The sequence below is a fragment of the Poeciliopsis prolifica genome, unplaced genomic scaffold (assembly GCF_027474105.1).
Source record: "Poeciliopsis prolifica strain line A6 unplaced genomic scaffold, Auburn_PproV2 SCAFFOLD009, whole genome shotgun sequence".
NCBI classification, from domain to species: domain Eukaryota; kingdom Metazoa; phylum Chordata; class Actinopteri; order Cyprinodontiformes; family Poeciliidae; genus Poeciliopsis; species Poeciliopsis prolifica.
The window spans coordinates 7,457,988-7,602,166 of record NW_026562384.1 but is presented as its reverse complement, the minus strand read 5'-3'; the positions used below and the strand labels follow the sequence as shown (position 1 = coordinate 7,602,166).

Below are 144,179 nucleotides of genomic sequence, written 5' to 3'. Positions count from 1 at the left end.
AGGGTGCTGACACCTGACCTACCATCAGGTGTCTTCAGGGTTGTTTAACTCTTGAATGATATGACTGAATATTTTGGTGATTCTATAAACACATTTTTTTTTAGAACCGTTGCTTTTCACAACCAATTTTTACTTGTTGGTGAGCCTATCCAATCATCAAGGACCAAGAGGCAAGCTGCGTAGCTGCATCTTGGACATTTTGCGAGTCCATTGCAAAACAAATGAGAAATTTGAGATGTGGATCAACAATTTTCTAGCAGTAAGTGATCTGCACTATTTGCTGAACAACCTGTGCTTGCAGAAATTAGCAAAATCTGTATGCAAAAATTAGAACAACAGTGGTCAATAATTACAGGAACTTTATTGTCATGGTTCACCTTTACTTCCATTTTATATTATGCTTTTACATATTTTTCATTCATTGAGACTCATACTGTACACTAATGCCAAAGGCTGGTACTATTATTTTTTCCTCAACATCTTTAGTGAAAACACCAATGCATCCTTGTGCCATTGAGCTATGACATGTAAAGAAAATGTCCCCACCCTCTCAAGATGAGCCAGATGCTCCAGTACACCATGGGGAACACCTGACATTAACGCAGTATTCTTCAGGCCTGTGTTTAATATGTATGAATGAGCCCCTTTTTTTATTTTTAACAAAGAGTTTCACCTATAATAGTCCTCACCACTTCAGTAGGTTGAGAATTAGAATTGAAACAACGCCTGACCCACCGTCTGGTAGCAAACAGTGTTTAAGGCAAGGAATGGTGCAGATATCTTCATTTAAAAATGGGTGTCAATGTGTTTAAACATATTCCTTGCAGGTGGTTTGGAGTTCAAACTATGCAAAATTGTCCCTTGTAGGCTGAGCTTAGTTTACAGTTTAATTGCTGCCAAGGGCTTGTCTCCATTTGCCAAGAGAAATCAAAGGGGTTTCAATGGTTTGGTTTCTACTCTATTTATTGTTTCTACAGAAATCATAAAGGAAGGTCCATTGCAGCTACTTCACATAGTTAAGAGCAAACTCAAAGCTGTTTTCTGCAGTATATAGTCTCACCGGGAAAGTCTTTTGAAAGTAAAATAGCTAAAATAAAAGACAGACAAAAGAGATTGACAGAAAAATGACTCAAGTTAGGCAGTTTTTTTTTTTTTTTTTTTTTTTTTTTTGATTGACATAACCGTAGCTGACAAAATATAAATACAACAATAATGGATCTCTTCAGTACAAAATTTTATTTGTGGTACAATAGATATGCATGAGAGTAATACGTTCAGCAGTACCATATTACTCACTTTCCCCAGAAGGCACAAGACTAATTTGCAGTTAAATCTATTTGACTTATACAGCTGCCATAAATGACTGTAAGGCTCAACGTAAGCTTAGCATGAGGTTAAGCTTTCCTGTCACTATCTGAATAAGTTATTTCAATCTAAGTGACAGAAACCGCCTTAAAGACGATAGGATCCTGAGCACATTTCACTGACAGATGTGGAGTTCACTCTGTTGTGCATAAGCCTGTCTTTGTCTCACTCTGATCAGACCAGCAAGGGAGAATTTAAGCTTACTGTTATGTTTAGCATAAATCTGGAGGAGGAGATTCAGGGGGAGGTTTAAATTGCATAGCAAGGAAATGAATTAGTATTCGTACCCTTGAGCTTTTTATATTTTGTCACATTATAATTACTAATTTAAATTTTTTATTGGGGCATTTGGCAATTGGTGACACACTACAATCAAAACTGTCTCACAATTAAAATTGTGAGACAGTCAAGGAGCAAAACATCAGGCCAGACTAAATGAGATGCCTTACTGTCTGATACAATGTTTGTTTTCATTGTTCTACTGAGCTCAACAATTGCTAAGGTTTAAACAATTGCTCAGAAGAAAAAGTTTAGATAATTTTCCAAGTACTCTGACCAATCCAGAAAGTCCCACCTCCTGACTGTACAGATGTGACATATAGGACTTAAAGAGCGGAACGACCAAATAGAAAGAGAGACTAAACAAACTGTGAGAGAGAGCAGGGAGATGGTTGTCATCGCTCAGACCCCAGTGGTCGAGCACCATGGCAAGCAGCCACAGTGAGGCAGACCGGCAGCAAAGGTGACAACCAGGGATGAGTCAACCGGCTGAGAGAGACAATAGGGGCAAAAGGGACTGTAGAGATGCGTTAATGAGCAGCAGCATGAGGTGAAGCCTCTCTGAGACGAGAGCAGAATGGAAAAGGTGACCCTACAGATCGCAAACAGTGAGGCACCTGAGCCCAGGACCCAACGGTGCGAAGCACGTTGGCTGGATGATGGGAATCCTTCCAGGCCAGGGATGAGGACAGGATGGAGAGTCTCAGGGAAGTCTCAGGGGAGACACCCTCAGCTATCAGATTGATAGCTGAGGGTTGACAACTGAGGGACGTATAAGACAGAACAGCAGGACCATCTCCACTTTTATAGCTAAGACTATTTCAGAGACTTTTATTGCTGCATTTTTACTTTTCTATTCTGCCCGCGGAGTGTTACGTGAAGGTTTTATGCAACCTTCTATATTTTTATCTCTGCAGTTTTATGATATATTATTGTTATCATTGTAAAGTTTTTAGTACTTGTTGTTCTAATTTCATGAAGTTTAATGAAAATCCGGCCGCTGTATTTAAGATTAAGCTTAAATAATCTTAAATGCATAATTGAAAACTATATTAATATAACACAGAAATGAACGAAAATTACATATTCAATCTCTGTTTAAAAATAAATTTGGATGTAGGTTTGTATTTAGACCATTACGTCAATGTTCATATTACATCAACATTACAATTGCAAGGGTTTTACTGTATGTTTACACCAGCTGTGCACATTTAAACTAAAATATGTAGGTTATATGAAATATGTAGTCTGTCTAAAGTGTTTTGGCAGAGCCTAATGTTCAGAGATTGTCTCCTAATTAGTTTCTTCCATCGTCCCATAAACTATGACCAGTTTGTCTGTTTCTGCTAAAGAATATCATCCTCAAAAAAAATTAAAAAAAAATAAAAAAAAATAAAATAAAAAAAATAAAAATAAAAAAGAAAAAGAAACTTAATTTTGATCTAGTCTGACCAAGCCACCGTTTTTTGTATTTTTGATGTTTTCTGCTTGGCTTGTATTCAACTGATCTTGTCTGACCAGAGGATATTCTTCCATGTTTGTTCTTCTTCTATCTGTATTTTTGTAAAACAAAATCCACAAACAGGGTTTCTTTCAGCAAGGAATTTGTTTTTACCACTCCTCTATAGAGGTTTGTTTTGTGGAGTGAACAATAATAGCAGAAATCTGGCCTTTAAAGACGATATATAATATGAAAGTTTGCACATGCATCAAATTAATTGTGTCACTCGGCGAGTCTGGTGTCCTTTACAGTTTGGAGCACCATCCGTCAATGTAACCTTCCAGCTCGTTCAGACATTAGCAATTAAAAAGAGACAGCTTGTGGATTATCAGGGATGTAGAGTAAGCAAAAGGAGAATGTGGCTAAATGTCAGTAGTGAGAATGCAGTGAAGTGAAAAACACAGTACATGTGTTAAATGAAAATAAACATATTACCTGAAAGAGATTTTGGTTGATACACCAAGATAAACACACATATGTTAAGATATTATTGATGCTATCACAATTCAGAATACTGCAGTGACTGTTCCCACTGGGGTTATATCTTGGCACATAAACCCACAAGCATCATTTCATGCATTTCTGAGATGCCTTGAGACTAATTGTTATATAAGTTCAAATTAGCCAAAATGCTAATGTTAGTCTAAATGCTGCAGGTGGCATGTTGTCTCACATTGACGTCGTCCATTCAGTGTGCTAAACATGGCTAATAAATAGCTAAAAAGCTTAATATAGGGAAAAGGCAACTGCAAATTGGGCAGTAGCTACTGCTAATGTTTGTGGTAATGTTAATGCAGTGCCTTCTGATCTTTTCTTTAGCAAAAGTAAAAGTCAAATGTTTACTTCGTAGCATTTCACTACCAGGAAAGACGCTCATCAATTATGCAGTTGTTGAACTTGGTAGAAAAGTGAAAAAAAGTGATTTTTTTCACTTTTCTACCAAGTTCAACAACTGAATGTCAGTTACTACCAAGTAACAGACATTCAACACAATCGTAAAAATCTGATTTATATGTCGTGGCAGTTTGTTACTAGGAGAAAAATACTATCTCTCAACACCAAATTAATTATTGTTTATAAAACATAAGATTTTTTGAAATACTTTTTATCTACTTAGACACAAGAAATTTACAAATGTAAAAATCAGATGTTTACTTCGAGGCACTTGGTTACCAAAAAAGCGACCTGATCAATTAGCAAAAGATTAACAACAAATATTGTTACTGTTCAAAAAAACTTAAGATTTCTTCTGCTCTTTTGAAACACTACTTATTTCATACTACTTAACAAGAATTATGCAGTTGATGAATTTGGTAAAAGGGGAAATATATTACAAAACAGACATTCAACACAAAAGTAAAAAATGATTTATACATCGTGGCATTTAGTTACCAGAAAATCTGCTTTTTGTTCATGCCTAAGCAAGGCATTTCAATGCTCTCCTATGCATTGCAATGGGCCTCAATGAGTAAGAAACTAACACTGAAAATTCCACATTTTCTGAAAATGCAGAAACAAAGACTACTTGAATTAGCATCTTAAAAGCCCCCTTTTTAAACTATGAATGCCAGCATTTCTGTGGAAAACAATGGACTGGTAGGAACAATAGTTTCAGCCCAGCAGCTACACATAAAACTATGTCAAGACCAGTAATTTTTCTCTTGTAATTGTATGCTGTCGCATTCAATTCAGATTACAACACATGTGCAAAGATATTTTTATTGTGAAGAATAATTACTAGTGTTGCAATGTATACAGTAATTTGCACAGTGAACCGTGGCCATTAATTTCTGGTCACAATGTTCTCTAACTTGACAATACCCATTAGCTCCATGTGATAAAAAGGATGGATTTGTTGCGGTGTTCTTGTGTTCAGAGGTCACAACAAGCTGTTAAAAAGGTGACAGAGTAAATATGAAATGCAAGACATCAGAAGACAATTATGCATGGCTAATAGAGAGAGTAATAATTGAAATCTTTTATTTTTGATTATGGATACTTAAAATTGATGGGGAAGCGTGTTACTTATACATTCATTCATTTCTATAGCCTAACTTTGAATTTTACCCTAAACCTTTGCTACGACATGTCTAACCCTAAATGTAATCCAAAGACAACACTTCTTATGGGCCCCCAGAATGAGCAGTCAGTCCTCATAACGTAGTATGAATTAGGAAAATTGCCCTTTCACTGTATCCAGTAGTAGGCCACACACATATGCAGTCACACACAAATACAGTTGTATATAATATTGGAAATAAACAAATAAAAAAATAGCCCACCAACATCAAATAAAAATAGTGTTAAAAATTATTGCATGCCTGTGAGCTGTGCTGTGATGCAACACATTCTCTGGCTGTTGGAGATTGTGCTTCCTTGAAATGTTAATCACTGGGTAAAAAATAATTAGCTGCTGGTCCAGTGTAACACCCCGTGTCAAATGAAAAGCAGGACTTTCCAGTGGAGAGTGATTGCACTTGAAAGTTTGGCAGATTATCACACATAAGCATAGCCTCAGAAAAAAAAATGCCGGTTGGGAAACTTGATATTTGCCACGCCATTCCCAGGGAGGGTTAGAAGATTTAGCCAAGAGAGTTGTGATAACTGTACAAAACATCTTAGATGTTGTGGGGAATCTGCCTCTCAGTAGTTATTTTACTTAATAGTGAACATTCACCATACTATTTGGCTTACAAGAATAAGAAAAGAGGCTTGGTAAAGTTTTACATGTTAATACATTTTCTTGAAATGCCGGGATGAACAGCTATGCAAGCCACTAAAAACAAAAACACTGTTCTTATATAAGCCTGTTCTCTCCTGCGATGCAGATTCCACTTTAAACCCTTGAGATTTCACAGGTCTCCCGAGGCCGTGTTTGCTAAATTAATTGTCAAGACTGTGGATTGCTCTTTCTCCTGATAAAAGAATTAGACTTTCAAGCAGCTCTATCCATTAATGGTGCTTCCCTGTATTGATTTTTGCTTTCTTCTTTGAGACTATGTGCAAGATAAAATATCTAAACCTGAAGAGCTAAGTGTCTTTTAGTCAAACTGCATAAAGAAATCATCTCTTAATTACCTTTGACTGATTACAGCAACATAAAACCCACTACAGTACATACAAAGTGTTCAGATGGTAGGAGAGCAAAACAACACAGAGAAAGAATAACAGAAGACTGACTGATGCACCTTAACCTGGGTTCAAAGTGATGTTTAGCATAAACATTGATAAAAGAAGTTTGCACCTTCACAGAGTTAAGAGGAATTGCATGGGGTAGGCAATGAAATGCAGACCGAAATGCAAATGAATATACTAGACAAATACACAAACACACTCTAAAACCTACACAGTGACTCCAACAAGATAAAAAGCCTTCCTTTAGAGAAAGATATATTGATTAGTATGCTTTTCTTGACGTACCCATCGTGAAGCAGAGCATGTAGTGCTATTGAGCAGTTGGACCAGGTCTTCCACCATGAATAGACTAAATAGTATCCATGATCTAAAGTGTTCTCTACAATTTTCATTGAAATTATTACATATATTAAAATAGTTCATTGAAATCACTAGTTTCTTTAAAATCAATGAAAAAATATACATTGATCTGTGTTTTTATGATCCATATCTCAGGGTGTGTACTGTCAACCAAATACATACATAGAAATCTGTTTACCCTTGCTTACTCTGCATGCTGTTCCTATGACTATTTTTGCAACACAGTTATTAATGTGACAGCAGCGTTTACACATGTCAGCATAAATCACTGACATTTGCACGGCTCAGCTATAAATAGTGACGCGGGAGAGGGATTGTGGCTTTATCCTCTGACAGCTTTTCCATCGCTGTCACTGGCCACTCTGGCTTTGTACAGTGCAATAGTAAATTGACGTCATGAGATGAAAAGGCTACGTTTACTTTACATTTCTTTGGTGGTTAATTTGTTTTCGGTCTCATCTCCTGGTTTTCTGATCAGTGCATTGTATAAGTTAGTTTTGCCTTATTTCTTTGAGAGGATGTAATAAAACTTGACTAAATTTAAATGATTAAAATATTGGCCTATAGTAATTGTTACTAATTCTTCAAAAAAAAAAATCTCCCAATCTCACTAGGGACAAAGGTGTTAGAAAATGGATGGATGGATGTTGAAAAAAAAATACTTCATGGATTTACTGTTAGATCTACAATTATAGTTCAAATCCAGAATTGTGGGATTCCAATCTCTATACTATGTCTAAACTCAAAAATCTACTGCTATGATAGTTATTGATAACCATCCATAAACATTTATGAGGGAGGGGCTACAAACACAACAGTACAACGGCCAAGACATCAGAAACGGGGAGAGAGAGATCGCAAGGGAACTAGCTCCCCAGTTCTTTTTTTTTTGTTTGTTTGTTTGTTTTACGAGACGGGCATGACAATCAGGTGAGTTCATCACTTCAGTCAATACATAGTTCCCACAAGTCTGAACAGGAAACATCATCTTGGTGGGCAAGCGCAGGGCAAAGCATAGATGCACCATGGCATCTATTCTTTGTTGGTCTCAAGACCAACAAAAGGAAAGACATATTGACACTTTTGACCAATGTGCAACCCACAGTTAAACACTGATGCTTTAGACAGAGGTCTAGGCAAAAATAAATGTATCATTTATTAGCAGTCAAGCAGCAGCACTGGGTATAAATCTGCGTATTTTTTTTGTTCTTCTTCCATTCTCACAGGCTATTCTGCTTTGTCTCAACAACCAAACCAACCAAGCTCCCACTTGACTTATTCTGCAATAGCAGCAAAATTTAAGAAGCTCTTCACTTCTGTAACTGGTTTTCAAAACATACAAAAACTACTTATGGCTGCAGCCTCAAAAATGTTAGCATTAAGGTGTTGTATCATTTCCCTCAACAGCAATCATTGGTCTACTGCAGAGAATGGATGCTGAATGAAGGACTGCAGTGACAGGCTATGTTGAGAAGCTGTGAGTTATAATGGCTTACCATCTCTCAGTGTCAGTATGAATGAGGGAGCACACCATTAGCACCACAGGCAGTTCCATGTTGGTGTCTCCGATAATAGACCAATCAACAGGAACACAGAGCTCTGGCCTTCAGACCCCAGAAACAAGGGATTGTAAGCATTAATGATGACCATCCACAGCTCAGAAGCTCAAGGATATAAAGATATTTTTTTTTCTACACAGTAAATATAAATCAGACATCCACAGAGCTTATTACTTGGTGGCAATCCAAAACACATGTCTGCTCCTTTCACAAAATGTGCTTTTCCTGGTGTTATGAAGTAAAGTTCTCTACAACATCATCAATATTTAGCACCTTCCTCTGTTGCAATTTCCAAACAGAAGCAGGAATCTACAAAGATTTGTCCATGTGCTCCTTTGCTATTAGAAGGAGAGAAAGCTTTTGGAGAATAGGAATTCAAACTGTGAACATCCACAAACAGATTCCAATTATAGATCTGGGCTGTGTCCGTCTCAATCTACTTTCCTTCTGATCATGCTAGTCTGGAGTGCATACAATTTTTTCCTTAGCAAAACAAACACACTAACAGATTAAAATTCTTTGCCAAGCAGGAGAGAGGAAGACAGTTTGAAATATTGTCAGAATGTTCTTCCTGGGAGAACTTGCCAGCAAAGTAGGGGGAACCGGAGCAGTGAGGATGCAGCTTCAAAGTGAATAACTGTTTGAAAGTAACATATTTTCTCTGATGAATCCCAAGCTTTAAAATGTGTAATCTGAGAGAATGTGTAGACTTTGATGTTCATAAAATGCTTGCAAGGGTATGCAGTTTTGGTATATATATTCTGCAAAGCAGCACTGCTCAGGTGAGTTGATCCTGTCCTGGTGCTGGTCAGAGGCTTCGGTGTTGTTGCATGGCTCCAAGGTGTCTGTTTAATTGTGCTGTTTTTGGAGGGGATGGATGTACGTAGCCCTTGCTGTGTTCTCTTGTCATGCAGAGCACCTGTGGATTTGCAGCATCTGTGTTCTGGGTTTGTTGTTCTGGTGCTGGTTGCGATTGTTCCTATGGGGAAATTCACTTTAGGGTATTGGGAGGTCCCAAGAGTTTAAAGTTTAAGAGTAAAGTGTATAGGGAGTCTGAATGGTTGTAGTTGTTCATTTTGGTGTGTGTTTAAATTGGGTGAGTGGATGGGAATGTCTGTGCATGGGTATAAAGGTGGGATACATGTGTTTATATCTCTGTGTTTATCTGTCAGGTTGGGTTATAGGCTGTCCCCTTTCCCCTCTGTCGCACTCCACATTGGGCTGTGGTTGCTATTAAATACATCTAGCATTAACTTGTGTCGTGTTCTTGTCAGTGACGTTTTAACTCTTATCACATATACATCTGTTGTTTCTCACTATGGTTTAGTTTTGTTTTATTTTGTCTTTTTTCCTTTCTGAATGTTTAGAAGCAGACTTACCAGGTGTTGACTTGTATTCTCTCTATGCTTCTTTTTGTCCTGTACTCTTATCTTAATTTCTTTCATTCATTCATTTCCCACCTTTCTCTCTTCCTTTTCCATTTTAGTGTTCATAACATTTGATATAAATCCAAAGAAATTTCAAATAAGTAGAATTAACCATAAAGTTATGGTGTAAATACTGACATATTTACTCATTTTTACATTTACAGTCTTTGGGCTCCTTGTCAGATGTGTTAGAAATTAATCTTCAAGGTGTATCTCTGTTTCTTGCTTCTAAACAACTATTGCAACCCTTTTGGCTTCCTATGTAAATCCATGGGGATATATAGACTAAAGAAGTAATTTACAAAGTCAAAATCTGTAAGAAAAAACACATTTTGTCAAATAATGTGCATATGAAGCACTATCCATGTGACTCTGTAACACAAAGGCCACCCAAGAAGAAACTAGTGACAGCTCAAATAGTAGGATCTATATGGCAATTTGTCAAGTGAGGAGATTGAAGTCAGACAAGTTGTAGCTTAGAGACTTAACAAGGTCCACTGCAGCCAGGAAATTGAAATCACTATATGAGATTATAAGATGGTGAACCTCATCTTATAATTCACAGCTGTCTTGAATGTGTTCAAATTCAAAAAAGAAAAAGATCTACATTAAACTAAGGTTGTGAAACTACATGACATTTAAGCAAAATCAGTACTAAAATATTGTTTGAAATATCTATAGCAATTGATTTATATATATATATATATATATATATATATATATATATATATATATATATATATATATATATATATATATATATATATATATATATATATTGATGTTACATATGGCAAGATGTCCTATGTAAAAAAAAAATAGTCATGGTAGAAAAAGATGAAAAGGGAAACAATGAGCTTGCAGCTTTGAGTTGGCTGTCAAAGCAGTCTGTGTTTATGCTGATGGGTTGTCCGATACAAAATGTTGAGAATTTGGACTCGCTCTTGAACTTTATGCCATAAACTTAAAGTTTATAGCATAGACTTTAATTTCAACAGAACTTCCTGTAAAGGAAGAGGCAGGAATAAAACTCATTTTATTTAACTTCAGAAAAGAGACAATTACAGGACACTTTCTTTAATAGGCCAAAAAAAAAGATCAAAAAACAGCCAATCAGCATCTGACTTAATTGGCTTTCCGTTGTCCTTCAAGCCAAAAAATAAAATCAGTTCCTTGAAACAAAACAAAAAAAACTTCTCAGCATAAATAACCTCTGGAAGTATGTATATGAAAATTAAGGTTTCATTTTATGAGGTATAAAACATAGATATGGCATACTTTATGACATGCGTTAAGGCGCTGATTTGGACTGTTGCACTTCTGTATGAGTGGCTGAGAGATTGGATGTAGATGATGTCAAACCCAGCAATCCCCTGGATCAGTTACGGACTGTGGGCTCATCTGGGTATAATGAAATGGAGACTATCAATCTGTTGAAATGGCCTCTGGCTCAGCTGGGCATTGGTATGTTGAGGTTGGAGACAAACATGCACAGGCTGGAAATCCTCTTAGTGTTTTGTTGATCATGGACCCAGTGAGAAAGTGGGAAACCACAGGGCCAAAAAGTTGCATGATTTTTGTATATCTGTGGGAAACAGAACAGCCAATAAAATTGAAGGTAGTCTATGTCTTGACCTTCATGCTCTATCATGCACAGACATTAATGTTGTGTGATTATCCCCCAGCAGAATGTTGAAGAATTCGGAAATTTTACTTGCATTGAAAAAAAACTATTTTTACATGGGACATCTCGCCATATGTAACATCAAGAAAGTTACATTATCATTTTCCTGTGAGTGCACATTTAAGTTAAAAACCCCTCAAGAATGAATTAACTACTCTCATTTGCCATCACTAAATGTAATTCGGATTTCAGAGATAAAAGAAATATCATTGAAAAGTATTTGTAAGATATATTTTTGTTTTCTTTTGTTGATCTGAAATATTAAAGTTGAAAGAAGGATAAATCCATTGGTAGATAAATAAGTTTTTTATTGCCCGTGCATAGGTCTTTCAAACCTTACATGAATAACTGTACACTAAATGTGAAGTAAGTGTGGTACAGCAAATACAGATGCTCACTCAAGTTAACATAATAAAGTCAGCCAGCACCTGCTTTGGAGTTGTGATGTTACTTACTGAACATGCCGCATTTTCATATTCCTTCACCTGTTGTATTTAAAGTTAATGATAGCTGAAATGCTTTGTTTGCTTCTCCGGCCCCTCGTCTCCTATAAAATGCCAAACTTCATCCATTTTGGTTTCTTCCTCATTGGTTGTCAGCTAGACTTTTCATGCTTCATAGAGCTTTCCACTCTCAAGCTATTTCTTCCATAGCCTAACCTAATATTGACTGAAATAGGAAATGCAAAGCTGTGGTAAACATTCAAATGTCTGACATGCCCACTTCCAATTTCACAGATACAGGCCTGGGAGTTATTACTGCAAAACAAACCACAGTGCTGCCATAAATGAAAGCGAAAACCGCAGTAATGCTCTGCAAGGCCTTCCAAACTTGTACATTCTAGAAAAAAAAATGTTTTTGTGGTAAGAGCTGCAGCAAAAGATGGAGTGAATCTCTGCTTTTGCCATAACATATTGTTTTACCTCTTAATGTAATGCATCTGCAGGGAGTTCAAAACTTATACTAATAATTGGTGTTTATGGGGGCCAGTGTTTATCTTTAAGGCTTATCCCAGCTGGGGTCAACCTCCAACCTCACAATCATTTCCAGCGATTTTGCCGCTGTGGAACTTGCTGGCCTTGAAAGGGTCAGAAAACTATGTCAATGTGTCTTTCAGTATAATTCTATTAAGCACAGGTTCAAGCTCCAAATTAAAATGCAAATTACCTCTATAATAAAAGCGAGTGAGAGCACAGGCAAAGATAAGGTTGCACCTTCCATTCTATGGCTAGCTCTTGAGAACTACAAACCTCTTTTAATGTGAAAATTAACTCAGTTTTGGAGAACAAAGTGTCTCAGTATCTTTACAGGATATATTCTGTCTTTCATTCAAAAGGAAAGAATTAGATGGCCTGTTATGAACATTTGTTCACTCATCTCTGGTACGTCTTGTCCTTGATGATTTTGGTGTCACAATTAACCCTTTCCTCTCAGTCATTAACCTTTTCAGCTACATTTGATGTTTAATGATTAAGACAAAACAAGACAATGTGTTTTCTGACCATGAGAAGATTATTATCTTTGCAGGTAATTTTTTGTATGTGTTTCTACTGTGAGGAGAATTTGGTTATGAAGATACAATTGAGCTTCAGAAACATTGCTATAATCAGTGAATCACATCGTATATCTTGTATAAACTTACAGAAATGTCCAAAATGTGTGATTATAACACATTTGAAAGGAATTTTGCTTATGGTGTTTCTTCTTAATTGAAGTGAGATAAAAGAGAGCTCTTCTGATAATTACTGTGCAGTTTTCTAAAGATATTACAGGGATGTTGTTGAACATCCCCTCTGATGGACAATGAAGGCAATTGTTTATTTTATTCCATTGTGGATAGGGCCTAATTCACCAGTGGCACTGTGAACACAAAATGTTCTCTTGACAAAGTTTGACCAGATTCAAAAGTGGGTTTATTTAAGTTTTATTTAATGTTTTAATGTCAATTAAATTTATTTATTTTTATTTTGGCAGAATTTTTGTTTACTTTCCCAATGTTAACGTCCTTGCACGGCTGCGTCTTGACCTATGTGTAACCTGTGGTTTACTCTGTTGGACCTCTGTACCTTTTTGATACATTTTACCAAGTATATCAAATGTCGACATCAAAGATAAAAGCTTGATCTCTCGCTGGCGTGTTATCACTGTGCAATTCTGCAGAGAAGTACAGCTGCAGGAGATGTCTTATCAATTCCAGAGCAGAGGCAAAAGGAAGCATTATAATTATACTGGAAAACTGACAAGCCTGTGTCTCTTAGGCTCTGGACAATAACGCCTAAATGCCTTTTTATATAGTTCAACCAAAAGTTTTATATTTCTCAAAAGAAATATTACAACTCATACTCTTTTGTAACCCAACTATAATTATACAGTACCTTATAAGACAGCCGGTGACACAGAGAGCTAATTGCTTCAGTATTATTATTGAAAAAGTCAATGATAATGTTGACTTTCTATTTATTTATTATTATTATTTTTGTCAATGCTGTTTTGATCGATGCAGGTCAACAAAAATCCAATAACGAAAGCAACAAAAGAACATGTATTTCATTGAGTACAAACTTTCACAAATTCTGTGTTTGTCTATCTCAAAGACAGCGTTACCTGAATACCTTCAAACTGAGACACAAAACAGCACTGAATATTGTCCAATCTGATATACTGAATTGTTAAAACAAGCAGAACTCCTTTGAAACATCTGAGTGGTTTAAAGGTGAATATATTCTGCTTTATAAATGAACATCTGTCAGAGTAAAAGCCCCCAGGCTTTTTCCCCCTTTCTTTGTAGAAGCAATATCTTATCTCAGTAGTAAACACCACATACTGGGTAATGCTTGTACTCTGAAGTGTGTCAGCTTATGAGGTCGTGTGTACTCGCAAATGCTGTATGTCTCAGACTATGGGAGAAGAAAGAGGGACCAAAGCACATATTTGTTTAATTAACCTTGAAGCATGTTTTAATAATATATTCTGCACTATCATACACTGCTAATCAAAAAATTGTTTTATTTATTTGACATTACAAATCAGTCATTTTGAATTCTTAGCCAACATGCTTATATATCCATGATAGTTAGCATGCTATGTGAAATATAAGGTCAAATTTAGTTTTATTATTTTTTTTTAATAAGTTGGTTGTATAGAATACTGAGACTGAGATGTGTCATCTGGTGTCTTATCCTACACTTTTTTAAAAATATAGTTTGGCCCACGAGTCATTTCCATGGCCCAAAATGGAGATTTAGAAAGAGACATAATGTCTTTCCAAAATCCCATTTTCTCATCATTCATCTTTATAGTTCACAATAAAATATGCAAAGCTGTTCAAAAGCTACTAATAATTGTAATATAGTATTACATACTATATATGTAACCTTTTCCTTTGAACTTTAAAATGGTTGTAATGGCTTTCACTCAAGTATCACCAAAATGTTCCATCTGTCATGTGCATTGTAAAAGCTCCTAGTTTGATGTTCTTTGTAAAATTGAAGTCCAGTTTGTGCATTTTGATTGAGAACACTGTGTTTCTTGGCCAAGTTTTGAGGCTGTTGATTGAGGCTAGAGTTTGTGCAAAGTTGCTCTTGCTATGCTAAAATAGTTATTTTTGAGCAGCCAATTGTCACTTTTTTTTAATTGAGGAGATTATTAAGAGCTATAAAGGGGAGCACAGAGAAGGCTGATAGTAAGGTGACAATAAAACCATAACATTTCTACTGTGAAAATAATCTGTCAATTTGAGGCTAACACAAGAATAGCTTATGACATAGGACATCTTTTTGAGCTCCTGACACTAATAGTCAAAATATTAATTTATTAATTCTCTTTTTTTTCTTACTTCCTTTTGTAATTAAGGCCCCAGGAAGAATATGGGCTATGCCTTATTTCTTGGGAAAGAGATAAAATACATCACTGACATGTCTCCAGTTCATCAGAGTTGCTACTCAAAAATACCAATGACAAATTCAAATCAAAATTTTGTATTACCAGTTAAACTTGAGTGCATGTTTTTGGACATAAGAGGAAATTAGAGAAGTATATAGTTATATGGATGTTTTTGCAATTGGGAAACGTGCTGCTCATCACTGTTTCACCCATCTTCTTTTTAAATAAAAACAAACATTAAAAAAAAACAAAAAAAACCCGCCCTCTTCTGATAACTTGAGCACCATGTGACCTTGTGTTCATAATTCGAACCCGCAGTAGGACAGTGTACCGGCACTGCTTCCTCACCAGGTTCTGGTATCACGTAAGTGTCTGTCCAGGCACTGAGGGCGAGCCAAAAATTAATCGGCGCGATTAATTACAAGAGCCATATGGTCAGCTGTGCTTCTCTGCCATTTCCAGTTAGACTGCTTGGGAGTTGCAGGGAGACCTGCTGACATTTGCACAAAGTCCCTGAATGAAACATAAGCGAGAGAGCACTGCATTTTCCCTCTGTTACACACACAAACTTTTAAAACCGGTTCTGTATAATATACTACATGCATCACCACATGTAGCATGCATCATAGTTATTTATAATCATTTAATATTGATTCACACGGTACAGGAGAACATTTTTTTGTTTGTTTGTTTGTTTTTCACGGTATGGATAGAAAAAGTTAAATTTAATATTTTAACCATAGAGAATATTCAAGCTCCTATTTAATCAAAATGACTGGTAACCGCATAAAGTTAAAAATCATAGAGCAGAGCAGATGGCACCAATACACGTCTCAGAAATTAGATGGTTACTGTCTCACCTGCCATAGGCTGTATGAGTCATGGTAAACATTGGTTACATGGTGAGTGTACTGTACATACACAAGCCGTATTAATCATGCATACATTCCCGATGGCTGTGGATGGATTTTTCAGCTGAACTTCACATCTTCCTGCTGATAAACACGATGCTTGGCCGAAGGGTAGCATGGCAGAAACTCTGAATAATCACATAAACTCTGGAGTCTTTCCACTCGAAGCAAGCATATATCTGCTAATACTTGTTTACTGAGCTGTGCAACTCTAACACTATCATTACAATATAGCTAATGTCTAAAATGTATAGAAGCATATTTGCTAATATGTTGGATCTAAATCAATAGAAATATTAATAAGCAATGCATTTGAATCAATATATGAGAAGGAGCTACTACTGAAGGTATATAGAACAATGCCTTATAAGCAAAGCTCCACTTGTGTTTTGTTAAGCGGTCATTTCTGGAATAAACTTGAACAATATTGAAGCCTCACTTAAACAAGAAAAATAACATCCAAGTCAGATTTATTCCCTAAGACTGTATTTCCAAGAGAAATTTCAATGGGCATGTTGCTTTATCCTTCTGATGAGAAAAATGAAGAGAAAAGGTATTGTTCTTCTGTCAAGATAACTTCAATCTACAACCACAAATATAAAACAGCTTTATCCTCAAGACTAATGTCAAGTGTCAAGAGCACAAGTTTGATAAAAAAGTTCAGACTGATCCAATGGATGTAATGATTCCATCATCTATTATGTTTTTGGCTTCGATGTTAGTTCTCTTAGTTCTTATTTATCATATTAAGTGTTTTTTGTTGTTGTTATTGTGATTTTTTTTAATAGTATAAATCATAGATCACTTATAATGAGACTGAACTCGTTTGTCACACTGGTTCAAAAATTGCCTGTCACCTTCTAGGTGTAGTTGTTGAAGCTTGATCTGGTTATGATAATTATATGATAGTTTGTCTAATTTATAGTCTAATCTGAAACCACAATTTGTCAGACAACCTCTATTTTCTGACATTTAAAATGTGTTTTTAAGAAAAACATTTTCTCTCTGGGGATTGGAAAGGATAAGTAAATCCTACAATAGAAAGAGAATTTTCTATGGCAAGAGAGTGGCAGCAGTTCTAAATTTGAACCAAAGTTTGAGCTTGTTTAACTTTTGAAAAATGTTCTTTTCATTTCCTAAGGGATGTTGAACACAAAAGGCCTCCAGGAAGAGAATTAACATTTTCCACAGTTCATTGAGCTCATTTAAGTGACTCAAAAGATGCAAGTGACTCATTTTCATACAACGCAGCACAGCTGACGCCGAACACTGTCCAGCATTTGACCCTAAAACTGCGCTTGTGCTGTTTTTCTTAAACACAGGTCTGCTTTATTTATATCTTTCAGACATTATTTATGGTACACTGTAAAACTGTATCTCTTCATTTAATGCATATCCCTGACATTCACAAAGGCAATGAGGCCTAAAGAGGAAATGTTGCATATATAAGTTGGCTTGAGTCAATTTGACACATCAACATAAGGACAGAAGCAGCCAGGAATAAAACCACTGACCTTCTAAAGCAAGGCCACAGAAAAAGGATTCTTATCAATTTCTCCTATTTTACCATGACATGACAATAAATTATTATACAGTGTTTTTTAAACAAAACACATTTTCATATCTTTTAGAAACATGAAAGTAATTATTTTGAAATTTAGAATAATTGTTAAAATGATGGCTCCTGGTTCAAGAACTCAAATAAAAACATTTCTCACAATATCAAACAAAGAATCAAAAAGTGCTATAACAGTTTACAGCTTTTTAAAAACGACAGGAAGGCAAAGGCTTGCTTTATTCTCCACAAGGTTGAAGCTGATGTGTGATTTACAATATATTTGGGGGTATTTTGCATCGTCTTGGGATATAGTGCACAAACCAATCCCATGAAAAGTTATTTCCTCACAAGACTATTTATTTAGTCAAGGCTAGAGTAGTTTAACTGGATGGTTTTCATTTCACGCTTCATACTCTCAATGTGATTAATAAGTAAAATGCTGTAGAAGAGAGAGAAAGGCCATCGTTCAATCCTATCATCCTGGTATGCTAGGGGCACTGACTATCCTGAGGCGTTCAGAGCTCTTGTCAATCACTGCTCAGAAAATCAAGGAAATTTGCATCTCCTCTGACAAGTCCTCACCAAGTCCGACTACTTCCACTGCTAGCTGGTATAAGATAAGAGTTATTGTGGGCTATCAAAAGTGTTTCACCGGTGCAGCAAAATGGCAAGCATGCAATTAGCTTCAGCGTTTGTAATTTTTACCCTTTTGTAGAAAGACGAGGATGAATAAATTTGATTTGTGAGAGCCAAATTAGTCAATTGACTTGTTAATAAGGCGCTGGTTCCCCAGTGAGCTAATTTAGGTGGGGGATTTTAAAGTTATTGTTTAACCTTTGAGTTGTGGAGCAAGCATGTCCCTGTGAAATACGGCTTTAAAATATGACATTGTGATGAGCTAATTTAATGAGTACTTTAACAATATTTACTGTATGCGTTACTAAGTTTAAAAAAGAAATTAAAGGTAAACTTGCATCCAGGTACATTGGGGCTGGAAAAGGACGTCCATCAATCAATTAATCCAAAAATACATGGGCAAAAATATAAACCACACTGGAACTGACTCTGTTATGTAAATAAATGTACAAAAAACTTTGAAGAAATAAATACACAAGAGTGTAATTTTGAGGATGGATAATTGAGGAATTACACCAGATCAGACAAGTGAAGAAACACAAAGTACAAAAAATGACAGACGACAAATGGAAAAGTTGAAAAGGTGGAAAACAGATACATACTGTTTTATGTGATAAACAATGAATAATGATGCGTTTAAATAAATGAAATAATGATTGATAAAATTGCTAATAACAGAAAAGACAATAAAACATAAGTAGGTAGTAATTAACTATAAATGATAACTCAGTATGTATTTGTATATAGAGTTTTAATTCCGATAAAGGCATCTACAATATTGCATGCAATTTTGCCAGTCTGCCAATACAACAGCACTTAGTCTCTTTCTAAAATGTTGTTAAGTTAGGCCAGAAGGGTTGTTGATCATTTTTCTTTTATAGCATCTTGTGTCCTATTTCAAGCTCTCCTTTTTTCAACAGACCCCACAAATTTGCTGTTGGATTTAGATCTGATTGTTGAAAGACTTAAACATCCTTGTATTTCCAAAAGTCTAAGCTGTCATGCAGTTGAACAACATTTTCAGGGTTTTTGAGGTGACAAAAGCAGGCTCGGGGCATAAAAGATCATCTAACATGCTTTGACGGTGGGTGTGAGGGGCTTTTCCATGAACTCATCATTTTATTTGCTGGAGTCCCATTGGGAGTGACTCTTGTTGTCAGAATACTTCCCGTAATGGGAAAAGCTCCAGTACATTCAATACAACTGCCTGATATGAAAAACATTATGAGTTTTGTGTGTGTGTGTGTGTGTGTGTGTGTTTTTAATTAATAGAAAATTGGCCGATTCTGTGAGAATGTCATTACAGACTTTACCTTTCGGTAACATTGAATAAAGAAGCGTCCTTGTGAATGCACATCAAACAGTACTTCATGAAACTGTTACAAAGGTGCCGGGGCTTCTGATCTTTCAGGCTCCTGTCGCTGAAGATGAGAGTGGAACCATGTGGGGCAGCCAGTGACAAAGCAAGGCGCTGATGAAGGAAACAGCAGGGACCGCACACTCTACGTCCCATCTCCATGGTGCAACATATTAAAGTCTCATTTACTGACAATAGACATTCAGCCCCGCTGTTAGTCACACCAGCGCTACAAGCGGTGGCAAAATGAGAGATGGCCCCTCTTTGTCTCAGTCACCGTCAGGCATATTTGTTCTCTGCTTTCAGCTTTTCAGTGACTTAAAAACAAAAGCTGTTAAGGTAAGCTTGAAGGCAAAATATGACAAAATCCATGGTGAAACATTTCCAATTAACAGCAGGAGGATGTTATGTACTGCTGAGCTCTTTGTTTTTGTTGTTGTTTTTTTTTAATGGGGTTCACAACCAGGAAATGTACATTTGCTCCACGCAGTTTTGTTCCTGTGCTGATAAGAGTCCCTCTTTTCCATTTCAAACAGGAATTAGAAAGTGAGTCCTTCTACTAAAGGCACCAAAATTCCTGCATTGTAGTAAGTGATGTATAAGCCGTGGATAAGGATGAAAAATGTGACTGTTAAATAGGTGGATTTTGACATGGAAGCACTTTAATCTGCTGTTACTCCTGTTGTAAGCAGACATGACAAAGGCAGCTTTGTCAAAAGAAGGGTTATTTTGTGCCGCCTTTTCTTAAATGCCTTTTCTAAATGTTCAGTTATTTAACTGGCAATAAAGTTGCTAGGATATAAAAAAAAACACTAATGTACTGTTAAAATCTTATTAACTTTTATGTTACATCCGTTTGGTTCCTGCCTAAATAGAAGCATACATACACCGCAATATGGTATTTTTCATAATGCCAGATCAAGTACCATTGTCTGTGTGACATTGTAGGCCACTATGCAGGTCCAGACCCAACCAAATGTGATGGTGGGCAAAAGTGATAAGAAGAATTCAGTGGGAGATAATGTTCCCAAACAGTATGTGATGTCTTTACACTTTTCCAGCCACTTGGTTACTGTATGGTATGTAGTAGCATTTTGTACATCCTGCATCTGTATGATATGGTAAACCGTAGCCTCTATTGTTCTGGTGTTGACTCCCTTCCCATTCAACCATTATTACTGCCTCTGTGCTTGACTTTCAGTCCTCTGTAGTTATTGGTAGGACTTCTAAGTATCAGCCAACAGTGTAGGTTTTCCAGTGGCACATGCCATGCAGGGAGGAGTATCTTGCCATGATGGTCAGAATTGTCAAGTACTTGTCTCAAACAATTTGAAAAAAAAAGGCCAAGAGGAAGCCTGTACGAGTGTCAAAATCTTTAATAAAAATGATTAAGAGATTAATTGTTACTCAATAATTGTTAATTGTTACTCTTTTCTGCAGTAAACTGTGTGATAGACAAATGGATCCAAAGGGACAATTTAGAAAGGTTAAAAGAACAAGGCTTGATGCAAAGTTTTGACTATATATATATAGAAAAAACTGAGACCTTGATCGTTCATTAGCTCCTTTAACCATTCCACATGGAAGGTCTTTCTCAATGAGGCTTCCAAATCTGCAAACAAGTCCAACACGAGTGTTTACAAAATCCTGTGATGAGACTTAAGTTTCCCACAACATGAGCACAAACATAGCTTTTGTTAAACAAGTGTTTCTGTAAGATAAAGTGGAACAATAGCGAGTTCAACAATAACAGTCGCTGGTGTTCCCCTGTTGTGCAAAATTACAATTTCTGCTGAATTAGGACAGAAACATGAAGGAGCAGTTAAAGAGGGAGGAAAGTAATAGAAAAAATAAGCAGCAAAAAAAAATAGCAAAGAAAAACTAAGTAGCAAAAATCCAGATGTATAGGGATAAATCAGTCTGACTTGTGAGCAAATGCTGATTGCACTTTAAAACAAATTGATGAAAACAAAATGCCCACTTGGGGGGGAAAAATAAAACAAAATAAGGCATGTTTTTTTATTATATAATTAGCTACATATTAGGGAACTAATATGGTTAGTTCTAAAATATAAAATGTACATGTTTACATTGTGGGTAAAACCTTAGTCTTTGAAGAATTTCAGGTTCTGGTTCTGTGCTCCTGCCTGGTTTCCCTTGTTTACCGTCTTCACAACATCTTTAGGTGACAAACCAAAATAGACACTCTGTGAAGTGCGGCAAAAAGAGACATCCCCTTCCAGGGAACAAAAAGTCTCCACTTTAGGTGCACTTATGTCAATGATCTGTGATATCGTGAAGTCACTGTAATCCTGACAGCATGTTCAACTGGGTAAGACTTGACTGAGATGTCAGGTCTGAAAACATATGCATCACAATGGCGACCATTTATGAATCACAAACAATTAGACTGATTTATTTAATTAATAATGTAACAGGTTTTGTTCTTAAAGCTGTGGGGTAACTTAGTAGACATTTTTACTGCTTATTTAACATTCTTTAGGATTTAAGGAGTCTACGTTAAGTTAACAAACGTAAATCTAGGGATGTTACAATACGTGTGATGTAATCGGGTGTCACGTATCTGAATTTGCCATTGTAAGAGTTGTAGTTTATTTTTTATTTACAAATAACTATAATTTCATAGCCACACCACTAGCCATAGCCAATAGCCATAATCTTATATACATACATATTAAATTAAAAATAAACAGTTTAATGAAAATACACAATGTAGGGATGAGAATAAATCGTTGGACCTCACCAGCCTCTGTCCTTTAACTTTTAGGTTTATCTCTGCCAGAGTGAAATGAGGAGGAATTATTTCATCAGCCTTCAGTCTGTCAGGGCACTGCTAACAAGTTATTCATTTGATCCAGGTGAGTTGAATAAGGGCTGTGCGGAAAAGATCCAGGGTAATGACCTTTGAGAACTGGACTTCGGCCGAAAGTGGGAAATCAAAACATCGTTTTCATGTGTCATTGTGCACATCCGAGCCACACGGTTTTGAAACAGTGATGTCATAGGTCCATTTCTCTCTCTATAACCTGTACATGCCTCTCTATTACAAATAAACATGGCAACATTTGGTCTTGATCAGGGTTTCCTCCTTCACTCAAAGCGTCCACATGCTCTGTTTCGTCATGTGGACGCACATCAACATTTAATCGTTTGCAAAAAAATGCTTCAATAAGTAAATGGCTACAAAGATACCCACTGATCCAGCTGGAAAAAACAAGTTTTCATTATTTGCATTCTCCATGATGGTTTATATCTATTCCAAACTGAGTTCACTAATTCATGCAATACAAGTGAACATGGGTGGCAAACATGTGAAGATGGAAATGTTTAAACCACAGTATAAAAAGTTTGAATCACCCGCGACACACACTCGATCTGTCCAATCTTCACAGCGTTTTTATTAATTTACATGTTATCCTCTGGGCAAAGAACTGACAAATACCAGGTCAATTATTGTTTGCTGCAATGTTCCTTATTAGGAGCAGACTACCAATCTTTCGGCTCACTGTGAATTTGTGGTGTCTTGTGTGACATCATCAATCTTAATGCACACGTGGTCAAAGTAGCAATGTTTCAAAAGCACTGTACTCCTCACAAAATATTGCAGGACAAATGTTTATCTTTTTGTTGCTAAACTGCTAATTAAGGGGGGAAAAAACTGACGTCAAACATTTGAGTGAGCTAATTTAACTTAACAAAACAAGGATGAAAGGAAATGTAAATGTATTGAATAAATTTGCTGAATACACAATCCAAACAATTCACTTGACACAGCCCTGCACTATGCATCACATCAAAAGACTAAATTGGAGGGGGAAAAAGTCATCTTTTAGTTTCTGGGTGTTTCAGTGCCCAATTTCAAAATGTACCAGGGGTCTCATTGGGGCTCACAGCCACTGCAGGGACTTATTATATAATACCTGAGTACTTTACAGCAAGGCATGAATAGTCTCTCAGCGGTGCTACCTTAAAATAGATTGAATGGAATATTTTATGAGACTTGACCAACAAGAAACAAATAAAACAAAGATTTATAAGAAAGCACCTTCAGTGCATGCAAAATATTTTGATAATAAAAAAATAATAAATATGCAATTTTATTCTTGATTGACATTTGTATTTAATGAAGTGCAAAGTGATAGCATCTCTCCTGATGGCTTCAGGTCAAGGTCACAGATAAAAGTCTCCTTTTTATTATTTCTCTTTACTGTTACTGCAGGATTTGGTTTTATTGAAACATCTTAGCCACAAGCCCACTTTCCTTTGTGCTTCCTTGAAAATGCAGAGACAACAGCACATAACCTGCATTCCTGAGCTCCTCACAGTCAACTGACAGAAGTCTGCAGGATGACAAATGAATACTGTCACTCGGCTAAACACCTACCTTCACTTTTATTACAGTCATGTTCTGCAGTTCCATGTTTCACTTTGTTTACTGTCTGTAGGTGTGGGGTTGCAGGGCTCAAAATAGTGAGGAGCTTTTTCTCTCTTAAGCAGAACGGCAGCTCAGGATTTTCACACACAGAGAGTAATTACATATAATGCCTCCTCTAAATAGAAAACAACAAGCTATAATTAATGCATTCCTGATGTTTTATTACTGTGTGTGCAATAAATGAAACACATCTGACCAGAGGAAGCGGTTAAGTGAACCTGCGACCCTTTGCCCTTCACGGTACCCTGTGTTAGCCGTCTATGTGTGGGCCATTAGAAGAGTCGCTGAGGGACTGAGTGTCACTTTGCATTAGTGCAGCTGCCTTGTCCATCCTTCCCTTCCTGTCTGATAGGATACCGTCTTATATCATAACCTGCTGTGTCAAATTCTGTAATCACACAAGCCGCGCTGGGCATTATCGCTCCTGTCCTGATCCTAATCATGCTAATGCATCCCATTATGCAAAGGGTTGGACACAATGTCGTGGTGAAAATATCGAGATCATGTTCATGTATTGGGTTCTTGGCAAATTTGCAGCATCAGCAGCCGCAGCACCGCAGATGTCTAACAATTACGACGAGGAACAGTTTGATGAACTGGTGCGGCAGAAAGAGTGCTCGTTCTCCCTCTTTTTGGGAAGATTAAATGATTAGCATGTTGACACAAAGTCCTTATTTCCAGACAGAATGAGGAAACAGCAATGTGATTCCTAATCTTTTTGTTTGTTTGTTTGTTTTCTAAGATCATGAGCAGTAATCTTTCCTTTTTTTTATTATTCAGAGAAACAGAAACATTTTATCAGCTCTATGATGTGTTCAAGATATTACTTCCTGGAGTTGAAGGATGAAATTAAGCAAGAACATTTTTTTTTTTTTTCCACATATTTTGTTAACACCATGTTCACTGCCATGGCTTGATCCATCTTACATAAATCCCAATAAAATACATTTAAGGTTATAAATTCAACTTCATGAATGACTAAGTCTTTGAGGTATGTTTTCTTTGGTTGTGTTTTTATTTGCACATAATTCCAGTTTCAATGACTGAAACTGGAATTATGAAATCAGAACAATTCAGTTACAAGATAGTTACATCAGTAAGTATTATCTATATTTAAAGTAGAATATGCAATATATTATTTCCTGGAGCAGAAGGACAAAATTAAGCAAGAGTACACACACACACATTTAAACCTTTATAATCATGCAGTTTTGGTTACCAAAGCTAATGAACGGTTGATTTGTGATCATTATTGTTTAGCTTCCAGTCTAATTACCTTATCCAGGAACCTTTTTATTTTTCCTTTAACTTTTAATGACAACAGGTGAAGCGTCGGAAACAGAAACTCTGGTGAACCTGACACACTCCGCAGCCTTTTCTGAAGTGCGTCTAAGTGATCATGTAATATGGGCGGGATATGTCTCGGTGGTGATTAGCTAGCTTTTTCTTCTCTTTGAGGAGAAATTATTTAATTAGCTTGGCCTTTCCAAGGAGCTTAACCTTTTAAAATGTCAGGTGAGGAGGTTTAAAATAAGTGTGCCATATTCTCAGAGAATTCCTGTTTTGGGGGAAGGATGATGACCTATAGAAAAGAGGAGAAAAGAGCGTCTGACAATGATGAATCTTATAACTGTGGGTAATTTGTTATAGCTTAGATATTCTACTGGAAATCCCTTTGTGAAGCAGAACAAACACGCAGCTAAACACATCAATCAAGAGGTTTCTCCACCAGCCACCTGCATGGACTTCTTAAGAACCCATGAACTCTGTCATAATAAGTTTATACCCGGCTGGATTTTTCTAAACAACTTTAAATAGAAATCTGGGTTAACTGAATGGACAGCAGAGAATAAAGTACAGCTTTCCCTTTCAGTGACAGGCCCATTTGTTTGATCTGTGACGGATCTACCCCCCACCTTTCTTTTGCGGGTTTCCTCTGCCTTTGTTGTCACCACTTTAGCTGTCTTTACTAATCATCGCCTTTCATGTCAAATAAATGAGGTGTTTTATTACCATTGTTGTCGTGGCTCCACCACTGGTCAGGATAAACGTGAAAAATGAAAAAAAAGAAATACAGCACATTCTTCAAGGACATGCCTACTTGTAGACCCAGCCCAGCTCAGCTATAAAGGCTACTGTCAAAGTGGATTGGATCATACGGATGACACATCCAGTGCACTTATCTCTGTGAGGAATGAAAAAAAAAAGAAGATATGTGAAAATTTAATGACTCTAAGAGGAATGTGGTGTTCAGGAAAGGAGAAAAAAAGTGACAAACTGGACTGCATATAGAAATGTCACTATAACATGGGTTGTTAAAAAAATAAACCGAGAGAAATTGCTTTCAAAGTCTTGTTTTGCCACAGAAATGGCTTCTTTAAGTTTCAGCATCTCTTATGTTTCTGGTTTAGAGTCACACTATGAGTAAAAAGAATAATAATAATAATAATAATAATCTTCCGATAAATCACATCATGGATAAGTGAGAATTCAATGTTAATGTGTAGTGTTTTCATTTTTTAAAAAAAAGAAGATTATGTTCATTCTTCTGCAGTCGCTTAGAAAAAAGGACAGCATCCTTCAATGTATGCAGAGAGGCCAATCCTGTGCCATTCACTAAGAGATGGGGGAACTTTACACATCAATCACAATGTGTGTCCACTGCCTTTTTTTATACTCATGATAGCTTTATCTGCAAGAACTGACAGCGCCTCCAGCTGATGCTAATCGGAACCATTTGCTGCCCACCTATATCTTATAGTCCTTGTTTTTTATGATTGTGTTAAAGAAGTACTCACCATGTCACGGATTTGCAGCATGTCCTTGCAATAGCTCTTCATTCTCTCTTTTAATTTTTAAAAAAGGGCTGCATTTTGAAATGCAAAGTCAAGAAACAATACAAGCTCTGAGCAAGCATGGGAAAATATTTCATTCTGCAGAAAGTCAGGCTTCTTGGTTTTCAGAACCACACGTGTGCAGCTTTTAAAAGAAAATGTGATGCAACGTAGTGAAAACGGGAAACCATGAGTACTTTACTTTGCAACGATTCTGCTGGAGTCAATTTAACAAAAGTGCTAAAACTTCCTCAGTTCTAACGTTTTAGACATGTTGTCATTTCAGTATTCAGATTAGTCACAGAGACTTGTAGAAGTATTCATACCCATTCAGTTTTTCCACATTCCCTTTTACTACAATTAGAAACTTAAGCATATTTCAGAAGAACTTCGTAGTGCACAATTTATCAAGGTGAAGGAAAATGTCATGAATTTCAGTTTGTTTTACAAATGAAAATCTTAAGTGTGCATTTTCATTTAGACCCCTTCAGTCTGACAACCCTACATAAAATCCATTGTAAACAATTGCCTCCATAGTACACCTTTTTAAAAAAATTGAATCTCACTTTTTAAATTCAGTTCTTATTTGAAGGCTTAACAGTTTTTTTTTTTTTAGAAAGCTTTAGTAAACTGAATAATAAAAGGCCCTTCAGTAGCAGGTGCTAGGCAACTACCTATGTGGCCTATGAATAAAACTGACTCTAACTGAATATGCATCAATCAAAGCCTCATGATATAATGGTGTGTGTTTTACATGCCAATTTAATAAATGTGAAAAATTTAAAGTATGTGGGCACTTTTGCAAGACACTGTATGTTATTTTTTTTAACAGAAGAATTTAAATCATTTAGAAAATGCTGCTGTATGTTTCTACAATTTGTTTTTAATCAGACATTTTAACCTATTTGGATCTGGCCTGCAGCTGTAGCTCGGCCACTGCAGAGTCACACCACACAGAGGTAGTTTTGAAAGCCTTGTTGCCCCACAGGTGATGTTTATAGGCCTTGCAGACATTCTAATTATAGCAGCACTTGTATGCCAAAGTGAGCACCGCTTCTTATTTCCAATACCACCCACCATAGCCGCTGACAGCACACCACATGAAAACAGTCAAATGTGTCTAAAAAAATTGAGGGAATTTTATATTAAAATTCATATTTTCAGGGAGAGGAGGTGATTTTTGAGAAGCGCTTCAAGTTTTTTTTTTTTTTTTGTGCTTTAGTTTTGGCACTTTTCTGAATCTTCAGTGAGAAATGCTGGATTTGAGTTATTTTTTTATTCAGATGAAAAAAATAATAAATGTTATGTCATCCTGACCTGTCCCCTTGTGTGCAGTGCATTGGCTTGATTACAGTTTCATCTGTCAAATGAGTGCCAAAGAAGAAGCTGACGTTACATTGTATTACTAATCCAATTTCATATTGATTGACAGTGTGCGCTTCCCATAGTATTATGGCCTCCTAAACTATTAAAGCACACCAAGGCATTATTTGCATGTAAAAAAAAAAAACTTGGACCATTTGCTTTGCAGTAATTAGCTACGCTCTACTGACTTTGGAAATTTAATTGCAGGTATGGCAGAATCAGCTAACAATAGGATAAGGGAAGCATTGCAGTGTGTGTGGGATCAACAAACAGCAGAGGCTTCGGAGCAGATGAAGCAGCAGAATATTAACAAAAAAATATTTACTACCTTCTGACCACCTTCCTCTCCTCCGCACCTCTCCCCCAGTCATTAAATGACATGCAATAGTAATTACCTCAGTAAATTAATGTTTCATTAAATTTTCCAGTTTTAAGAGGTACAACATAGACCAGAGAATGTTTGCCATTTATCGTGCGCTTCAAGCTTCAGTGGGTTGCTTCCTTAAAAAGCTTGACCTTGAATTCTGTGTTTATGGATTCTTGTTTGTTGGAAATGGAAACATGATTGAGTGCCATTAAGCTAATATCATGTGCCTGAAAACATTTACATCTGTTATTTAAAGATAAATATTTCACTTGCTTTTATATTTTTGCCTCTGGTTATCATTATGATTTGCATGCAGTTCTCATGCTCACTGTTTAGCCTACACAAAACCTCATTAAAGAGTTCTTGTTAAAGTTCATCGGTTTGAATGATCTAATTTTAAACATTTACTCTTAAAATAAAAGTTATCAACAAATATGATAATTGAACTAATTCTTCTTACTTGTAGTAATGGGCATAAAAGCTAAAACTTCAATAAGTGAAACATGTGACAGAAGGGACTTTTGTAATTACTTTAAAATATTACAAACTATTACAGCTTGTTTTCCTTACCTTTATTCTTTCCAATTTACCTCTCAATCAATCATTACAATAAATAGAAAAGCCTGATTTTCTATTTGTTAGACATAGCAGGAAAGGAATCGGAGCCGTCGTCGCCTTTTCTGCTGCTGCTGAAGAATTATTTTTCAGTTTTCAACTCTTGTTTCCTTTGGTAAGGTAACTTGTTCAACCTTTGCCACTTTTTTTTTAGTTTTGAAAGGACAGGTCATAGGAATCTGACCCAAATAAACAACATATTGCACTTTTTTTTCTTCTTCTTCTATATCCCATTCTGATGCCCATTAGTATTCTATTTAACTTTAGGCTTTTCTTTCGTCCTTTGCTTTGTGGAATATAGTAGGTTGGAAAAATATACTTTACATCCCCCTTTAGATTCATCCCCATCTCTAAACATCTATGTGCCCAAGGGCAATGTATAATTTTAGGTTTTACTCCTAGAAAACACTGAATAACCACAAACATTGGCCTGCCAGTGTTCTTATTTTGCTTAAACAAATGTAAAAAGTCTATAATTTGTTAGTGCTTCACTATTGAAGCCCAAACAATTTCATAAAAGCCTTCAGCACACTGGTGCCCTGTTAAATCTCCTTTACGTTTAAAGTTTTGTATAATAAAGCTCCATCTCTTTTTACAGATCATATTTCATTTGAGCAAAGTAGATGACAGGTTTGCTGGTGGTTTCCAGAGTTTCTAAAAGGAGGCCCATCTTTTAGATTAAGTCTGTCCAAATTTAGTATGAATAAAAAGACCTTAACTTGGCCTGATTGCCCAGTCTTATCACTCCTAACAAACTAATTCAATGTTTTTTGAGGATAGTTTTTTTTTGCCTTTTAGTTTTCAACAACATATAAAAACATGTTTTCAAATAAATGTTGTTCAGTTTTACCGCAATAGTCTAAAACTGATAATGTTAGAGTGCTAATTTAATCACAAGACATTAATTAACGTAACCTATAAATACATATGTATGATCAGAAAGTGTTGTTGTGGTGTAGGAGTCAAGATTTGGCTTTGAGTAATGACAGTAACTGCTTTAAGGCAATTATTAATAAAACTGGTAGGTGGTGCCCAAGTTGGCGCACCATTCCTTTATCAAGACAATAGCCGAATTGTTCAGTCCCAGTTATACTAAGTTAACTTGGTCACAGGAGTTGTTATTTGGCATGACTGTACCAGCTTTATCAAGATTTCTATTTTTAGATTTATCTGTACCACTACAAAATAAAAGAGGTATAGCTTTAAACCTGGATGCTGCAGTTCTGAGTCTGTGCTTGTTCAGCAAAGAGTTCATACCAATAGAGTCATTTTGTTCATGTTCAAGTTAACATGAACCACAGCACAACTGTTGAAGGCAGTTCAAAACTCAAATAAGCCACAGATTTAAAAGTTACTCGTTGACTTATTTGATTGTTTACTACACTAATTAGTTTTAGCCACAAGGCAAACATTTAACTTTATTAATTAGATCATTATTGTAATGATAGGGTTCATTAGTGTTTAATATAGATGTTGCTAAAATCAGTGAGCAGCCAGTTGCCTCCTCTTGCAACTACAGATATGTTTTGATTCTTTTTAAAATGAGCAGATTAGTGGAACCCTATATTAAAACTCCTTGAATTATGTGTAAAATATGTTTTCTTCCTGTATTTAATTTGTCAAACAGTGACATTACATTGACACCATTATTTTTTTTTCAAATTGATATTCTCCATCAAGGTTTCAATCCTCTGAGTACATGTGCCTATTTGCACATATAGTGGGCGGTTATTCATCTTCTACAGACACAAACATTGTAAATATGTGTAATAGTGTTTAAACATGTTTCGTTTTGTACATATTTGTGTTTGAGATGGGAGGAGGAGGAGGATGGTGGGGAGCTGTTCTGCAATGTCAGAGCTTTGATGTGACGTGGTGACGATCTCTGCTGCCCAGCAAGATTACTGCTGCAGTTCTGTGGTGCTGGGATTAAGCCTGTCAGTCTCAGTAGCTGATAAAATCATGCCTGTGTAACCCAGGTAATGATAGTTTATATCAACAAAAGCGTACGAACCGTGTGCTCATTAGCATGCAGATAGTGAATATCAGCCACTTGAATTGGAGTGTATAATTCATATTCTCTATCAGAATGTCCTGTCGCTCTGACAATAAAATAATAATTTCGCATTCTGCAATTTCTTACATCTTCTGTTGAGCTCAATCCATTGTCTCTTTACCACGCTGCAACTCTGTCACAATGCTAAGTGCGTCTCTATCTCCCTGGACCTCTCTGCCTACCCACAGTTTCTCTCACTGAATGAGGCACTGACAGAATAAAGAAGAGCTCCTGGAGAGCGGACTCTCTTATCAGCCTCCAACATCTGGCTGAGACTGATGGGCTCTTGGAAGCGCTCTCCAAATATCATTGAGTTTGAGCAGCATAATGCTTGTTTAACCGCATCCTTCCTACAATGCTAATTCAGCCCCCCTCTTATTACGTGTCTTTCACCAGAGGAACCCATTTCTATGATTACTGAAATTAGTTCCTCAACAGGACGGGATTAATGGGAGGCAGTAGTCTAAAGGGCGATAAAAACGAGACTGAAAGGTGAGTCAAGTCATACGTGAGCGAAAGGGAATTGAAATATGACGTGACGTGGCCTAGATCAAAGAGTACAAAACTGATAAATATCAAATTTGCCAGATGTTAAGCTTTTAAAGCATTGCTTGAAAGAAGTTTTCACTGAAATGAAAAAGCTGTTTTCAGAGGAACTCATCCCTCCTGTCAGTTCTGTCATCACACATTTCAGCTTATTAATTCAAAACTCTGGGGTAATCTGCACTTGATGGGGAAAAAAATAACTTAAACACCTGGTTCGGTGTTTGCAAAGCACTTGCCAAAAGTGTTAAACACGAAAAGGGTTGGAGCAGATGTACCACAGTGAATCTTTTTTGGTGAAAAAACCTACTTCACCTGCCTGCCATGCAAGTACATGTTGCCTTATTTTGATCACAGACAAAAACTGTTTAAGTCTCTTCCACATGTTTTCTTCTCTTATTAAAATAAGAAAAAAAGAGATTCTGTCAATTTGCAAACACAAATGTTTTTGCCTGGACAAAACAACAGCTTTTTCTCCCACTTCTCATGGTCACATCCTCATGTACCGCAGGGCCCACTGTGCTGCCTCCCAGCACTGTTCTAGGCAGGATGTTCACAGCTGTGTGACGTCTCCAGTTCACATGGAAATGCCAGCTGCTTCTTTTGACTTGACAGCGAGAAGCATGCAGAGATTCAAAAAGGAAAAAAGTCCTACAGATGCACATCTTCCCCATACAGATGCCCTTGTAAAGATGTGTGACACAGAGTAATAAATAAACCAAACTCCCCACCCATTAAAAAAAAACGTGAATCACATGACCTGTTTGATTGGGCAGTGATTTTTATGTAGAAAAACTGAGAGCGGACCTGTGGAGCCTCATCCCAGTTGTTCTCATAACAATATGTTTCCAGTAATCTGACATTCTTGTAATCATCTTTACTAATTCTTATGATCCTGTTTGTTTTTTTTTGTTTGTTTGTTATTTCTGCAAACCTTTGCAAGAAGGTTTTGGTTCTTATGGATGAAATTGGAGCACATTTTTCATAAAAATGCAAATTACCTTTTTTAAAATCACTTCTTCTATATTGCAAATTTAGCACTTCGTTACTGCCTGCCTTGTTTGAATAAAAGCCGAGAGATACTGTTTAAGATAGGATCCCTTTTTTGTGGTGTGGTAATAATGCGGTTACGTCCGATGAAAGATTTCCCTTAATAGTTATTCATGGAACCTTTTTAGGTTTCGTCAAATAAAAGCCTCAATCTTTAATTTATTTTGATGTGGGTTTTTTTTCTTTGTGGAAGCTCAACATAAAGTAGTTGACACCTGTGAAATGGAAGAAAAATGCTATATGGCTTTCAAACATTTTATTTTATTATTTCTACAAATTAAATTTCAAGTAATTCTTGGTAAACTAAAACAAGAGAAGTTTCCTCCAATTTAACTTCAGACTGTGACAACACATGTGTACATATCTTTTTGTTTCAGCTGCATGCACAAAGTGTTGCTTAAAGGAAACCAGATAAAGGCAAAAGACTCAAGAAATGGGCAAATTTTCACCTTCTAGCATGACAATGACATTAAGGAACCTCACTCTTTTGGAAAATGCGTGGAGTTTCTGCCGGCCCTGCTTGTAAATGTCACAAATAAACCCGTTAAAGGTTGCTTCAAACATGTAGCAAGTAGAAACATTACCATAGATGTAAGTGAACAGAAGATATTTATAGATGTGTCTAACAAGCACTAACAAGTCTGCTACCTAAGCTTCTTTTAAGGATTCCTAATGTGATGTATTTTATATAATTATAGGCACTTATAGTTTTGTACTTTTCAAATATGCGACAGAATCTGCCTCAAAAAGTCATTATTACACCCCACATTTGTCACAATCACTCTGTGGTTACGAGAAAGTGTGGGATTCAAATGTCAAAATGACAAAGTAATTGTCCAGGAATCATCATCGAATCACCCCTAAAAATAATGGCACTCATTGCCTCTAGATTAGCAATGGAGGAGGGACTGTCATTTCTTCTGTGAATGTTGCACTAGCCTCAAACTTACTCATTCATGTCCCCTCTAACGGGCAGAGATGAAGACTTTATCATGTTGTGGTAGGAGGCGATCAGAGGGAGCAAATGATTAATTCTTGCTGGTGAGATTCTGAGCTTTAGGCTGCGAGTTGTCATCATCTTCAGGCACAAAGGCAACCTCCCCTATGACAATCTTCACTCATTTTATTAAACCTTTGTCTATGTAACATCCATTTTGTGTGTTTTCAAAAAGCTAAAGATGCAGGTAGACATAATATTTTGTTGTCATGTAGTAGATAATACCTGTGAATGTTTGCTCTTTTGAAAGGATGAAGGTCCAGCAGAGACTGAGCCCTGATAACAATTTTAATGCAGAGTGGCAAAAATGCCCTAATTACCAATATTACAGTGCAATCACCATAATCTAAAATCAATTATGCTGAGGCCTTATCTCAACTCTGTGGATTCCTTTGGTGGGGAATGGTTTTCTCCCTTTTTTACTTTTTCATTACCCTCAGTCATGATAAGGACTCAGCATACTTTGTCTTTTGAATAAACTTTTATTTTGAGTCACCTTTAAAGGTGTCGTCGTGTGTCCACTTGAACTAGAGGTGTGGTGTGATGGTGTGAAAATATCGACACAATCTGCACCTACACCGGCGTAATAGTTTCAGTCTCTATATCCAAGCATCCAATATAATTTAATTCTGACATGCGGATATCAATGTGACAAGAAAATCAATGAAATCTCACAGCATATTAAACCCAAGAGATGTAATAATTTATAGAAACTGACCACCTCTGACCCCCAACCATGACAGGAAATCTCCTGCCTGATGACTAAGTCAGGTTACAGAATTAATCCATTGCCTTGGATGATTATCAACACTGTTTCAAATAAATTACCTCTTGTGCTTTTCAGAATTGAAGTGTCAACGTGACAAATAAGCATCTTTATCAATAAACTTTTGTGTTCCGTTGTTTTAACTGTGTCGTTCTTAATATTCTGAATAATACCAGACATGTGAACGATGGGCTCTGTTCTTTTCTTAAATCCTAGTTTGACCAATTGAATTAAAGCTGTAATCACAACAAAATTGGGTTTCTATTGATTCTATTTTCTTTCTTTCTTTTTTTTTTTTGGGGGGGGGGGGGTGGGGGGATTATATTGAAAACCCATTACCTCTTCTTCACAATATTTGCACTACTCTGAAGTAAACTATCATTTATGAGCCATAAGTAAAACTGTGGTGATTGTAGTTGCATGATGACAAAAATGTGAAGACGCATTATTTGCCTTTATTGCAAAATAAATTTTTAAAATGTCACAGAATATTTAAAATCGACAAATATTCTGTTAAAGTCGAAATGGGACATGGTACGGTGTAATACGGTTTTCTAAAGCCTTATCTATGTGCTATATCTGCAGAAGCTTTCCAAGATTTTCATACATAACATCTATTATACGTGACTGATTCAATATGTAGTAAGAATTTTAATTAAATCTGGTAAAACACGTGCTATTCGAAAATAATCCTTCAGTCACCGTCTGTTTTCTGATTTGATTCAATATATTTTTGATCCACGTTCATAAAACATCCGCTTGCCTTCAGACCTGCTTTCAGCACCACGGACAGCTCCACTCTCTCCTCCTCGTCTGTCCTCTAAAGTTCTGAATGGCTTGGTTTACGTGTGTGAACGTCGATATCTTGGACACTTGTCATTGCCTTAATCACGTTTACTGACTTTACTTTGACTTCGTGGTTTCGTGAGCTCCAATGTGATCCAAACTTTGTAATCTGGAGGGGTCGCCCCGTGTTCTTCCTGGAGCAGCAAACGCCGCCTCCCTGTCCATCCTGACAATGCCGCAGCTGTCACAGCTGGAAGCGGCCAGTCAAATCAAAATCAGCCTGAGATTGCGGTGTTTTTATTATTATTATTATTATTATTATTATTATTATTATTATTATTATTATTATTATTATTATTGACTCGGTCGGCGGAGGGCTAATATTGACAAGTGCTGCGCTCTTCCCGTGGTGTCGTAATCTAGCAAGCCGAGGCTTTATTCTTTTATTTATTTTTATTTATTTATTTATTTTTAATTCAACGTCAGATCAAGTTTGACCAACACTGGCCTGCCGCGACGGATCCAATCAGAGTTCAGATCAGCTTCATCTTCCCCCACCACCCCTCCCTCTCCGTCTCTTTCTCTGCCTCTCTTTCTTAGTTGCAAAAAAAAAAAAAATAGAAAAAAATGTTCTGCAGCTGGGCTGCACCTCAATGAATGAATTGGTGCACTGTGAGCCACCATCATCTACCCACTGGATTTCCATTTACTCCTGGCTTCCACCCCGAACATATGAATCTGCTCAGACACAGCCTTTTAAGGAGTTGAAAAGATCAGGTCGGAGAAAATGGCACAACGCGTGGCTTTCCTTTTGCTGTGGCTCTTTGACCAGACCTCAGCCGGATTTCCGAATCAGATCAACATCGGTAAGTGTCCCGCTCGTTTCGGCGAGCTGCTGGTCGTTGTTTGCGTAATGTAATGCATGATTGCAGTTTTATACTGGGAACTGAATGCGGAGCTCTCCGCAATGACGCCGGACTAACTTGATTTTTCCCAGTGCTGCATTCTTACAGCAGCTGGTTTTGAAACTACTACAGCAAAGCTTCAGCTCTGGCTGGAAACTACCAGAAACGGTCACAGATGATGACAGGCAACATTTTGTCGCCTCTCAATTCCGAAGAGTTCCGGACCGGCGCACCGATTAGTGATGCATGAGTTGATCTGCAAATTACAAATAGTTTCTTTGTTCGCGCCGAGTTCCTCGCGATTCGACCAAAAGATCGACGGTGAAAGCTGGTGATGAACTGTGCACACCAGCGTAAGAGTTGTCTGATCTCTGGTTTTGAATTTTCTCCAAAGGGGGTCTGTTCATGCGATCCACGGTGCAGGAGCACAGCGCGTTCAGGTTCGCTGTCCAACTCTACAACACCAATCAAAACACCACCGAGAAACCTTTCCACCTCAACTACAACGTCGACAATCTCGAGTCGTCCAACAGCTTCTCGGTCACCCATGCATGTAAGTGTGCTTCCTTGTCAGTCACGTCCAGGGCGGCCGGCGCGCTTCTGGGGTCCTCCAAGAACGAGCAAGAATTACTCAGGTGCTTCATGGAGATTGCAGCTGAGTTCAGGCATGCAGACAAGTTTCTATCGCCTCTGCATGGATTCAGAAAGTATCAGCGGAAACAACAACCCTGTGCAAACTCTTTTATTTTCTCACCATGGAAATCTATTTATAGACTGCGTTCAATGTTGTAAAACACAACATATTCAAAGCATGCGTCACACAATTTTGCACACTTATTCCATGTTGTAATATTACATCACTTGGTCACAGTGGCAGTACCTGCAGGAAGGAGCCCCTCCTTCAAGTTTCAACATACAATACACAATACTGGGTTCAGAGGAATGTTAAGAAAAGTGACAATCTCTTTTTTCCTTTTTTCACAAACATGTTTCACGAATCCCAACAGTGCAATCAATAGAATCAGTGTAAATCCAGTTCAAGTTTTTTTTTCTTTATATATTTTTTTTCTCTCCTGCTCGTCTTAAGTTGAGGTTACTTTAATACCTCCCCAAATGGAAATGCTGTTTTTGTGTCTTTACAAACAGCACAATCTGAAAAACCTGGGTTTTAAAGAATCACTTTTCAGTGTTGTGTAAGCAGTTTGACCAATCTGTTTTCACAAATCTTGATCAGATTAATTCAAAAACAATATAATAGCGGTTTAGTTTACCGCCAATCAGGTCATCAACTTTAACAGAATCATTTTTTTAAGCTCTCATGCCACCCCTGACCCTTGACGCCCTGAATAATTAGTCATATTGCGCCTTTAAAACAAGACAGCACCTCCCTCACACTTGCTGAGCATTTCAGCCTCTTGCTGAAGTTTTCTGCTCTGCAAAAAAAAAAAAAATATTCTGTTTAAAACTGTTTAATTTCAATCATGTAATCATGTATTTAATTGGCAGTAAGAAAACTTGAACTTATGTTTTGGGAAATTTTCCTTATTGCATGTTTCTGATCATACCATAAAAGTCGATAAGGAAAAAAAAAATCCTTATTGTGTAGCTTTCTTTTGAGTGATATCTCTCTGAATAAAGCAGAGATGTAAAAACAAGAGAGGAGCGCAACACTTTTCTTTGCTGTTAAACATAAACAAAGACCTCCATTTGGTGAAATAGCAAACTTTGTTGGCCCACAGCTTTATCTGACTGACTGCTGCAGCTGTGTCCTCCTAACCCCCTGCATGGCATGATCATAATGGCCCCTTGACTTCCTCTGTCTGCTGGAACATCGCCTACTGCTCTGTCCTATGAATCCCCCCGACCGCCCCCTACCCTCTCTGCCCCCACCTCCATCTTTGTCAGAGAGCGTCTTCCCCGGCATTGCAGAGTCAGCTCATTAGCACTCAGCCCTCATAGCACCTCACCGTGCTGTCATTGGGTGAAAGGGGAAAAAAATCCATAGCTCCCCAACCATCGCCAGCAAATGAGTTGGACTCAGACCTGCAGAGGAGGTGGGCCCGAACAGCGAGGCAGTTGAAGCAGAGCATCATATCGCAGGCAGCAGAGCAGCAAGTGGCTTAACGAAGGCATCCGCGAGAAACAATAAGCAAAAGAGAGTGAATAAATAATAGATAATGCTGTTCAATTTCACGCATGTTGAAGAGGGAAGGAAAGGATAGGAGAAAAGGCTGATATCGGAATCTAATTAAAAACAGAGGCAAGCAGAGTTTTAGCAAAAGGGATTTTCACCCCGAAGGAGCAACGGCATTGTTTCTAGCTGCCCTTTCTAATAGTCCGCCTCAGTGTTGAAATACTACGTGAAGCTGTAGAAAAATCATATGCATTTGTAACAAAATAACTTGATAGGAGCCTCAAGTTGTATTTTATGTTTTGCTGCTGCTTTGCAGATTGGAAAAAAAAAAGAAAACACTACCTCAGGTGGGTTTCCAGAAAAACACATATGAATGAAACACATCTGTGCAAATCCTCATGTGGTAATACATCAGTGATCTTCAACTCTTGTGTTCTGCAACTTTTAGATTTCTCTCCACTTCAACACACCCAAGTCAAACAATCAGGTCATTAACAGGGTTCTGGACAAGTTGGATGCATACTGAGGAGATAATTCACCCATTCAATTCAGGTGTGTTGGATCAGGGACACATCTAAAAGCTGCTGGACACCGGCCCTTGAAGCCTCGATTTGAGGAACCCCAGTAACTTAAACACTGGTTTGTAACTCATATGCACTGGCATAGAAAAGCTTCTTCTGCAGGAGAACGTGACCAGCAGAAGCTGCTCATGAGTACGTCAAGGAAGGTCTCAGGGTTTGTCTACCACTAGCCACTTGGTCAACTCAATCCCTTTGTCCTTTCTCACTCTTATTTTGTGCTTGGACACAAACAATTTCATACATATGTACTTAACATTCATATTAGTTTGTTTTTCTTAGCATTTTGGTGAATTGTGTTGATTAATTGTACTAATAATGCATAAAATATGACATAAAATTAATTTTAATCAAATATTATTTCTGGAACATGTTATTTTTGTTGGTTTATCTTCAAATACGTACTAGCTCCAGTTAACTCAGATGTTACATGAGAGATAAAGATCACTGGAAGAAACCTCCTATTGGTAGATGCTATTTATTGGAGTCACACAAGTCCTTACAGTAGGACATGAGCAAATTATACGAACTTGCTTTAAGTCATTAGATGTTGAAGTCAGTATGAAATCTCCTTAATGTAGGTATGAAGTTAACCTTAGTTTGTACAAAACTTCAGACAGCAGGCACCTCCTTTTGCACCTACAGAAGTCAGACATGAAAATAAAATCTACAGACGTTCTAAACGCTGAAGGACTAAATGAAACAAATTGCATCCCCATCACTACCTCTCAGAATCTCAGAACACAGAGGAAATCTAGTTCCAAATGCAACCATCTTTCTTAGAAAAATCTTCACTGTCTTCTTGATGCGGACATTCTTCTGTGGCGATTTTGGACTCTATATTCATCTACTGCTGCCACTAAAGTACGATGTGGCATAACCGCAATTTCATATCGTAAAAGCTGGATACTTATGAGACGTTTAATTGTCACTCTGATCATGCAATTCTCAGGAGACAATAAAAGCCAATCAAAATCACTACCTTGTTACACGGCCTCAGAATCTGCTCAATCTAACTGTGAAAGAGCATGCAAGAGATGTGCTTGAATTTACAGAATTGATTTCCATCGTTATTCCAAAATAGGCAAGACCTGCAGCCAACATGCCTGGACATCGCAAACGAGGAACTAATGGGCTGAATTTTATTGTTAGTAGGGAGGGTATGTGCACGACACTGTCCAAATCATTTGTTGTTCTTGATGGATGCGCATTCGACAGCCGATATGTGCAGCCATTTTCAATAAATTAGGATACACTCTGTGTTCCAATGAGGCTTGTGTTACAGATGGAAAGTACCTTAGGAACCTCTAAGCAGGCTTTTTAAGCCCATATTTCTGTTTTATTTTTTTTGTATATTACTGATCTGATGTAATATTTTAATTTAAAATATATGCCATGTTCTCATTAAAACTCAGTTTATTAATTTGCTTTATTGTTCAAAATTGTTCAAATTTATTTAATATTTCTTGTATCCTTGTATCCCAGATACAAGGATACATTTGTTCAATTGTCCTGCTTGTAAACATACAATGCTTCCAAAGTGTTAAGCAGCATTTGTTAAAATTAATTAGATGGAAAATTACAACGCAGGCCTTCTCATCCAACACCAGTGTCTGCAGTTGCAGTATGTAACTTTACTTCTAAAAAAATGTTTTTTTAACATATTTTAACATTTTTGTTACATTATAATAAACATAATAATGTAACAAAAATCTTCACAAATTATTTCTTAAAATAATCTGTGAAGATATAATGCTTCTCTGCATTCTCTGTGTTCCCAGTACTAGCTGTAGAAATACACCATTCAGTCAGAAATAACCAATCCGAGCCAGGAGGAGGGTCTTAGCGCCGTCAATCACTCTCATACACACACCCTCTGCTTGCTCTCCGCTACACCATAGCTAGTTCATCCCTACCATGAATATTGGTGCTAGAAACAAAATGTTCCCTAGAATATTGTTGTATGGCTGCGGAGAAACTGATTTTCTGGAACGTTGAGGTGTTTCTCCATCATTAGCACTCTGAGCAGCATTGATTGACTGCGCTAAGACCTTCCTCCCGGCTCTGATTGGATGCTTTTTGGTGGGGAGCGGTGCTTTTCTTCAGACTCCAATAGGAGCTCATGAAGAACGTGGAGGAGCTAAATCTTTTCACAAACTATCTGTCTAATCTTATACTGTCTCAGTATGGTGAAATTAATTAAAAAACATATTTTAAAAGTTACATACATACTTTAACCTTTCGAATGTCATAAGGATGGTCAGACATTCAGATAAATGTAATCCTATGCCTTGTGGAACCTCATTAGGACTTATTAAGACTGTCATTCAACATAATTTATGTGTGAAGGTATATTATGCACATCCCACTAAGTAACAGGTGCCAAGATGTAATCAGTGTTATTCGCTAACACAAGTGGCCACAGGTCGTTTATACTTTTTGATGTAATTTGGGCACTCTGTGGTGTTGATAAAGAAGGTGCCTTGATATTCATGTTAGCTGAAACCACAAACTGAGACATGTTGAGCTCACAACAGTCCACAAGCGTTATACATTTTCTCTTCCAATATGGAAGAGAAATATAGATGAAGGTTATTAAATATCAATCATCTGCTGACTTGCAGACCTCTGGGTCTGTACACATTAGTGAGAGAGGACCGCCTGTGCTCAGAGTTTTACATTTGTCAGGTGTTTTTTGTTTTGTTTGGTCTGCAAACTGTCACGTCAATTTACCAAACATCCAAAGTTCCTTTGGTATAATTTGGCTCCTATGAATGCCCTTTATTTATGTTTGAGGAAATAACAATTTATTTTTGCATCCTTTAAGTTGAACCATAAGAAACATGTGGTTTGAACCACATTCAAACTCTCTCAAAATTAAATAAATTGTATTTGGCTTTTAAAATGAAACGTGACAATCCTTGCCTTTCATAAAAGCTTGGTCTTCTGTCGTTTCAATTTCTTTTACTCAACTTTAAAGCCATGTGCTATTAATGAAATTAGTGACTTTTAAAACAACAATGCGTGGCTTCAAAAATCCCCGAGGCTTTGCTTTGTACCGCAATGGCATGGTGTGTCCTTTGGTGACAAGACTGTTGTTTCTTTGAAGTAACATAAGAAATTGTGAAATGTGTAATTACCAGCTCTGGCTCTATAATAGCTGCTGAAGCCAGAAGTCAGGTGTGCTCACAGAGAACTCAAAAGTGCTTCAAAGCAAAGGGTCCGCGTTTGAGGAAAAGCAGAGCAGACAGCATTAATGTTGCTGATAGTCATGGCTTCACCAACTTAATGATACCGCTATCCTTTCTTACCTATTTACCCTTCTTTTTTGCTTCCTTTACGTGAGACAAAGAAAAGAAAAAGCAATCAATCCTCTGCACATCTCTTGCTGTGCTATTTATGAGATTACTTACCTTGATTCTTGTTAAAAGACAATTTTGCACTCCTTGGCTTTTGCATCTTCTCTCACTGCTCCTCATTCCTCATTCTGTCATTAAGCTAATGGTCTGTGTCCCCTTTGACAGCCTTTTTACATCTGCCTACCCTCTTTTATTGAATCCTTGAGGTCCTTAAACTCTGGCAAGATCACATGCTTCCTTGGCTGCTCTGTCCGTCCACCTTCTCTTGCTGATCTTGACTATAGCGAAGGCTGTCCCACTCCAACAATTTGGGTGTTTATTGAACTGAAGAAGCCAGAATGAATGTAACAGATAATGTATGTGTAGTTAGTTGGCTATGATTCATCAGAGACACCAGGAAGTAATCGTTCTGGCTTCCGAACAAATATAAAAAATATACAATAAGTGTTTATCAATGAGCTGCAGTGGTGTATGTAAATTTAACTACCTCTGGGCTTTGCCAGGTCAGCTGTTTTTCCTCATTTTACATGAGCCAACTGGCTGTTAGCTTGATATTTGTTACCAATGTAATAAATGTGTTAACATTTCCCTTGATAAAGACATATGAAAGGAAGAAAATAATAATAATAATTTAAAAAAAAACTGATAGGAGAAAACTGAAATGTGAGATTGAGACATTGGTACAGTGTGTTGAGTTTGTTCAATTGCTAATAGCTTCATATTGTGAAATAGTAAGTAGGATGTACTTATATAGAACCCCAAAGTGATTCCCTCCACTTCCAGTCATTCAACCATTCGGCCTTTTGGCTACAGGTGAAGCGTCTGTAGAAACAGAGAATATTCTATATTTAATTAGTCCTAAACTAGAGCCTAACGTAATTGTGAAACTTGACTTCTTAGGTTTCTGCATGTGAGCTACTTGGATATAATTCCATACATTCAAAAGCAAAGGAGATAAAAAAAAAGAACAATAGCTATAGATCATTATTGGAAAGTTTCTTTTGCTATTTCATTTTTTTCCACAGAAAATGAACAGAAACAACAAAAAAATGTGACATAATTCACAACATCTTTATTAATTGTAGTTCCCTTCCCTCTATTTCACAGATTTTACATCACTGTGAGATTATAGAGAAAAAAAGGTGGAAGAAAATGTCTCCATGTGCTTCATAAACAGGCCAAGATCTTTTTTTTTTTTTTTTTTTTTTTGCATTAGATCAGTTAGGATTACTTCTATTTAATGAATACCAGGAAAAAGAGGAGAGAGCCCAGTGAACGTTTACACCATGAAATGCTGTGCTGCATCAAAAATGTTGGAACCCTTTTAAAAACAGAGTTCTAGCTAATTAATAATTCCTAATGTTGGTGATGTTTTAATGCTTGGAAAGAATTATATCTTTTTAATGCTGAACATACTGCAGCAGTTCCACATTTCAACTTGTGTCTCCCAAATGACCCGCTCTTTAACCGCCAGCTGTTGCGACTGGTCAGCTGGTTAGTCAGACGTGGTGGCGTGTTAGTCACGTTTAGTTTGAGGCGAGTGAAACTAAGAAAACATGGCATTTATGTTTTGCAGCATGACGCAGGTTAGTCATGAAGAGGGATTCTGGACAAATTGAAGTTTCCAGTCGATGAAAGCAGATTTTTGAATATAGATGAGACATTTACAGCTAAGAACTGATTTGTGTTTAGATCTCTTTAGGTTCAGAGGCCTTGCAGTCATGATTGGTTTCAACATTTGTGCCCATATAGAGAAGATGTTCGCCTCATGAACACCAACAGACTCTTGAATGGGATGTGGCAGCTCACACTTGGGCAGAGCACAGGCGGTAAATGGCATATGTTGCGAAGCGCAGACAAAAGGGCGCTTACCAAATCTTTGCGTGCATTGTTAAGTGTAGCTTTTGGAGATGCTGTTGTTTTGCTCCTGTGGGAAGAGATTGTAAACAAAGTGACAAGGAGGGTTGTTTTTGCAGCGCATGACCTGCAAGCACTGACAGGGACAGGCTGTTGTCTGAAGAGGCTCCTCAGGTGATTGTAAGAATGCCACAGCGTTGGTTTGTGGAGGCTGCATAGCTCAGCTTGAAAGGTGTGATGAGGGCAAAGAAAAGAGGTAAACTGAGTAGTCTGAGGGCTGAGAAAGGAACTGAGGCAAGTGAGAGAAAGAAGGAGAATATATATATATTTTTTCTTTTAAGCTGCTCAGAGTGTGTGTTTGCGTGAGTGCACGACTGTGCTTAAGAGAGAGATTTCTCCAGGCAATGGGGGGTTGTACAGGGACATGCCATCACAGTGCAGCTGTGTTGGAGGCACAGATGGAGGTTTGTGTGTGGCTATGATGGAGACGTATGAAAGACCCCATGAGGCAAAACTTACTATCGCGCTTATATGCTTACACGTACTCTCACACAAACTCAACCACTCACTTGCAGAAAGACAACCAAGCCCTCTCACAAAAACCACTCTGATTTCCATTTCTCAGACTTACACCATTAAGCTCTCTTGCAAAAACTATCAAATTATTTTGAATATATCAATATGCTTTCAAATGTCCTTTACACTTCATGTGCTCAAATTTCTTTTTCCTGAGGAAAACCAGAATATTGTAGTCGCAAGAGTTGATTAGAAAGTAAAATAGAATAAAATTCATTTCATTTCATTTAAATAATTATTTTATTAATTACATTTTATGAAACTGACTAATTTACTCTGGTTTATGTGAAAATAGTAACTTTTAATCTACATGAAAAAATGTTTACATTTATGTTAGTATTTTGTTTTTTATTAAAGAACTTAACTGGAGGAGAGATTTTACATAAAACAGCTTTGAAATAATGAGTTGTTTTAACAAATAAAAAACAGTAGAGATACGGAGGACCAAAACTGACAGAATTAAAAAAATAAAAGAGGAAATACATAAACGACCCAATAAATAAATCAATACAGTTAAAATGTGCCACTTAATTTCCAAAAGAATTTGTATAATTTATTTTACCTTCAAATTTATCTTTTCGGATTATTTCTAACTGCACTGTTCGTCTGTAATGAACAGCACAGTGATGGAACCATTTTGAGGACAGCAGGCCAGCCGATCTCAGAGGCCTCCAGAGGTGGCTTGATATGGGTCTCAGTCAAATGAGTGGTACAGTAGCCAGCTGGGATGAGGTTACAAGCTCTGGGAACTGCACAGCCTGAGAGAGGAGCACAATGTCAGCACATCACTGACAACAGTGTTCAGATAGCATAAGATCAGATAAGTGGAGGACATTTTTTTTCTGATACAAATTCAGATTGTGAAAATCTCAGCTAAATTTGCAAAACCATGAATTCAGTTTGCGGAAGTTGTATTTGTAATTGTTTGCTTATTCACCACTGTGTCCATTGTCTGCCTTGCAGATTGGCCCACCTTTTAAAGCTCTGTTGAAATATTAATGTGAAATGTAAACAAGCTACAACATTAAATCTAACTACATGTCAGATGGAGATACCAGATCCAGAAACAGAGGCAGGACCACCAAGCAGGTCAAAAGTTTTTACATTTATTTCTGCACTTTCATGAAGGTTTTTTTTTTTGTTGCATCACTCAACCTTTCAGCACCATCTTCATGTTTTATAGCTTCCTTTCCCTGCTACGTCTGCAAAGCTAATGTGGACTTATCTAATGCTCCTTATAGCATCAGGTTATGTTCAGTAGAGGACAGACATAATGACAAAGCCGGTCCAAAACAAAGTGAATTAAGCATCTCCTTAAGGCCCCGAGACCTTCAGAGGCCCCCACCTTAAATCATTGAATTGTAACACTGACCTGGAGCTAGAATTTTAACATTTGTTTATAGAGAATGGAATGCTATTATGTTAAATAGTTTTATCAAAAATTAATTAAAAGATTTTAAATAGCTAAACATGTACATTTAAGATTTAATTGGTCAGATTAGTTTGTGAAAATGCGCAGAATATTCACAATCTGGTGCTATCAGTTTCCTTGAGTTTGAGCTCACTTTGCTCATAATTACTTCTTAGTAAATGATAACCAATTATCACTTTCTGCTTTTAAGGTTGGCCAATTGAAACTTGCATTGATGATGTTTCTTTAAGATGTTTCCCTAAATCACTTTCTGCTCAAGCCCCCCTACAACATTGGCCCTGCATGATGAGCCAGAGCCACTGCACTGTGCATCTCTCTGAGCTGGATGTGCGAGACAAACAGGTAGATTTAATTTACGTGGCATTAGTTGGGACAAATTTGTTTTTTGCAGGCCGGGCTTCATGCAACGATGTTTTCTGATCTCCGCTGTTCAATGTCAGCCGACTGGCTCCGAAGCACTCATTCATGTGCTTTACAGGCCCACTCTGCTGCCGCACACTTAGCTGATCTATGACGAGCTTGAACGGAGCAGAGGAGAGGTAGAGAAGGCATTTGATTTGGCATAGTGGCACAGCAAAACAACAGCATGGTGCGTGACTACGGCATGAGCTCCACAGCTTCTCCACAAGCTAAACTGCCGGCTCACTAACCCATCGGCTCACCGGAGAAATTCCCGGTAGTCCCGTATGCCAGATCGCAGGAGAACACAGACAAACAGGATGAACAACCAGGCACATAAGCAGCTTTGCAACTATCTTTATAGCAAAGCCTCACATCTCACAGAGTTTTAGGTAAATAGGAAATTATAATTCAAAATTAGCCGTAAGTTTTTTAATCATTCTTGTATGTTTATATGGTCACATTAGATAAAGAATTTTTTTTTCTTTGAGGTCCACAGAAAAAAAGAATAGAGACACCCAGAGGACCAAGCCTCCAAAGAAAACAATATTTCTGACCTAATGTACTGGCCATGAGATGCCCTCTGCTGCATTTCTTCTAAATTATCATTACTTTTTTTAATTTTAGGCACATAACAGAGGCAGTAATGAGATTCAAAATACAAAACACAGCACACACTGCCAGGCAGATCCTACACAATTAATTTTTAATCAGAATATCAAAGATCCTCTTGAACCCAACCTAAGGAGAAGTGCTGCTGTCTGAGAGTTATTTGTCTTGGACCTTGCAATACTGGCAGATGTTGTTTGGTACAACATTTATTCCTCTCTTGCTGTTGTACTTGGCTCAAATTCTCTGTGCATCTCTTGCAAACTCAGGGCATTTCGCCATTTTCAGCAGCTACCAAGTATGGCTGGAAAACAGTGTAGTGAGAAATTATTGATTTTAAAGATCAGTTAACATCATCATCATATCTTTTAATTTTAAAGATTTATGTTGTTGTGCCAGTTAAGCAGGAGTTATTTGTAGACCCTTTTGACCCCCTTTTTGCTCAGTTTTCTGAATGAAATGTCACAGAATTTCAAGTGCGATTAAACAGGATTAAGAAGTAATAATTAATGAGAAATTTCCTGGCAATATGACATTAATAAAAAATGGACTGCTGTTTATTCTTGCTGCACTACAGTTAGATGGCAAAATTATCAACCGCACTGGCAAAAATGTTTTGAAAAACTAAAAATAAATTCCTCTTTTGTTCTAACAGGATAAAGTCACACTTGAAAATGTTGAACAATTAAAATGTCAATTGTGGTATAATTATTCAGTCAAGGAGACAAAAATATTCAATTTGAAGAAGTACAGTAGTTGCTTTGAACAAAATCCTTGTGGTAAAATTATTAGATAATTTTGATAAAATGCTGTGTATATCCCATTTAGCTTTTATTTCTTATTATCGGGATGACCATGGACGAAGGTTAATGTTGAGTCTGATCAACCATTTCTGTATAAGTATATTTTTCAGTGATTGAAGTTTACTGGCAGAGGTCATTAACAATGTTCTTGCCAGCAGCATCACAGATACACCATCATGCAGAGAAGAGGCTGTGCTCTTCATATTATTGTTCTTTGTTTTTTCAACAAACCCAGTGGTGTTCACTTCAGCTCATTATTAATCTAATCAAGAATCCTAAAGGATTTCAAAGTGTCAGTGGCAAACTCAGGTTGTGTTGGTTTTTGATGAACTAAGTTTCTGCTCATAGGTTGGTCTGTTGGTTCTGTCTGAACCATGTTGGAGCCACCGAATCCCCAAGATGCATTCTTTGATTCAGTTTTCTAACAGAGAGCTTTGGAGATTGTTTTACCTGCCTTGTGGTGAAGAGATAAACACGGGTTATCTGGCCTGGTGGTAAGAGAATTTAGTGTCTATATATATATCCAACAGAAGAAGAAGGATATGGATTACTTATTTTAAGGTCCCAGAAACTTTAATCAATGTACAAAAAAAACCCAAACATAAATAAATAATGTTTTCAGTTGCATTTTTAAGGAATTGTTAACTTCCTTAAGTCCATGTTCCCTTATTGAACAATTGCACCACAATGACTTTGTGGTAAAAATCACCGCTAATGATTGTGATTAAGCTAGCAGTAATTCAGTCTTAATGTGTGACATTTTCCCACGTATTGGTCTCAAATGTAAGGTTGGATTTTACTACATTTTAAGTCAGGCTGTTTGCACATCTACATCAGGGTGCCAATATGTGTGACAAACATTGTACTATATAAATTGGGGCCTTTTAAGATAATTTAAAATACTCCTGGCTAATAAAAAAAAAAAAAAGAGCTCTGGACAAACAATGTACAAAGCTATTTGTGCCTCGTTTCAATACCTGATGTTACCATAAAAATAAAACTGAAATTAACAAAACTTCGGTGAGATATACTGAAAAACTATGGATATTTGAGCTATATTGCAATGGCGTTACACCAAGTGTACATCAAGTTCCCTTTTTTTGCCAGCAGACATGATGTAACATGACAGCCCATATTTGCTCTGCCCATCTGCACACTGCTGTTCAAATAACGAGGTGGGTTCTGAACTATAAGTCAACAATGACAGGATAAGTCCATGTTCCCTTATTGAAGATGATATCAACACAGCCTATGATGAAGAAAAGCAGCAGGCATAGTATATGAAAAAGCAGCAACACACACTGGTGGGGGGCCACACGGTTGGAGAGACACAAAATCTTTGCAGTGCATTAAAGAGGTTTTCTGCTGTTCTCTGTGCAAAGAAAAAGCTGCTTCTGATAAGGAACAAACGCCACTTGTTGTGCATTTAAAGTGAAGCGAACAGAGGGCCAAGCAGCTTTTTTTAAACTATTCATCTCACGCCAGCTGTCCGAATATGTGTGATGGCTGCTTTTCATTTTGTTTTCTCACTGAGCAAAACCTCTCAAGCACAGTGGATTGTGTTTTTGCGACCGAGAATATTTCTTATTTCAATATGTCTCCCGCCCCAGGTTTGAAATGACACTAATGTACAAAAAGAGTAAAAGACAAGCATTTTTTAAAAATCTGCCTCTTTCCAGTTAATGTTCTTGCCCATATTTTTTTTTTTTTTTAACCATTACTGCCTGTACTTACTATTATTTCTGTTTGTGTCCCTCTTCACCCATTATATGAGAGATATACTTACTGGTCACATTAATAACTACACCTTTGCTAGTATTTGGTTTGTCCTCTTTTACTTTTAGAACTGCCTCATTTTGTAGTGGCACATGTTGACAATGTAAAGTTACCCCTGATTTTTTGGCTGCACATTTGTGATATTATATGAGTTTTCCGTTCCACCAGATCCCATAGGTGCTCTGTTGGATTATTGTCTGGCTACTGTGGTGATTGCTGAAATTCAGTGTCACGTTCAAAAGACCAGTTTAAGCGGATTTGAGGGTTGTGACAAAGTGTATTGTCCTACAGTACATAGCCAACGGTAGATATGTACACTATCGTAAAGGGATGCACATGTTCAGGAACGATACGCATGTGAACCCTGGTATTCGAATGTTGCAGTTTGAACCAAAGCTCATCAGAACAGACAATGTTTCTCGATCTGTCATGGTTTTCCACTGCATGTGTGCCGCCTGAATGAAGGCCACTGTGTTTTGTGCATGCTTACGAGAAATGTAAATTCAGCTGTATAATAGTCTGAACAATAAGTAATTGAAAACAACAAGATGTCATGAGTCTTCTATTGTTTTTCTTCAATTTTTATATATATCAAAATAAAAATATAACTTTTAAATGTTAGAGATGTTGCCCTGTGATGGTGAGCTGTATAAGGTCACCAGTTTCTCACCCAATGACCACTGGAGTTAGGCGCCAGGGCCCCCGCATCTCTGCAAGGATAAGCGATGAATGTTATCCTTGCACAAATGCAAGGATAACAAGGATAACAAGGATTCTCAGTGTGGTAATGTATTTTTGCAGCTAAAGGAGTACTTGTTTTTTGCCTGTTTCTTCAGGTGAAAGTAAGTAGATTATAATATGCAACACTATTATAATTTTTTGTTTAAAAACTGTGATACTTTGAAACTATGGTGTTTTCACTCAAGATTGTTTCACTCTGCGAATCTCAGATGTGGTAGATACTAACATGTTCTGTTCTCCAGTCACATTGGGCCCATGCTAAACTCCACTTCAATACCATAATCACTGAATCAGTAATCCTTTACTTAAGTCAGAATAACACATGTGCATTGTGCTTCATTAGAGGTTACTGCATTGCTCTGACTTCACTGAGCCCTAAAGAAAAAAAAGAGGAATTTGTATATTGTCTTCCTCAGTGGGAGGCTGCAGACCGCATTGTCCTAATCAAGGTCAAGCAGCTGTTTTTTTTTTTTTTTCTTCTAAACATCCCCCCAAAAAAGCAAAAACACGTTCTAATCTTCTTGGCCTACACATCATCAGCCTATCGATTTTCTTTGCCTTTCTGTGCCGTGTGCTTTCTCTGCTAAAGGCAGCCAAAACTGAAGCGGCTGTGTTGAATACAAAGCACCAACTGGGAGTGTCACGATGTAGTTCTTCAACTTGTAAATATTGGATCACAGTGCGACGGGGGCTTCCAGCTTGCAGCTCTCCATCTGCCGGCTGAGCAGATTGATCTGCACGTTTCTGGCCTGTTTCGAGAGAGCCAGTCGTTGGCTAAGCCCCTGCCAAAGCAGCATGTCTGTGCAGAAACAAGGGCTCCATCATAAGTGATTGCTTGTGACAGTTCACAGTCGCCCGGCCACTGAAGCATCATAACCTTGTGAAGCTAGCGATCGAGCGCTCTACCACAGAGGGAAAGAAGAAAAAAAGAGGGAAAAAATATTAGCATATTTCTTGCAGTGGTATAAAGATGCAAATAAGATAGTTGTGGCAGGAATAGCCTTCATGGTTAACGTTGAACATTATTTCTGTAATAAAAGGGATAATCCAAAAGCAATGGGGGTGAATTCATACAATTACTGGAACTGTGGCTGCAGCAGGATAAAAAAAAAAAAAAGCTTCGGCGATGTCACAAAAAGGTTTGTTGTTGCTGTGGCTTAAACTGCTAATGATAGAGAAACTGAGATGTTCTACGGCGACGAGGAGGAACAGAACCTGAGCCTTCAAAATCACGGTAGTCGGGTTTTCAACTGCATCAAGCTCAGTGAGATTGCTCACTGATTCACGGAGGATGCATGGATTTAATCAATTCTGCATGAATGCTGTAAAGACTAGGACAATATCCAAACAGCCATGAGTAATATGCTTATAATCTGTTGTAGGGGACTGTAAAGCTCCATTTTTGTTTCGACTTGTCTTGCTGCTTGGTCACTGAAGAATCATCATTTGTTTTGAGATGATGTACATGTGGGAAGTCTTGATTTAAATGTTTTTGTTTTTTTTTGCTTTTTGCTTTTTTTTTTTTTTTTTTTACTGCTGCTCTCCTGTCCTTAGTGCTCTCTGGCCCCCCATCAGCAAAAAAAAAATTAAGTGAACATGATGTGCTTTTTCAACCATTAATATCCTCTGTTTCTCCCTCTGAACGTTAATTGAAAGAGACTGCGGTGGTGTGGCTCTTGTATTTTCACACATGGCTACATAAAACCCGTGGGTGGATGCGCTTAGGCCGCTGTCCGTGTTTGCGTGTCCATGCATGATTGTTGTGATAAAATATTGAAGTTGTCCATCATGCTATAATCAACCATCCCCTCCCCTAGTTTTATTTTTCATGCCTTTCTTTGTCCTGTAGCAGCTTTATTCCCTTTGACAAGTTCAGATCGGAAAGAAGAACCTCATCTGGACTCATGACAGACTTAATACACATCAGCAAATAAGGGAAAAACGCCACTTGGAGTGGATCCATTCCAAAGGCCTTTGTGGAAATTGTTCTTGGACGTCAATGGCTTTTGCCATCCTAACAGGGCTAGAAAATAATGGAAAGCAACACAAGTCCAGTAGCTAAAAGACGGTTATAAAGGAAAGGAACGGTAGTGTAGAGAAGCATGGCGGTGAGATAAAAATTTTTACCTGAGATATTTTTATTCATTGAGTAAATATGTCCAAAATTATTGGCTGCATTTTTCAAAATTTTCCAGTGAGTATTCTAAAGATATATGATATGGTCTGAAACATTTTAGTGTCTTCCACCAAATGGGATTTCTGCATTGTCTCCCCTTGATGTTTCAATGTGTTCATTATGTTATGTACAAAGAGAATGAAGTAAGTAGAGATAGTTCATTTAAACCTAGCACAGAGTTGGTTATTAAAATATATATATATATATATATATATATATATATATATATATATATATATATATATATATATATATATATATATATATATCGATGAGGCTGTGGAAAACCACCCTTGAAGCCAACTGCAAACCACTTACACAAGTGTCCATCAAATGTGGCATTTACCAAGGAGATGCTCTGTCCCCGCTACTGTTCTGCATAGGCCTGAACCCCTCAGCCAAATTATCAACAAGACTGGCTATGGATACCGACTCAAAAATGGGGCCAACATCAGTCACCTCCTCTACATGGATGACATCAAGCTGTATGCCAAGAGTGAGCGAGACATCGACTCACTGATCCACACCACCAGGATCTACAGCAGTGACATTGGAATGTCATTCGGACTAGAGAAATGTGGTCGGCTGATCACAAAGAGGGGGAAGGTGATCCACACAGAAGGGGTCTCACTCCCACAAGGAACAATAGCAGACATAGAGGACAGTTACAAGTACCTAGGTATACCACAAGCAAATGGCAACCTCGATGAGGCCACAAGGAAAGGAGCCACAGCTAAATACCTCCAACGAATAAGGCAAGTCCTGAGAAGCCAGCTCAATGGCAAGAACAAAATCCGTGCGATAAACAGCTATGCCCTGCCAGTAATCAGATACCCTGCTGGAATAATCAGCTGGCCAAAGGAGGAGATGAAAGCCACAGATATTAAGACTAGAAAGCTACTAACCATGCATGGAGGGTTCCATCCCAAATCCAGCACCCTGAGACTGTACACGAGCCGCAAGGACGGAGGCAGAGGACTAGTGAGTGTGAGAACCACTGTCCAGGACGAAACAACTAAGATCCATAAATACATCAGGGACAAAGCCTCAACAGACAATGTGCTCAGTGAATGTCTCAGACAACAGGGAACGGAGGTTGAGGTGCCAGAGATACCATCATGGGAGGACAAGCCCCTACATGGGATGTACCACCAGCAAATAACCCAAGTGGCTGATATCAGTAAATCCTACCAATGGCTGGAAAAAGCTGGACTCAAGGACAGCACAGAGGCCCTCATCCTGGCCGCCCAGGAACAGGCCCTAAACACCAGAGCAATAGAGGCCCAGATCTACCACACCAGACAAGACCCAAGGTGTAGGTTGTGCAAGGAGGCCCCTGAGACAGTCCAGCACATCACAGCAGGGTGCAAGATACTGGCAGGGAAAGCGTACATGGAGCGACATAACCAAGTGGCAGGCATAGTGTACAGAAACATCTGTGCAGAATATGGACTGGAAACCCCGAGATCAAAGTGGGAAACACCCCCAAAGGTGGTGGAGAACGCCAGAGCTAAGATCCTGTGGGACTTCCAGATCCAGACAGACAAAATGGTAATGGCGAACCAACCAGACATTGTCGTAGTGGATAAACATCAGAGGAAAGCCGTTGTGGTAGATGTAGCAATACCAAGTGATTGCAACATCAGGAAAAAGGAGCACGAGAAACTGGAGAAATACCAGGGCCTCAGGGAAGAACTGGAGAGGGCCTGGAAGGTGAAGACCACAGTGGTGCCTGTGGTCATCGGGGACCTCGGCAGTAACCCCCAAACTGGAGCAGTGGCTACAACAGATCCCAGGAACAACATCAGACATCTCAGTCCAGAAATGTGCAGTCCTTGGCACAGCCAAGATACTGCGCAGAACCCTCAAGCTCCCAGGCCTCTGGTAGAGGACCCGAGCTCAGAGGATAAGAACCACCCGAGGTGGGTGAGAAGGGAATTTTTATATATATATATATATATATATATATATATATATATATATATATATATATATATATATATATATATATATATATATATATATATATATGTATATATATATACATATATATATACATATATATATATATTTAATACAGCTTAATATTGTAAAGTCAAATAGATGTTTTACTCTCAGGCAGCTTGATTGAATAAGGACTGGACGCAGCTTGAGGTGATTTTCAGATCTGTCATGCTCATGCCACAGAGTTTGTTCTTTTTTCTTTTTTTTTTTTTTACCATGCCTTAAAAATCTGTGGCAACATGGCTTAGCTGCTGATGAAACTCACTACTGAAACACAAGTCAGATATCCAATTTTGTTTTTGGGAGAATGTGACAGTCTGAAGAACTCTGGCTCAACATCATCACTCAAGAACTCTTCAGAGTCTTGTACATTTCTCAAACATTCACTCTACTCTGCCATTATAACATATATTTTTATGATTTTCCATTGACTTTAAATGTTCCTGCTAGCAGTCATATTTCCTCTGTCTGTTTCCATCTCCGAGTGGTACTGGGGCTGATTTTGTGTCTTTTATACATAAATAATCCTAAATTTGAAATCATTCTCTTGAGGCCAAAGTTTATAAAAAGTTAGGGAACATTTCAGCACTTCCAGTTTCTAGGGCTTTGTGTCTAAGTAATGCTTTTTAGCCTTGGGACTCCCAGTAGCTGAATTAAATATTTACAAGTTATGAATACTTTTTGTTCCATGAGAGGATTTAAGCGGTTGTTTAGCAGCCAGAGTGTTTTTACATCCAAAGTCCATAATGAGCTCTGAAGGCAAGTCATTTTCTACCTTCCAAAAGGTTGTATATTGCAAATGCCCCTGAAAAAGCTGTTGTGGCATCAGTTTAGGTCATCAGTTATATTGGTATCCTGACACATCTCAGCAGTCTTTGTGTGCACAGCTGCATTTCTAAAAATAAACCCAATAGTTCAGCAAACCAAGTCAGCCCATGTACATGTTGACACAAAGCCTTGGGTTAGACAAGCCCATTTATAAGATAAAAACAAGGCGACTGCAAAAATGACAAAACGCATTATTTATTTTCAGTAAAAGCTCCATCTTGGAAGCTGATTCACACCTTCAAATTTGGTCCTGTGTGCATCCTGTCATTAGTCGCCTGTGGCTGGAAATGAAAAGCTAATCCAAGCAAAATATCTGTTGTAGCTGTGTTGCATAACATCTTAATAGTCCCTTGAATATTTCTTTCTATCAGTAGCATGATAAAAAAAAAAATTCTTTCATAAAAACTCCCACAAAGTACATTAATTTCCTGAATATTAAGAACATATGTCCGGGGTGACTACAACTTGATTTTAGGAAACCTATCTTTTCATGACAATCCTTCATAATTGCCTATCATTCAGCACATAACAGCACATAATCATTTTATTCTCTAATTAAAAAAAACAATGTTTTATTCTGCTGGATGTCTGAGTTTGTATAGGTTTTAATAGATGTTTTCCTTTGATTAATTTATTTTAAGAAAAACTTAACAAGCAATAATAAAATCTACTTTGCCATCAGAAGCAGTGAAATGTGAAGAGGTTATATTTCAGTCACTTTGTCACAGGGCCATGTAAGTCCTCTGTTTTCCATTTCAATCTCTCTCCTCCTTTCTCAACCATTATCATTCAGGAACAGCGTAGCATCTCAGCGAGGGCACTAATAAGATGGAAAGTGATGTCGGACTCTACACACTTAACCACGCCTGCGCTGAGGCTGAGACAGAAAAAAGGGAAATGTTTAAGTGATGCCTTCAAGGTTAAACATGTGGTCCCATCTACTATCCTCTTTGACTTATTCTGCGATTTATCACAAAGCGACGAATGGCGGGGAGACAACAGTCCTGCAAGGTTTCTGTTTAAAATGCAGCCTTGTCACCAGGATTTAGGCTGAAAATTGCTCAGTGATATGTAGCTCTTTTTGTATGTGAATGTTCTCACTGGCAGGATTGATACATACGTCTTCCTGATTTAATGTCATTGTGCAGAAGACACATTGCTTTAGATGTGAATTTGAGCCATACTTTATAGCTGCAACAAAAAAGTTGAAAGTTATCCATTAACTGTTGAGCTGATTGCTCAGTAGTACCATAAAGACCAAAGCAACCCTGTGACAAATGTCAGGCACATCTGAATTTTACTGAATATTGTGCAGGAGGACATCTGCTGTGGCAAGCCTCTGCTTATTTTATGAGCATTTCCAGACATATCCTTTGGCATCCTTGCTGAACTTTTCTGCTGAAGAAACAAACGACTTACTTGACATCTGAGTGTTTATGAAATTGAGTTTGCAAAAGGTGACATGTGTAAATCCTGTACGTCTTTTTGAATTTCACATTTTGCGATCAACTTAACAGCTGTCTGGGTGATGTAGGTCAAGTATACTAAACAGGAACCTGCAGCAGCCGATGCATTCTCTCTTTCTCTGTAAATGTCGTAAACTGTAAAAAAAAATAAAAATTGGATTTGAAAGCACTGAGATTCATTAGATCAAAATATAATGTCTTACTTAAATAATTTCTCAAGATGTATCAAATTTAGACTGAATGCACTAGTTTGTCTTGTAGCTGGAGAAAAGAAAAAAAATTGTAAAGTTTTGACTGAAGCAAAAAACACAAATAGCACTGGTTTGTACTAGATCCTGTAATTCGGAATGGAAGTTAGTAAATAAGTAATTTAGTGACATTTTACCAGCAGTTCTTTCTTTCTCCTTGGTCCCATTGCTTCAAATGTTTTTATCTTGTTGGATGAACTGGATTCAAAACAAGCCGCCTGTGTGCAGGACATTACACAGAAATACCAGCATGAACCTTCGCTCAGATCAACAGTCTTATAGTTGAATCAAATATTTCAGTGTCATCTTGTTAAGCTGTTGCTTTAATCTCTTTGATGGGGCTGAGATTTGTTTCCCCTAGCATCCTTTTACTCTCAAAGGCAGCCTTAAGGTGAACTGTCTCTTATGATTCAGCACAGCTTATCTGCCCCGCCTGCTGTGATGGCAGAGGCCAGCAACACTTCTGACAGCAACAGTTTGAATGTTTGCTGTTTTAGGGTGACACGCTGAACTTCGCCTCACTCCTCGCCTCACTCCTCGCCTTTTCTTGTGGACCTTGGCACTGTGCTTCCTCTGATCATTTCTCTTCCACCTCATAGGTGGTGATTAGCCTGACTCCTGCGACACTCAAAAGTATCTGCCCTTAAGCAGTTGTGCTGCTGTCCGTATCCCTCGTCCTCAGAGCTCTGTGCTCTTCCTCACTTCGTGGACCATTCTCTTCCCTTCTTCCACATCCATCTAGAAAGAAGCGGACACTCTACGCCTGCAGTGGTGATTGGGAGGATTAGTGGCGTGTGAGGGACTTTGTCACCAGCTTTTCCAGGAAAATCCAATTACAGACTATCATAAGCCTTACATGTTTCATACTCTGCTGAATCCTCCTTAAAAATGCACACCTCTAAAACCGGAAAGGTCAGTGTTTAGCCTCCATCCTCAGTGTAAACTGTGATGACAGGTGAGCCGAGTGATCAACTTTGAAGGGATGAGACAAGTTCAGTAGCACTCTTTTTTTCCCCCTCTGCATTGCAGCAAATAGTGGACTGCATGAAGAAAAGGTTATTTGCACTCTGTAATAGGATGGGATCTCGGTGTGTGTCATGGTGGAGGTAAAGCGAGGGCTAAAGGGGGGAGGTCTGTTATCCCTTCACACAGATAGTCCTAATTGCGTGTGTCAAGGAGATGGCATGCAGAGAATAGGAGCATGCTGAATGTATCGGTGGAGTCTTATCAAACTGATTATTCTGCAGATCAACCACATGGCTTTCAGAGTGGTTTTTTGTTTTAAATGTTTGAGGTGCATCCTTATTCAAACATATTTTCTCTTCTTTTTTTTTACTTGCTCTCTGTGTTGTGCAGTGTTTTTAGCCATTTTATACAAAGGCATTACTATAAGACCACAGAGGGGAAAATATCTGTCTGAAGGAGATGACTTGAGTCACGGATCCCCTTGAGGTTTGCTCAGCAGACACCTGTACCTGACTGTACCGGCAAAATGGCAGATGGAGAGGCAAGGAGGCTGATGGGTGAAGGACTGTGAGGCACAAAGCAGAAAAGAGAATAGGAAATGAAGTCTTGTGGTTGAGATATACATGCACATTGGCTGACCTTTGCATCTCACTTCCAAAGGTCTATTTCACATTCATGGCACATTTTCTTTCTGTGCAACTCAAAGTGGGAAAACTTTTGATGTGTCGGGGCATTAATAATGAAAACGAAAGATTTGACACACAGACAATAGGCAGATCTAATGCTGAAAATTTTATTATACATCTAAAGGAAAAGTGCAAGTGTTTGCCTTTTTCTTTATTCAAGCATGAACCATTTACTGAACAGATTGCTTATAGGACCACAGTGATTCAAATAAAAAGATCATTTGTTCCACATAATTTCTTTTGGAAAAGTGATAAAACACCAGATGAGACTTGTTTTTAAGTTAATTTAAATAGGCATCTTGATGTTTCTGGCATGACACTGCTGTTTTTGTTTTCTAAATGTTTAGCTCGTTTTAAAAAAAGACAATAATCAAACTTTGGACAGAAGGACCAACAGAATGTTTTTGTTTATTTTCATTCTACATTTTTTGTGACGCTCACATATACTATTATATTATATGCCATCATAAACAATTGATGATGATGATATTGTTGAAAATATGTGCTTTTGCCAATTTACATGCCTGAAAACATTAGATTATAATTCATTCTGTCTCTCCTTGTGCTACTTTTGATTCTCATGTTACATGTAATGGGTAGAAGAACTTTGTTTTCTTCATTCATCCAAACCACAGGTGAAAAACAGATTTTAAAAAGATCTTTAGATAGGAACACAAAGGTACTGTCAGATTACTTTTACCTCAAATAAAGGGTAATCCAAAGAGGAGATTGTATGGAGTGTTTTTGAATTTATATGATTTTATTTATTTATTTATTTATTTTGATGACAAACTAATTTTGCTAAAAATGACACAAAGTCTCTATTGTGCAACATACAGTCACCAGGTAAGAACTCACATATATGCAAAAACAAAATGCAGACACAGATGTGAATACACCAGTGGCTTGCTTGTGCTTGTTTTCCAACCCAAACAGCAGATGAGGCACTGAGCGCTGGGAATTCACAACCTGGCAGCTTGAACATGGGGCAGATGTCAAATCCAGAGTTTCTTGTACAGAGACGGAGCTTCTGTGAAAAGCAAAGTGAATTTTAGATGTGATCACCTGCCAAACATCTGCTGGCTTTGGTTTTACATTTGTTGCCAAAAGCCCAAAGAACAGTGATTTCTAATCATTAATTGTCAGTACTTAGGCAAAACAAAAACAAAAATCAGAAAGTGACCTTTTGGATTTTAGATAAAATGTTTGAGTCCAGCCTCCAACCTGATAACGCTACAAGCGTAACCCAGAGACTCATATCAGACTGTGTGTTGTATGTTCATATGCACGTTGTAAATTTGTCTCCAATTAGAGTAGTTAGTGTAACTAGAAAATATAAAGTAAAAATTCTATAAATAAAAAATGAAATATTCAAACACTGCCAAGCATAATAAATAAAGTCACTATTCTTACTATGCATTTAAAAGGAGTTCCTAGGGATTTTGAAAGACAAACAGGGCCTCAGCATCACAGGTCCTCCACCTTAGTTAAGAGTGTTAAAATACAAAGCATTATAAACATGTTTTCTTATAGAACTGCCCCACAGAATGTTGTTGCCACCACCATGTGTAAGTTATTATAGTGTGTGACTTTGCTTAATCAGCTCAGCAGTGTTCATCTACACTGTATTACTTTCTGGACATATTTGACTTTGCGAGTAAAAGAGATGGCTTATGCAATCAAAAACAGAACTCAGCTTTGCCAGACCTTCTTAATTATAATATTGTGTGACATTTATCCAAAGGCATAATTCATCTGACCTTAACTCAATCAATGCTAAATAAAAGTGTCATCATAATCACAAATTGTTATGTGTCTGAAAGGTACAAGACAATAAAAGCTAAGCTATTATTTATTCTTAACATTCTCACATTCATCCTGGCTTTTGCGCTGGTGTGATTTTTACAGATCAGATCATTCAAAGTTGATTCAGCAGAAATAGGAACAGCTTGCCTTTATCATCTCACGGCATCGCCGCTGTTGAGTACTTCTTGAATCTGGGTCTGCCATTTGAGTTAACAGTTTGAAGCACTTCATGTCTCTGTATGACAAGAGCTGATGCAATCCCCTTGGGCACTTACAAGAGATCTCCTTGTGACAGCGTTCCTTCTTCAGTTCCGAGCAGGAACGGCGGGCCCTAATGTAGCAGAGTTAGGTGGGAGCAGCGGGGAGAGTGGGAGAAACCGGCAGTGAGGAGGACCAGAGGGAGAAAGAGACTCAAACATTGGCAGAAAATGGAGGAAACGTGAGAAAGAAAGAAGCTGAGCCAAAGCGGGAAAGTGAGAACGTGGATTTTGTGACACAGGCGAGAAACTCAGCTAATGCCATCCAATCATCATTGACATTAACCATTCCTGGCTCCAACACCAAAGCCTCTTTTGTGCCAGAAAGAGCATTGAGGCCCAATTAGTCTGTGAAAAGTTATACATAATTTTTTTTAAATTATTACCATTATTCAGTTCATAATCTCTTTTATAAATAAGCCCAGAGTGCCTGGAAGATGTCACATTTCCCTCTGAACTGGGACACCAGGTCAGCCATCTTAAGTGATGCATTGGAAATGTAACATCCCCGTACGCTACTGAGTGTCCTGATTATAGAAGGGAATGAAGACGGCACACTGTGTGTTTGACCAGTGAACTGGAGATGGGATGCATGGTTTCCTGCTGCAGGAGGAGGGGGGAGGAGAACCACGCTTAGCCACAGAGAAAAAAGAAAAAAAAATAGGATTAAGGAGAACAGAAAAGAGAAGGAGCAGATGAGAGGGATATGTGGTGTGTTGTTTACCACTCGATCAAATGCAAGCCTCTGTAATGACTTTGTCTGCATGCACATGGTTGTCCGACCTAAATAAAATTAGCCTTATTGAAATTCCAGGTGATGCTCCCAGAATCATATTAGCTGATACCTAACTTCTTCAGAGTTGAAGAGGAGCTCAGCTGCCTTTATTTCCAGCCAGAGCGTAACATTTATTTCATTTCTATTTAATTGCTAAGAGATGAAAATGAGGCTAGGGCATTTCTGCACAGTGCCTCTGCTCCACCACACTGTGCTGCTCAAATTTTTTGTTTCTGCCGAAGTCCGGCATGAATCCACGCTCCACTGATGGAGCCGTGCGATATTATGGAGGAAACAATCTGAGAGAGGGAGAAAAGTGAGAGGCACTCAGGTGGAGAGAAAGACTGCCATGCCTGGAGAGGATCTGTGCTTTGGGGGATGACCAGATGGCCAAAAGAAAGGAGAGAAAAAAATAAGAGGTCAAAATGGGGAGGCGAGGGTAAAGAAGACGAGACAAGAAAGAGACGCTGAAGTGATGGAAGAGAGGAGGGTCAGTGCAGCATAGGAGGACAACTCTGTTACAAAGTGATAAACAGTGAACATTTCAGACCATCAAAGGACCCATGGCTTTATTTGCTTAAAATATGATATTACATTAACCCAGCTTTATTTTTTCTTACTCACTGTTTTATTGAATACATTCACATTAATAGGAAATAAGTGATGAGGCCAATGAATGAAACAACAAAAAGGTTCAAAGTTTTCATCTAATAAAAAGCAGCCCATGCTCTTTTTGTGTGTTACAAGTATTCACTGTTTTAATAGCCAGCACTTTATCTTTTTCCACTAGCACCGAGTAAAAGCAAATTGGTCATCTTTATTTCCGTGCACCAGTTTTTTCAAATTAAGCCCACCAGCTTAAGGAAGATTAATTGCTGATTAGATCACATTTTTCAGTATTTAATCGAGATCAGTATCACTGTTGCTTGTGAAAGTAATACTGGAAAATTACATAGTAAAATTACCTGCTCATACGTTCATTGAGATTATCCGTGTGCTACTTCTCGCGCCACAATGAATAGTGTTTTGTCTGAGTTTTAATTAAAATGCCGAAACCATTTGTTTTTACAAAAACAGCTAGCTTTGCTTGTTATTTAAAAATGAGTGAGCAAAGTCTGCAACCTGTCGAAGCACAAAAGCGTTTAGTGATTATTAAAAAATTATTTTAAGATTCAATTAAAATTACATTTTCAAGAATCCCCAGGACAGCACTAATTTCTAAACCATTTACATGTCTGATTTTCTAAACAAGAAATGTATAAAAATGTAAATTGCCTTGCAAGAGTATTCATAACCATTAAACCATAACATTTACTCCATTGCCTTGGGATATTTCTGTACTAAACCAACATAAATATACTATAAATGTATTACAACAAAATTGAAAAGTAGAAGAAAAAGGATACATAGCTTTTTAAGGATTTTTGATAAAACAATTTGACAAATGTTGCAACTTTTCAAAAACTTTCTGCGCGATCTATTTGCTTCAGTCCTTGGTCTTTATGATGCTTGTGTTTTTTTGTTATTGTGTTTTTTTGTTGTTGTTTTTTTTTGATAATGTTCGCTAATAAACCTTTGAGTTTTTTTCAGAACAACTTGATCACTGACACTAAATCACAGATGCATCCATTTGTGATCTCTGGAGGTGGTTGGTTGTACTGGATTTTAACTTTTTGCCTTGAAGCTGCATGAGAAACCACAATGTTCACTGAAACCGAGTTGAGGGAGTCCTCTATTTATTTTTGTGTCGATTTTTAAGTTGTGCTGCAGAGCGTTTGGTTCACATCCGGTCCTTAACTAACCAACAGGATTGAGAGAGAGAAGAGCCATAGAAACTCACTGTGACAACTAAATTCAGTTTCCCTAAATAAACAGCAGCGTTCCTCTTGTTGTTGCTTTAGGATTTAACTAGAATAGAAAGGACATAACCTCCACCACAAGAATCCATAATCCCATAAAGCATTATGCAGCGTAGCTCATGACCTGCACACCTTCTGTCAGGACTGAGATAAATTAACATTACATTAACTCAGCCTGTTGGGTAATAATTCAGACCTGGAGGAATTACAGTGCTAAAGATACAAGACCATCATGTTAACACCCACATAAAACATAAACAATTTACTGTCACTTTCTTGAGAGATAAAAATAAACTACTGGTGGCTATCATAGACAAATCTGGAATAATTCCCTCTTTATAGGTAATCAGAGCCATCAACCTGATCACCTGATTAAATATCCAAAACCTTTCAGTTTCTTGTTTGATCTCATTTCTGGACATCACTAGAAACCAGCTTCAGTCTCAGAAGAAAGCTGTAAATCAGATTAACAAAACTTAGTAGTGCTAATTGTGTCCGTGAGTTGGATACTTGAAAGACAAGAATGGATTAACATCACGACAAATGAGAAAAGATTGATGGTTTTCTGCAGGCATGTGGTTTTCACTCTGCGGCATCAACATGAGCCCCACCCAAAGGCTGCAGTGTAGAAACATCAAAGGTAACAACAATAACCAAACATGACTTAGAGAGTTATAGTTTTACTTTCTGCGTTTTGAAACATGACATGATTTGGAACATGTTGCAATTGTTACTGAAAGTGATATTTTCTTTAGTTCTTACAAATAGACTTCACAAATCTCAAATCATGTTCAAGTTATTGTCAGCGTAAGTCTATTTAATTAATGACTGAAACGGTAAAATGTTTAATATTTCGAGCAAGGTGTGGTGAAATGCACTGTAGTCTCTCTCAAAGCATCAAAATAGTCTATTATTATCATTGGGGCAAATCATTAGCTTCTAATCAGGCACTAACTTCAACATTATCAGGCACCTGCATTGCAACACAATGTCATTATTACTTTTTTTCAGTCCTTACACTGTGCATTAACTAGGGAGTGCCCATTCCTATAGACTGGACATACGATTAAGCAGTTGAAAACTAGCTCCAGGGCCAATGATAGATAACTTTTCTTGTGTCATGGCTGACTGTCAAGCCGTGCTTCTCTCGGCGAAAAGCCATTGCCCATATCAAGCCGCCTCAGCTGGTTGAAAGTTGCATTTTTATTTGTATTTCCATCCATGCACCTCTTTGTTAGTTAGCAAAAACAGCAAAGCCCTAAACATGGCCGTTTATGTTTGTTTTTAACTGGAACTTGTCCAGTAGTGATTGAGAGAGAAAAAACGAGAGCCTTCTGCACCAAGCTTAAAACACCCCACTAAAAATCAATATCACTGCTCCCGTTAATTGTATGTAGTGGTAGAATAACTCTAGTAGGGTCTATAGCGCAACATATACACGTAGCTACAACAACAAGCCCCCTGGTGCTGTATAAGCAGGCACAATTGATGTTCATTAGGGCTGACTCTAAAGGCGGAGGTGCAGCAGCAGATTCTGAAGACAAGATTGTTTACTACCTTCAGCAATCGTTAGGTATGGGTTGTGTAAAAAGAGGAGAGGGTGCAGGCATGTCTTTTGGAAAGAAAATGACCGGAGTAAGCCTGCAAAACAAAAACAGAATGCATCTGTACAAATGTCACCTCCTTGAGACAATTGTTATTGAGCTCGGATTATTCAAGATGGCATTGTTCTTGGAATCACAGCAGCCCCCAAAACATTTCCACTAGAATAAGTTAATCTCAGGGAACTACCAAAGGGTTTCAACAGGGGATGATTTGGTAACGACGTCTGGGCTTGCTCAAAGGTTAACCCTAAAAGCACAGGACAGCTGAGATAAAGGAGCTGCTGGATCTAGACCCGTAGGACAGGTCTTATGTCAGTGCTCGCCTGAATTAAGAGGAAGTGCAGAGGAAGCCGGGCTTCAACAAGGGCTGCAACTCTCACTGGCTCCCATTCACTTTGGGAGATTGTCCCTCTCACCCTGCAGCCCTTACCCACAATGCTGCAGTCCGGTTGTTGATTCACTTATCAAGAAGCTTTGCTGTGTGTATGTGTGAGAAAGAGAGAGAAAGACAGAGATCAGAAATACATCGGAAGAGGTCCTTGTCTGAGCATAGATGGTAAGAGAACAGAATTAAAGTAGATGAGGCAAATCACCCCAGTGATGAGATCTTTCATTCACACAGCAACTCTGCTTGAGAGCCAAATATCTGAGCACCATCATGTTGTTCTTTGAACATCAGAGGGGGGTTGCACATTCAATCACAAAGGCTGAAAACCCCCATGAGGAGAGAACAAAGAAGTATCGGCAGCCTGATTAGAGGGCATAAAATAAGAACTGTCACCTCTGTGACTGTTTGTTACTAACACCCCTATTTAAGGCGGGAGTCGAATTGATATCTCACTGTGTAACCTAACTGAATATCCATCAGGGAATCAGAAACAAATATTTGAAACAGCCATCAAATAGGATTGGATAAAGCAATCCCCCCCTCTTGTCAACTGAACTGCTGAACTGTAATATTCAAAGTGTTAAAGAGTGATGAGAATGCTTGATTACCCAGTGGGAAAACTGGAGAGTCAATCAGAATATGTTTATGATAGAGCAGGCAACCAAAACACACCTGTAGCTTTTAATATTGGTTTACACCTTAATGGAAGCCGTTCAAGCCTAGCAATTTATGCTGTTTCACTAGAGTGCAAGATGAATACACAAACCATTTGTCATGGTCTCTGAATAAATGCCAGAAGCTCTTTCTGACGAAGAAAATGATTATTTCACTGAGCTGTAGTTTTTTCCAGACAATGCCAAAACTGATCAAATATTTGTATTACTCACTCTGAAAGTAAATGTCCAATTAAGCATAATTTTTTAAAACTTTCTAAGGATTTTTTTTCAAACTCTTTTGGCCTGTGTAAAAAATAAAAAAAGAGATCTATTTTGGATTTGATGACACTTGTTACATTAAACACTAGCCACAACCTGCCACAACTGAAAACTATTCGTTACAAGACTGCTGACAGTGAAAGTTCACTCCTTGTGTTTTTTTACTGGAGGTGAAAAGGGTTGACGTTCGCAGCTCTTTTGGAGGGAGCCAACTGAAGCGGGGACAGGAAGCAGCAGCGCTCACAGCTGCTATGAATACCGCAGTGACTTGTTCACTTTGGATGAGGGAGCAGAGAGATAACTGCTGGGAGCTTCGAGCTGGAGCTGGAAGCTTTCACTGAATGTTGTGACGTTTCTATCCGCTGCCTGCCACTTTCCCAACATACAAGCTGCAGCTTTTATCAACAGATCCTGTGGGAAAGCGGTCTGTCTTTTTGGACGCAGTGCACTGATTTGGACGTCATCAGATGACTAAGATTTACAATATCCTAAAGTGACATTTGTTTTTTGACCTCGGTTTTCTATATATCAGTGCTTGAAATTGTATTGCGTTTTTAAACATTTCAGAATATATTTTTATTTTTTTTTTAAGTAGAACTACTTAAAGTTTTATATCATTTTGTGCTTACAAAATTCACTTACAAATGTTAATCTTCAAAACTTCAGCAATTTGGTTTTGTCATTTCCAGGCTGATTTATGAAATATTTTTTTCATCAAACAGTCGTTGTGAGTTTTTAGTCTTTTAAGCCAAGATTCTTCAAGTCCTTGCAGTGTAATGATGAATGGTTTCTTCAGAAAATGTCATGAAATAAAAATGAAAATAAAATCAGATATTACTTATCACACTGACATCGTCTGTAGCACTGATTCTTGTTTAATTACTGTTACGGCCCGGCTCAGGAAGCCGCAACAAAAATTAGGGGGACACGGCAACCAGTGATGTTAAGCCCATGAAAGGCGTTTATTTTTAAAAGAATTGATTTGTCTAGGAGACATCAGTCCAGGCCCCTTCAGTCTGGTCTCAGCCTGGATCTCCGGGTCGTCTGCGCGTGGTGGCTTCTGCAGTCACACCCATGAATGGAACGGCGCTCCTTATATACCATCCAGGTGTCTGTGATGGAAGCGCCTCCCACATTGAGGACCTTAATTGATAGTTAGTAAATCACAGGACACGCACAGGACTGTGACAACAGGGCCGTCACATTACAAAAAGGTTTGTCTCCACTCCTTTGGGATTATAATTTAAGTTTTCTCAATTCTCTCTGTTTCATATTTTTTCATGGCCACATTTTATTTCATAGTACAGGGATTTTATGTGATAATTCCCTGTTTTTAGTTCTATTTTCTCTTTTCTCTGGCCAGCATAAAAAAAGCAAAAAAAAAAAAAAGCATCCCTACATTATGATAAAGCCATAGTGTTTATCACTATGTGCAGCATTCATTCTTGCCACATATACTATTTTGAATTGAGGCCAAAACAGTAAGACTTAGGTTAGCTATTAAGCCATCATGTTTCTACTTTTAGAAAACAAATGAAGCAGCGTTTTCTCACAAAAGTCTGCTTTAAATGTCATTCTCTGAGGCCTTCATAAAACATTTCTACTGAGAATGAACTACAGGCGATCTCTACTTAGTAAATGGTAAATTTTATTTGTGCTCACAAAGTAAAGGGGATTTCAAATGTTCAACACATTTCTTTTGTTAATCAAAAATTTTGCAAATAATTTTTCTTCCGCTTTGCAATTATGTACTACTTTGTACTGGTCTGTCACATAAATTTCCAACATAACATGTTGAAATTTGCGGTTGGGATGTGATGTGAGGCATAAAGAGGCATAGATACTTTTTCAAGGTACTGTAGATTGTTACATGCCATTAAACATGAAATAAGGAAAATGTCACAGCTTAATGTGGTGAGCATCTTTATTTGTGTGTTCATTTATTTACATTCTTTTCATTTGTTGTTTCTGAGTTATCAAGCACACATTTACATGCAGATGATCCTTTTTTCAGTCTGTTGTGTGTTTGCCACATAAAGAACAATTACAGCCTGCAGTGATGAAGCTCAAGCTAACAAAAGTGAAAACATGCTGACGCATGTCCTCTTGCACTTTGCCGTCCCTGCAGTTTGCTCCCAGTTCTCCCGCGGGGTGTACGCCATCTTCGGATTCTACGACAAGAAGTCCATGAACACCTTGACCTCCTTCTGCGGCGCTCTGCACACCTCTTTTGTCACGCCCAGTTACCCCACCGATAACGAGGTGCAGTTTGTCATCCAGATGCGGCCGACCCTGAGGGGTGCTGTGCTCAGCCTGCTCTCCTACTACAAGTGGCAGAAGTTTGTTTACCTCTATGACACCGATCGAGGTAAGTTGAAGAGTCTTCAGCCTAGCATATCTGGACTGAATTACAGCAGAGAAGTGTGTTCTCATGACTCCATAAAGCTAACACGTAGCAGGATAATAGAAGTTTAAATTTGCTCTGTAATACCCCATGGGAGCCTTATGAAGAGTCGTACTGTTATAAATCTAATAGAATATTTTGGCGTTATGAAAATATGAAATGCATTCACTTTCAAAGCATCACCCTTGTAATACTCTACTCCTCTAAAAGCAATAGCACTTTTATGAGCTGTAGCATTTGAATCCATCCAATAGTTGACTGGTTGATGCCAGTTAATCTCCTCTTTAATCATTTTGTTGATATTGGCTCGTCTTTCAACTGAAATGAGGTATGTCACAGCTGCTACTAAAGTGTTTCCAACCAAAATCAGACTCTCCGGCGGCCTGCGGGAGCCGTTCATTGTGTTGCTTCAATGGGGGCTCTGTGTAGTCCCCAGATTGCCCTGAATTGTGGCTGCTGTCTACATGACAACCTGTCAACACAGGAAAGTGTTAATTTCTTGTATTTCTAATGTCAGACGGGAAAATGAGCTCATTATCTCTCAATAGAAAAATGATCCTCTCCTCCTACCGTAACTTCAATTTGTTCAAACACCACCTTGCTGGGGGGGAGAAGGAGATTTCCAGCAGATGACAGACAAAGTCAAAATACCCGTTCCTCTTTGTAGGCATGCCAGAAACAGTGTTTTCCTGGGAACGTGCTTTGTGAATTGTGGTTGCTATATTTAGTAGTTATAGAAAAGCCCTAACCACCAGATCCAGTGCTATGAAAAACGATTTATTCTTTACAGAGTTATTCTTTTCGCTTTTATGTCTCATGTTAAAGACCATGATGAAATTTTATCAACAGTTTAAAATAACCTGATGAAAGCTGAATTTCATCAGCAACAGCAAACCATCAGTTGCAACCATCAGAAGCAAAGTTGCTCAAAGTCATCCAACTACCAAGCTTCATCATTGATTAACTTTTTGTAAGGTGTCCAATGAATATTTTCTCAAAGATTTCAGGGATAGTCCAGATATTTTTCAGAATTATCAGGCATGAATTTATGTTCTCTTTGGTTAACAGCCCTGAAAGTCTCCCTTGGGTTCCAATTATGCCCAACGTCTTTCTCATTGCTGTATCGTGAAAACTGAACTTAACTGAAGCAAGTGAGGCCTGTTTGATGTTCTGAGTTCCTAAATGACACTCTTAAAAAAATCATCATTTAGCATTTGGAGTGATTTTGGTCAGCCAACCACTTTTTGCAGTTGTTTATAGATAATGACTCTTAGTATAGTTTGCTAGTGTTCCTAAACCTTAGAAATAACTTTGTAACCCTTTCCAGGATGACCTAATAGAAACTTTGTTTCTCATCTTTCTTTAAATCTAAACACAAGGAAATAATATTTTAAGACTGCTGAGCCTTATTTTTGTTGTCATAGATGTTATTTTTGAATATTTTGTTGATTCTAAAGATCTGGCCGCTTTGGTGAAATTGAACTAGCTTTCCAAAAAAAAAAAAACATTGTTTGGCCACATTAAACAAGTTAAGAAGGAGGTGATTACTTCTTCACATGGTGTCAGGCTCATCAGGACGATTGCATTTTTTATATATAAAACTGTCATTTTAATAATCTCTTTTGTTGTCTTTTCTTGGGTTATCCTTGCCTCATAACATAACATTTAGGTTTAACAAAAGGCACATGGAAAACACAGTGGCAAATGTTTAAATTTTATACAACTGTATAATCCCAGCCACGTTTCTCTTCCGCATTACATTCTTACTTGGATCTTTTGAGGGCCACTCTCACATTCCCAACTTTATCTAAATTCAGGTTTGAGGCAGAATATGAAGTGGGTTTTCATGCAGTCCTCTTTTTCTGGGTCTCCAGGCCTGTACGATCCACAGCTAAGGGCCTTAATCCTCTGCACAGCCTGTAGATAATATGTGGTTAATTAGGGTCACTCTGACTAGGACACTCATTGGATCTCCCCTGCGGACGCAAGCAACCCACATGTCCTTCAGAACAACCAATACTGCTCAGCCCCTGTGCTTCTGTTATTTTTCTTATTATTTTATTTTACTTTCTGTAGTATCTGAAACTTTCTGGGATATAGTTGGAGTCATATGAGAGAAAATGGCCTGAAATTCAACAATGAAGGAAGTATTGGAAAGATGAAGAGCTAGTGATGACAAATGGACATGGTATTTAAAAAAAAAAAACTAAATGGAAAAAGGGGGCAACAGAGAGAGGTTAAACAAGAAAGAAACAAACAGGAAGCACACACCAATTCAGTACGGCAATTAAAGCAACAGCAGGCGCCTGTGATTTACAGCCTGTTACCTGTGTACAGACAATTCCCAGCGTAGAGCACATCCGCATGCTGAGGCGCATGCCAAGCCACTTTTACCTCTCTGCTTACAGCCAGCGGTGTAAAACGATCCCTTATTAGTGGGAGGACATTGGCCCCAGGAGGGGATTAAAGTCGTTTATTGATGCACTTCATCCAGCACTTTGGGGGGCTTTGACACTTGGCTCATCAAGCAGACAGATGTGTCAGAGAGCCTCTACCTTTGCTTATCAGGTAGTGCAGCTCCCCTGGCATCGTGGACACTGACTGCTGGCCAAAGCAAGAGGAGTGACAGGGGGTAAGCTGCTTTCAAAGGTGCATGTTTTCCTTTAAGACTCGTTCTGAAGGAAGGGGAAAACTGGCAGACAATTCAATACATTGTAGTAAAGTCTTTCAAATGATTTGTATCTATTATTCTGGTCAGATTTTTCATGCTGATATTATCTACACACTCAAAGTGATGAGACAAATTCTCGTTTTGTACTCAGTCTCATATCGTCTGTCCCGTCTTGTCACAACCCTTCTAGCAAAGTTTTTGCTCTTTGGATGCACAGCTAATATGTGAATGATCTTAATTTTGTTGCCATGTTTATTTATGCACAAAACAGCCTTGACTACTCAATTGCCAGGAGATTTTTGAGCTTGAGAACAGGATGGCAATTTTCTGAGCCAGTGAGGAAGTTTGTACTGTACTCCACCCGTTCAGTTCTGGTCCTGTGCAGCAGGAGAACGTCCCACGTAAGCCTTCTGTTCTTAAATTTATTTTTTTTTACCTCAAAACATGGAAAAATAAAAAGAGACACTGCAGATTGCTCACACCTTTAAAGGTGTGGGCAAGAACGAATGTCCTGTGCGTGACCGCTTGTTGACTGTTTGTTTTTGACCCGACCATATTCATGTGTTAAAATAGTCCAGTCAAAGTATAGGCCCTAATATGAGTGGAAAACTTTTTTGCATTTGTATAAAAAAAATTATATTTATAGGACATTTATCATTTTCCTTTCACTTCTCAGTGATGCTCTTTATTGTGTTTGTTTATCACATGAAATATCAACCAAATGAATTGAGGTTGGGTTTTATAATGTAACAAAGAGTACAGAAAAACAAAATCATGTGAAATGACAACTGTTAAAGTAACCTCTATCTCTTTTATAAATGCTGTTGAGAAGAACAGCATTTATTTCACTGTATTGTTGTCAGTGAAATAAAAACCTTGAGTAAGCTAGCTACTGAGTGAAATAACCTGAATAACTTGGAACATAGCATTTTCTCTGAAGCTCAAGCATTACTCATATAAATCTAGAACCACAGAGAGAAACTTAAAGATATGTGATGAGTATTTCACTATGCATTGGAGAAACGTATTGAAAAATGCCATAGGCAATTTACCATTAAAATGCAAGGCTGTTTAGCCCACAGGTAAATCACAATGACTTGTTTTTCAAAGTAATTAATAGAGATAGTGGCTACTTAAAAGTTTCTTACTTACCTGTTCAAGTGACATTTTCTTCAGGTAAAATATGCAATCAACATATTTTAGATGCTACCTTGAATCAAACTACACCTGACAATAATCTAACAACAAAATGAAGGTTTTATGTTGGAACTTTTCCATGTTGAAAATGTGAAACTGCAAGACTTTATTTTACTGCCAGTCAGTTTTTGGTAATAAAATAAAGTTTTGTGAGACGGCACCACTTTATTTTACTGCCAGGCTGTTTTGCGTTGGTGTTTTGTTTGTCTGATGGAAACACTGTTTTTGCTTATTCTTTCAAAAATGTTTCTTGAAAAAATAAATCACCGAGTTTAGAAAAATAATTTCCATCTACAATATCTTCAGAGAGGAAGGCGGTGAAAACAAAAATAAAAGCTAAATATAACAGTCCCTTTTCATGAGAGATTACATTTATGATGTGCTGAACACAAGCATTGAATTAAATAAATAAATGAGAATTGCAAATGACCCTGCGCTCAGGATGTGCAACACTAATCACCTGTTGAAATATATTTTCCTTTCTGCTTTCTAATTTGTGTTTGATAAAAGATTTGATCATCCACAACATTGGCAGCAACTTTGCAATTATTTTCCAAACTCTCCTATTAGAGAGAAAAATACAGAGAGGGAAAAACAGCTGAGTAGAACCAAGAGGTTTTTATTCAGTCGATAGAAAAGATTAATTACAGCCACACTATTCATTTAGCTCTGTTATTGGACAGGCAAAAAAATGCTTTTAGCCCTGTGTGCTGTGCTTTCAGTCAGAGAGCGATGTCCACATGCTTCAGGCTCACAAATATTGGAGAAAAATGATGGGAAATTTGTATCCTAAATGCCAATATACGGAAGCCGTTTGAAAGCAGACGTCGCAATGGAAGAGCTGCAGCTGAAGCAAATGGAGCTTACATAGGCGGTATTACACCGTCTCCTCTTATCTTTGGTAATACATTGACAAGCTTCCTTATATGTATATGTTAATATGCTTGAGGATAGAAGGAGATGAAAGATCCAAAGCAACTATCACCGCCCTCTACTTTGATTAATATCTGAATGAATAAGCAGAAGAAAACTTTTTGCATACTCTCTCTTTACAGATATCCCTGTGAAGGGGAACACTATTGCCTTGCTCTTATAGTGTGCATCATCATATTTCCCCTGAAAAAGTGGAGCGATATGGGGTGATTGGGTGAAGGTAGATGGATCCTGCCCTTTCTGTTTTTGCGGTCAGGTATGGGCAGATAATTGCCAGGTCTGTGCAGCAGAGACAGATGATTACAGGCTTTATTGTCTCTCCCAGGCACAATCAACCCTGATTCAGCAATCTCACCTTTTCTTGATTTATGAGTCACTCTCCCTCACTCTTTCCTCCCCTCCCCACCCCCAATTCTTCTTCTTTATGTGCTTTTAGCTTTCACTTATGTCTTCTCCCTCCCCCCAAGTGTATGTCTTTGTGTTCACTCTGATTGTTGTTGCACAGCAATCACAACCTTTCCTTCCTCCACGGCAGCAAAGTGCTTGGAAAAAGATGACTTGCTGTACCAGTCACAATGGGTCAGAGTATGTGCTGTTTGTTTGACATCCAAAAACAAATTTAAATTTCCCGGATCAGTTAATGTGAATATCAGCATTGCACAGCTCATAGTAATTTTTGAAGGGACTCATGCTGAGTTTTAAAGCACTTCTTACACTGCACCTTTTGACAACAGTTGTCTTTGCCTCAGCTGCATCCAACTCATTAACTGTTTGTTAAGCTACTACTCACCATAAAACAGGGTCTTTTGTTAACTTCTTAAAGATGTCTTTAACATTCAGCCCCATGCACAAACACATAATCCTAATCCAACAGCTGCTTATTGGTACAATTAAACTGAATTTAAAGAGGTTTTCTAGGAAAACAAGTTGCATGCACCCGAAGCAGGACATTAGACCTCTCAGATATTCTGGGGATGCAGGTCTGCTCTGCCAGAACCAGAACTGTACGAGGAGAAGCAGCTTTCAGCATTTGTGCAACACAAATTTGGAACAAACTTCCAGAAAACTGTAAAACTGCTGAAACACTGACTTCCTTTAAATCTCGACTAAAAACCCACCTGTTTAGATTTGTATTTGAAATGTAATCAATTATAAATTTAATCATAGAACTTGACTTAATGTCATATCGTGATTGTTGATTCTATGTTGCATGACTTTGTGTTTTTGTGTTTGCTATGATTTAAAGCACTTTGAAATATCTTGCTGCTGAAATGTGCTATGCAAATAAAATATGATTGATTGATTGATACAAGAAATACATTATTTAAAAAGTATGTCTTCAGGATCGATTCACAAATGAGAAAGAGCAAGGTGGATGTTTGTATATACATCACCATAGGCACGACTCCATATTGCTTTGGGGCTCTGTTTTTTAAAATATCAAATGAAATCCTAATTTACCCACCTCAAATTAGTGAAAAGTGGGTAGTTTCACAGTGCCAGGCAGTGAGAGTGTGCTGCACCAAAAATCTGCACTGAAAAGCTCAAGTGAAATTTCCGGCTGTCTGTCTGGACAAACCAAACATATTCAGGTGAAAAGTCTGGGAATAAATCAAGATAAAAGTGTGTAATTTGGCTCCGTGAGGAGATGTAAGTTTAGAGAAGCCGAAGAAAGTTTTATTACACCAAAGAAAAGGTGTGCTGCTTGACTTCTTGAAGATGTGCAACTTAAAAGAAGAGGATCATTCAAGTGCATGATTTGTGCCCACGATGAGTGAATTCTGGCCAGCATAGTACAAATACTGAATCCGTTAGGCAGACAGTAAAAACATCGATACAGATTTTATAACATAATTCTTAGCTTTTTTCCATATAAAATAATTTTTTCTTGTATTCTGTCATGAAAACTTTCTTCCATTTCTAAAAAAGAGATTTCAAGGGCATTTTCCTGATGAAAAAAAATATTTTTTCAAAATGTGGGGCAAATGGCTGGAAACATTCAAACAGATGGATCCCTGCTGGGATAATATTCGTGTCACTCTGAGCATTCACTAAACCTCGCTGGGAATTGTCAACATGGTTGCAGTAAAACTAGAGCAACTGCGGCCTCAATGTTACAGCCACATTTCATCTGAACTTTTAACAGTTCGCCTCCTTTCATTACTTAAACTAAGTTCATTGGCTCAATAGCAGAGACATTAACTTTGAAATTGTAATAACTTAGAAATGTAGCAGACTTCACAAAAGTCTGCTATATTTTTGTGACTAATATAAGCACATTAGTGTATGTGCTTATATCTTTTGATATAAGCACATACACTAATGTGCTTATATCTTTTGATATAAGCACATACACTAATGAGAATAATGAAATATTTCTACTATAAACTGCTAAAACATGTTTGTGTTACTTACAATTTGAAGATGTATATTTATCCTCCCTTATATCTTCAATAAGGGGGATTTTTCTTTCTAAAAAGCCAAGACAGAGCTTGAAATAGTTTATGCAACAGCCCAGCATTTGTGGTGAAAAGCTAACACATGGGGAGTTCAATACAGGAGGATCCTGAGAGAAAACCTTTTAAAAGCTGCAAAAGACTGGAGTTTGGTTGAGAGGCTCACCTCAACATATACCCAGAGCCGCAGTGGAGTGGCTGAGATTCAGAGTCAGGGAGAATGTTAGATTCAATATGTATTTTGTTTAGAGCCTCCCAGTCCATAGATTCATATCTAACATATGTTATAGAACTAAATCTGAACATACCCCCAAAACACTTATCCCCTTAATACCGTAAAAGGTGGATGTGCATTGTATTGACTCAGATATATTTTACGGATATCCCACTGAAACCACGTTGACATTTGCTATTGTAACATAACAAAACATTAGTTGCCTTTGCAAGGCACTGTAATCCTGAATCTGGTAACAATAAAGCAGTAAAAATGAAGATCCAGTGTCACTGGCTGAGTCATCGGATAGTGTTCCTGAATTTTGATGATAGTGATCTAAATATTAATTTATTAGAAAATATAATAAACATATGTTGCAGCGAAGAAAAAAAAAAACTTCTATTTCTGCAAAAGTAGTAAGCAGTACAGTTAGTAGTATTAATGAAGCCACAGAATAAAGCAAGCCAATAATATTTATCAGTATATTTTGGAGAGAATGTGTGGGTTTTTTTAAAACTGTGGAAGTAACAGGGCTCTGAATGTCAAAGAAATTCAATGAAGCGCTGGTAAACGGCAGAAGTAACTATGTGGTGAAAATACAAATGGAAAGCCCTCTGGCTTTCCATTTGTATTTTGGCAATGGCCTGGAGATGCCACCTTCTCACTTACTGTTGTAATAAAAATGATTTAGGCTTGTCTCAAAATTTCAGTTGGCACACAAAGCAGTACAGGCACTGAAGCCAAATTAAGAATAATGCTGAGCTATGTATCCTCTGTTTTCATCATTCCCACCATTAATAAATGCTCTGACTGTGATGCAGCTCATAGGAAAACAATTCAGCACATGACTGCATGTTGCACAGAAGAAAGCTCATGTGGCCCCTTGCTTTGATCATTTGCTTTTATCTTTCGAGTGGCGACAGTTCAACCATGTCATGACCTCAATATAGCATTCATTTTTAATCGTTTTCAGAGCATTTTTGAAAATATTTTTCTGTGAACTCACCTGAAACAATAAAATGTGCAGACAATAATAATTTCACAATCAACTTTCATAATACATGGTCTCAGATGGCAATGTAGATATCTACAGAGTAGAAAAGCACTTTCTGTCAAATTGATGTGTGAAATGTTATGGCCAACAAAGACATTCTACAAGCATAACTTATAAAGTTGTTGAATAGTTAAAAAAGTTCACATTTCAAACTCTGCACAGAAGGAGTGTGTTTGTATTGTCTAAGAAGTATTGAGGGATGTTCCTTTATTGTCTTCTGGAGAACAGTTTTTGCATAAACCCAAATCAAACAAGTCAATCTGGGTTTTGCACAATGTAAGCAATGACAACTCAGTGCTGTTTTAAAAAGCAAATAAATGATGACGATGAAAAAGTAGAGCATGATTCTTTTCAATGAAGTTGGATGTTCAGTTTAAACATCCACAGAAAGTATTTATATTACTTGCAGGAACAAGAAATAAAAGCAGGGAAGGACAAAATATAAAGTGAAAAAGCCGCTTAGAGAAGGTGAGATTGTATTATAAAAGATGTAAAAACAGTTTGATTTTATTCAAACTCAAACTCCCCAAATACCCTCTAAATTAATTAAGATGTGTTTTAAATAAGTTCAGGATCAGATGAAAATTAAGGTCTGCAACATCCATCACGGTCTCTGCTTCAGCAAACCACGGTAAGAGGCAATATTCAGAAAACTAGAAATCATGGAGCCAAAATTCTTCTAGTAGTGCATTAATAATTTCTTGAGAATGTCACATTAAAACACAGTTCGACACCTTAAGGAAAAGCACACTTGCCTCAGTGAGGCAAAAAATAAAATTTAAAGGGACTGAAAAAGACCATCTCACATTTGTCAAAAAATATTTTGATGAAAGAAGAGCTTTTGAACGACAGGGTGACCACAAGTAGCTACTTTGATTTTGTGCACCTTTTGGGATCCTTTGCACAAAAGAGGATTTTAAAACTCTGTGGTTTCTTTAAAGCTGCAGTGCAACAGAGAGAAAACTGGAGATGGACAGATATAGGTCAGAGGGGAGTAAATATCTGAAGTGATCTTTGTTCCCCATCCTTTAGCATTCTCTCTAATTGGCTATCTAGAGACAGTTGCCTTTGTTCCTCAAAAGAGTCCTACAATGAATGCTTCCTGCTTATCTCCTGAATGCTCTGGATGGCAACTCAAATGAAGTCGGATCTTTAATTAGATTAATGTGGTTTGGCATTCCTGCTCCAGTGTGTGTCAGTATAATTAAAGATGCGATCAGGGTGATGTGTGGTGTTAGTTTTTCCACCACTCAGTCTTTTGCATATAAGCCAGAAAGCTTCATTTTGGTCCCATCTGACCATTTCGCTTTCATCACTGTGTCCCCTACATTGTTTGTGACAATGGAAAATGCAACTACTTATGGTTTTCTTGCGTGAATGAAACATTGGTGGAGTCCATGACTTGCAGTTGCTAGCAAAATCTCTGCAGATCTCTGCAGCTCCAACGAAGTTAAAACAGGCCTCTTGGCTGCTTGTCTGATTAATGCTCCCCTTTCCTGGCCTGTCAGATTTGGTGGATTGTCATGTCTTGGTCAGTTTGCAGCTGTGCTATATTTTTCACACTTTGTTAAATGGATTGAAAGTTACTCTGAGGAATGCTCAAAGCAAAGTGTTGATTTATTATCTAACCAAGGTTTCTACAACTTTATCCATAGCCAGGCACAGGTCAGTCTGAAATGATTATGTTATGATAACCTTACTTGTTTGCATGAATGTGTTGGAGTTGTGGGGTTGTGTATTTGAGTAAGTTTAATTGAAAGGCGGAAGTACAGAGTGCTTCTGTCGCTTTACCTAAGCCGGAGTTCAGCTGGACACAGATGTTGTACACAAAAATCATACTTGTGATTCCTTTCTGTGTGCATATGATTTAGATATATAATCATAACATCCAACTCCATATCACAATCTAAAACACAATAAAAACTCCCAACATGACATTTTACATCAATGAAAAGATGACTGTTTTCATGTATAACCAGATTTGTCTTAGATAGAAGCAGTGGAAGCATATTTATGCTTAGATGACCTGTATACCTTAATTGTCTTATGCGCCAAATATCAAGCAATCAAGTACGAACTCGCACACTAAAGAGGAATGACATTTCAGCATTAGACCTGTAATTTAAAACAGCTTACAAAGAGAATTAAAGTGGACTATGACTATAGAGATTATGGTGGTAGGTTAATTTTGAAACTTTTTTTAACTTCCCATATCTGTCCGAATTGTTGTGTCAAATAAGACATTTTAGAATTGTAGTCATAATATAGGGATACTGCAAAACTTTGATATTTCTTTCACTGATTGGTGATGCTAATGGTGACTTGTTCATTTCAAAACAAAATAAACCTTACCTTTAATTTAGCAAATAGTGATATGTGTTGCTCCCCTATATGTATCGTCATGTTTGATGTGCACATAGACAGACTTTCTTCCTCCAAGTTGCCATCTGTCAAGGGTGTCAAAGTGTTCCCACATAGCAAACTAAACAGAGAGGTGGGGGCATTTCAGGGGACTCACCTGAACTTGGTAGCATGAGGTTTGCAGGGACGCACAAACTTTGTGACTTTTTCATACCGTGGTACACCTTGAAACCAGCATCCGGCTCATTCTTATCTGTGGCCTGTCTGCTGTGCTCCCTGATCCTCAGGATGCTGTTTGTTCACTATTGCTCTTTAACAATCTTGTCCAGAACTTATACTGATTTTACGTGAGACACAGATAAGCTCTATCAACTAATTAAGGAACTCCCTGTAGTTTGGCATGCTAGGTTTTATTTAGGTTAATTGTGTTATGTATCAAAGTATTGAATTTCTTGTAGCAGAATTGGTGGGGTTAATTTAGATTGTATCAAAGGACTCTGCTCTTTTTGTTTTGACTTTGCTTAATTTTATTACTCAAACATGTCTTTCACAAAAATGGAAATCAGCAGCGTATTTTCCACTTTCCTAGTTGTTATAAAAATTATTTTGCTCCTGCACCGACATAATTCGAACAAGTAATTTCAAACAAGTGCAACCCTGTCCTCAACAAAAGATGGTTTATCCTTTTTGCCCCCAGTCAGATAATAAGTGTGAATTTCAGGCGCTTACTGCAGCCATGTCCGTATCATACACACTTTGTTTCTTCAACATTCATGTCCCATCTCAGCAACAATAATAACACCTCTGCTGCACCCAGCTGCGACACTCACACCCTCACACACTCGCACACAAGCCTTTTGTGGTTTAGTGAACTTCTCCTTCATGGAAAATTCGTAACAACTAAATTATGCATGCATCAGGAGAATAAATCAGCTTGGACACGCTGACAAGAAAGGGCACATCAGAGCAGCCATATAATGCACTAGAAAAATAATATTAAAGAAATATGGATGAAGCGATGCATCACCAGCATTCACCTTCTCTTTTTATTTTGCACACATAAACTGGTATCACTGCCAAAGTGACAGCCCAATAAACAGTGTGAAAGCTGCAGAGCCAACCATCTAATTCAGTAACCTCTTGAAAAACTGAGTCAAGCACCTGTAACTGAGCAAAAAAAAACAACATGATATGAGAGCCACCGTCTGTCAGAATAAGCAGACAATAAACCTCTCTGCTTTTCCAGTGTCCTCTTAACTGAACCCGGAATAAAGCTATTTTACCACCTGCCCAGTGTTGGCTTCAGCAGCCATGAAATTACAGCTGGGAGCTTCCTTTTTTCATTATAACAAAGTGCCCTGGCCTTTTCTTGAAGCAGCCATGGAGAAGGCTGATTGCTTTGATGTTACTGTATGCCACCGGGCCAATTTGTTTCTTTGAAAGAACAAACGTATGTATAATCCTAAACAGTAAACAATAAACCATAATCATTTCAAACTAAGGAAACTACTAAGAAAAAAAATCTCCCTCTCCTTTTACACTTTTCTTTGCGCTTCAGCTGTGCAAAGACTTCAGAACAGAACCTAATTAGTCCCTTCCAAAAAAATAAAAATAAAAATGATCCATGTATATTGTACGCAAGTGTGGCGCAGTTTGTAGTAAGTGAAGTGGAACAAAAATTGCCAGGGAAATATTGAGGAGCTCCCCAAAGTCTGTGGGTGGATTTTCACCGGGGAAAAGTGTTCCTCTCATTTCTCCTGCGCATGCAGAAGAAACAGACAGCACGCTGATTTAGTTTGATTTTACACCTGCTATCTTGATTATAACAACACTCTGGGTAGAAGCTGGTTTGCTTACAGTCCTGCTGTAAGTAGCATGTCAAAGCTTTGGCAGTATACGTTTGGGCTACTTCGGTGGCCTTCCTTTTATTTTGAAATGATACCAGGAATCATTTTTTTTATTTTACAAATGTTTTTGATTAATTACCCCCCTTTCAAATTGTACATGTTGATGCTTTGATTGAATTGCTTCATTTTACATCAAACTTGTCTTGTCACCTAGTTCTTTTAACCTTAGTTCATGTTACAACATTTTATTCAGACAAACATATTACTTTTTTAATAATGATTCTGTTTGTTGGTCAGTCCAGACTTATACATTTTCTCTCTGCCACTGCAAAACAACTGACAATGAAATAATTTCAGTGAAATTTAGAAAATGCTTTTCCAAACTCCAAGACAAAAGGAGACGCAGAAAGTCATATATTTGGCCACGCACCAGCAGAGGTAAATGGTTTTCACGCGGTGCATGTGGAGTTCATCTCTACCTGATCATCTTGCTCTTTCTTTTTCTTTGTAATACATCTTTTATGGAGAGATTGTAATAGCATTACCTCTGCAAAGCAGAGTCCCCATCTCTCTTCGGTTATGTATCAGGCCAACCCTACTTTTACAAAATGTTATCTCTGTGCTTTCAGCTCAGTTATTTCTGATCCCATGTGAGACCTGGGACGGTGCCCAACAGGGCATTTCAGGCTGCCAGAGACCCCCATTTACCAGACTATTGACACATTAGAGCAGAGAGCTACCACATTTAGTGGTGGCTCCACGTCTGTCATGTGTGGCCCCTTAGATTTTTATCCATCATAAGTAGGTTGAGGCTATTTGGTTTGGGCTGAGCCAATTTGTTTTTGAGTAATACTCTCAGGGTATTTTTGGCACATTTCTTTGTACAGTATGTTGCAAAGTATTTAGATCCCTTTGGACCTTTTTACATTTTTGTAAAATAAAGATGTCTTGTATTTATTAGGATTTGTGCTACATTTTGAATAATTACACAAAATGGTGCAAATTTGTGAAGTTAAAAATATATACATAGTTTTCAAACAGCTTCAAAATCTGAAGTAGTGCAGCTCATACTGACTATTTCAATGTTTGTTGGTTGAGATCTTTTATCTTCTACCTGTTCCTTTTCGAACAGATCATGAGTTGGGCATGATACATTTTTTTCTTGTTTTTACTTTTTGTCTGTTTGAAATATATAAATAAATACATAAAAACAAACCCCTATTCTCTGATCCCCATAAATAAAACCCAGTGGAACCAGTTGTTTTCTAATGTCACCCAAGTTTGTCATGTAAGCCACAATAATTATAAGCAAATGGTGAGATCTCCAATTATAATGGGAGAATCTGTGGACAAGACAAGACAAGAATAGGAACCTTTGCTAAAAACCAAAAGATGTCCAATTGGTTGTTTTCCACAAGCCAGGTAGATGACATAGAAAACATAGAAGAAAATGCTCTGGTCATAGGAAACCAAAAAATGAACTACGTTGACCTGAACACACCATCCCCATGATGAGAAACAGTGATGGCAGCATCAGTCTGCAGGTCTGCTTAAGAAGGTAAAGCAAAAATGGTCAGAGTTGATGGGTAAATGCAGAGACATTTAGGGAGAAAATCTGGATTGGACTTCACCTTCTAGCAGAACAACAACCCTGAACATACAGATATAAGTTGTGAATCAAAGCCTGTTAATGGCTTGGAATGGCCTACTCAATTTCCACACAAAAATCCCACTGAGAGTCTTTGCAAAAGACTTAAAAATGGATGCTTGGCTTTTTTTTATCAAGTAAATACCTGACTACACTTGTAATAAAACACAACACATTCAAAATATTGCAATTGTGAAAAAAGTTGAAAACTACTCCACCACTTAAAAAAAAAAGAAAACTAAAGTACATGGAAGTTTGTGGTTGTAAATTGACAGAATATGAAAATGGGTATGTTCGTATTTTCTTGCCTGTTTTATTCGATTACTAGATTTAGTGTTAAGATTATTGAAAGGCAATGAATAACTTAATAATGCAAAATGAGTAACTAGTGTTGTGGTTCTGAAAGTGAAAGTCATGTTTCAGCTAATGCTAAGGTGCTTGATTAAGAGGGATTTGAGTATTTCTTTGAATTACAGAGTCTGTACAGATTGGCTGTGAGATATGAGTGGAGGAGTGTGAGGAGGAAAGAAAGAGAGATGGAGGTCTAGCAAAGAAGCCTAATGAGAGCCAGCAACCAAAGAAGCTGGGCAATGAGATTAGATGCAACTCAATTCAATTACTGCTGCGCCTTCACGGGTGACGCTTCAAAACTCATCCTGTTAGGGACCGGTTCGGAGACGAAGGAGAGGGCTGCAGCTCTCACTCAGCCACTCGACGCTGCGCTGCTACAACATCTCATTCGCAGCAGCTCTGCTTTTATAAGCACACACGGTGTCTTTAGGCTCCATCTGGATTTGATAGCAGGAAATGTCGGAATAATTGAGTTTTTATCCAATGCAGCTGTTTATGCACTGCTCCACAAACTGTACAGTTGTTCCAAGAGAGCATTTGGAGATTAAAAAGCAACTTAACACCCTGTTCAGGCATGAAAACAGCCCATTTACATGTTCTGAAACCAAGTTTTGTCCAACAAAGTCTCTCTGTCATTAGTTACGCCTCTGGCACTGACATCACTTGTCTCTCAGCTTGGTTCCTTCGTATTAGCTCTGAGTCATACATTCACCCCAACTGCAGACTATATAACTCAGCCCGAACTTACGCTTTTGTAAAGATAAATACTGAAGCTGAGTACAAAAAATGTTTTACCATCTCCTTTTACTCTGTCAAACATTTAGATGTACATCTAACACACCCATGTCAGCCTTGGCAGTGTGTGAGCAAGTGCTTTCTTTCCTAAACACAATCGCAAGCATCAAAGTTAACCTTTACTTTTGCTCTGTATCCTGGCAACGTTACGTTGCAGAAACACTTGTGTGTTTTATCAGAACCAATATGAAACATGAGAGGAGGTCACTGTGACATTGCCTCACTATTTGAGATGCCAAAAGCAGACTCATGGAAGACATTTTCCCAGAAATGTTGTTCCCAAGGCAAGAGCGAGCTCAATGAGAGGTAATGAAAATGGATTTATAGAGATATACTCTTGTCTCCATGCTATGATTAGTACTGAGAAGCTTGATCAGCAGAAGCTGCTGCACGCTGTTGCATTTGTAGTGCAGCGATTTATAGGAGGTGATAAGGAAACTGTGTTGTTGTCTTCCATAATTTATGGAGTTGACTGTGTTATATTTTCAGATGCAGCACAGCTGTGGAGTTCTTGGCAAAGACTTGCATTTATTTACAACTTTTTTTTCCATGTTGTAAATAAATACCCTATCAAGAGCATTTATGAGGCCCACTAGGGTTGTTTAGAAGGATGAAATTTGATACTGGCTGAGGCTCAAACTTACTCCATCTGCAAAAATAGTGACTGACTGCCTCAACTCTGTTCTAAAAGCATGGACAATGCTTAATTGCAAGTGAACTTTCCCTTAAACGTTTTTGATTTTAATAGACTAACACAAAGCAGTTAAACTTGAACAGAAAATTTACAATTCACAGGTGAAATTTTGATTTATAACCCAGGTGAAAATAAAGGATATTTTCATCCATCCATCTAACAGTTATGAGGTACTTTGTGATGGACTCTAAGTCTATCACAGAAAGCCCCAATGAAATGCATTTAGGTCTGTGGGTCCATGTAATAATGGTAAAATAGATATTGATGCTACTGGAAAAAAAGGCATCATAGAGAAAGAAACTGCTTGAAACAAGTTTCAGTTCTGTGTAGATTTTTCAGTCAAAATCACAAAACACAAACTTTTCTGCTGACTTGGGGAAAAAAAGAATGTGCAGAAATAATCCCTCTCCGGACAAACTATTTACTGCCACCAGATTCCATCTCTTCATTTCCATACAAATGTAAAACTCTGCAGGCATGGAATCTTCTGTGAATCTTAAATGAATCCAATTGTTCCTGAGCAGTTCCGCGTTTGCCAGCGGCAACGAGGAGACAAATGCTGTACAAATCAGCAATTTCAAAATAAAAGGCGTCCATGATTTGAATCCGATTGACAGAACAGAGTTTCATTCCTCTGCACTGGAGACGCTGTATTTATATTTATTTCTGTGGCACTTCCAACCTCATACAAAAGAACATTATCTATTTTTTATGCACGCCACCATTGACACTTGCATAAAAATATGCCAAAAATCCATGCATTCCCATGAGAGTCTTTTTGTCTTTTATTCCTCAAGGTTCTGAGATATATAATATTATTGCCTGTCAAGCTGCACAGCTACACCCATCAGATTCCTGTAAACCCACAACAAACATCAACTCACATCTTTTTATCACGTCATACAGCCAATATGATTACAGCATGCAGAATGGTTCATTGACATTTTCTACCTTGCCGAGCTTTCTTAAACATTTCCAAACCAACAGAGACCATTTTGACCCAGTTAATCTGCATGACGCCTCCTAACGTGAGAAGCTTTTACTGCTGGGAAGACTACCATGTTGTTCAGCTGGCTGATGATTGGTGAAGTTCGGAGCACATGTCTTCAATGAATAATGCATCCACGTTCTTCAAACCTGCATCCTGTCACTTCAGCTTTAGGCGGATGAGATCTGAGGAACTATAGCAGACGAGCTACTTTGGCTGAAGTAAACATTATCTTTAACATTTATATTCTCATTAAGTTTATTTGATCGTCAGTCAAATTTTTTCAAGTATAATTTACATAGATATTTTGCTGTGGTGATCTATTATGTAATCTGTCGTCCCTGTATTGGTGATTCTTTATCGTTTTCTGCTTTTTCTGTCTGCTGTTATCCATGTGGTCTTTCTAAATTCTGCAAATTTGTGATCAATTTTCCAGGAGAAAAATATGTAGATGTCTAAACCTTGTTAAAAACTATGCATATATGATTTTTTTCAGTGCTAACTTCTTGAAAGCTAGAAACACATCACCGCATCTATGATTTTAAGGAAGCTGTGGTGCCTTTTAAAATAAAAGCCACGTTTATGCAAAGAAAAAAAATAATGGGATTTTCACTTGTACTACAAACTCTCCAGGACTTTTAATTGCCCTGGGCTGCAGTAAACACAACAATGTGTTGTGCAACAAGTACTGGCTAGCCACTGATCAATTTAGCCTGAAAACCTGCCCATCTGGTAGTCCCTTCAGTCTCGAGGCAGCACGACCCTTCACCTTTAGTGACGACACACTCTGTCTGCCTCCACCTTTCACTCTGCCACACGGCGTAAGGTCACGCAGTGGCAATGCGGTTTGTTAGATATTATATATACATACCATGGATACAACAAGCATAACCTTCTTGAAAAGGACATTTAACATTATTTGTTTAGATTTGTTCTTTCTTGAACATTTTTCACTGTCAATGGCATTGTCTCATTCCAAACTATATAAATCATGATATCTATATGTGCATGCCAGAAATTTGGTATTGTTCCACACTTTTTTTTCTTCCCCCCTTTCTGTAATAGTTACCCACATGTCAAACTATGAAAAATGAACGGAGGTACTGAATAGAGGCTTATTTGACATTCAATTTGCAATTTCACTGTCCTTGGTTTTTAATGAATTACCAGCAGTGTGTTTGATTTTCATGAATAACCTTCATGTTCATTGTCACTTGTTCAACACTGGAGATGAGTTAAGCCATTTTTATTCCAGCTTGTGCTACATGCAATTCATCGCCCCAGAATTAGGGCTACATTATTCATTCTGTGGTGTGTGATTTGGCCGCAGTGTTTCTGAGCGCACTGTTAAATGAAAATATTTCACGTGTGAATTAATCATTAGAAAGGCTCATTCCCCATTCTTCTCATGGCATAATGATCTCTCTCTCTTTAACTCTGGCCTGGATGAATCTTTTATTGTCTTTATCTTTAAATGCTCAGGCACAATCCTCTGAGGAGACAAGGGACACAGCAGAGTGTTTCACAGGAACGTCAAAGTCAACATGTGGCTGAGCTAAATGCCATCTTTTAATAGATGCCAAGTGCAATAAAACCCCTTACTGATCTTTCAATAATGTTGAAATACAATCCCTTTTTAAATGCATAAAATTCTTTACAATTTTGCACACAAATTGTCCAAACAATAGACAATATTTAGGCTCTGCTGAAGTCCAAATACTTTAATTTAATGAGATGGCCTTTTAACCTCTATTAACCACCAGAATATTTCAGAAGTCAGGCTGCCCTTGCATAATTATTTCTTTGACCTCGACTGTGTTTTTTTTCTTTCAATCCACTGAGTCATTCTGTCTTCCTCTCCAGGTTTTTCCATCCTTCAGGCTATCATGGAGGCAGCAGTGGCCAACAACTGGCAGGTGACTGCTCGCTCTGTCAGCAGCACAACGAACGCAACAGAGTTCAAGCAAGTCATTGAAGAGATGGACAGGAGGCAGGAGAAGCGCTATGTGATCGACTGCGAGGTGGACCGCATTGATACTATATTGGAACAGGTGGGTGCTGCAATTTAGATTCATATTCTGATATGGCAAGTATCAGAATACTGCAACTATTTCTTCTTAAAAGATCCAAGAGAACCAAATATGTTGTTCTGTTCTTGTGTTGAACACAAAATTAATTTATGTAAAGTAACTATATATCACAAAGAGAAATTTTTATTCACGTCGGTAAGAGTGCTCTCACACACTGCACATTACTGATGTGCAATGTTTTACAAAAGGGTTACTCTGTTATCAGAGAAACATTAAGAAAACACTCCATGCTGAATGAACATGAAGGACATGTACAGAACTTTCACACAGTTGTAATCCTTCTTTTATCTTGATTCTACTTTGTTGTTGAAATCTTAAAGCTCCCAAATACTCTGGCGTACTGTACGTATTCTGTGACCCACATGCACTATCTGCAAATGATTGAGAATGTTTTAGTTGACCTTGCCGAGTTTCGACATTTCTCATGATGAAACCCTTTTTTTGTTTGCTTTCAGATCACTAACTCCATTTGTATCAGCTCAAGTCTGTTCTGTTCTGCAACTTCTAAGAAAATATAGAAAAAAGAAAAAGGCCCCTGGTATCCAGATCCCAGTCTTTGGGGATATTTTCTTCCAGTTCCTTACAGAGTTGTTGTAGACCAGAATGCTTTATGGAAAAGTATTGTTGGCAGCTGTGGTGCTTCTAGAAGTAGGGGTAGAGTCACTTACTTAGAGTTAATGCAGTAGTCACAAACTCAAGTCCTGAAGGGCTGGTGTCCAGCAGCTTTTATGTGTGTTCATGGTCCAGCACAGCTGAATCAAATAGCTTGACTGCCTTCTCAGGATGCAGTCGAGCCCTGCAGAGTCTTATTGCGACCTAATTGTTTGATTCTGGGGAGTTTCAGCTGACACATCTTAAAGTACAAGACAGGAGTTTTTGTAAGGTAGTCATGCATAAAAAAGGGAAACACCATCAAAGTTAAGGTTAGAAAGCAACACCAGATGCTAGCAGAGTAATGAAAGTGTCACATGTACTTTCTGTATCACTGCACGTGTTTTGTAGCAGTTTTGATACTTCCTGATATCATGTCTAACATCAGTTTAGACACATTAATTCTACCTGTCGAAGATCAGGGTGGTGTTGCATGACTGATAAACACCTTCTAGCCTAAACTCTGGAGGTCTTAGTGTGAGCAGCCATTTGGAGAGACCACAGATGATACAGCCTGCTTAATCTCTCTCTGAAAACCCGAAACCCACTCACATCAATTGCCGGAGGAGCAAATGAAAGGTCCACCAATTCTTGTCGTACAGGGAAACACAATTACCATGAATAGATGAGTGGCTATTATTTCTTGCATCTCTTCGATTTGCGTGGCTTACTCCATCCTTCGCTGCTTGCTTTTGCTGGGTTATGATGCAATCAGCTCCAGAATTGGATTCTGCTGGTTAGCATTCATTTAGACATTGGCTTCTGTTTACCTCACAATATCCCCTCAACAGCCATTATTTTCACTTGTTGCTTATGAATCTAATTTGATCCCAGAGCCACCGTTAAAAACAAAACTGCTGATAGTGTTAATTTGGTATGTCTAATTTAATTCTCAAATTGCAGATTTCCTTCCCCTAACAATCCTGGGAACAGACTGATTTTTTCTCCCCCCCAGTTTGTGTTAACAACAGGCTTGGGCTTTTAAGGCAGAATTAGAACATTCATTAGAAATCACATGTGATGCATATTAACGGTAATGCGTGTAACTGCTTCCATCATGCAAACCATTACGATGCCGGGCAATTATCTGTTTGATGCGCTCCTGTTTCAGTTAGTGTACTCATTAATAATGAAATTGTTTTCTCTTTGCGAACTCTGCTCTTCTTTGCAAACATTGTCATCGCAAATTTTTGCTCTCTAAAGTTTGTTTTTGCACACTGAGATTAAAAGAGACGTTTTTACAGCAGCTAACCTTCAAAGCAGCTGTGTGCTTGGTTTTGCCACTTCGTTCTGCGACAGCCTCAGCATGGGGGCTCCCTCCCCACCCTTTATTTTGGGAGCTAATTGGAATAATTCGTCCAGCTCTGCCAATATAAATGAGTCACAGGCATTCAGGGAAGCTGCTGGACTTCTCTCTGTAGTTCCCCCCCCTATTGGGCCACACCATTATACTCTGAGTCAGGAATGGACTGTGTCCCATTAGGGAAATCACACCAAAAATGGCGCCCACTGTCAGCTACGTGGAAACCTGTGGCTTCTACCTGCTGCTGTGGCTCTATTAAAAAGCGATTGCAGACAGATACAGATACATCGGCAGCAGACTGGTGAGAGGGTTTGAGCAGCCGGGATCAGTGTCCGTGTGCTGTAATGCTGACTTGTCGCTTTATTCCGTCAAGGTCATTGCCCGTTGAGAAGGAATCAGAAGGCGGTGCGGTTTCTGCAGCCCGACTGCTGAGCGAAAAGAGAATGTTCTCAGTGGCTTAGTTTTATGATTTAATTGTAAGTAATCCCCCTGCAGAATAAATGTCTTTGTGCCAGCTGCTGAAGCTTGTGGAATGTGGGGACATGTTGAATAGGCAAGTTTGAGCTTGCAAAAATTGATACAATTGTTCCACAGCAGAAAAAAAACCTTTGTGGATGAGCGGCACAGTTTATCCGGTGATTGAAAGCCTGCATGTTCTATATTTTAGCATCCTGCCAAAAATTCTGCAGGGGCTAAAATGTTTGGAAAATGAGCATTTAAATGGTGTTGTTCATTTGTGTTCAGCTACCTTTACTCTGATACCGCTAATTAACTTGCAGAGCAACCATCTGCCTTCAGAAGGCAAGTTTAGTGAGTAAAATCAACTTGTGCGCAACAGTAAGGAACACATGCTTCTGTTAGAGAACATTTGAGATAAAATAATAACACAAAGCACAAGGAAGACAGCAAACATGTCAGGGATAAAGATGTAGAGATTATGTTTTCCATTTATAATAAGAAATGCATTCTTGGTTCATGAGTGTGTGATGTTTTCAAACTCCTGGGAAAGAAAGAAAACATTAGTTGGCAAAAAGTTAAAGATTGAAACCAAATAATTGGCGTCAGGTTGAGCTCAATTTTAACAAAATATCTGTCTTTAAAAAGCACGAACAATTAACTCCATCTATATTTCCAAAATTAACACTAAGTAAGCTAAGTGGACCAACAGATGTGACTGGAGCACGATTGGTCAAATAAGCACTCTTAATAACCTCTGATGAAGCCTATCACAAAGTTTTCATATTGTATTGAGAAACTCTGCAAAAATTAGCTTGGTTATTTCTGCTAATTTTCTTCTTCATACAATTGCTGAGAGGGCATTCTGGTATTTTCATCTAATGACTCTGATTAAGTAATTATTAGAACTGTGGCTCATTGATTTTCTGGTGGGCCTATCACCTAATGAATTAGTTATTTTAGTTTGTGCTCTGAAGATGATGAAGGGCTCATCAGGCTCACTGTACACAAAACATTGCCTCTTTTAAAATCTGAACACATCCGCCTGTGTGTTATTTATACTGGCTCCATTTTTACGTTTGGCATGATGTAGCAACGTACCGAGACACATATTTACATACTGCTGTGTCAGGCCACGTTTTAAGAGCCGGGTGAGCTGCCCTGTAAATGTGTTTAGGGATGCTGAGCAGAAAGCTACACCGGCGCCATTATCATTTTATGCTGTAACAACCAGATAGGATTTATCACCTTCAGGACTTCTCCATCAGTACTGTTCTACAGATAAATTACCCCAACGGCCGTGTTTCCCAAAACCCATTTATTGAATCTTGGAGGATGGTGACATTATTAAGTGACGGGAATGTGACGATAAAGATGGATTGTAAACAAGAAACATTTCTGAGTATATATTAAGGAGTGGTTACACAAAGATTGTTGTCTTGCAGCTGTGCTTGAGCATTTCTATTTTCACATCTGTCTGAAGCATGGATGATATTTCTCATATCTGTTTAGATGGTCCTTGCTGGCCCACTTTCCTCGAGGGATTGATGTGTTGGAGCCTGTTCAGAAACAGCAACCTGCTTGTCATTTCTGTAAAGAAAGGCAGAAAAAAAGGAAAAGAAGAAAAAAATAATAACTGAGGACAAGCCCAGGGCGAACAAGCTGTTCAAAGAAAGGCAGACAATGAGCTCTGTGCCAGCCACAAAGCTGTATTTTAATGCAGGAGAAAAAAAAGACAATAAGAAGTGAACTGGATTTTCAAAGAGAATGTAAAGAAAGTAGGTGCTTCTTGGGATTTGTTGGCTTCTGTTGCCTGCAGAGTCTTCAGTGTGGTCATAAGGAATGGGCTGGAATGTGATGGTGTGCATGAAACAAAATTAAAAACACCACAATCGCAGTGCCACAGATGCAACACTAACTTGACAGTTACATTTTATTTCTGTACAAAGAAGTGTTAAGATATTTCTGCACTGAAAATGTATAGAACGTATAAAATGAAAATGTATAAAACAAATAGGAGCAATAAACTGAAACGTTTGAAATGAGCATCATAATCTGTAACTTCAGGTATTAATACCTGCTGGCTGGATTGAAATGTTCATTGCAGTATATTTTAACCTGGTCCTGAAGTTGTAAAGTCATCTTAAGGAATCATCCTTAAACGTTAAAATATCAGGTTTTTCAGTTGCTTGTTTGGAGAATTATCCGTCCTCCATGCTGAGTTATTGATGTATGAGGTTGAAGAAGAGTCAGTGAGTCGAATTTATGAATTCTATTTATTCATACCAAAACACAGCTGGTCCATTTCACATGCTACCTTTAGGAGCTGGCAGAAAATGGCAACCTAGAACAGTTTGTGATCTCCTTTGCTAGCCTCCATCTAAGCTACGACCTAAAGAGGGCGTTCCCTCGTGTGTCATAACCCCAGCTCTCATTTGAATTTCCTTACATGTCATTTCCTTTAACTCTAGTTTATCAACTCGCAAAAAGAAATAGAAGGAAAACAAAATTATTTGTTCTCAACAGTTGAAAAATGAGTTTGCATTCTTTGACAAGGTTGTTTTGCAATCAATTAGATTATTAGTAGGAGGGCATCAGCGGAGAATGAACAATGTAGTAACATGATTATTGTTTTTAAAGTCACCATGGCTTCAATCAGATATGCTAAAAGACAGAAAACAACAGGACACAATGAACATATTAATAGCACATTTCTTTCATTAACCATTTTATGCTTTTGTGTTGACCCTGTATAAGGGAATGGTGAACACAGACACGGGAAACAGACACGGACACGACGTTACGTCTTTCACTTCCAGTGTTGTAATGCATCTTCAAGAACAGTTTCAAATATTACATAACCACATACCGAGTGCTGAACATTGTACAGAAACATTATGGTTATTGCCATACAGTAATAAGAAATGTAGCACCGGCCGTTGCTAGCCAGAAAGCTAATGCGGGCGTAACGCTTAATAAAATTCAAACTACTGCAAAGAACTCAAAGACTCCCTGCTTATTCGGCAAACAGAATAAACTTAAATACAGGTCTGAACCTTATAAGTTGTAATTTTACCTGTATAAGGGAATGGTGAACACAGACACGGGAAACAGACACGGACACGACGTTACGTCTTTCACTTCCAGTGTTGTAATGGAGGAACAGAAGTAACGCGTTCCACTACCCCGAGTCAGACGAGACCAATCGAAACACGATCAGACACGATCAGTAAACAGACAAAACTAATCGAGGCACGATCTGTAAATAAACTTTCAAAATTTTGGATTTCATATTAATAACATTAAATGCGTATTATTCATATTAATAACATTAAATGCGCATTATACCCTACAACATTCTCCCCCACAAAATAGATGTTGTCCCCAACATCTTGACTCGTTCAATGTTGGGAAAGTATTAAACATATGAAGCAACACATCAGTCTTAACAACATATTCCTCAAACCATTAAATCTACTGACAGACTGGAACTCTTTTCATACATTTTCATTTTGAGGGTAAACACCCAGTGTCAATAGTTTAAACCTTAAAGGCACTACTTGTCCATCATATTAGTGATCATCCTGTGACCCCATAACAACAGTTCATTGAAAAGTGGATTGTAGCTTGGATGCCAACATGTCGGTTCACATAGAGAATAATCCCTTATTGTGAATGTTATAGTAAACAGTCCCTTAGATTATGAACCCAATGTGTGTCCATTCTTCCGGCTCAGTGGTACACCATGTGCTGTGCTCTCATCTCTGGTAGTCATATGAGATGTAGTATGGGTGAACAATGTTCATCCATGGCATTGTGAAGCATGTGGGCTCTGGGGGAGTCCTTAGGTTGTAGCAGACTGGAGATCCCAGTCTCTCATATGTAAAAAAATTGGGTTTCCTGTGAAGCCGTTGAGGTCGTTGAGCTTCCTGAGGACCCTGAACTCTCTCTGTAATGATCCCTGGTGAAGCAGGTTGTTCAGTGGCATTCTCCATCATTTGTTCCTCATTACAAGTGCCAGACTCCTCATAGTCCATCAAAGTTGTTTCTCCTTGCTTGTGATCTATGTCAGGAACTGTGCTCTCCTCAAACCAAATATCTCCTAGTTCTTGGGTTGTGCTTGCAGGCATAGGATGCTCTTTCTCAGACTGAGCTGAATGGTGAAATAGCACAGGATAGTAATCGTCAGCATCATCATCATCCTCTTCCTCTTCCACCTTCTCCACTCCTTTGTTACTTAACACTTTTCTCTTCTTCTTTCTAGCCTGGACTGAGATCTCAAGGGGCAAAGAGTCACATGGGAGGAGCAGATTGCGATGGAGGACCCTTGACCTTCTTTGACCTTTTTCAGGTTTCAGTTCATAAACTGGGACATTTTCATTCACTTGGCGTACAACAACATGGACAATGTCCCCAGTGATTTCTTAGTTTCCCTGGGCCCCCACGAGGTGTCAAGTTGCGTACTAAAACACGATCACCTGGCTGTAAGACTGAACTTTTTACTTTGCTGCTGTACAATTTCTTACTCCTCAGGCCAGCTTTCTGGCATTTTCTCTGACGATTCCATACGCTTCCTCCATGCCTTGCTTCCACTTTTCCATGTAGCTATGATGATTATGGCCTGCTTGTTCTGAAGTCAAGTTAAATAGCATGTCGACTGGCAATCTGGGAGAACGCCCATACAACAACTGAAAGGGGGAGAAACCAGTCACCTCACTCCGAGTACAGTTGTATGCATAAATCAGTTTGTTTAATGAATCCTTCCAGTTGTGTTTCTGTTTGTCTGTGAGTGTCCTGAGCATCTGGAGTAATGTCCGGTTGAATCTTTCGACTTGTCCATTCCCTTGCGGGTGGTAAGGAGTGGTTCTGGACCCAGCAACTCCACAGTATTTTTTCAGGTGTGTGAATAGTTGATTCTCAAATTCACCACCTTGGTCATGGTGAATACGGGTAGGAAACTCGAATCTCATGGCATAATCATTAAAGATCTTGTCTGCTGCAGTTTTAGCTGATTTGGAAGTGGTGGCATAGGACTGGGCAAAGCGGGTAAAATGATCAATAATCACTAGGATGTACTCATAACCCCCGAGGCACTTCTCAAGATGCAGGAAGTCAACAGAGACAAGTTCAAATGGTTGAGTTGTTACAATGTTTGTGAGTGGAGCCCTTGTTTCTCGACTTGGTTTCTTATGTTTGAGGCATTCACATTTTTTCATGACATAGCTCTCTATCTCGCGCTGCATATACGGCCAATAAAACCTGTCCCGTATCAGAGATGATGTTCTGTCGACACCTTGGTGGCCCATTTCGTCATGAAGTTCCCTCAACACTGTATTTTTATATTTTTCTGGGAGTACAAGTTGTTTTTTTCTTTCTGTCTTTCTGTGCAACACCCCACTCTCATCAATGTCCAACTTGTCCCACTCTCTTAGCAAGCACCCAACGTGTGGACTAAGTTGTTTGAGCTGTGCACGTAACGGTTTGCTTGCTGTTAGTTTGAACTGGATTACTGGTCCCAGACTGGATCATTTCTTTGGTCATCCTGGATCTGTTCTGGTGTCAGTGGGATGATGGGTGTGTCAGGTGTTAAACCTGCATATGGTACTGAGACAGCCATGGACCACGACACACTGGACTCATTTTGATTTTCCACAGCCTCTGTAGTTGCCCCAATGACATCAGATGGCATTTCTTCTGAACACTCCTTCATAAAAGACTCCACATCAAGAGGCATTCGAGATAGACTATCTGCATCCACATTTTCCTTCCCTGGCCTGTATTTCACAGAGAAATTAAAATCTGCCAGCTCTGCAACCCATCGACAGCCTGTTGCATTTAGTTTGGCAGTGGACAACACATATGTGAGTGGATTATTGTCACTATAGACAGTAAAATGGAGCATAAATATAAATAGTCTCTGAATTTCTCTGTTACAGCCCATTTAAGGGCGAGAAACTCCAACTTCCCCGAGTGCAGATGATAATTTTTCTCTGCGGCCGTTAAAGTGCGTGAGCCATAGGCAATTACGCGAAGCTTCCCATTCTGCTTTTGGTATAGCACGGCACCTAGACCCAGGTTGGACGCATCCGTGTGAAGAACAAATGGCTGTGAGAAGTCTGGGAAGCCAAGAATAGGGGGGTTGACAAGAGAGTCAATGAGTTTTTCCAGGATTAACTGGTGTTTTTCAGTCCACTGAATGATTGTGCTGGATGGGACAGCTCTGTTGCCACTTTCTGTTGTCCACTTTTTCTTTTTGTTCATTAATGGCTCATGCCTTGTAGGTGCTTTCAACAGGTCATATAAAGGACTAGCAATACGTGAAAAGTCTTGTATATATTGCCTGTAATAGCTTAAGAGTCCAAGGATTGCTCTCAACTCACCAACATTCGCAGGGTGTTTATGTTTTAGGGATCTTACAGCATCAGTATCAGCTGGGTCCATTCTGTTGCCCTCAGCAGATACGATCCTGCCCAGGTAACGTACCTCAGCTTTAAACAGGTTGCACTTTTTAGGTTTTAGCTTGATCCCATGCTGCCTCAGACGCTGCAACACAGCTCGGACATGGCTGACGTGATCTTCAAATGTCCTGCTAAACACAAGAACATCATCAAGATATGGCACACACATTTCATCTCTCAAATCTGCTAAACATTGCTCCATGCAGCGCTGAAAAGCAGCGGGTGCATTCATCAGGCCGAACGGGATTCGTATCCATTCATATAGACCCCATGGGGTCACAAAGGCAGTTAAATGCCTGCTGTCTCTGTCCATGAATCCCTGATGGTATGCTTTCCCTTGGTCCAGTAATGAAAAGTAGGTGTTTCCCCCAGGTTATCCATTATATCTTGGACCCTGGGAATTGGGTGGCGGTCAGGATGTGTTTTTTTTGTTGCGCTCTCTGTAATCTATACATAAACGCAGGGTGCCATCTTTTTTTCTTACACAGACAATTGGCGAAGAGTAAGAAGATGTGGATTTTTCAACCCACCCCTGTGCTATGAGATCCTGCAGGTAGTCTTTCATTTCCCTGTACAAAGGTTTTGGTACAGACCGGTATGTTTTTGACACAGGTTCATCATCCTTCAATGAGATGCTCATTTGCAAGTTGTGTATGCAACCAATATCTTCATCAGTTTTGGAGAAAGACTCGGATTCTTCTCTTAGCATCTGACCGACTATTTGTCTCTGGTTCTCATCCAGGTGAGATAAATCAACAGGAGGGTCCCACTGTTCATCTGCAGGGGCACCTTCACGGGTGCTCTGGACCTGGATGTGATTGACTGATTTACCTGCCGGTTGTTGGGTTGTGCTGAATAAATCAGCTGGATACACAGACTTTACAGACTGCACAGTTCCCACAACTGTCCGGCCGGAAAGTGTAATATTGTGGTTTGTGGGATTTTGAACACTTAACAACCTTTGGGCGGTTTCTGCCTCCACTGATACAAGGGTATCACAGAATTCCAATCCTTCAGGCCACTGTGGGTTCACAAGAGGCTCAAAAAGCAGAACTTTAGCCTCCTTGGACTTTAAGCCCTGGATACGACACTCAATCTGGATGGTGGTGTTTCGGCACATTTACTCTTTCATTTACTGTCCTCACATTGTGTTCACATGTTTGACCGAGGCTGACAGCAGAAATAAAGGCTTTTACCTTATCATTTTTGAGATGAGGGAATGCAATTTTTACTGCCTTTACAAGTTTGTCCATATCGCCATATATTGATTGGCCTTCCTGGTTATTCTGCACGAGATGTTCAATTACATTGAACCCAATGATTGGACATTGCTGTTGGTTGCCTTTCAACACAAGCACAGGGTATCAGCAGTTCATCATCCATGGTAGTCAGCTTGAAAGGGACTTCCAGCCAGCCAGAGTATGGCATATCGGTGCCATTAGCAGCTTCAATGTGTAATGGGTCTAGGGGGTCGTGTAGCTCAGTAACATCCCTTAGCGGCAAGTCAGGTAGGTAATTCTCTTTCCAGACCTCATCTATAGCACATATTTGTGAACCTGTGTCCCAGAGTGCTTGAGTATTCAGTCCGTTCATGAAAGCACTTGATAATACATTTTTTTCCTACTAACTCTCTGATAGTCTGGCCTTTAACAGGAGCTTTGATAGTTTTGGGTTCAGGTTTTTCATGTAGCTGCCTGACTTGTTTAACACCGAAACATGTGTGATTTGCAGTCAATTTTGTGAACAGGCCAATGCATTTTCTGACATGTTTTTGAGCAATAAAGTGCAGTTTTACAACTCGAGCAACGTTTTAATTCCTTTTTCACTGTCTGTTTTTCACAGTTTACACAAAAATGGGACTTACAGTTAGCTTTGGCTGCCCCGCCCCCACGGAGGCAACCCAACTTAGTTTAACTGTTTTCCTATATGTTGAACTAACTGCTCTGTCTGCCCTACAACCTGCTCTGAAGTGCTCAGTACTCCCACATCTGAAGCAATGCTGACAATATTCCTCATTGGCTTGGGCACAAGCAAAGCATCTGGGTTGCTGGCGTGGTCTTTGGTAATGTCGTTGTGGAGCAAACCTTTGTTGAAATTGTGCAGTCCCTCTCATCCACCCTGGATCATATGGGCGGCCTGTACTCCTGTAACAACTCTGGATACTGTTGAGGGTAAACCGGCACCATTGGAGACATGGACCTGAAGGACTGTTCTGGGGGTGAGAACAATGGATTTCCGATAGGCACTTGCTCTGTACTCGGTGGGGGTTGCTTTGGCTCTGCACTAGTGTTTTTTTGGATTGTTTCCCTGATTTGGGACACTTCAGCCCTGAGGTCCTTTAACAACACCATGTCAGAGCGCATTTCTTTGATCTCAGATAGCACATCAGGGGACATTTGAGGTCTGTTTTTGCGTGGAAGTTTTTGTTTCTCTAGGGGGCTCACCAGTCTGGACAGTACTTACACTGGTTCCCCTTTGTGGGGCCGCGTGCCTCTTTTTGTCCTGCCTCTCCTTTTCGTTTGTACAAGCAATATTCACTTTCTCCAACAACAGTTCATCAGGTGTGTCGGGCTTTGTGAGATAAGGCTGAAGATCACTCTTGATGTTGTCATTCTGTAAACCAGTCAAGATTGTATGCATAAACAGATTTTGGACAAGAGCAGGGTCATATTTTAAAGCTGACTCTGCTTCCTGAGAGGCAAACAGAATTTTCTGCCTCAGGTCCATCGCCCTGATTAAGAAATTCTGAGGGGACTCTTTACTGCCCTGTACCTCAGAAGTTAGCTGCTTGTATAAATCCGTAGCGCCCCTCTCCTGGTAATGGGACCTTAAGATTCTGCGCAGAGCAGGCAAGGTAAGGGTCTCTTTCCCTTCCAAATAGCTCCGAATTGTAGGCCGGGTGTTATAGCACGGATCACAGCATCAATAATGTCTCTGAATAGCCTTTGGTTAGCCCACTTTCAATCTGTCTTGCCAGGCTAGAGAAAGTCAGTCGATCCTTCTGGCCCGGCTCCCCTATCTGTCCAAGAATCTTGAAATCTTTGCGCCACATTGGGTTTTCTGAATGTTGGAGTCACATTCATCTGTGAAACCTGTGGGCAAGGAAGTGTTTTTCTGTCCATTACACCCCTGGGCCTCTTTTTCTTTTTGACGTAGTGACAATCTGAGTGCCTCTATTTCTTGTTTGAAGCCTCTCCTGGTCATCAGACTGAGTTTCTACTCTAGGTGACTGTTCAACAGACTTTACTTTATTTATTGTGTCCCACATGCTGAGATATTCGGACAATCCTTCATCTTCAAGGCTAGCCAGTTCCTCCCGCTCAAGATATTTAATGACATATGATATTAGATGACTGCGTGTTTTACTAGTCAAAGGTTCTCTTCCAGGTGCTGAGAGCTGCAGTGTGATGCATACTTCAATCAGCTGTTCAACTGTCAAGTTATACAACGCTCCTTTTACCTCCAGCTGAATATTCTCCAATTCCGACTCCATTTTATATTCCGGGATGTCAGAAGCAACAGAATGAGGCCCAACAGCTTCCAATTGATTGGTGTTGATCCCTAGCGGTCAGTGCACACTTCAGGATACAATTTATCAGCTGCTGGCTGAAGACCTCCACGTTGTTTTCTGCAGATTTGGGTTGTTTTTGGGATGATCAGCAGGAGGGTTTCACAGGAATCTTGGGAATAATCCTCGTGCTAAACGATCCCAGCGGTGCCTCCAAAATGTTGACCCTGTATAAGGGAATGGTGAACACAGACACGGGAAACAGACACGGACACGACGTTACGTCTTTCACTTCCAGTGTTGTAATGCATCTTCAAGAACAGTTTCAAATATTACATAACCACATACCGAGTGCTGAACATTGTACAGAAACATTATGGTTATTGCCATACAGTAATAAGAAATGTAGCACCGGCCGTTGCTAGCCAGAAAGCTAATGCGGGTGTAACGCTTAATAAAATTCAAACTACTGCAAAGAACTCAAAGACTCCCTGCTTATTCGGCAAACAGAATAAACTTAAATACAGGTCTGAACCTTATAAGTTGTAATTTTACCTGTATAAGGGAATGGTGAACACAGACACGGGAAACAGACACGGACACGACGTTACGTCTTTCACTTCCAGTGTTGTAATGGAGGAACAGAAGTAACGCGTTCCACTACCCGAGTCAGACGAGACCAATCGAAACACGATCAGACACGATCAGTAAACAGACAAAACTAATCGAGGCACGATCTGTAAATAAACTTTCAAAATTTTGGATTTCATATTAATAACATTAAATGCGTATTATTCATATTAATAACATTAAATGCGCATTATACCCTACAACATTTGCACATTCATCACAAACAGTTAGTATCATAACTTAGTTTACTTGTATTAAAAATGTTCCATCATGTACTTTTAGTAGTAGTAACAGTTGTTAACTTTGTCACGTATTGACTAAAAAAACATTTTTTCATTGTGTTAAAGTTTCAGAGTTTTACTGGAAGATTTAGACAAATGTATTGATGTATACGAAACAACATTAAATTGTAATGTATTCTCAAATACATTCTTTTAATACATTGATATTAATTGCAGTGAAATAAACACTACAGAGTATTTTATTTGTCCACAGTTGAAAATGCAAAACAGGAATCTGATGAATAAATGAAAAAATATGTAAGTGATTTGTTCCTGTCTGCAATGCATCATTCAAATTTCTGGAACATTCTGGAGCAGGAACACATAATCCACCCGGCATTCTGAATCCTGAGCTGTTATGAGTTGCAGAAGCCTACATATATTTAAGTTTTTTACTGCAAAAGTTTGCATGAAGTTGCTACTCAGTTTATTTTTTTGTTGACAAAATAGATCCTCATCAAACTACTTCAGGCATAAAGTTTTGCATCATTATTTTGGCTTTCATGCCAAGTATGAGTTGACCTTCACCAACAATCTAGGCATTATTGGAAATGTGATAAACAGACAACAAGATCATTCTGAATGTTTCAGCCATTCAGATAAAAGATAACTTCCCTTCCATTAGCCACAATAGGGAGCAAGGAGAGAAGTAAGTACTATTTCTATTTTTGACCACTTACGCACTGATGAAATGTCTTAGTTGACCCTTTTAACAGCACAAATTTCTGCTGTTGGAGACTAATAAAGCAAAATCTTGACTGAAAAATATGAAAAATAGAAGATTGTAATCCTCTTTAGGAAAAACACTTCTGATTTTAACTTTATCTTATCTCCCCCTTGTCCTCTTGAGGAGTGCTCTGGATGAGTCCTTCATGCTTTGTGCATACTACTTTAAAATCCCTTGCAGTAACCTTCTCTGTAAAGGACCATTTACAAACTGTGATTATAGAATTAAATGGGATTAAAGTGTTATCATTAAAGAGAAAGTGACCCGCTGACTCAACATTTGAATGAGAGGCTGAGACATTCTGTGAGATTTTATGATGTTTCTAGGACAGCACAGGAACACAGTGTAAATTAATAAAGACTGTGACCCTGGGGAACCCTTATTTTCACGTTATCAGGTGTGAAAAATTACCCAGATCGTTTTCAGTAAAATCGAGATAGGCTATCTTAGAATTTCAAAGTTTTTGCACACAAACATGAGCCGCGGTGTCAAACGATTTCTTCCCTTCAACACGTCCCACACCAAATTACCCTTATATCTAAAAGGAGTGGCGAGATGTTATCTGAATACAAGTCATGTGCATCTAAAACGCTCTACAATGAGGGGGAGGCCAACACTTTGCTACTGTCTTTAGGGGCATAAATCACTGCAGCAAGGAAAAAAAAACATCCCAGCCACAGCCGGCTGTAAATTAAGCTGGAGTACTCCAGCAAGAGCACCTCTGCAAGAGCCTTGAAGTAAAAATAGGGACCGAAGAGAGGAAAGTCCTTCTGGATCAAAGGCTTACGGAGATCAGATTCGGCCTATTGTCCCAAAATGTGTTGAGTGCTTCACTTCCATAGCTCACTGCAGAGCAAAATGAAATAGCAGTCAGGATGGCTTGTTATGGACACTTAAAAATGCAAATGTAAATCATACTTTAAATTCAATGGGTTTGAATCAGAGTGTCCTGTTGGAGCAGTGATGCTCTTAGATTACTGAAATGAAAGCAGGATCAGAATGGTTAAGACCTGCAGAGCCAAGATCAAAACTAGCCAACATTGGCAATGATCATACCATGATGCAGCCCACTTACATTTTCTGAATATTGTATAGAGAATTATGCATTCAGATCCTGAGTATCAAGTTATCTTCAAATGACAATCAAAAGATCAGTTATTAATACTATCATGCAGTTAAGTTGGTGTGAAAAAAGAAAAATTTACAGGGATGACAAAACTGTTTGGATTCATTGAATCTTTTTGCAACTTACACTTTATGAACATGACCTTTAGTGTCTTTTATGACAAATGTGGGTGTACTTATTATTAAATGATTTTAGATGCAGAAAGTGTCAAAAAAAACTTTAAACATCAATGGTCGTTATGCTTGCAGTTACACACTACTTTGCGTTGGTCTACTGTACATTATCCCAATAAAACACAACTAGATCTGTGGTTTTCATATGAAAAAAAAATGAAAAAGCTGAAGCGGTATTGTGCTTTGTGCACCGTGATCCTTTTCAGTTTGGTAATTTATCTTATTTTGGGTTTTTTTTGTTATTTTCAAGTGGTGGCCTAAACTAATGACTTAGTTATTCACTCATCCTTCACCCACCTTAGTGATATTCATAAGGTTGTGGGAATCATTCCAGTCTGCCTTTTCCTGTGTTGCTGCTAAGTCTGCAGTATAAAGGTCATACTTTGTGGAAACGCTTATAAAAAAATCTGAAGTTGTAGTTTTACATTTGGCTCTTTCTGTCGGCTATAGGCCCCATTCATGGCTGAACGAAGGTGAAGTCAAGGTCAGATGAGTTTTCTTCTCTCATGAGGCTTAAAAGAAAACTCAAATTCTGCAAAGTCTCCTTAAGCTGCAGAACAAAAGGTGGTAGAGAAAGCTGTTGGATCGATGTGCAGAAGGGGAAAATCATTCTGGGAAACAGAAGGATTTTGTTTTCTTTAGTGGTGGTGTGCATTTATGTTTGCATTCCAAAGCCCACAGCGAAACAGACCATCTGAGAGTAATAGGATGATGGAAGATAATGACCAAGACACACAAAGACCCAGTGTAAGCGAATTTAAAATTGTCTTTGCTTCTAGTAAATATTGCATTGTACTAAAGATTGCAAAAGAAATTATTCCAGGAAAAGTTCAATAATTTAAATCAAATTAGAGAATTGTGATCAATCATCTCTTAAGAATTCAAAGCACTCTTTCCTATTCTGTGAATGATGATGAGCCAATATCTTATCTTAATCAGATCTGTCATAACACAGATCTCACAAAGCATAAGGGAGAAATTCTTTCAGCTTTTTCTGGAATCATCTTCAAATCTAAAACACCAATCAGTTAAAGGTTTCATACATAGATGTCTGCAGACATGAACTGATGAGAGAGTTTTATGGAATATTGCCTATCACCAATTTTGTGAATTTCTGACCTGCAAACATCGATTTTAGGCAATTTCAGTTTTTCTATTTTGACCGTAAAGCATTTTAACAAATACTTATGTTTCACATAAATGGAATGGTTTTAACCACAGACCACACACTGTTTCAGCATTGTGAAATAATAATTAAAAAAAAGAATTAGTCATGACATCTTAAACTTGTTCTAGTGTGTTGAATTACAGACCGACATGACTTGAATGATGGTTAGCATCTATATCTAAGTCTGTTTACCTCAGCGGTATTCTCTGATGAGGTAGTAAACTCTTAAATTTCCAAAGCACTGTAAATGTTTTGAAATCGAGGTTGATCCATGGCAGAAGGAACTCAGACTCTTAAATTGGGAAAAAACATTGCCTGTTTAAATGTGTCAAAAAGTCTGATTTCATCTTTAATCAACTACAAATGAAAATAGGAACCTGGGACTCCTATACTCAGTAACAACTTCAACTCTGAGCGTTTTTAGGAAGATATGTTTGCATTTTTGCACGGCTCAATCACTGGTCAAAAAATTATTAGATTTCTAGTTTCAAATCACACATCAGCGCCAGTCAAGCATAAAACCATCCAATTTCTGTCACCAGCTTTAATTTCTTGTTGCGTCACAAGTCATCTGATGACAGGCTCTTTGGTAGAATTGCTCAAGCTCCATTGCAAAATGGTCCATTAAAAAGCTATAGCAAAAAGTACAACTAAATTATTTGAACGCTGATATGTTGAAAAATAAATAATCCATAAAACAGGGTTTGCTTGACGCAACATATTTAAGGTTTGATTAGGGTTAGGCAATATGAGGACAGCAGATCAGAACGTATTCGTATGCACTGAAGGTGCGCTAAAGCAGAGTGTTCTCTGCAGATTTTATCCTCCAGTCTTGCATGGGCAAATCAGTTTTACTTTAATCCTTTTTCATTAGCTTCATAAACTAGCATAACACCTGCCGTAATGCTCTGCTTGTGAAATTAAATTTGCTGGGCCTCACCTTGGCACTCAGACAACAATTTTGAGTGCCACACTGCTGGACCTGACACAGGAAAAAACAAAGAAAAAGAAACAGATAAAATCAAATAATCAATGTAGTACCTGCATTTTTTGGATCATGGGGTTTATTCCCTATGTTTGTTATTAGTGTTATTTTAAAGTAAGACAGAACATGATAAATAATTATTAACTTAAACATAAAGCCAAAGTAAATAGATTCACATTCGAAAAATGCCTTTACAAAAGACCTGGGGGTTCTGGAAGGCTTGTGGGGAAAAAATTGCACTATTTTCGCCATATCGGCAAATCCGCTTTAATTGAAATCCACTTTAGAACGGACAGAATTAGCCGGAGCGCTCACTGAGAATTACTCCCTCATTATCCAAACTGAATGGGTGCTGACTGTTAATGTGTCTTGAGATACTAAACCTTCCTTTAGGAACCACTTTAAAAACAATTGGTTACTATTACTCTTAAGAGTGTCTTAACATAAATGTGATTTTTACTTCTGAAACAACAACTGTTTACTTATGTTGAAATAAGTATGGTTCTTTAACACTTAAAATGTATGTTTTTATATAACAGATGGGTCATTTAGTGGTGTAATGTGCATGTTTTTGCCTGATTCAAATCTTGCTGACTGCTTAATGAAATAAGTTGAGGGAAAAGGTTTCTGTGTCCCGGCTGGAGGTGCTGTGTGTATCTGTTGTCATCAGTGTCTTGCTGTGGTTTATCCCAAGGTTGCCTTATGTAGCTGTTGCCAGTCTGGCTGTGGGCTGCAGGCATGCAAGCGGTGAAGTTTTTCTATGCTCTGCTCCAGAGCAGGTGTGAGGAGGCTTACAGCCAGAGTCAAGGTTAGCACACAAAAAAAGGAGTGTGGAGCCTTGGGCTTTGGCTGCAAAAATGCAGCAGTGCTTGAAATACATTATACGAGGTGGATATGTGATTAACTGCTCCATCTAAATCGTTAAAAGCATTGCAGAAATGTATTTCCATGACATTTTCTGTCACTTATTCATTAAAAACGAGACTGATGGGATCTAAAAGCCAACTCCTGCTATTTCAGCATTGTAATCAGTTCATTTCCTCTTTTTCTGTTTCATTCCTTTGGTTTGTTCCCATCTGTCTGACATCATGTGCCGTTGGAGGTGCAATCCCTTAATGATGAGGAAGCTGTCAGAGAGTGCTGACCCATCGATACAGACTGAGTGAGAGGTTTTGTGTGGTTGTGCTCCCTCATGTGCCGTTCTTGAAAAGCACCGCTGACATTTTTCCCCCGTTGTTAACAACTGACTGGTGTCTACAGGGAGGCAGACAAGTGGTTTATTTTATCCTTCAGGTTGCTATGCCTAAGCAAGGATGAAGCTCAAATTGCTTCATGCTACTGTATACCAGCATGTCCAAAATCTGCTAAGATTATCGGAGTTGAGGCAAATGTTGTAATTGCAGCTGAAATGGAGAGCGAAAACTTGAGCTGCAGGGAAACAAGGGTACCTTTCATCACTCGCTCCCATTCTGTGGGAATGCTGTAAACTATCCCCTGTAACAAATATCCTGTGTCCTCGGCTTAACACGCAAACTCAAACATGATAAACCGACAGTTTGCTTTAGAGACAGACTCTGAGCCAAACATGTGCAAACATGCTGATTTTGGTGTAAACTGGTGTTGCTGTGTTTGTAAAGACGAAAACCTTGATCTATACAAACTTTATCTTTGTGGTCTTCACTCGCTGAGAAGTCAATCGGCAGAAGACGGAAAATTTGGGAGAAAACAAATTTTGCTCAGCCAGGGCACGAGGCCCTGGCTGAGCAATCTGTCCAGGAGCAGTGCATAGAAATCCAGGCTATTGTAAGGCTTTGCCGGCGGGTTTACAGACGCACCAAAATAAAGCAAAAACCCAAATAAAACACGGAGTAAGAAAAAAGGCAGCATATGGTTTTTACGGCTGCAATGAGAGTGAAACACCGCTTACTATTTTCAGACAAGCTGCGTAGGCTGAAACATGCTGTTCTGCTCCGAAGGTGTGATACTTTCAAAGCATAGAGTTATCCACGTCTTACTGCCTCACCGTAAGTTTCTTTGAAATATTTTTTCCCACATTTCCACCAAAAGACCAGCAGCTGTAAAAGATTCCTCCATGCGCTGTGAAAGACTTCAAAGCAAGCTAAATATTCAACGAGGTTCCACGTTGTTCTTGTTTCTGTCTTATTATCATTTCCTCTTTAATGAACACTTCCTGCCTCCCCCTGTTCCATTAGAGAACTCTGCTTTGTTTAAACTCCTGTGACATCCACTGCACTCCCGGGTCGTCGCTGCATTTACCGAGATTGTTGCACCCACTTACATTAGCCGCGACCCCCCCTCCCCTCTCCCTCATCTCATGGGTGGTTTGCTGTATTGATGTTTTTTTTTTTTTCTCCTACAGGTTGTGACCGCAGGGAAGAACAGCCATGGTTACCACTACATTCTGGTCAATCTTGTGAGTAATAACCATGCTGCTCCCCTGAGAGGGAGTGTAACCATTCTTTTTTTTTTTTTTTTTTTTTTGCTACATGTAATAGAAAAAAAAATTGCATACTCATAGTTGGGCTGCAGTATGTAGTGGAGGGGAAAAAAAGTGCTCTGCATGTTTTTCATTTCTCTGTAAATGTTTTGTTTGTTCTTTATGCTGTTCTGGTCAGAAGTTTGCATGTATTCAGCCCAGACATAGAATTACCCACACATGTATATAATGTGTAAGTTAGCTGGTTAACCAGTATGATTCACAAACTTCCAGTAGAATTGCTTTTAGCCTACTTTAACAATAAGGAGTTTTAATATGGATTATCATGTTGGAACAAATAATTTTTCAACCATTTGACCCAAACAGTCATCCCACTGTCTTTATAAAGCGAAACAAGATATAAGAGCAAGGATCTGAAGATTTTGACATGTCTTTTGGCACTTTCTAAAATTTAAAGGAGCCAAAATCTTCAGCTGATATCTAGGACATTTTTTCAATGAGAGATTAGAGTTATTTAAATCCAGCAAGTAAATAAAACTCTACTTACAAAGTACATTTCAGGATGAAAATGACAGAATAAAAAAATAAGAGATGTGTTTTTAGCAGGTCTTTAAGGGAAGCCACTGAGGCTGTCGCTCTCATAGTCAATGACAGGAATTATATTTGAAGGATTTGAAACTAGAGAAAACTGTCCCATCTGTGAAGCAAAGTGATGATGGCTGATGATGGTTGTACCAGTGCACTGCAAAAAAGGAGATATAGGACATTAATGAAATAGGACATCTCCAAAAATATTCTTTCTTCAATTTCAGCCAAAGCCAGATGAAATGTTAAAAGAAAAAAAAAAACATATTTCAAGTGCCACAAGTTGCCATAAGCTTACCAATCTGCTGCTGAGTATTTATCCAAACATTAGTGGGAGTTCATGTGTATACATTTCTCACTATGTGTGATGAATGGAAATCCACAACAAATTAAAGTTTCTACACCCAAGACTTGTGAAAACGCATTGAGGTGGTATTTTGGATTATTCCGGCCTGAAAAAGGAAAATTCAAATGGATGATTAAAAATCCAAACACTGCTGTCATATTACAATGCACAGTCACTGAGCATACTAATGGCTTATTAGATAAAGATGACTTAACCTTTTTAACCATCTTTTCTTATTTTCCCACACTCTGTGGAAGGAATATCTAATTGCGGCTTGTTATTAGCAGGGGAGTTTTTATAAATTGAAGGCTTGCTCTCACTTGGTGCCCTTGGTGCTGTTTCTCTGGCTGTAGAAGAAGTGATTATGCAGGAGGCAGACACATGTTCTCACACACCATGAGCTCCCAATGTTGGACCTTAGAAAGAAAACATACATTTTACTATAAAAAGAACTGACTTTCATGGTTCTTGATTGAAGAAGGCGATTTAAAGGCAGTGCATTAAGACTTGTTATATACTGGAAAGCAAACATGGCAGCCAGCTCAAATCGTTTGTCTTACATGATGCAACACAGACTCTGGATGGCTGCCTTTCTACAATGTTAATAAATTGATAAAGATACATTTTTGCCTAACATCCAAAGACACAATGCTTTCTTATATGGTTTATGTATTTGAAGGTGTTTAAACATCCTAGATTTTTAGTGTGTTTAAAACTCTGGTTCTTTTCCCACCTTGATGTGGTTCATTTGTGCAGATGTGAACACAACAATTAATCTATAAAGTGGGGACTAAAATAACTCTGCAGTGATTTCTTTATGTGAACATGATCCAAACTCGATCCAACACGGCTACCAGGTGTACGTTGCAACTTCAATCCAATGTCTTTGAAGTCATGAATATGCTGTGTTGTGTGGTGCAGCAGAAAAAAAAAGAAAGAAGGCCATTTGGCTTTCGAATAGAGCAAAAAGCCTTGTGTCAACTTTCCAGATGTTTTCTCAAAGTCTCTTTGGTATACTTTTCCGATGACATTGCCTTACATAATTTGATTTACATGTTGGAGTCTCGCTCGAAACACCGCCCTGTCTTTCTGTCTTCTTCTGCCTAGTAAACAAACTAAAATCACATTTCTCAAAAAAAACAGCACGTTGCAAGTGTCATCACTGACCCATTTCACTCATGTGTAATTTTTAGGGATTTTCGAATGTGAGCATGGGCAAAGTCATCGCTGGAGGAGCCAACATTTCAGGGTTTCAGATCGTCAACTCTGAGAACCCAATTGTGCAGCAGTTCAAACAGCGATGGGACCAGCTGGATGAAAGAGAATTCCCAGAAGCTCGCAACGCTCCTCTGAAGGTAGTCAGGCTTTTGCAGGGCTTTATTACATTGTGCATGCAGAACACGCCAATCGTTCCTTCTGAAGTGATCTCCATCAGCTCTTCCTCTCTCATCCTGTTTGCCTTTATCATTCTTTTGCCCTCTCGCCTACCCTCCCTCGCTCTTTGTGGCGTCTTTGCTTTGCATTTCTCAGAGCAATCAATATATTGATAGGCAGTGCAAGCCAAGGTTATATTGCAGCTTCAATTTACATCTAATTAAACAATGATCAAGGAAGAAATGGATTTGGAATGCCATTTAATTAGATTTCGCCATGGTGTGGTGGTCAACAAACAAGTGGCTCAACCCCTCAGTGGTGAAAAGGTCAGGAGAAGTTGCAGGGTAAGTACGGGGGAGATAAAAAAAAAATAGAACTTTTATCCTTTATTCTCCACCTAACTCCGCAGTAAAGTTTTGATTGAGGTCCTGACATTTCGATAAGTTGTTGATTTCTTAAGTTGCATTTAACCTACCAATAAGCAAGGTGTCAAAGTTTGCACTCATCCCAAACCACACAAACCTGACTGCCAGACACTGAAATGCTGTGAAGCACACAAATTGCCTCTTTTTCATCTGACTTCTCTCAATTTAACAGCCTCTCAAAGAATAAAAAGTCATTTTGGTTTTAACAACACATTTTTTCAGCATTGTATGATTCTTTGTTTGTGTTTATCACTCTCTTTTTGGACAGTACACCTCTGCTCTGACCCACGACGCCATCCTAGTGATAGCCGAGGCATTCAGGTACCTGAGGCGCCAACGTGTAGACGTCTCCCGTCGAGGCAGCGCAGGAGACTGCCTGGCGAATCCCGCCGTACCCTGGAGCCAGGGCATAGACATCGAGAGAGCTCTGAAAACGGTAAGGAAGGAATATTGAAGGGAGTGGTAGACTGAGACCAAACAGAAAAAAAGGGGGAGGAGGGGCTGGGCGAAGTAGTGATGCAGGGTTAGCGTGATAAAGATGGAAAGTGACAGAGAGAAGGGGAGAGAGTGCAGAGCTATTCTCCGCTCTCTGCCTCCAGATATCTCTGTGCAGAGCTCACTCAAATCCAGGCCCTCATTACCATAAAACTACATCTTTTATTAAAGTGTATCCAGTTCATCATTTGATTAACGGACTGAGTGCGCTCCAGTTGCAAAATGGACACGGGCAGCTTAATGCATTGCCAGCTATATCTGCAGGGTGATGCAAGTCTTCCACTTTTCCCTAGCTCTAAGTGTCTGTTTTTCCTTCAGGTCCAGCTGCAGGGGATGACCGGGAACATCCAGTTTGACAACTATGGCCGTAGGACCAATTACACAATAGAGATACATGAAATGAAAAAGGATGGGCCAAAGAAGGTAAGACCTTTTGCAGCTACCAGAGTTACTTGGAATAATTTCCCTTAGCCAACATTGAAGTTAAAAAGTTTAAGTTGGCTTGTATTTAACAGCAAAACTGTACACCTTTGCAGCCCCACCTTTTTAGAATATGAAAACTTTGTCAAACAGAAATGTTCCAATAATAATGAGGAATTTTACACTCTATTAGAAATAAACATTTTTTTAAACAGAACATGGATATACTTGGAGGCCTCTAAAAGAAAATGGAATGTACAAATGGTTTGTGCATTTGATCTAAAACAATTTATTTGTGGCTTTAGATAAAAACCTTTAAATCTTACTGGCACCTTAGTTGAGATTTACTCTTTAAAGTTCATGGACCGTCAAAGGAAATTGAAAATATTGACCCCCAAAAAACTTATTAACCAGATGATCAGTCAAGTTCTCCATTCTGTGAACAAGTTGACAAAACAGAGGACTAATTCATCTCAAACGGACTTTTCTGAAAGTAATGTACCAAACCACTATGAATGCAGCCAGTCATGCTTCAGTCATGCATAATACTGTCAAAGGCTGACAATGTTGAAATCTGACTCTCTAAAGCATAGCCTAAAACCTGAACTGTGATCTCACAATCTTGGGGCTTCAAAAGTTTATTTCATTATTAGCTGTGTGGATCTTAAAGGTAGAGTTAACAACAAAAAATAATCCTGATTACTTTCTGAACCTCTGTTAGGTAGCATCACTGATTAGGTAAAAGCAAGCATTAAAAGGTCCACAAATCTCACCGAGCCTCCAATCTGACAGCTAAAACTGTGCTGTTAAAAAAAAAAGGCATGGCCTTCCTGTTGCCGTGGGATAGTGCGGATATGATTTTGGTTCTCTCCTGACAGTAATTACCATTCCAATAACCAATTACAGTAAAAGGTATCCAAGAATTCCTCTGGCTGCTCTTCAAAATGGTAATTGCCAGTGGAACGATCACATTATAACCAGAACCATATGATGACCTCTGGTTTTATTTCATAACCCTTCTGAGATCCAAGAGGCAGCTGTGAATTTCTCCTTTGCCGGATAAGTGTAGGCTCAGTCTGATATGATGTGTGATTATGCTGCCTGCCTTGCAGGCGTCCAAGGCCCACACTTCAATTAGCTTTGCATAGCCCTCACCAACATCCCCGCACAGCCGAACAGAGGCGGAGAGAGCAGGGAGATGGATAGCGAGAGAGGGAGAAAGGAGGTCAGTGGGAGAACGTGGGGGAGGGAAGATCAGACAAGATGGGCAGCACTTTGTCAGGACCTGCAGCCTCAGCCACCCCGGTGACAACTAGAGGATGAGGGTTCTTAGCTGTGACTGCCACGAGTGATGTATGAGCTGATATGTGTTGCACTTGCTTGGGGTGAGATCAGGACATACTTTCTGGAGCTTCTCAAGCTCCAGCAGCTTCGTCCCACGAGCAACACCTCTGAAATATAGTTGTCAGACAAATGGATGGGGGGGAAAAAAAGAAGCATTTAATAACTTTTTTTTATTATTATTATTTTGGCAAATGCACTAAATACATTCACAGCTGTAAGCTCAGTTTGGAGTTCAAGTCTTAGAAGTTTGCTGTTTTCTAGCACCTCCTCTTAGAGCTGAAAGTTAATGCACTGTTGTACACCTGTTTGTCGAAATCAGTGAAAGATCTGAGGAACAGAAAAATGCTCACCAGATGTGAAGGGGAAACTCCCAGCCAGCAACACTGCTGGCAACTACATATGCAACACGTTTCATCATGAGCCAAAGCAGCCATTATTTCAGATGCGCAAACAAACACTTGACAGTGATTTGCCTTAAACATCTGCACAGCAGAATACAGACGGGCTGCAACAGGCGGGCAAAAGAAACTGTGGAGCCCCTGGAATAGTGTCCTTAATTATTCACTGTATATGCAGTTAGCAGGCTTGTATATCAATAATTTACTATACAAACCTGCAAAGCTGAGGGTGGAAGGGATATGGGTGGGCTTGAGTTTGTTTTTCACAGGAGCTGCTTGGTTCCAGCACAAAAACAAAAAAATAAATGTATAATCTTGGCACTCATCTTTATGTTGAATGTAGAAGTATTAAGTCTTGGATAAATGTGGAGCTTTTGTTTGTCTATTCTGAATTAGTAGTCCACTCGTTTGCTACTATTTTAGTTGAACTTCAGGGTGGAAGCAGCATGCCTCAGGGATATGTCTTTTTATTTTAATGAGTTTGCATCACTGCACAGTTCAAAATAAAATATACTCCCTCCAAGGCGCCTTGTAGTAGTATTCATATCCTCTGAACCTTTTCAAATTTTGTCATCTCACAAAAATCATATCAATATGTTACATTGGAATTTAATGTGACAAACAAATAAAACTCCCGCCCCTTTCATTGCAGTAATTGTTTTGAGTATCAGGTTTGCACGTAGAGAATGAAAGCTTCGCCTTTTCCTTTTTGCGTCATTGATCCATTGCATTGGACTGGCAGTAGAGCAAGTTATGTTTTGGAGTTTAGGGGCCCTAAAAAGTCTTTAGCATCTCAAGCGTCATGTACCTTAGCTAGAAAGATTCTCTGGGAAAAGGGTGTTAACTCTCCAAACGTGACTGAAAATGGCCCTTATGGGTATCATATGTGTTCATTCCAAAGGCTCAGTGGCATGTTTGCACTGAAAAGCAGGCAAGCTCTAATTTCTGGTCTATCAGTGATCAAACTTGGATGAAACTTGAACAGTTTCAGTGTTTTTTTAACTTCTAGTTTCTTTGTGGACTACATTGCCACTCTTGACATCTCTGACATAACCTGACCAGTGATCTACCCTCCGAGTATCTTATTCTTAGCTTTTATATTAACTGCATTAAAACATCCGTGTTTGTAAGTCAGTTGGGATAAAAAAATTAAAAAAAAAACATCTTCCAAATACAAAAACAAACTTCCCTGCACTTCCTTAGTAGAGGTACCTCCACAACATAATGCTACCTCCACTGTGTTTCCCCACGTTTATAGTTTGGTGAGAGTGACATACAGTACGGACTTTGGGGAATTAATACTTTTGAAAAGCACTGTCCATGTTCTCATTGGTGTTCTCATCAGTGTATTGGAATGTATCGCTTACGGCTGATTTCTCTTTGCAGATTGGTTGCTGGAACGAGTACACAGGATTTGTAAATATTATGGATCCTCAGGTCAACATCTCAGAGGAAAACCGAACCATTGTGGTCACTACTATTATGGTACACTTTCCACGCAGTTTTAAGTGTTTCACGTATTCTGCCACTCGAGGTCATGGTGTTGATTCCAATGAGTGATACATTCTGTCCTGGACGGGTAGAACCACATCTTTTTTGTGTTGCTTTCCACCCACTCACTACATGTTGAAACAGTCGGCCCCAGATAAGCGAAGGTGGCGGTTTCGGGGGAGGGGGGAGTGTTTCAACTGTATCCGTGTGGGTGTCAAAGCATTTTGGTTTCCCATGTTTTAGTGGCCTGTCGTAGCAGTGACGTCACAATAAATGGTGTAAGTGATTATAGTTGCCTCCATCAGTTACAAAAAACAAAGCAAAACATAAAACGCATACGTAAGTAGACCCGTCTGTCCTTTTCAAGTAAATGTTCAATGACACTTGGGACAGACTGACTGCAGAATGACGAGAGAATGATGCTGCAGTGGTTTCACAAGCTGGGCAAAGCAAAATAAACAGCATTGGAGAAGGATAAGTTGGTATGGCGGTTTCCCATGTTATCACTTCTTCAATCTATTTTGTATTGCTCCTCCATGTGTTCTGTGTTGAAGTATATACTAACCCTAAGCACTTTAGTAAGCCACATTAAGAGAAATGGAGCACATTCTTAAGCTAATTTAACTCAACCAAATATTTCAGGCTTGCTAGACGACTCATGTCAGAAACATTTTGAGATGATGGAGAAAAAATTTCTGAAGAGCAGTAGTTATCTTAAAACACACACACACACGCACACACACACACACGCATATATATATATATATATATATATATATATATATATATATATATATATATATATATATATATATATATATATATATATATATATATATATATATAAATGAGAGTCACACAGAAGTGAGAGGAAACAACTGAACATCTCCAGAGAAGGAAAAACAGACTGCCTGAGTAGAAAATACTCTGTGGATCCAGTGTGATGGGATACATTCAGCACAGAACAAACAAATCATTGCTCTCCCACTTGCACTCTAATTGTGTGTGGCTGTAATGACAATGCCGCCTCTCCTGAGCAGCCCTGTTGTTCCGTAATGACGATGTGCTCAGTTACAGAAAGGATGAGCTGCACAAGTCTTTTTAAAAAATGGAGTGAAACGACGGCATGCTCCTGGTCTTCTTGTAATTATTTTTGTTATAAAGAATTTTTATGTTGCTTGACTCTAAATGACAAACAGCAACCATTTATTTTTTTTATTAGCTTGTTTTCTTATAATAGGATCGTAATTTATTACTAATCCAGTAAGTGTTTTTTTAATTATTATTATTTAATTATTTATTTAACAATCACTAATAATGCCACAAATTGTTATTATTATTATTATTATTTATTGAATGGAACAAACTAACTGTACATTGGTGCAGTGTGCTTGCTGAGATAGCAGAGGCACTCTCTGATCCCTCTCCTGTCACTGGCATTTACTTGTGAAACCCATTCCCCACCCCAATTCTCATCCCCATTCTCCACTGAGCTGACCCATGCCTTGCCTCCCAGTGACCCAACCTGATGACAGGAATAATGTGGCCGGTAAAATTGACCAAAGTATATTTTTTATTTGTAGAAAAAGTCACTGAGTTTTACTTGCAAATTTAAATACAGTTTACTACTGATTGGTTCGGCTTGGTGTCTGCTGGCTGTCAAGTCTTGATAAGAGCAGCCGAAACGTGTGATCATTCTGCTTTTATCACTGCATATTTGTGCATTAGCAGGCCATCATTTGTTTATGCACGACTGCATGGACATGTTGGTAGCTGCTAGTAATATATGGACTGTGTGTGTGCATCTGTGGTCACGTTTCAAGGAAAACATTACAAGGACAGAGAGCAGTTTACCATGAATTAAGAATTTGAAACTATGGATAGTTTCAGACACGCCATGAGGTGAGGATCATTTGGTAACATTTTTCCACAAACAAAGTTGAGATTTCCAATGATGTGTTTTAAGACAAAACACATTATTGGACATTTATTGGACATTATTGGAATTTAGAATCTAAATATCTCAGACTAAAATATTTTTATTTCCTTTATTATTTTGTCCTCCATCAATTATAGCAAGGATTGTTGCAGAGGTCACACTCAGCATAATTATTTGAACATTTTGGAAATGTGCATTGTCTTAAAAGCTCATTGGTGTTAATACCAAAAGCTCTAAACTACAACTGTTGTTTTAGCATGATGATTTGAGGTTTGGGACATTGTGCATTATGCTGTTGGAAATAGCCATAGGAAAACTGGTACAATACAGATATAAAGAGATAAAAATAGTCAGCCAAAAAGATCAAACTGGGTGTGGCATTGTAAATATCTCCCAAATCATTACAATGTCACTTTCAGTTTAACCAGTAATACAAGCCATTCATGCTGTTTCTACCAAATTGTATCTTTTTAAAGTTTACAGCTTTAATTGAAATGCATCAGACTTTGCAACATGTTAGTGTCTCGGTCCTTTGAGCCTGTGCTAACTGCAGCCGCAGTTTTCTGTTGTTAGCTGTCAGTGGTGACACAAGGTGTTTTTCATGTTGCTGTCACCAATCATCTCCAAGATCGCAGGTAGTTGCAACAAGTGGCTACTTGAGCTGTTGTTGCTTTTCTATTATCTTGATCCCGTCGACCCATTCTCCTCTCAATTGTGGCATCAGCCATTTCTGAATTATCAGGCACCAGCACCAGCCCATGTTCCTCATCTTTACCACATTAAGATGCCTTAAATTTGTGGAATTGCTGTGATGTGATTAGCCAAGTTGCTATTTGCATTGCCAAGCATTTGAACAGGGATACCCAATAAAGTGGCCACTGAGTCTGGCTATACTAGTATTTAACATCCTAATTATGAGAACAACCTGAACCCTGAAAAGCAAGGGGAGTTTGAGAAAAAAGGTGGATTAAGAATTACTCATGGATTATGGAGTTAGATAGAGATTAGGAGGTCAGGAATGAAGAAAATCTCTAAATTAAACAGCTCCAACGTCAAAAATACGTGTATGTGTATCTTTTGTTTGCGTGTGTATGTGTTCGGTGTATGTGCACGTATATGAATGCATGTGTGCATATTTCTGTATTTTTTATATGTGTACAAGGGCATAGGAGTGAATAAACCAGCATATTTTTGAATCAACAGGAAGCTCCTTATGTGATGTACAAGAAAAATTATTTGCATCTGGAGGGGAATGACAGATATGAAGGCTACTGCGTCGATTTAGCATCTGAGATTGCCAAACATGTTGGAATTAAGTACAAACTGTCAATAGTAATGGACGGCAAGTATGGAGCCCGAGACCCTGAGACTAAGACGTGGAACGGGATGGTGGGTGAACTGGTCTATGGGGTGAGTACTGGGAGTCTCGATTCTGCTGATTACATGACAGTTTGCAAGGAACTTCAACATGAGAGGAGATCTCATTTTTCTGTCTTAAGGTGATCACCAAACCCGCGGTGAACTCATCAGCTCTTGCCCCAGTTCAAAGTCCCATGATGTCCCTTGAAGCTCAGCTGTGAGTGAATTTGTCAAATGCAGCCTGAAGCATTGGGGAGTTGGTGATCATCTTGAGACGGAGAAAATGAAATCATTTCTCAGTGCTGTTCATTGCAATTAATCCTTCTTGCTTAGTTTAGAAACTGTCTCTCTCCCTCTCTCTCCCTCAGTCGAAACAGAGGTAGGTACATGAAAACAATGAGTCCATATGGCAAACACACTGTAATCACTTTGATGAATGAAAGATTGTATGTCTTTGAAGTGACTGTGTAATTATGTTCAATGTTTCACGTGTTTGATGAATTATGCCAGATTCACAGCTGAGCAATCTGCTTTAGAATCAACAGCTAAATGATGGTTTGCGGTTTGAAGCAACAAGATCCATATGGGGTTGCGCTTCACGACCTCTTGCATTAAGGACGGGGGTCACGGTGTGTTATACATCTGACGAGAATCAGCATGGGCACTTGCAACACCTTTAGAATTTCCCAAATTACCCAAACCCCTCCCAGTCATCTTTCTATGAGGCCTCAATAGTTGAGCCGGGGCCAAATACAAAATGCATGAGAGTCAGACCTCCTCGCTTGTTCAATATCCTTACTATCAGCTGGAGAGATTGGACAATTTCATGTGCCAAATTATCTTTCAAATAGGAAAAGTCCACTCCCTTCAGATGAAAGTGGTGGGAAACTGATTCCAAACACATTGCAGTCAAGTCTTTCCAGCCCTGCGCCTTTACAGCAGGTGGGCTGGTTCTAATAGTTTTGTACATTCTGACCTTTTGACCAGTGAATTAATTTGATTTTAGTTGTCTTTAAAAGGTTAGGCCCGAGGCTCCTCTTTATTGTTTTGTTTGCCTGACCATTGATTGAACACAGCACAGGAATTAAATGGTTATAGCCCACGTCTCAGTGTTGCGTTGACAGGGTAAAGAAAACAGTCGTGTTTATTGGCTCTATTTGTGTCGCTCCTTGCTCCGACCTCATAAAAAGCAAACACTCTCCGCCTTGTGCTCCTTCGGTTCGATGTTTTCTCATTTTTTGACATGAAAAGGCAAACGCAGCACAATGTAACAATGGGGTGCTATTGTCTTTTCCCACACTTTCTTCTTTGAAGAGGAGCATTATTTAATTAATCACACACACAAACTATGCACTAACATTGTCTGACATGATTAATTATTTTCTTCTGCTTTTACAGAGAAAGCTGTTGTGATTTCTGAAAAAAGGGCAGCACCACCTTCATTGGATTTGTTTTGATAGCATAATGTGATTGAAGTAGCAGAGCAAAGGGAGAAGGAGATAAAGAGAAACAGCTTGGAGAAAAAAAAATACAGCTCCAGAATAAGCTATGTTTGGGAAACCAAGAGTAAGACACTGTCAGTGCTTTCAGATGTCTATGTGCAGAAATGATTTTGCATTCTGCAGATAAAAATGCCTAATTAAACACATGCACAGTTTTTTCTGCCCTACTTCCATGCAAAAATTCTATTTGGTGTTTTGTTTCTATATATCTGAAATTTTTCTTCCTCTTTCTGCCTCATTTAGTCAAACATTGCTCAAATACCCGTCTGTCTCAATGGATCATTTCCAAGCTGCCTCTCTCTGAGCTTTTTCTCTTTTCTACCTCTAAATAGAACAATATTTTTGTGTAAATCTTTGCTTCTCATCTTAGACGATGCCTGCATTCCCAGCAACGTTTTTGTTTTCCTATGTGATTCACCTTTATTTTTTCTTTCAGCTCTTCTTGAAACAGGATTTTTTTTCTTAAAAGTCATATGTAAACTGAGATTTTAAACAGCTGCAGTCGTTCACACATACAATGACCTATTTCCCTAACATGTTCCCTGTGCATGTCCCTATTTCCAGAGGGCAGATATAGCCGTTGCGCCTCTCACCATTACTCTGGTTCGAGAGGAGGTGATAGACTTTTCCAAGCCCTTTATGAGTTTGGGCATCTCCATTATGATAAAGAAGCCACAAAAATCCAAGCCTGGCGTTTTCTCCTTCCTGGACCCGCTGGCCTATGAGATCTGGATGTGTATAGTGTTTGCCTACATTGGTGTGAGCGTGGTACTGTTCCTGGTCAGTCGGTTCAGCCCGTATGAGTGGAACCTTGAGGAGCAGGATGAGACCAAAGACCCCCAGACTCCCCCCGATCCTCCCAATGACTTTGGCATCTTCAACTCTCTGTGGTTCTCACTGGGCGCCTTCATGCAGCAAGGCTGCGACATTTCTCCAAGGTGGGTGAACTTCAGTAGACACCTAGTTAAGGGATAGAGTAAAAATAAGAGTATAATTTTATCTGGACTGTGGTCAGAGGTTTTCATGCAGAAGAAACAAAAATAAATAATTATGTGTTTTGAACTGCCCACACCAGTGTTGAAGTTTCCATCATCTAGCTTTTAATTTATTGGGAGATTTAATGATTTAGAGATGGTCCTCCTTTATTATTATTCCATTCACTTTATTTGAACCACTTGTGTCTCTGCGCTCTGTGTCATGGTAAATTTTACCATTTACCATGACAAATGGTAAAATGTTCCTACATTTGGAAAATTCTCTTCAACTCCTCCTAACATTCTTCACCTCTTTCAGTAAAAGTGTTTGCTCTCTCCATTTGATTGGAGTGCGGTCAACGTGGCACTCCCATTTTTTTCTGTTCTGCACGCCAAGGTAGTAACAGCTCCGAATTGGCCATCTTACAATATGCAAGTATTAGTCCTCCCCTCCGGTGCAATGTAGTGTTTTCAGCTGTCTGTGGAATTTAAAGTCCAATAAAATTGGAAAGAATAGCTAGGCACCGTGTCCATACACACACTGGACAATTCATTGTGAAGTGTGCCAAAACATAACAGCTCAGTGGACTTGAGCCAAGGGTAGTTCCTTTATAGGTGGTGACACCTGATAAAAGGAGAATATTAAAAAGGTGTTGCACACCATTGATATGTTTTACCCTATATAAAGGGGGACGTCTGATGTATTTTATGTCAGACACTCCATACAAACTCAATCCATGCCACCTTTTGTTTTTTCAAATCCAGCTTGAGTTTTCAGAGCTTGGATTTATGGTTGGCTACCTCCAGGTGGCTTCTCTCCAACCGAAGACAACCTCACTCAATGTTAGTGAGGGTAGTGAGGGTATATGCATGTATAAGTTTAGCCCCATGTTATAAAAAAATTACAAATTAGTCCTTCCAACTCTTGTTTTAAATTTTCACACATCTCATGTTTTTATAAACAGAAAGCCAGGAATCACTATAAAAAGCTTTAAAACATCTGTGTGTAATTGTGCACTGAATCACTGAAATACATGGATTTTTCATTTATGTTCTAATTTATTGACTCTGAGTGTAGCTGACATTTATGCTAATGGTGATATTTATGTTAACTTCTGACCAGAATTCTGCATGTTTTTTTTCTAATTGCACACTGTCTCACAGTTTGCTACTTGAAGCTCTGGAGTAATCTTTGACAAATACTTGAGAGCCAAAAACATTCAAAGATGTTTTACTATTTTCTTTGGAAGTGTGCTTTTCTAACTCCGTAATGCGTTTTCATCTCGGTTTTACGAGTCACCAGAAAATTCTAATGACTGATCCAATCATCTATACACTGAATACAACTGGTAGATGTTAGCAGCTCGACAGGTACCACATGTCGCTCTAATTGCATTTTCCGTTTCCCCCGTCATACACCGTCCCTCTGTCAGGTCTCTTTCAGGGCGTATCGTTGGTGGTGTTTGGTGGTTCTTCACCCTCATCATCATCTCCTCCTACACTGCCAACCTGGCTGCCTTCTTGACTGTGGAGAGAATGGTGTCACCTATAGAGAGTGCAGAGGATCTAGCAAAGCAGACAGAGATTGCGTACGGCACTCTGGACTCAGGCTCAACAAAAGAGTTTTTCAGGGTGAGTGGAGTCCGAAACCAGGTTTTGCACAACGCACCAGCTGACTCGTAGCTGCATTTTCTAGCAGCTGAAGTGGTAAATCATGTAGAGCCCTAAATATTAAATCATAAACCTTCTCTATGTCCTTGATAGACAACTCCTCGCAGCTCTTCCTTTGTGTCCTTTCAGAGAAAAACTCCTCACCTGTGAAAAATTCACCCAAATAATTTAGGTTGACGAAGAATAAATTCATGAACTCATTGGACAGGAATGTCAAATGTATGCAGCTTGCGCTGCAGTGCGCAACCTTGAGACCTTTCGAGGCTGTCAGCAGAAAGCATGATAACAACACTGAAGGCCCAGAGGTGATAAAAACAGGAGGCTAATCAAAGCACCCACATAAGACTCAAACTCTGAAGGGTCAGTTCATGAGTTATAATTAGCAAGGTAGCCATGGCTGGCAAATTAGGTGTGATGAGGAAGAGCCCCCGCAGGTCAACCAGAGCGGTTGAAAAGACATTTCAGAAGGAATCAGCAATATGTCTGCGGGCGTGAGAGTCTAGCTCAGCAATTAAGTTATAAATTACGTACAATCTGAGGTGTGAGTATTTGAGTCTCTCAGAACTAATCACATGCTCACTGTGCAAGAACTAACCCAAGCTGCGTGTTGTCTGGACGATCAATCTTTTGCTTTGAGATCCATAGATGCCTTTGCTCATGGTGTGTTCACAATAGCATTCCTGAAAACAAATTTATGAAACATTGCTCTTACTGTGATGACAAAAAGACAATATGACAGCCTTTTATCTTGTGCTCCCTCATTACTCATGACCAGGAGAGAAACATTACATATGTTTACCAGCTGCACACTGTTTTTAGAGAGAGTCTGAGTCAAATTTTGAATCACAACCACAAAATCCAGAAATAAATCCATGTTCTTTCAGTCAAGAAAGAATGAAGAACTGTCTGCAGGGCTTGATATTTGAAATTCTCTGGCTTAAAGTCTGTAACCCCTTCTGAGCAAGGCATAAAATATTGAATTCAGTGCAGATAATGCTTTGTATTTAAGAGAACATATTAGGACTGACAGTAAATTTGTTCTTCACAGAATATCTGATAAAACTTGTCACTGATCTGCTTTTTATCAAAAATGCTGCACAGGTGTAAGTCTGTACGACGCATAGCAGCAGCAATTGACGATGGAGACTCCCTGAATGGTATGCTGTGTCACAGTGCAATGCGAGATGTGGCTGGGGAGTCCCATTCTTCTGTATTCTGTCTAACGAGTGTCCCAGTTATACATCCCCAAATCTTCAAGTAGGAATTGACATGTGAAGTTCTATTCCAGGGGACTTTTTAATTAAAGCTGCAGAAGGCTGACAAGGAAGAAAAGTCACTGATTAGTAGAAGTTCGAGTTCTGTTTCAGATCTGTTTCTCCAGAAAATACATTCGGTGCTAATTAGACCCATACGCCATCAGCCAGCTGGAAATATAAAATAAAGCCCACTTTTTCAAATCAGATACGTTATCAAGTCTGACACTACCGGTTTCCAATTTTTTATGCTTTCACCTGCTTTATTTTCCGAAGATCTCTTGACAAGTGAAACAACTTCTATGATCTAAAAAATGTATCTGCTTTCTGCCGCACAAAAAAAAAAAAAAAAAAAAAACGACATGGAGAAATGAATATTGCATAAATTCACAAGTTTTCGGTTCTGTTATTATTCTCTTCTCCCTGGTTTGAGATGAAAGCACTTTTTAGCTCCAGTCAAATTGATCATTTGTAAAATCATTTTCTACCTGACTAGAACCGTAACACTCCTTGCAGTTTGTCCCTTCATCTGGGAATGCTTTGGATGTTTTTACAAACTCTGGGTGTTGTAGCAGATATTCCAGAAAGCCCAAATTTCAACGACTATCACCCACGACGCCTGGGAGCTCACTGATGTGCCCAATGGAAGCCTCCATTACTCTAGGCATTTGGCAGTGGCTATCCAATAGCTCTTGGCTCCTTTCCCCCCAGACTACCATGCTTCCCTGGAAGCATTTCTCTCCCCAGTCGTTCGACTGTCTGTTGTTTTACCTTGAGATGGTCACTTTGCTTGAGCACTACGGCTGCACTGCAATGCATAAATTGATTTAAGTTTGTCAATTGGTGTTTTCAGTAATTTGAAAACAATGTTTACCCTTCTTATCAAGTACAAATGGGAAAGAGAGAGAGCTTTCAATTGACATGCTTTTTCCCAGTGCAGCTTTATGCACTCATCTGTTCAGATCACCCCAATAATGTTAAGATATTGTCATTTCACAATTACTTTGTATCATATTAATGTTGATCTGACGACATTATTTGAAGTTTAATATGCAAAAAGCAAGGTATATGACATGATTAAGGTAAGCAGTTACTTGTGCTGTCAGTTTTTGAACAGTCAGTCAAAAATGTAAATACAGTGTCATTGTATTTCATGTAGTTCATGATCTCATGCACTCAGACTATGTAATCTAAGACTTCAGATTATAAAACAGACGCCCAGCATCACAAATCCTCCACTGTAGTCAACAGTGTGCATGAGGTGCTTGACAGTGCTGTGGACTCCAGTTAAAGTATCAAGAGTTTAGAAAACTTAACATATTTTCATATGTGATCATAAGAAGATTTTTTTTTTTTTCAGGCATGCCTGTCAGACTACATGTCTGCTTGTCCATTACTCTGTTCCTGAATGTTTATGGTTGCAGGTTAGTGTGGCTGAAAGAAATAGACCTCCGTGTCCGCTCATAATTACACCACAGGCAAACACAAAATAATGGATGACTAATCCTAAACACTATGATAAACCTAAAGTTGTACAGCATGAATTATAATTTGGATTTCTCAAAAGTTTTTCACCTAACATTATGTTCCTGCAACAAAATGTCAATTTATTTTAAGGGGTTTTGCACATTCTTACTGGGAGAGTCAATAAACTCCATCCAAATGGCTCACTGCATTTCTGAAATGCACAATACTGTAAAGATGGGATCAGACAACCTCTGAGGATAAAAACGAGTTGACTTGGTTGTTTAATTACCTGTAAAGCCATGGGTTAGATGATCAAATGCAATTCCAGTGTCCCTTTATGCACCTCATTTAGTAGCAAAAGATGAAAGAATTATAACTGCATGGGAAATAAGGGGGAGAGGGATTTGTTTGCTACTTCCCTCAAAAGATTCCCTATTAACCAAAGCTTCAATGACAAACTATCATGCATTTTAGTGATCTGCAGGTGTGCTGGAGATTTGGGGACACAACAGCGAGGGTGCAAGCACCAATACGTACTGCAAAGCATGAAAATCAATTTCACGTCTCAGCTATTGTAGCACACACTGTTGTCTCAGGATGGTCTGATACAATGTTTAATAAGCAGCTCTTTGTGCTTAACAGACCTGCATTAGAGCAGGATTTCATGGCGAAGAGACAGCAAGGCAATTTTGTATCAGCAAGCCCTGATTTGCCCTGGCATCATATCCAGCATAACTCCCAGAACTCTTGTCACTTTGTGTTTTAGAATAACGTTAAGTAAAGGGGAGGTTCTCACTGAGATCAGAGGCTGTTTGCATGAGAAAGAAACCCGACAAACGGGCATGCTGCAAGATAGGCGTAACCTCTGAGGAAAAGTACAGTCCTCCGAGGATTTGCCGAAGTTGAGATGAGCAGCAGCGGGCTCTGTAGAGGAGCTGTTGGAGTCCAGCACCAAGCATCAAAGACGAGTAATTGGTATTCAGGGTGAAGCATGTGGCACTTCAGTGACAAAATACACCCTCAGAGCCTCAACTTTCATCTCTTCCTACTTGAGATACAGGTAGTTCTGGTGTGCAGGATATTGAAGGGAAGCGGCGATGTCGATGAACAAAATGGAAGGGAAGTTGAGTTGAATGAAATGTAGCAAAGGTGCTCGACGATGGCCTTTAAATGCACAAGCAGTGGAGCATACGTGGGGGAGGCTGTAATGAAAGCAGTCCTGCAGTGCCAGAGGGAGAATAAAAAACAGGCTGCAGTTCGGAGGTCAGTGGGCAGAGGGCTGGAAATGCTGCATAACTCAAAATCGATATAGATTAAGTGGTTATTTAAAACGGGGAGGTCAATTTATTTGACTTTGGAGTTTAATCACTTGTCTCTTTTGAGACGTTTCAATGACATGATTGTAGATTCTAAAAGATATAGAAACGCATCTCTCACGCTCTGCTGAATTTGACAATGATCCTTTAAAGTACAGAACTGTAGCGGCAGTCCTCTTTCCTGTCTTTCTGTCCTTTTATGTCAGAAAAGCAGAGATAATTCAAAGGACTTCACTGAGATGTGAAAGCACTTTCTATAATGACCTTAAATATATTTCTGCAGAGTCACCTTTTTAAGTACAGGAGGACAGTATTCAACTCCTTATGCTGTTCTGAGCAGCGGGTAAAAACTATAACCTTTATTTCATATATTAGTATATTGTGTTTTGAATGAGTGATAGTATGGAAGAAAAAAAAACAGTACTGCAACAACAACAACTTTAGACTTTATTATTTCAGCACTTGAGCCACTGGCCTTATTGCTATTTTATAACAGAATAGAAAGGTGAAATAAGTGAGGCTGGAATAACTTAATAATAATTCACAATAAATATTGTTTTGTGTTTTACATGTAATGTGACTGAATTCACGTTTTTTGCTTTGTTCAGCATATGGAAAATACTTCAGTTTCTTTCCCATTATGTAAATAATGTTCTTCCTTTCTTCTCTCCTTCCTTCCTCTACATTTCTCTTTCTTCTCTCCTCCAAATGTTGCACACTTCTGTTACACTTTAAGTCTCTGGAGTCTGTATCAGTCAGACTAAATGGCATAGTTTATAGTCAACTGCAACTTTCTCTGTTTTATGTTGTCAATTATAACTTATTGTTTTTCAATTTTTCTAGCAAATCCTGTTCAGCCACTAAAATCTACATGCCATATTATCTTATTTTACATGTATTTAACAATAAACAAAAACAGCAGCCAAAATTAATTTTCAACAAATCTGACAGCGTTGGTGTTGAAATGTACAAACCAGAATGAGCTCAGCAGAAGGCACAGCAAAAGGAAAGTTAAAATATCAATCTCAGTCAATCCCTAACATTATATTTGTATTTATGTTACACATATATAATAATTAAAATAATATTTTGGCAAGCTATTTGAAGTGAAAACATTAAGCGTGATCTGATTTTCTGGGTCCTCTGAGATATTGATAACTTTCTGTTTCTAATGTTATCATAACCTCACTTAAAAAATCCTGAACTATCCCTTTAACCAGCCTCTGTAATACTGTATCTAGACTATTGAGACTTTGTTTGTATTCAGGAGTGTGGTTCACGTATTATATCTCATGTTTAGCACTTATCCAGTTTAAGAGAGTTTACAGTATTGAATATGTCTACAACAAACCTAATAAGGATCACTGCTTTTACCATAAGTCTGCCTTTTCCCAAGGCAAGTGATGTCTGTTTTCTCGTCTCAGGTCAGAGGCTTTGAAAACATTACAGTGCAAGACAGCAGGAAGCTCATTGTTTCTGGCTGATTTGCTGGTTGAACACCTACACAGATGATGTAAGCATGTCGCTGAGGTAGGAGGACTGGCTATTTAGGTACTCTGTTACGAAGCCAGCAACACAGTGATTGCTTCAAAATGACTTTTAGAGACACCGAGAAGAGAAGAATAAAACGAATGCAAATAGCACAGCTTGGAATCATGTCTTTTTTTTTCTTTTTTTGAAATACAAAATTACATTTTAAACGGCGTAAAGATTTATGACGCAGCCATACGTTAACAGGATCATTATATGATGTATAAAATGGCCGCACATATAAAACCGTGTTTTCAACAGCATTTAATAGCTCCTTAAATCGTCTCTTAATTGCTTATGGACTTTGGTAATTGCTCTCTAATTGAATTTCTCATGCCCACCAAAGAACATGAATGATAACGTTTAAAAAGAGATGAGTGATGTTTGTTCGTATTAGTCATCTCTAAATGTGAATGTGTTTGCGAGGCTGTCTGTGTGCACATTAATGTGCCAGCAGTCAACAATCAAATAGTTCTCTTCCCCTGCTGAGCTCTCTCCTCGAATCTCGTTTTCCCTTCCCGTTTCTCTGCTGGAAGCATTTCAACTGGGATTTTTAGTTCCAGTGAATTGGCCTATTTGGGTTTCAGTCGTACTTTGCAAAACCTCTCTGATATTGATAAATTGACTTCATAAGGCACCGCAGCAGCACATTCTGTCGTCATTGATCAATGTTGAGATCTATTCTTTCCCCGATGCACAAGGAGCTTTCCCACCGCTGAGAGGATGAGCCTCATGTCTTCTGGGAAATGCCCTCCAAACGAGTCTTATTTTCATGCTGTCACACACTAAATTATAACTGTTGAACAGAAAAATAAAAAATAAAAATAACAGCTCTCACTGAGTGCCGCTCCCCTTGTTTGTTGTGTTTGCATTAAAGCAGAACTGATATAACCCATGCACCGGGTTTTGTTCATTTCAACGGGGGAACATTCATCAAACAGATTTTTATATTTGTGTAATGTCGCTGCCTCATCTTGGCCTCACCCATGGCCTGATGTGCAGCGACAGACGCCTGCAAACATACTATATGATTACATAAAGCCAGAAAAGCACTTTCATTTGGTCAAGGTTAATGCTTTTGTTTAATAATGGGAATGCATTAGAGATGGATCCTCTGCAGTTAGGCAGACTCCTACTAATTCAAGGTGGAGATCCCTCTATAATAATCAGTTTGTTTGGACAGGAAGAGCAATGCAGTTGATGATCTGCAGATATTATTTTGTTTAAAAAAAAAGCAATAATTTTTGCCTATTTTCTAACATTCCTAGGAGAAGAAGAATAATATTACCAAGTTCTTAAACTAACGAAATAAACCTTATTTAAAAATCTATGATGTATTTTATTTATCAGCATAATGCACAAGATACCCAAGACCCTGCAAACAGCCTATTCTTGATTTTATTTTTCCCCAGTGGCTGATTGTGAAATTGAGTCAGAAGGCTGATAATCAGATAAACCAAAGCATTGGTCCATAAACCAATTTCTCGGTTCATGAATCAAGTCATTATTATAACTTTAATCATTACTTAATAAGATTATATAATCAATATTTCATTGTTTAGGGGGTTTTCAAAATATAATTTAAATAATTATAATGAATTTACTAACTTTTAAAAACATTGCTTGTTGCTGTTTGGAGGAAAAATGGCAAATAATTCCTTCAGATGCATGAAAACATGAGTAACACGTTTGCATGATAGCAAACAAAGACATTGTTCTTGATTGTAAAGCTCTACTTTTCTGGTCCCAACACTATAAAGACATGTTGAATGAACAGAAAATGTGGCTTTGTCATCAAAATAAACAGTCATGTTAATGAAACTGGACACACTGATAAAAAGAAAACAAAACAAAGCATTTTAATCTGAATGTATCTGGGAATTTAACCTGCAACACAAAAGTTAGTCTATATTGGTGTATCTTTTTCTTTAATACCTGCTGTGAAACAGTAGGAAATACATGGCTGGGAAGAAAAGTTGACTTTAAGTAAATTACACAGAAATAAATACTAAAAACATCTTAAGATGGCCACCTTAAAAAAAATGTAAAAATTGTTTGATTCAGATCAATAGCATCGCTCGAGGCAGTAAGAATTGGCGTTAGAGCTCTACAATTGACAGCTGTGAGGTTTGCAGTTATCAGCTGGCATTAGTAAATACTCTGGCAGAAAAGCAGCATTTGACAGATTCCAGTGTAGCTTCAGAAGCCTTTTCATCTCGCCTGTTAGAATTTACCCCTGAGGAATCCAACTCAGATGAAGAAGAATATAATAAATTCCAGTCAGAGCAATAGTTCAAGATGCATCGGTTTCAGCACTGCCGATTTCAGTGAGACTCCCACAAGCAACAAGGTGTGATGCGTGCTATTGACAGCTGACGCCATAGCAACCTGAGATGAAGACAATCATTGTGTCAAACTTTTTGGACCGAGTCTTACAGATTTGAACCTCTGAGTTATAAAAACAAACCTATGCATTTCTATTTCAATGTCTTTGATTCCTAAAGTTGTTTTCTTCGTGTTAATGTCATATTTTGCTCACCTTGCATCGACTAGCCACCTAGCGTTTTCAGCATATATACAAATTCTGAGTAGCACACAGAAGGGACAAAATCACTTACCAGTAGTCTGTGATGTGACTGTTTTATTATTATTATTATTATTATTATTATTATTAGTAATGTTGGCACAGCACTGATCCTCATTCAGTTAACACCAACTAGGCTCAAAACGATCTTGAATTCTTCTTTTGTGCTCCTGAAAACATTGAAAACTTACAAATCACAAAACCTTACTCACCTCTGAAATAACATTACAGTAGTGGAAGTAAGAAAGAAATGGCATGTTGGTTTATATGTTGGTTTATATGTGACATGATGTTGCTTGTATGTTTGAAACAATTCTACAACAGCAAGAAATCTTGTCAAATGAGAAAAAATGGTTGTGTTAATTAGAAAAAAAAATTAAACCAGTTAAACCAACCTACTGAAGGTAAATAAGTTCATCAGATTCTGTTCAATTGAATTAATCTGGTGCAGATTCATGTTGTAAAACTAAATGAATAAAAAAAATAATAAGCACAATCATTGTTTTTTGTTACATTCAACAATTTGTTTTTAAATGTTAATAATTATCATAAAATGAATAATTCCACTGCTCTAAAACAAAAAAAGAATGCATGTACAAAAGCATATTTCTAGTTAATTCAGCTTCCTTAGATTGCTTTCATTTCCTTTTACTGCATTCAAACAATGTGTGTCTCTACATTATGTCTTCATGGGACAGTTTTTGAACCACAGCTCATCTTTGCATGGACAGTGATCACAACAAGATGTGCCAAAGTCAGTCCAGCAGCACTGAATATTTTAATTGATGCTTATTATAGATAGTGTCCAACTCTCCCCGATTTCACAGTCTCACTAAGCTTGACCTGCGGCGCTGGAGAAGCACTCGTCTCTGTCACTTTGTCACGGACGCTTTGTTGTTCACTTCCCCATCTTCCTCTGCGCGACGCCTCTGAGTCACACTCAAGATATTTCATTAACCATGTTGCTGTACGAATGTAATAAGCTTTACAAGTTGAAGATGAACTATAAACAAAATCTTATTTCACTCACTGACGCTGAATATCCAGCAAGGATATTATGCTGAAATTGTGCATGGTTTCAAATAAAAAGATCATTACCTGCTGTTTACTGCCTGTTGAATTATTTATTAAAGTATTTTTAGAACCAGGTATTAAATACTATTTTTTTTGCACAACATTTCAGTGGAATGATGCTGATATACATGCAGGGACTTTGGGATGTTACGTATTTTGGGTGCGTTAAATCTGCAGACAGAAGATGGATTTTGTACATTTTTGTATCTCATGATCATGTAACCGTTCATCATGGGCGTATTTTCTGGAAGTATTCAAAGATATCGCACAAGCTTTTCTAGATGTCTATGACTACTTCGCAGCGCCTCTTTAAATCAAGTGATCACTAAGCACGAAAATCCAGCAAAATCCATCCCGTGGATGCGAGTCGTTGAAGCTTCTGATGTCTTTCTCCTTTTCTCCTCCGCACAGCGATCCAAAATAGCGGTGTACGAGAAGATGTGGTCTTACATGAAATCCGCAGAGCCCAATGTGTTTGTTAAGACCACGCCAGATGGCGTCGCCCGAGTGCGAAAGTCAAAGGGCAAGTTTGCCTTTCTCCTTGAGTCCACGATGAACGAGTACATCGAGCAGCGGAAGCCGTGCGACACCATGAAAGTGGGAGGGAACCTCGACTCCAAAGGCTACGGTGTGGCGACGCCCAAAGGCTCAGCATTAAGGTGGGTGGAATATTATAACAATATCCCCCATGTTGTTATAGTATTCCACCTACCCTGATGTCCCCCGATTGTCATTCTCTTCTCTTCTTGTTTTGTATGGAAGCAGAGGTAACGGTAGTAATGCCTTTAACTGTACTTGGATTCAAAGGTTATCTGATGTTTTTTTCTGCATAGAATTGCTGTTTTATGTTAGAAAAAATACAATCTAATCCAGATGAAAAGGTAAACGTTAACAATCATTTCATATTGATGTCTTTTCTTACTGCTGTTTTTTTCTCTCCTTCAATCTCTCCTTCTGTCCTGTGTGCTGTCCTACCTGACTGTTGTGTTGTCACTTTTAATTTAACAGTTCAATGGTTTTTCAATTTAGCCTTTAAAAGCTGCGCTGTCACTTGTGACGAATGTTAATTGCATGATGTTTGTTGTTGTTACTTTTTCTTCTCAATGACAAGTGTCCCCATCCCGCACACTTCAGTACTAAACTACGTAACCCTTCATGCCACCTTTTTCCAAGATTTTAACACTGTCTCTGCCTTATATGAGCCTTTTTTATCTCTCCATATTCTTTAAATTCTTAAACAATTTGTCCTTTTTCTAGACCATTCTGATTAACAGTAGTCTGTGCGTAAGCCCCTTCTTTGACACTGGTAGTTTCTCTACCATTGCTTCCTAATATGACTTATTATCATTATCACTTTGCATTAGATTTCTCACGGACCTGTGCATTTTCTTACAAGTTATGTTTTATCGTTTCAAGAAATGCTGTTAACCTGGCAGTTTTAAAACTGAATGAGCAAGGCCTCTTGGACAAATTGAAAAACAAATGGTGGTACGACAAGGGAGAGTGCGGCAGCGGGGGAGGTGACTCCAAGGTCAGCCTCGATGTCACCACAATCGGGTACCATAGTTCAGAGTAATCGGCAAAGCTGTTAGCAAAGAACGCAACCGAAATCCATCCTGATCCAGACCAAACCAGCCAACCTGCTGCACTGAGGCAGACGATAAAAGTGTTAGGCTCACCAGATGGTATATTGGCTTGTTTGGAAGCTAAGGAGCTTTTGCCTTAACTAGCTGAAAAACATTACTTGCAGAGTTAAAATGCTGAGAAGTACAAGGCCTCTGAGGCTTCTGGAGGTGAATGTGGCTGCTCTGTAGATGTTAAAGGATTAAAGGTGATCATTCACCCTGATGTAAAGGGCAATTCAATCAAAATGCATAGAGATGCATTGGTCAGAAATTTCTGGCCAATTTCTATTCTGTGGTTTTTGTACAGTTTGGCATGTCAATAACACTTTTACCTGATTCTGGTTTCTCTTTAAGAACTGCATTGTAAAAAATGTAAGAATAGCATTGCAATTAATAATTTGAAAATCGGATCTAATATTTACAAAGACAAAATAATTACAGGGCTGACATTTTAACCTGACTGTAGCATTTTCTGTTCGCAATTTACACAGTTAATGTAGTTAATACTGTAAAACACTGCACTCTGTGTATTAAAATGTATTTATCAGAAATGTTTAAAATACTAAACTTTTGGAAATCCAAAATGAAAGGTAAAAAGAATAAAACTGACCAAATTTACTATAGCTTGTTCAATTTTTCTGTGTTTTCACACAGCCTACAACAACCTACAACTATTGAAAAAATTTACTTTCAGGCTTCAGTATACCACACCAAAGAGTGTTGTTGTCAGCGAACACACCATACACACACAAATGTTTGGTGTTTTCACTGATTGGGAAAAAGATGACATTTTTGGCATAGGTTCATCTTATTTTGATCACCATCTGATTTCACAGTACACATTAAGTTACAATAGCTGACAAAGTCACATTTACTTGTAGAAAAGAGCTTGTCAACAATACTACTTAATAAAAGTCAACACGAGTGTGGTTTTGGAGATTTGGTAAAAGCGGCTTTGCTGTACTAAGGTACACAGCTGCTTCACATTAACAGTTCAGGTTAAGAGGAACCAGTTTTTCTCAAATGGAAAATGGCTGCCAGACAGAGGCAGACCATAAAGCAAGGGGAACAGCGGTGTCTTGAGGGGACTAAGCATTACAGGCAAACGTGAGAACTCTAATTAAAGACAACACTTTTGTTTTTTTGTTTTTAATGAAAGTTTCCTGTGGTTTGAATCCCTTCCAACTGTGACCCCTCAGACCACCAGATCTCTCCAACCTGTTTTCCAGGGTACCAACGACTAGTCCAAAGTGTGAAACCACAAGGGAATGAGTGAATGATTGTTGGGTTCTGACAAAATCCAATTTAAATTCAAACTTTAAATTTAAGTTCTTTTTTTGTTTGTTTGTTTTTTTTCTTTTTTTTGTATCATCATTTCAGGTTCCAAAAACAGACTGCTTCAATAAAAGACCAAAATCACTTTGCCATACTTATACCGATATAAATATGTAAATGGCTGACCATAGCTCAGTTTTTGAATTTCTCTGCTTGGCAGTCTCATCTTTACAAGAAAACTCCTCAATGTAATCTTTATCCTGTACACTTTTTTTTTTTATTTTATCAAGCAACTGCTAACTTTTTAGGTCATTTGTTTCAAGAAGCCACACACAGCAGTTTCCATCACTCTTCTCTAATGCGCTATAGAAGTCCAAGAAATGTACAATCTGTCTGTTTCATGATTTCTCCTCAGGGAAGATTGGAAAGGTAGACTAAACTAGCCTGGAGCGGTGTGTTTGGAACATCCAATCACCTGGTCTGAGACTGCTATGAAGTCCCGTTAGCAGACAAGAAGAGATGCATGGATTTGTTTTCACCCAGCAGCATGCACATCCACGCATACACACCCACACACACGCCGAGTTCCCCCTCACCCTCAGGCCCAACACACCACAGCCCAGATTGACTTTCAGACACAGTGCATGTTGCTGGGTAATTGCATTGTTAATCAATGTCTTTCCAAGTCAAGACAATGGTTTGGTCCTCACACTCTGTTTCTCCGGATTGGCTATGAAGGATACAGTGGTGTAATCTTCTTTCAGTGCATTATCTGTCGCATGGATTCTTTCTGAGGCAGGGTGGGGGGGACATTGTTTTGAGGTAGTAGTCAGGTCACTCATTTATCAATGTTCTATGTTTTTGCTTCTAATTGAACTTTTACATCTAATTAAAAATTTAGCTGAACTAACAATGAGTAACAATCATGAAGTGGCTCCTAGATGTGTGCTTTTATCTAGATTAGATCTTTTTTTTTCTTATTTCTTACATCTGATCATTTAGATTCCACACTAGGCAAACAATACACTTGGTTATGCAGCTGCAGGCAAACATGAGACAAATATGCCACTACTCTTGATCTTCGTCCTGCAGCTATCGTCTGTTACTAATCTGTCAAAGCATAAAGGTTTCCTCCGTGATAAATGGCAGCAAACCTCATTCTGCATAATTCCCCTTTCATTTTTGGGCCTCATTTACTTCCAGAATTTATTCTTGTCAGTATTCACCAAGACAAAAGCATTTTGTTGAAAAACATAAGGTCTGAATCTGATTTTTCCGCTTAGTAAAGAAAAAGCTCCTGACAGAATGACCTGCAGCTGATAACCTCTGGTTCTCCTTGCCCATGAATTTCTCTGGTTGATGGTCACAGACTTGCAGATCGTACTGTCAGTACCTGCTCGTCGCCGTGTTAGCAGCATCTGCCGATTACTCGAAGCGATTAGGTAGGTCCTGGCTTTACTCTAGGGGTTATACAGGTGATAGGTAGAATGCCTGCTCTTTGTGATGTTGACTACAGCCAGGTGTCCTGCTTTATCGCTTTGTAAAGTATGTAGTAGTTTAAAAGTTGAATAACATAAAATAACATAATATAATGTTATTTATGTTATTTCCCACGTGAAGAACTCCTGTAAACCTTGCAGTATTGAAACTCAGTGAACAAGGCATCTTAGACAAGCTGAAAAACAAATGGTGGTACGATAAGGGTGAATGTGGAACCAAGGACTCTGGAAGTAAGGTCAGTCGCTGCAGGTCTTTTGTACTGATTCCAAATTGCATTTTGACGTACTGTTCATATGCAAGACTAAAACTTTCACATTTGAAGTATGCATTTTGTTTATTTGCCACACACACCTTTCTTTTTTTAGAGTACTTTGCAATTTCTGCCACACGCTGTAACCCAGTTTCTATGTGGCTTTAGGCACTGTATCCCCAAATATTTATTTTTTCTTTCCTTTTATGAAATTTTTAATTAGACACTTTTTAAGCAGCATAACCCATGACACTCTTATAAAAACTGTAATGATAACATTAAGGGGAAACTAAACAAGTGCCTATTTTTAGATTCAGAATGACAGCAGTTAATACATGTTGATAAATGCTGTTTCTTTTTGCTCATTCCCATTCTTGACATTCATGATACTTTGACCATTATGCTGCTGTTTCTATTTACCAAACTGTTAATGAAAAATTGATTTGTTTGCGTTCTTACTACTTTGCATCGAGATGTTTCCGTTAGATTCTGCAGCCTCCTGTGGTGTGATGAACAAGCAAAACCCTCTTATTGTGATGAGTTACACAAATTCAACCTCTCTGAGCAGCGGGAGCGCCGCAGGGCGTCCTCCAAATTTTGTGGTGACTCACAGAGGAGACTTACATGCTTTGCTTGAGCATTACAACAAGTTGAAGATTGTAATATACCTGATATTTAACCTTCTGAGATCCAAACAAATAACATGGTAATGTAAGGTCTTATCTAGCTCTATGCTCATAAGGTTAAACTGCAAATAGTAAAACTCTAATAAACACATTTTTCTTAAATACATTTGGTTGGCAAACAGCAGCAAAATGGTTTTACGTACAGTAGATTGTTTTTTTTTTCTTTTTTACGTTTAACTGAGCTATCATTTATATGCTATCACCTTGACTGTACTGTATGACATTGCTACCGTGAGAGTTATACGTACATGTCTCTGAGAGAATTAAAAAGACAGGGATTTTTTTTTTTAAGAGCTATAGACCTATGCGATACTGACCGGCTTCCTTTTATGGTTAAGTGCAGAAGCCATTTTAGGTACAAGTAGCTCACAATAGAAAAAGCTCTACATTCACCAGCAGAGTAAAACACACTGGCTCCTTCTAGCAATAATTAGGTTCCTTATCAATTATTTTGCTACTATTAGGGATTTTGTTGCTTAGCTGCTGATACCAAAGTTGTTGATAGCTTTGAGTAGTTTAAGGCATAGTTTCAGAATTACATTTATTTTGCTCTGCTGACCTTGTTCCACTGCAAAACTCTTAAATTCAGTTTTCACTTTCCCCCAGGACAAGACAAGTGCTCTCAGCCTAAGCAATGTGGCAGGAGTCTTCTATATTCTGGTTGGAGGGCTGGGGCTGGCTATGATGGTGGCTCTGATAGAGTTCTGTTATAAATCACGACAAGAAACCAAACGGCTAAAATTGGCCAAGAATACCCAGAATTTTAAGCCGGCTCCCCCGACCAACACCCAGAACTTTGCCACATACAGAGAAGGCTACAACGTGTACGGAACCGAGAGCGTTAAGATCTAGAGGTATGTTGGCTCTCTTTACCTTCCACAGAGTCCCCCGTACGTCAGAAGAGATGAATCATTTAGTTTTTTCGGGGAGGGGTTTTCCCCATAGCAGTCAGAGTGAATTATTCAGCTGTGTGTATGCTGCCAGTGAAATTGTTCATGGTTGTCATGTTTGACAAAACCCAATTATTTCCACAGACAAAAAACAAAAAAAAAAACTCTGCTACACAAACTGGAAAGCAGTTGAGCAACAGGATGGAGCGGTAGCAATAAATAAAACCACATGTTATATGGAAGACGAATGTTCTGCCATTATCATAGTTTTACATCAAATAGATAAGTCAGTCTGCAATATGGACAGACTGACAAACCCAAGCCTGTAAAGTGTGGCAGCCCTTTGGGTCTGGATTCAGTTGTTGTGAGTCCTCTTCTTCTGCCCCCGGGTCAGTAGAGTTGATATCTAAACTGATTCCACACTTTTATCAGATTACCCGAGTCTGCAGAACTAAGCTGGCCACAGAAACCCCTCAGCATAACCCATTCTGTCTGTAGACACACATACTGTGTGGACTGGTATTGCCTTGTTGAAAGACTGTCACAGGGTGATGTTTCATGAAACTTGAGACATGTAGACAGAGGATGCCACTGCCACAGGCTTCATCTGTCAGGCTCTTGCATTGCTATCAGAGGTGACCCCTGGGAATGACCCTGGAAACTTTTAGATGCGTCCATGATTCAGCACATAAGAATTAAATGAGTGTTTGTCTCTGTGTAAATGAGTCTGTAAAGGTTTCTTGACATATTTTAACACTAAAGTTTGGCTCTGTTTAGCCAGTCATATAATTGTTCACTTCTCAGCAGTTTGTTTCACTTTTCCCAGTCCTCCAAAGGACTTGCAGCTTACAGTAAAATAAAGACAGTGTTATTCTGTAAAAGTCCCTCTGAAAATTATGCATTTTGAAGAATCTACCCAAATAAACCATTTAATTAAATAGCTCAGTCTGTAAAATAACGTGTTGCTCTACATTTGTTAGACATCTTAGAATTGACATTTTCAAGACTTGATCTGGTGTGTTATAATGTTTGAAATCTGTAGCTTTTGTAAACAAGTTCAATTATGGTCTTTCAATGTAAATATCTATTGATCATCTGTATTCTCATTATCAGTAGGTTTTCAGAATCCTTAAAACTGTGATTAGTTTTGTTAATGATTAAGTATGTAATAGTTAAAATGCTGTATGCCAAGCATGGCTGAAACTAGGCTCACCAGCCAGCTGTTAATTTGTTCAATTTGATAGAAAATACCTGGAAGCATTGAAACAGACCAGAATAAACTAAAGCTGTGAAGTTGCACAACATGATTGCAAATAAAATGAACTGAAAACCACTAAACTGCCTTGTAAGCCCAAGTAAATCTCCAGCCGTAGTTCTATGATTGTGAACCCCTCCCGACATGTTGCACCCAGCCGTTCTTCCAAATGCTAATATAAATGCTAATCATGTTGAAACCCTTCTTTTAGTAGAGACAGAAACCACATCACATGAAGCATACTGAGGACTTTTTAAAGAAGTTCCTAATGTAAAAAAATGCTATTAAGACTTCCAGCGAAAAGCCACTATAAAGTATAACTAAAAACAAGTGGAAACCAGGAAATGTCTATAAGTAAAAGTCCACTAAAAAATACAAATTACATGTGATTTGTTTTTGATTAGATTGATTGCATGGGCGTTCTCATTAAAAGCAGTGCGTGACACGTCGAATGTTTCAAATGTCAAAAGAACATATTTTCCCCATCATCTTATTAATCCTCAGATACTCCGTTTTGTTCCAGAGAAGAAAAACTTTTGCAAAATATGTACCCAAGACATCTGCAATGATTTCTTTCCACGCTGTGCTCTTTTATCTGCTTAGGCAAGAAGTTAGCTGTAAAACAGAACACATCATTTACATCAAATGGTCCAACTTTGATGGACGGCACAGGAGAGATTTTTACTTCTATTGCTGATGCTGTCAGTCGATGTGATTGAAATGAAGCAGGACAGTCGTGAGGAAGCACGTTGATCACGTCTTTTGAAGTCAAAATTGTCAAAGATATTCACAGGCGGTTGATGTTATTTTTGTCACAGCAACCTTTCATGTGCCATAGGTCAAACAAAGACCTCGAGGTGTTAAGGTGCAACATTTCTTCACAACCTTCTGCTGATGTTCGTGACTCTGTAGCATTCTAAACTCCTCCCATCTTTGCCTCTGCTCTGTACGTTGACGCAGGTTTACGAAACATCTGAGCCGTCATCTACAACTGTGACTAAACATCTGTGAAAGGCACAGGACCACAGGGGTTTGTGCTTCATGACATGATAATCTGCATTGACGACACGACTTGACTGGTCATGGGAAAAGCCGATGAGGTTTCCTCCGCCTCTCAGTGCCTTATGGAACTCTGAGTCTAAACAATGCAACTCGATCACAACGATAATGCTTTTTTGCTTGAAACTCATATGAAACAGAAGAATGATGTAGAGTTAAAACACACACACACACAGAAATATATATATATATATATATATATATATATATATATATATATATATATATATATATATATATATATATATGAATATAAAAATAAAGGAGAGAATAAAGCCATCATTTGCAACTCTAAGCACATTTTGAAGTGCCAGAAAGACAATGTAAAAATACATGACAAGTATCCAATTGGTTTTCTTGTAATCAATATGATCAGATTACTCATCATCCTTCTTCTGCCAGATTTCCACTGGTTCAATGTGCTAAATTTATTTTACTAGATCTACTCAGTGCACTGTAGGACACTGGTTCTTAGATAATAGCTTTTTATGCTGCTGTGAATCCCTTCGAATGACCATGAACTTGAAGAGGAAAGATCTGTTGCGTTGGAGCGAAGTGCTTGTCAAGCTCGAAACCAAGATGCGTGTTGTTTGTACTTAGAACTCTGGTGCTGCTGCCAACGTTGTCTTTGGGAAAGTCCGATGGGACTCCAGAATGAAGAAGATGACATGAAGCAGGACCTGATTCCCACTTCCAATACTGCCAAGAGTGTGTTTTGTATGACAATGATTATGTCGTCTGGATAAAGAAAATATGTTTGGGATACATACGATTTGTAAAATATCAATGAGGTTTTGATGTACTGAAAAGTCTTTCCCTGAAACCTAGATTAATTCAAGTCTTCTTTACATCAAAGTAAAACCAAACCTATGGGTACTTCAGTTGTGGATTAACTGTAGTTCGATTAAAGGCTCGCAGTAAAGTTTTTTTGTTTGTTTTTTTTTTTCAGAATTTTTTGGTTTTCTTAGATTTTATGTCAAATTGCACATTTTCCAATGAGCTGTGGTTTGCTTTCAAAATGATTTTCTTCCATGACAATTAAAGTGTTTAGTGATTTTACTTAGTAAATGAAAACTATATCAATACAAAAAAAAATAGACTTTTTATAAGATGACACTGGGGCATCTCCTGGAGCTTAGCACATTTCCATACTGCTGTAATCAAATGTGTTCTTTCATAAAGACTGTGATTCCATAGGATTTAGGAGGATATTTATCTAATTACCTAAAGCTATGGGCAGATAGTTTTATATTAAAAAAGAGACAATGTGAAGACAAATAAAGATTAAGCAGGAGAGATGTGTACATTCAGGCAAATGAGAATTACCTATTAACTTTATGACAGATTGGGTTTTCCCTTCTTACATTATTATTTTTCATTTTCTAAAAAACTGCATGTGAAAATCAGTGATGCTTGATGAGCCCTGCTACGCACAAACTGATCCTAGGTCTAATGCTAGAAATAAAGTCCTGGTAATTCTTTTTTAAAAACTTGTTTGAATTTGTTTTGATTTTTAGTAGGTGTCACCTCTGGCAGAAATAACCAGAAAAAAAAACAAAAGAAACAACAATAAACAAATTAAATCACCAAGCGTCGTAGCGGTTACAAAAGATGCATGCATAAATTGCTGAACCTCATCGAAGGAGGCGCTGTACAAAAAATTTTAATACATTTTTGTAAATAAAATGTACAGAAAGGACCTTGTGTCTTTGTGCTTCTTTCCTTCTCTTGAATAAAATGTTCTAAAGCTAAAACATGTGGATTACAGAGAGTGTCGCAGTCGCGGTTCTCACATTAAGTCAACCACACTGACACTGTCGGTGTATCAATAGCCTAAGTAGCGGTCGAACAGATGAACGCGTAAAAGGATGAGGTTTGGCTGTAGTAGTATGATATTGAGCTGTTAGTCAGTAAAAGTGTGTTTTGGATCAATAGTAAGCACTATCCGCTCTAATCCTGGTATCTTGTCTTGTATCCACTGATTGAGGGCTACATTGACAGCTTCGTCTGACATGTGCCCTTTCTTCCCTCCTCACTCTTCACGAAAGCCTTTGTGACACAATCAATAATGTATTATAACCCCCAAAATGTTATGGAAGCATACCACCTGCTCTATAAGGTTTTGTTGCTGGGTAAATTTTGAACATAGTGTCTTCCACAAACCTTCACACCCTTCAAACCTATTCTTATTTTGTCACAGTACCACCGGACATGACTGTATTTAACTGGGATTTTATGTGACGCATCAGTGGCTCCCATTCCCCTTGGCCTACATGTTATAGATGTGTCTCTGTTCCAGCACACCTGATCCAAATGATTGCATGACCTCCTCTGCAAGCCATCTGGTGCTGTTTCATTCTGTCAATCACCCAGTTATTTAAGTCAGGTGTGTAGCAGAAAAGGAGAGAATTTAAAAATGCTGAATGGGGTTGTTTCAGGACAAGTGTTGGAAGCAATCGAGATAGATCATTACAAAATGGCAAATACATTTTGGTGTTTGCATTAAATATTATATAAGGTTTTCAATTGCTTTCAAAAATAAAGATCACAAGTATATTACACATTTGTTTTCAGTCCCATTTCCTTAGATACACCTAAAGTGAGATGTATATCCTAACCAGCAAGTCATTTGAGTTATAGCTCTACCGGCTTTTCACATCTACAAACTTAAACATTTGCCCATTAAACATCATAAAATAATAAAAGCTTCGACAGACTGGATGGTGGCGCAGAAAACGTCAGGTTTTCCATTCTTGTTTGAGATTCTCTGCCAAGTTACTAAGCTGGGATATAAATTCCTCTTGTTCGAAGCAGTATAAGTATTTATGATAATAGCAATCATCTATTTTATTTAAAAGGTGCTTTGAGGACACATAATGTCACCTCACAAAAATGAAAAGACATTCACAAAGCGGGCAACTCAACTGAAGAATGACTGCTGCTGGACCGGTACCGGTGCTGCGTAGCTCTTTAAGTTTTGCTCAGAGCTCCAGGATGATCAGTCTGGGCAATCTAAACATTCATAAACCATCATTTCCTAGCAGATAAATATGATCTCTGAACAAACTCTCTTTCTGAATCCTTCCGTTGGTGATGTTCTCCACAATTGACGCTTTGTGGTTTGATATTGTCCACAGAAAAAGTTGGAGAGGCGGACGCACATTTTCACACCAGCAAAAAAGTGTGCGTATATTTACGCAAACTTTGATGCAAAATAAAAATGTATACATGTCGACTTGTGCGTAAAATATGGTGCCGCACATTTTTTGTGCGCACACATGATTTATGCATGGGGCCCCCGGTCTTTCTGTTTAGCTGAACAGCCATAACTTCATAGGTTTGTAGTTGTTTCATAGGCTTCCCATTTTTGGAGTCATATATGGTTGACCTGAAATACATGTGAAGGTTTTCACTGACTGTGTCGGTGGTTTTAGGATCTGCATTGCAGGTGAAATGAAAGCCTCCTTCCAGAGATCCAATCTGCCAAAGCTCAAATAACAAATCCAAACATGACAAAAACAATGCTCCTTTTGTTCTTATTTTTCATTTTAGAAGCTGTTGCTGCGATTCAGGATTTATTCACTTCCTGTGGAATCAGCCTGGGCTGTATGAGACATTACAATCCAAACAAGCCATTACTGACAAAGAAGCAAAGGATATTGCTTTTTTTGTTCTTTCATTTGCTTCACCGCTTTCCCTTTCCTTGATGCATTCCCCCACCACCACCCCTTTGCTGTGCCTGGATTGCTACCAGCTAGGAATAAGACAATGTGGGGGTGTTCAAGAATGGTGCAGCAAAACACGAGGCT

General features: G+C 38.4%; 1 protein-coding gene across 5 annotated transcripts; it reads left to right on the top strand.

Annotated features, from left to right (window-relative positions):
• The first annotated feature begins 36,115 nt into the window (after nt 1-36,115).
• Nucleotides 36,116-142,069, top strand: gria3b (glutamate receptor, ionotropic, AMPA 3b). Of its 5 annotated transcripts, none has more exons than XR_008606234.1 (16): nt 36,116-36,355; nt 36,789-36,947; nt 68,785-69,024; nt 88,133-88,320; nt 108,206-108,259; nt 110,408-110,569; nt 111,282-111,449; nt 111,827-111,931; nt 115,057-115,155; nt 118,304-118,510; nt 120,526-120,899; nt 122,369-122,567; nt 132,242-132,489; nt 133,247-133,361; nt 136,351-136,465; nt 137,773-137,878. XR_008606234.1 is itself a non-coding variant. In XM_055034030.1 (16 exons), the coding sequence occupies exons 1-15, from the start codon at nt 36,277-36,279 to the stop codon at nt 138,016-138,018; spliced, it is 2,643 nt and encodes an 880-aa protein (XP_054890005.1). In that variant the 5' UTR covers nt 36,116-36,276; the 3' UTR covers nt 138,019-138,020; nt 140,272-142,069. The 5 variants fall into 5 exon arrangements, 4 of the variants coding, with proteins under 4 accessions (XP_054890005.1, XP_054890004.1, XP_054890006.1 ...); XM_055034030.1 differs by lacking the exon at nt 133,247-133,361 and adding an exon at nt 140,272-142,069 and having other exon boundaries at nt 137,773-138,020; XM_055034029.1 differs by lacking the exon at nt 136,351-136,465 and adding an exon at nt 140,272-142,069 and having other exon boundaries at nt 137,773-138,020.
• Nucleotides 142,070-144,179: the final 2,110 nt, after the last annotated feature.

Bases quoted from the DNA above. Each gene is read 5' to 3' on its own strand.
- gria3b (XM_055034030.1), top strand. From the start codon at position 36,277: ATGGCACAACGCGTGGCTTTCCTTTTGCTGTGGCTCTTTGACCAGACC. The intron at 36,948-68,784 runs GTAAGTGTGCTT...CCGTCCCTGCAG, and splicing joins CTTCTCGGTCACCCATGCAT to TTTGCTCCCAGTTCTCCCGC. The intron at 111,450-111,826 runs GTAAGGAAGGAA...TTTTTCCTTCAG, and splicing joins TCGAGAGAGCTCTGAAAACG to GTCCAGCTGCAGGGGATGAC.